General features: G+C 51.4%; 2 protein-coding genes across 4 annotated transcripts; both read left to right on the plus strand.

Moving 5' to 3' along the window:
- Window positions 1-14,071: 14,071 nt before the first annotated feature.
- Window positions 14,072-18,505, plus strand: ARSI (arylsulfatase family member I). Of its 2 annotated transcripts, XM_067566632.1 has the most exons (3): window positions 14,072-14,082; window positions 14,910-15,230; window positions 17,049-18,505. In XM_067566632.1, exons 2-3 carry the CDS (start codon window positions 14,911-14,913, stop codon window positions 18,448-18,450), a joined length of 1,722 nt encoding a protein of 573 aa, XP_067422733.1. In that variant the 5' UTR covers window positions 14,072-14,082; window position 14,910; the 3' UTR covers window positions 18,451-18,505. The 2 variants fall into 2 exon arrangements, with proteins under 2 accessions (XP_067422733.1, XP_067422732.1); XM_067566631.1 differs by lacking the exon at window positions 14,072-14,082 and having other exon boundaries at window positions 14,911-15,230.
- Window positions 18,506-35,279: 16,774 nt separating this feature from the next.
- Window positions 35,280-106,014, plus strand: CAMK2A (calcium/calmodulin dependent protein kinase II alpha). 2 transcript variants are annotated; one of them, XM_067566926.1, is made up of 19 exons: window positions 35,280-35,417; window positions 48,307-48,401; window positions 64,913-64,972; window positions 73,276-73,330; window positions 74,812-74,877; window positions 77,885-77,957; window positions 80,248-80,350; window positions 81,606-81,689; window positions 82,729-82,823; window positions 83,639-83,761; window positions 86,952-87,035; window positions 88,858-88,900; window positions 91,975-92,015; window positions 97,362-97,394; window positions 98,475-98,523; window positions 100,474-100,549; window positions 102,282-102,376; window positions 102,845-103,073; window positions 104,451-106,014. In XM_067566926.1, the coding sequence occupies exons 1-19, from the start codon at window positions 35,356-35,358 to the stop codon at window positions 104,452-104,454; spliced, it is 1,470 nt and encodes a 489-aa protein (XP_067423027.1). In that variant the 5' UTR covers window positions 35,280-35,355; the 3' UTR covers window positions 104,455-106,014. The 2 variants fall into 2 exon arrangements, with proteins under 2 accessions (XP_067423027.1, XP_067423029.1); XM_067566928.1 differs by lacking the exons at window positions 97,362-97,394; window positions 104,451-106,014 and having other exon boundaries at window positions 102,845-103,077.
- Window positions 106,015-122,532: the final 16,518 nt, after the last annotated feature.

The raw sequence follows: 122,532 nt of genomic DNA on the forward strand, positions 1-122,532 counted from the left end.
CGAGCCTTAAGTGAGGACCTCGGGATTTGACCCACAGTGAGGGTGTAACAGACGCAGCAAGGCCAGTTCCATATAAAACCAGTACAGCAGGGAGTAAAAACATAACCATCTCTCTCTATCCTTCCCTCCACCCCAGTGCAATGGCCCTGGGCATTCTGGGGCTCAGCAGAGATTTCAAAGAATCCTGTGCATTGCTGTCACCACTCCTTTCCTTCTTAGACATGTAGAAGGATGAATAATATACCAGACCCGCCCACTCTCGCTTTAATCTGTCATGTTCTATGGAAATTAAACTGTTCTCTTACAAGACGGGAATTTGTGTTCCTGGCATCTTCACTAGGGAAAGAGCTCCATTCTCCTTAGTCTGGTTAGCAATATCTTGCACATGAAGAAATACAACTGTTGAACTGGCTATTTACATATTCTAAAATACTTCCCTCCAAATGATCCAGGGACCAGCGACCCCGCAAAAGGGCAGTGGCTCAGCCCGTGTCTCATTTCCTCACATGCACTCCACCAAGTCGAGTGCCCTGGGATTTAAACTCTGATTGAGAAGAAGGAAAACCCTCCAGCACTGCTAGCCTACACGTTGTCGGAGACAGCCCCACTAATTAATGTGCAGGACCTGATGGGGGGGCCAGGGTGGGTCACGGGCTGTGTATTACTCCTGAAAGAGAAGGTCACAAGGACTACCCAAATCTTCAACTCATTCTGATCAGCATGGAGATAGTTATCGACAGGCAGAATGCTGAGGGGAAGGGAAAGGCGGGGCTGTTAACCAGCCTGGAGTCATAACACTCAAGCCTTTTTCTTCCTCAAGTCCAAGCATGTTGTTCGCCTGCCTCAAAATACTGATGTTACTGGGAATTCCTTGTAACTGCGTTGGGGAAATAGAGTCTGGGGCCTTCCAGCTGGACCAGTTGGTATTGGCCCATCTTCAGGTTGCTTTTCATGTCTAATCACAGACTTTGAAATTAGAAGGCGCATGAATGGGTCTCATTCCCCCCAGTCTGACCCTTCTCCTTAGCAGTTTTCCCTTTTAGAGGCCAAAGCTCTGCTTGGGGTAGGGTTTTGTTTGGTTGGTTTTTGGGAATAGAAGGGGGTGTCTGTACTGTGAACATCAACTGCTGGTGGAAAGACTTTCTCCAGGAGGAGATTTTGCATCATTTCCTATCTCCTCTCACTGCAGCCGGATAAAGAAGCAGTGCAGATGGTCCAGTGTTTCTACCACTATTCAGAATGGGGTCTCTCCAGGCCAGCAGGGAGTCTCTGCCTCTTTCCTCCAGAACAGCCCAGTCTCTCTGTCTTAGATACCGACTTTCCAAGATCAAGTTAAAAATGTCATGCTGGGGCCTTCCCATCCTGCTGCACCACAGGGAAAACAACGTCCAGTCTTATCTCCGGAAATGACCCCCTCCCCAGCAAAAGCTACCAGGGACACAAGGGAAACATTTTGGAGAAACAGGCTCTCCTTTTCCTGTTAATACATTACAGGTGTTAGCGTGGGCCCAGTGCAGACAGGTGTGTTTTCCTGTCTTTGAACTGGACTTGGCTTATAAATAAACAGAGAGATCAGATGACCCTGCTGCCTCCGCCGTACTCCGCTGAGAGGTCCCCAAGCGAGAAAGTGCTCCTTGTTTCAGGCAGGGGCGTGAGCCAAGCTGAGGGGGTTTGTTTTTTTAATTCTTTGTTCCTTGGCTTCCCCTCCAGGAAGCTGCAGACCTCACCATGAGGCAGAGCTCCTGGGATCCGCACGAGCTCCGGGCACGTCAGGTCTCCTGCCAGACAAAACCCAACGACTGCTTTTGGAGTGGTCCCACCTGAAAGCGGAGACGGAAACTGGCAAAGGAAAGAGCTGTAAGGAGCCTGAAGGCTTCTGCGCCAGAAGAAATGGGTGGGCTGGCCCCCTTGCTTCACCAGGGGAAGGAAGAGAACTTGGGACCCAGCCTGGATGTTAATAGCGTAAGACTGATGATGGCCAGCCTGAACTATAGAGCGTTTGTGCTCAGTCTTCAAACAGAGCTAAACATAAAGTGAGATCTTTCTTTTTCCAGCCCTGTGAAAGAGGGAGAGAGAGAAATCTAATACACTGGGCAAGGTAAGTGCCAAAGCACTCAAGGTGGTGTGTGTCCCTTTTTTACACAGCAATAATGTGCACATGCCATTTCAGCCCTGGCTCTGGGGCCGGGCTGCCTACTGGCATCAGTGTTACTTAAGAATAAAATTGCCGGAGAGAGGGAAAACCACTTAGCATTGATTCTTTATTCCAGAGCAAGGCTACAGAGGCCACCTGAGCAATAGAGGGTCCGGATGGTGCAATGGTTGAATTGGCAGAGCGTGTCTTGTCTTGTGATATGGGCAAGAGGTCCAAAGAGGGTGTGTGGCCAGGCAGCTGAGGGAAGAATGGTAGCATAGACTGGGCACACCCCAAGCCCCTCTGAAGTCAATGAGAGTTGGCTGTTAGCCCCTCTAACTGTAGCAGAAGGAGGCGTCTGTTTTGTGCTTGGAGGGAAATTTGCCAAAGCCAGGACGAGGCTGGAGGTCATGCCAACATCTTACATAATTTGGGCAGTGAGACGTTACTGCGCGTCCCATGAATAATCATGTCAGGAATGAAGTTAGACTAGTCCAAAATCAATAAGCCCTTGTAGTCAAGTGTCAGGGTGACTGGCTTTGGAAAGCATTGCCAGGAACCGACTGGGCTAACAGCTTAATTCCTTCCTTCCGCTACCTTAGGACCGACTCTTCCAGTTCAGCGAGGGTCCTCCAGGCACTTACTGAAAGGGCCAGCCTGGCCATTGAGGGACACATGCATAAAACCAGCTTTGGTGGTTAGAAAACCTGGTGAAACAATCTGAAAAACTTCTCCAAGGTGAACGAATTTAAGCCTCGGGGCTAATATATGCAAAAGTTACCGCGAGTAGGAAAGGGTAAGATTCCTCCCTGAACTTCTTATCAGCCCGTGGTGTTTCAGCATGGCCAGAATTCAGTTCTTCCCCATCCCTCTATCCCATCTGACCATCTCCTCAAGATCCCTCTGGGCCCTGTTGTCCAAACACTTCCACCAAATCGAATCTGGCTGGAAACCTTAGCAAGAATTCATGTCGTCCCGCTGCCCTCCAATCTCTCCATGGAAATAGCAGCGCCCAGCATGCTGCCTCAGACCTGGATTCAGTTCAGGTCCAAGGCTGGAAACTCAAGTCCAAGGTGGAGTGAGAATGGAGTGCACCGAAGCAATGTGGAAAGCATCAGGCATGTGAAAGAAGGAGCAGAGCCAAACCCACAGGCTCTTCTCCAGCTTGTCATCTCTTCAAAGAAAATCCACCCGTCGTTAAGGAGAGAAGCTGAGCTGTAGTTTACCACGGGATCGGGTGGACAGAATTATTCAATAGAGGAACTGTAGCTGATGGAAAGTGTAGCTATCAAAGTGAAAGGAGGAAGAAAGAAAACAAACCAGAGAAGGAATATTTATAAGTCACATAATAAGAGCAATTTGCAGAGTAATTGAAACGTATCATCAGTGACCAAAAATGGAAGAAAAATTCCTCAGCCTAGGAAAGGAAATATCTTCTCGTTAGGTATTTTTTTTTTTTATTTTTCTAATGCCGGTGTGGTCGGGAGAGAAGGGAGAAAGGGGAACTGCAGTGCTTTGATTCTGAGCAAGTCCCAGCCAAGTCCAACATGTGTTAGCAGGCGCTGTGGTTTACATTAGAAAAGTGCTTTAATATTGCTCTACAGCTTTTAAGTGTATATTATTATTATTATTATTATTATTTTCATCTGCACAAATGATATGCATCAGGGCTTCCAAAAGACCCAGGGCTCCAAAAGGCCCAGTTAGTACCAGAAAGTCATCCGATGGCTGGAATGCTGAACAGAGTCCATTTGTCAGATAGGGCAGATTGAAGCCATCCAGCCAGGACAGTCTATGCTCTGCGTAGAAAATGCGTCACCTCGTATTGCTTCAGTGTCTGACGTCACAGGGCATTGCTGTAGCAATGATCATGATTGCAAAAGAGGAAGATCATGCAAACTTGTTAATTATTTTCCCCCTGGCTCCAGCTCAATGAAGATGAGTCACTGTGGCCTGGAAACCTCTGATTCTTCCACAGACATACAAAGTGGTCCTGAGCCATATAATCTTGTCAGGCTTTTGATCAACCATTTTATGGTGGTTGCCATTAAAAATTAAGCATTTACCCACACCTACCACCTCTAGATAGCTGAGAAATCACCTCACTTCCCTCCTATGCTTTTACTTAGAACAGAAAACCACATGTTTGAGGGCACCACTGGATATTAATGAGGTGTAAATGGTGATTTTTTTATGTCATCTACCAGTTGTCCAGTGAGGAAACAGAGATAATACCATGTGAGCTAAGTGACTGATTGCAAGATGAATAGGAATAAGGAATAATCTATGTGAATAGGTCACAAACAACCCACAAACTGAGACAAAGGGCCTGTCTACAAGACGAGTTATTGCGTGGTAAGCCAGGTGTGAATCTACAGGGCACAGTAAGCACAATAATTTGCTGTGTGGACAAGCCCTGATTCATTAAGGGTCTGATCAGTGCCGTACCGTGGCTCTCCAGTGCCCAGGGACCAATACTTGCATTTGCACCCCTCCTTCCCCATCGGCGGCAGCAGTGGCAGCTCCCCATGGGGTGGGGGTGTCTTTGGGCCCATTTCCTGCTCTCCCCCACTCCGCCCCTGCTGTGGGGGCGGCAGGTGTGGCGGGGAGCAGGAGTGACAGGGGAGGTGCCCTGGGCCACCCAGCGATGGGGAGGGGGGCATGATGGGCTGTGCCCTGGAGCCCTGCCGTTGGTTGGCTGCTTGGCCCCTGTGCAGCCGGGGTCCCTGCGGCTCCCTCGCTGCGCCCAGCACGGGGGCGGAGGGGCTGGGAGGACACTTGCTCCCATGGCAGTGGCAAGCCTTGGCCGCCGGCAGGCCTGAGCTGGGGTTGGCACGGCCACTGGGGATGTCAAAGGCCGGTGGCCCCTGGCCATCTGCGACAGCGGGGGTGGCTCTGAGAAGGAGGGCCTGGCCAGTGGCCCCCCCCCCGGCTGGCACCTGGGGTCATGGCCTCATCCTGCCCTCCCGCCCGTTGGCACGCCACTGTGTCTGATCCAAAGCTCACTGAAGTCAGTGGAGTGACTCCCACTGAGTCCAGTGGGTAATGAATCCTGACCCAACTCGGGTAGACAAATACTTACAAAAACTGGATTTGGTTCACGAATGATGGACTAGGCAGAAAAGGGGCTGCATACTACATGTGGAATGCCGATTACTTGAAACAAACACTATGTCAATTTCTGGGAAGGCCCTGAGATTTAGCCCATTATTTGCATCATTTTTAAAAGTCAAAGCTTTTTTTTTGTTTTTTTAATCGCAAAATCGCTAACACAAACTGTCTCCCTTTGAGTAAGGCCTTGTTGCCGGGTTTCCACCTGGAGGGATTTTTTACAGCCAAGTTCTAAACCCTGTAAAGGGGGGCTGATATCATGGAAATGGGGTGCCATATGCAGCAGCAAACGCACGCCATCACAGGCGACGTTCCACGCTAGCATCACAATGACAGACTGAAGCAAACTTCACTGCCGTGTAGCTCTGAGATTCTCGGCTGGGGTTTTGCTCCAGTCAACAAGCTCCCCCCACTGAACTGGTTTTTTCTTTTCCAGTTTTGCCTGGGCTCTTTCAGCAAAAGCCCAATAAAAAAGAGAAAAATCACACGTTGGCCAGGGAGAACGGAAGCCCTTAAACATCTAAGGCAAGGAGTGCAACACACACTACATTTCAGGCCTGGTTTAGACCCCGATGCCCTATAAGGTCAAAAGTCTTGCTATGAAGAAGGCGAAATGGGACTTATTAAACTCCTTTTATACTTTCGTTTTGAGTTGATGTGTGGGGGATGGGAGGTTAGGTGTGTGCGTGGGGAAGGCACGGAGGTGGGGGAGGAAAAGGAACCAGCAGCCCGTGCAAACAGATTGTGCAATATTTTGCCCTGCACAGAGCTCCCATTGAAAAGCCAGGAGTTCTGCTTTCAATAATCCGGTTGTTAATAATGCCCCATTGAGTCCTGAGAAAAAGGCAGTATTGAAAGGCTAAGGGGCTAGCTCCCCAAGACGGGTTTGGAAAAAAAAAAAGAAGGGGAAAAAAACTTCACTGAGTGGCCCTTAGGGTAAATCACGGCTGCTAAAAAACATGCAAAGCCTGTGTGTGTAACCCATTTGCAGCAGAGGTTTGAGCAGGCCCGAACGCTAGTGTGCAGATATTGGGGCTGGGGTGCCATGGGGGTGGGGGGGTAGTGGCAGCAAATGCAGCTAGAACCTTGATTATTTTCACTCTTGCCCCAGGTCACGTAACCATTTTTTTTTTTTCTCTTTTAAAAAGCAAGCTAATTTTCAAATACTTGGTCAGAGAAACAGCCGAGCAAATGGAAGGCATTGTGCCAGCTGCAGAGCTGTGGTGAGACCTCGCCTAGGGCGAGGTCAGGGTTCATCTCTGCACAATTAATACAGCAGCAGGAGGGCACACCAAGCATGCGGCTTCTGTCTAGCCCAGTCTGCTCAAAAACGTCCCGTGGCTTTGTTTGACATGTTTCTCCTCACCCCTTCAGGCTTCTCACAGTGTGGGATTTGCAGGCCCCCCACTTCAAGTACTTGACCCTGGCTTGAAGGAGAGCTCAGAAGAGCCTCTAAAGTTTGCAGTCGGAACCCGGGAGTTCAATAACATTACACCTGTGAACCTGGCGTAATGCAGGGTGATCAGCTGCCCTGGATGAAAGTGATGGCAGGTGTAAATGCTAAGGAGATAGAGGATTGCTATGGGGTAGTGACGAACCAGAAGCAATAAGAATACATGGTGGAGAAAGTAAGGAAAAAGCCAACACGGTTTTGCTTAAGGATAGCAGGGGTTGGCCAGTAGTTCTTTTAGCTTCTCCTCATTCCTACCAGCCTGTCGGGACCTTTGATGACCTCTGAATTCCTTCCAGGTTGTCTCAGTCTTTCTGGTATTACATTATTCCACCTGCAGAGTCAGGGTCTATCGCCGCTCTGCTCTGTGATTAACTTCAGGGAGCTTGGCGTGAGTAAGGATTGCAGGATCTCATCCTAAATATGGATATCTTACCTGGCTAAGAAATCACTAAGGACTTACTCCAAATTCCACAAAGCCAATAAGTGTCTATCTAGTCTATTCAGTTCTATTTCTGATCAGGCCCTAAGGAAGAATAAGTGCTGGCAAGTGATGGCACTAGGGAGATCAGAAGGCGGTTTTGGGGTGGTAACGGAGGGCACAGCTAAAAGGGAGGGGAGGAAATTAAAGAAACGATCACGAAAGCCAATGGTCAGGGGAAACCTCCTAAGAGTGCAGTCTGTTGGGATTGTCTTTCCAGGGAAGCGGTAAAACTCCCCTCCCTTGAGACGTTTAAACTCACTTGGACAAAGCACTACAAAACATACCAACACACAACATTCTCGCATTAGCAGGCGGGCTGCACTATAAAGCCAAAAACTACAATTTTTTTTTGACCTTTAAACTGTATGAGGCATAAATCATCCATTGAGTGGCACCCACAGCTGGCAGAAACACTCCTGAACCTGAGACTCCTATGTGTCATTTGTTACTTCCCCAGCTCAGGGGAAGAGTGCTGAAATTACCCAAGGTCTGCATCTTCTGTGTGGCTGCATGGCCACCTGCCATCACACTAGTGAGCCAAATCCTGGCTGTAGCAGCAGCTGTGTGCAGAACTCTCAGTAACGTCATATAACAACTGCAACCAAGGATGCTGCATGGCTCCAGTCCATCCCTCCCTGCCTCCCTCCCAAGATCTGTGACTCTGCCCTTCTCTACTGCCATTTAGGGCAGCTGTACGCTAGCGTAGATGCGAGGGACGGCAATGCCGGCCCAAGGTCCCTGGAGATAGGGCCAGCTTCCTCTCCAGAGGAGTGAAAATCAGGAGAGTGAACGGGCCGCATGGTCCAAGACAGTGTTTCAGAGATCTAAGGCAGAGGCAAAAAATGGGGTAATTGAGTCAAGATCCCCCACCCAAAGAGACTGTGGGGGGAGGAGAAGGATCCCCCAGTGAGCCACTCCATCCTCACAGCAACCTGGAACCACGCCCCTCTCTCTCAGCCTCCCACCGGAGCTGTGCAGCAGGACTGAGGGAGGTAGAAAGAAGGCCTAGAGCCACTTTATCTCCTTCCCCACCACTGTGCCAAGCACGACTCAGCGTCACACCCTTTCTTATAATCATTGCAATTCATTATTTCTTCTCCCACCACATTTTGCTGCTTTAACCTCTTCTCTCCTTCCCCCACCAACTCCAAACCGACCTCCTCTTCAGAGCTGCACTTGGCTCCCTCCTGTGCCTTTTCAGATAAGTCAGGTGGGGCCCCTCTTTTTTGCATTGGTTTCTCCTCTTGGTACTAAGACCTAGGGTATCAGTTCTTCCTCTTACCTCCCATTTTTTCACCTTCGTATTCTTGCTCAGGGGAGAACCCATTCCATGCACTTCCCTCTCGAGCCGGGCATACCGTCCTGCTCCCTGCGCGGCAGTTGGTGGCTAGAAGCTCCAAAAACCGATTCACCACCGGCGTATTAATATTTATCCCGTGATGAAACACACACTGGAAACTAGATCCGGCCTGTGCTGTTCCATCACAGCCACTGACCAGTCAGAAGGCTGGATTCCCTTCCATCAGTCATAACACGCATTACATCATCACAACCCGCCTCACTGGCTGAGCATGGATGTTACCTAGCAACAACCGCCAGCGATGCAATATCAGATCGGAGCTGAAATGTCCCACAATCCAGTTCAAGGGGGCCAGGCCATGTTACTGACTGTCAGAAAGATAATGAGTTATGACCGGAACGGACAGGACTATAGGTGCTGGAGCTAGGGGTGCTGGGTGTGTTGCTGCACCTCCCCGTCTTGAAGTAGTAATAACAACCCAAATATATGGTTTCCACTTCAGCACGCCCACTATAAAAATTGTTCCAGCCCCACTGGGTAGGATCCTCGGCATTCCGCGCACTCCATTGCTTCCTGCTGGAGTGAGGTGGGCCCACGTGTCTGGAGAAACACTTCAGCCCTTGACATCTACAGTCATTATGTCTAAGCCTAAAACTGGAGTGCCTCTGGAGGAGTCCCTGTGCATTATTGAGAAGGCCCCTCTGATTGTACGCACAGCAGCTCTGAGCAATTAGGGGCCCTGGGAATCTGTCCCAGAGGTCAGCTCAAGCAATGGTGGCTCATGTGCCTAGCCCAGCTGTCTTGGCCGAAGGGTAGGGCAATAGTCTTTGCTCCCCTCGGAGAAGGGGCGTGAAAGCTCTGCTTGCTATTGCTTCACGTTGTGGCTGTCTGGAGGCCCGGCTGCCTCCCGGCTTGGCTTACTATGTGCGCTGCCCATCTGCTCTTTGCTGCCTCTGATGCTTGAATTGCACGTGGTGTCATGGGGTGTCTCAGACCATGCCCTGTTAGGCATAGTATGGCCGCATGCTAAATTAAAGCTAAATTAAACCGAGGGCAGCTGGAGCCAGCCCAGGCCCCCACCCAAATGCCTTCCTGCTTTTCCTGGACTCAGTCTTTTCTAAGGGTGGAGGCCTCCTTTCCAAATAGATCTGTGGGTCTAAGTTCTCTTGGGCCCTGGATCTCTGGGCAGCCAGGACTTGGATGTACAGCTCCATGCTTTCAGTGCTAAACCTGGCACTGCGTGGAGGACTCTTGGTTCTTGGAAGACCTACATGTCCCTGGATCTCTCTAAGTCCTGTCTGAACCTGCCACTGATACAGGTATAACTAAGAGCAGAACTTTGCCTGATGTTTACAACGTGCACCAGCGTCTCTGCAGTGTTGGACCAGATTGAACCCCTTGGGCGAAGTCCTGCATTCACTGACATCGGTATTTACACCAGGGTAACTGAGAGCAGAATCTGGACGTCAGCGTTTTATACTTTGACATGGTGCAGTCAGGAGTTCCTCACGGCTCAGGAGTTAGTCAAGGTTTGCCAACAGCAGCGTATCAACCTCCTACGTTTGTTCCCTGTGGCTACGATCCTCGAACACAACCCCTCCCATAGCAGTGTCTTTCTTCCTGCCTCCAGCTGTGCTTTCTTCCTCCTTTCTTTTTAGGACCTGCAGTAGACATGGACACTCTGCCCAGCCGTGGCTTTTCTTCCCCAAGACCCTGATGTCTTCTTTCACCTCTCTGTGTCCTGGACAGCCAGCCGCCTGTAGCTCTTAAGTGTCTGGCCCTCTTGTGCCTGCTGTTGCATCCCCTCCCAGTGTTCCTGATCACTCGCTACCTTCCACCGGTGACTTTCCTTCCCAACGTGTTCCACACTTCATCCCCCCTGGCCCGTTACTGCCTCCCCCCTCTGGTGCCATGAGCAATCGGCTCACATGGACCCGCAGTTAAACAGAGGCAGAGGTATCTCATTATTTGCCAGCGCTGGGGTTAAATGCACTTTCTGTGCTGGTTATAGTTGTGCAACTCTTTTTGTTTACACCTTCCGAGTCCAGCAGGATGTTGTTATGCACAGTCTTGCATCACTCCCAGCTATTCCACTCGCAGCTCTGCTAACTCACTTCAATCCAGACCTTGCTGTTCCAGTACTTCCCTTCCCCGCTCCCAAAGACTCAGTCCTGACATCCTCCAGACAGCCTCCCACCTAATCACTCTGCCCCTCCTCCCGGGTCCTCTCCTCTTTCCCTTCCAACTTGGTCTGGCCCTCCTGCTCAGCCAGCACGGAGAAATCAATCCTTCCCAAGGCTGCTGCTTGCTGTTCTTTTTGCTCTGCTGCTGAGGATGATAATCTGGTTTAATGGGATGTTGGTAAGTAGTTTAGTCACAAAATGTGCCCTGTCTCAAACCTGTTATAATCCATGTCTTACAGATTCTAAATATTGTGGGTCTTCTAAAACCAAACTGTCACTCTACAACAAAGATAATGAGCCGGAAGAAAAAATAGAAACCCTTTTATAGGACCTATAAAAATATTTGGTGTCTGTGCAGCAGCAGGTAACTTAAAAAAAATACTATTCCCAGAGTAATTTTGATTTGATCAATGATACCAGGGCACAGACAAAGAAGAACCTTAAGAAAAACTCGTGTTAACTTCAAGTCCTGTTATAAACAAAGGAGAAAAATAGCATTCTTTCCAAATGGACAAAGACAAAATCAGAAGGGGAAAGTCCAGTATGATGGTGTTTCTCAGAGATATTTACCAGAACCAACTATTATTTATTATTCAGAAAGTGCTGGGATTATACCTGGAAATGACTCGCTGCCTCTGGCCTGAGGATCTCAGAGCGCTTTACAAATATTAACATACCTCCTCCGAGGTTTGGGAGGAATCCCTGTTTTTACGGATGGATCCAATGAGGCCCAGGGAGGTTAAGCAACTTTGCCTGTGACTAAACGACAGGTTGAGGACAGAATAGGAAACAGAACCCCAGGGTCTGGCTTCAGTCTCCTTCTCTAACCACTACATCACACCCTTGTGCTTCCCTAAGTGTGCGTGAATCTTTGCAAATGTGAAAAGACAAAGCTCCTGTCCAGAAGATAAACCTAGCTATCGATCTGTGTAGCTATCTTTGGTTTTGCTGTAGCATCCATCACCTTAGTTTCTACTAAGTTACTATACAGATGATAACAGCGAATGTGCATCAATATATGTAGATATAACCACATAGTGTCTTGGGTAACATAGCACAGTTGCTAGGGCAGGGACTGAGTTAATTTCCCCCCTTTCTTTAAATGTTTTGTACTTGGGAAGACAGATGGAAAACTCTCCCTGCTGACATAGCTAGTTGAGGGTGGTACCAGGGGGGTTCTCTTATTCTTTCTGCCATCACAAACCCAGTGAGTTTTCAAGGATTCCTCCTCTTCCGCTCAGTCTGTTGGTGCCCTCTCTCATCAGGAAACTGCTATGTGAAAAGCAACCCGATCAGACAGTAACCGTTGCGTTTTCTACGAAGTGCCCAAACTCATTGAAGTGAGAAGCACTCTGTACCCGTCCGATTCTTTCTTCCCACTTCTCTGGGGCTGCGCCTGGGCTCTTCATGGGGAAGAGTTACAAGCTAGGACCCGGGCAGTGGGGAAGAACTAGACAAACTTTAATTTGGTAGGGGAGCCCTAGTTCCAGTAACGGCTTCCCACAATTGGAGGAAAGAGACAGCAAGAGAGGGAGTAGTGCTGAATAAACTCACCCAGCTGTTTGACTGAGTCAATAGAACTACAAGAGCCTCACAAGGGGACTTGGCCAAGAAGCTGAACTGAAGCTCCTGCTGCCGCCCTGTGGTCCTAAAGACTGCCGGCTCCCTCGACAGTGCAGCTGGCCCATTTTGTTTGGAAGCCTACGGGATGGAAATTGGGAGTGGGGTCTGTGCGGCAGGAGGTGGAGCCCCCCACTGCCCAGCCTGTGCTCTCTAGCACACAAGCCGTTTTTTTTTTTCCTTTTAGTGAGGTGCCAAGGGGGTTCCAGTACATTCCCAAACCCCTTTGTAAAGATAGGGGAAAGCAGCGAGAAAAATATCTGGGGCCTGGTTCTGATCTGACTTGCCCCAGTGCAAATCAGGAATAGTTCCACTCAAGTCGCTGGTGTAAACCAGAGTAAGTGAAATCAGAATACCTTGCCATTATGAATGTACAAACACACATATATATAATTGATGCTGTCATTTCACAACTTTTGAAACAATTATCACCTCCTTACAGCCAGAGAAATCTGCAGCGCAGCCTCCTCTCTGCTGCGTGAATGACAACCCAGGAGCCTCGAGCAAACGTTTGACTTTCCCAGGGTCCCTGGGCTCTCCCTGGGCTAGAGCAAACACGGGCAAGCATTTTTTATTATACCAACCTGTTCTGAATTTGAGGTTTTTCCCATTTCAAGCCAAATCATGCCCATTAAAGTCAAGAGGAGAAGACTCATGCAAGGAAGGTGAGCACAACTGGGCATCAGCCTGGACTTGCTGAGAGGATGCATCTGGAAAATGGCTGTTTTCATCGACATACATCAGCACCAATGGCATTTAAGTAGCTATTGAAACAATGACAGGTATCCTAAAACTGCTTTGAACCATTCTATATTTAGATCTTTAGGGGAGCCATATCTATATATCTACACCTGAATAGGAGCAACGCCTATATATCTACACTGAAATCTGTATGAAGGGTTGTATAGAACTGCAAATAGGACACCAAATGAGTTCTTGGGTGCTGCTATAATGCAGGTCATTTAAGGATCTATGTTGGAAGAGACCTAGATTCTATTACAAATCCTCCTCCTAACTTGCCAAGAGACCTTGGACAAGACATTTAAGCTCTCTCCATCTCAGTTTCCCCATCTGTAAAATGGGATTAATAAGGCTAACCCAACTTTGGAAAGGGCTTTGAGATCTACAGTTGCAGAGTGCTGAGTGTCATTAGATATTCCTGTGTTATTAATTATCCAGTTATCTAATCGCTGTCATCTCCCCTTAACAGGGGCTCTTGCAACTCTTACTATTATTTATTTATTTATTTCTATGGCGGTAGCACCTACAGCGGGCCCCACTGTTTATCCATTGCCATTCCAGGCCCACAGCTTCCACCAGCTCTTTATATCATCTGGACACGTCTCTGCAACAGAGAGAAAGGGAAAGCAGTGGGGGAAGATCTTTCTGCAGGCTCAGGAATTTGCCCTGCAGTGACTCCAGAAGAACATATTTGTCTTGCTGGGAGTAGTGGGTGGTGGGAGATGGGGGTGAATGCCAGGCAGGCTTACCCAGGAGCTTTAATGTACATCTGGAGAGTGAAGCATCCTGTTTAAAACCTTCAGCTTCAGAGAAATGAGAATGCCTGCAGGAATGTGGGCAAGAAACCTCTGCTTGCCAGTCCTGGAATTAGTTCCCTGCACACAGCAGAGAAGGAGACATCCATGCTGCAGCTGTAAAGCAGGGGAACAGAACCAGTGTTAGGACCCTGCAGGGCTCTGGGCTTCGCAGCGTTTTTCCTTGACTCAGTGAAAGAACTGGGAGGGGCTGAAGCTCCAGCTCCCCATAAACCTGGCTGCTTAGCCTGTGTCCTGGGCAGATGTTACAACTTTCTGCCTTCTCCAATTTGTTCAGGAGGGAACTTTCTCTCTTTTCCCCTCTGGCTCTGCTCTCATCATCACTTGGTTTGCAGTTGGAGCATGCGAAGCAGGGACCTCTTTGTGCAGTTTTGAAAAACTTCAGGGATTCTTGAGGGAGCTCATTTAGAAGGAAGAGAAGGGGAGAAAGAAAAAAAAAAAAGCAAAAGAAGAAAGAAATGAAAATAATGGTGTTCTGGTCTTGCCGAGGATCTTTTCGGTACAAACGGTGAAGAAGGGAGACTATGGCTCATCACCGTCGGGTGAGGAAGAGGACTCAGCAGCTGTGGGCTTGAACTTTAGCTCCCTTTTCCACCGGAGTTTACATAAAAAGATCATCTTATTGGGAGGCAGAGCTCAATGAGCCATTTGGCTAGCCCGCCAGGCAACTGGACAAGAAGCCAGCGTGGTCTCTAGCCGGTTTTTTTGTGTGGTTGTATTAAAACTGGAGACATCGTGGCACTTTTGGAAACTTAATAACATCACAGAGGAAATTAACTTTATGGGGCATGTGTCTTTGATTGAATCAGCTTGAAGATTATTTTCTTTTTACTGAAAACAGCCCTGCAGCAGTGGTGGATTTAATTGCTTTTTTTTTTTTTTTTTTTTTTTTTTTAAAGAGAGAGAGAGAGTTGTGTCTATAAAACTTGCCAAAGGAATTTCAAAGAACAAACCCTAGGGTGGAAAGATAGACTGCAATTTCTTGGAGGAGGAAGAGATCTCCTAGTCCTCTTTCTCAGCTGAAGATGCCGGGACAATAACCTCTCTTAGAAGTCTGAATGCTTGGTCCAGCATGGCTGTTTATGCTCTCACAGGTTTCTCGCTAGTCAGCCTGCTTAGTTTTGGCTACTTGTCCTGGGATTGGATGAAACCCAGTTTGGTGGCGGACATGTCAATGGAACCAATGGAGAAATCACTCCCTGCTGCCTTCTCCAGACCACCTCACATCATTTTCATTCTGACTGATGACCAGGGGTACCATGATATCGGGTACCATGGCTCAGACATACAGACACCAATGCTAGACAGACTAGCGGCAGAAGGGGTTAAACTGGAGAATTATTACATCCAACCCATCTGTACCCCATCCAGGAGCCAACTTATAACGGGCAGGTAAGACGGCAGCTGCACCTGCTCATTGTCCTGGGAAACTTACCCGCTTCTTTCCTTCTCTTCTGATCAGTTAACCCTGGCTTAGTGTGGGCAGCTGAAATAATAGGTGTTTATGGGATATAGCCCGAAGGAAAATACCCAACTTCCTGGTTGTGATGACAGTAGTAAAACCTTGAGGCTCTCTTAGAAAGAATCCCTTGGAAGAGAATTGTTTTGTGTATTGTATAATCAATTACTTGAAACTTTACCCTGTAGATTCTCTGGGGCAGGGATCTTGAACCAAACTGAGCCCCATGTAAGCAGGCACAACTCCCATGGAAGCCAACAGACTTTATGCCAGGGCTAAATTTGGGTCTTTAGCCCTCGTGGTTCAGCGCTTAGGGCACTAGCCTAGGACTTTGGAGACAGAGATGCAAGTCCCTGCTCTGCCACAGACTGGTGTGACCTTGGGCAAGTCATTTAGTCTCTGTGTCTCAATTCCCCAACTAAAATGGGGATAACAGCCCTGCCCTACCACACAGGGGGGTATGAGGATAAATAACAGAGACTATGAGGCATTCAGATGCTATGGAAATGGGGGTCCAGATAAGTACTTAAGAGCCTTCAGGTCAGCAACCAAAATCGCTGGCTGTTTTTGACAATCACAGCCCATATCTGTGCCTCAGGCTTCCCATCTGTAAAGTGGCTCAAACAGTGCATGCCCGCACCTGCAAAAACTTAGCTTGCGCAACCCTTCCTTGTGCTGGTGAGCACTTCTTCACATCCCGTTGAGGTCGGTGGGGGTACTCGTGTGAGCAAGGGCTCAGCAAGAGGAGTAAGGCTTGCACAATCTAGGAGTTTGCTGTGTGTCCACAGGGTGACTGTCTGTCCTGGGAAAATTAGCTTCCTTCCTCCCATCCCAAACTCAGCGGCTTTCTGTCTTCTTGTGGCAGTAGTGTAATAGTAATACTTAACATGCTTATAGTGCCTTTCCTACTTGCTTGGCTTTACAGCCACTAACTGATGGACCCTCACAATGCCCCTGAGAGGGAGGGATGTACAGCCAGCTGTAAGTCCATAATGGTCTCCTGTAGAGGGCACAGGATGAGACTCTGCTGGCCATATGGTGTTTTCATTGTTGATGCATCCTGTGGGGGCATATGGCTCTGTGTCTCTAGGGTATGCTGCATGTCTGTAGGAAACCTAGACCGGGGCTTGGAGATCAGTGTTCACTGTGTGAAGCGTGCCTCATCTCATACTCTTGGAGCTAAGGATCTGGGTAGAACAGATGCCTCCTGCGTGCCACTAGAAGATAGAAAGCCGCTGAGTCTGGGATGGGAGGAAAGAAGCTAATATTCCCAGGACAGACTGAGTCACCCTATGGACACACAGCAAACTCCTAGATTGTGCAAGCCTTACTCCTCTTGCTGAGCCCTTGCTCACATGACTGACCTCAAGGGGATGTGAAGAAGTGCTCATCATCACCAGTAAGGGTTGCACAATCTAGTTTTTTACAGGGAGAGCAGCCCAATGGCCATCCTGCACTGCTGGCTTAAGGGGCATTTGCTGATCTGATCGGGCACACCGTTTTGCTCTTGTCTGATACATAAGGATCTTCCAACTTCCCAGATGATAGTGGACGCAATGGGTTTGGGCAGAGCCGCTTGGACAGGAGTGTGTGGTTGGGATGTCTGTTAAATAGGGTGCCGCCAAGTCAAACCTAATGCAAGGTGTTTCCTCTCCCAGGTGCACGGGCAGGTTCCCGTGAGGAACGGAGACTCAGAGCTTTTCTGGATCAGAACTAATTTCTCTTTTTGTGTTTCTTCATTCCACTTCCAGGTACCAGATCCACACGGGCCTTCAGCACTCCATCATCCGGCCCCGGCAGCCCAACTGCCTGCCCTTTGATCAGGTCACCCTGCCCCAAAAGCTGCAGGAAGCCGGCTACTCGACGCACATGGTGGGCAAGTGGCACCTTGGCTTCTACAAAAAGGAATGCCTGCCCACCCGGCGGGGATTCGACACCTTTCTGGGCTCCCTGACTGGCAACGTGGATTACTACACCTACGACAACTGCGACGGACCCGGCGTCTGCGGCTACGACCTGCACGAAGGGGAGAACGTCGCGTGGGACCAGAGTGGGAAGTACTCGACCTTCCTCTATGCCCAGCGAGTGAGCAAGATCCTGGCCACCCATAACCCCAAGGAACCCATCTTTATCTATGTGGCGTTCCAAGCCGTGCACACGCCCCTGCAGTCCCCCAAAGAGTACATCTACCGCTACCGCTCCATGGGCAACGTGGCTCGGCGCAAATACGCCGCAATGGTGACGTGCATGGACGAGGCCGTGAGGAACATTACCTGGGCCCTCAAGAAGTACGGTTACTATGACAACAGCGTGATTGTCTTCTCCACGGACAACGGGGGGCAGACATTTTCCGGAGGAAGCAACTGGCCTCTGCGAGGCCGGAAAGGGACCTACTGGGAAGGCGGGGTCCGTGGGATTGGCTTTGTCCACAGCCCCCTGATCAAACGCAAGCGCAGGACCAGCCGGGCACTGGTCCACATAACAGACTGGTACCCTACGCTGGTGACCCTGGCTGGGGGCAACATGTCGGAAGCCGAGGGCCTGGATGGGTACAACGTGTGGCCGGCCATCAGTGAGGGCAAGGAATCCCCGCGCACCGAAATCCTCCACAACATCGACCCCCTCTACAACCACGCCAAGCACGGCTCCCTGGAGAGAGGCTTCGGCATATGGAACACGGCCGTGCAGGCCTCCATACGGGTGAGGGAATGGAAGCTTCTGACGGGTGACCCCGGCTACAGCGACTGGATCCCGCCTCAGATGCTGACCAACTTCCCAGGGAGCTGGTGGAACCTGGAGCGGCTGACGGACAGCACGCGGAAATCCATCTGGCTCTTCAACATCACGGCTGACCCCTACGAGCGCTCCGACCTGTCGGACCAGCGCCCAGATGTCGTCAGGGCTCTCTTGAAGAGGCTCGTCCACTATAACTGGACGGCTATCCCGGTGAGGTACCCTGCCGAGAACCCCCGAGCCCACCCGGACTTCAACGGCGGTGCCTGGGGACCGTGGGCCGGCGAGGAGGAAGCAGAAGACTGGGAGGGAGGAGGCGGGCTGTTGAGAAATACAAACAAGAAGAAGAAGTGCAAGATCTGCAAGCTGCGCTCCTTTTTTCGGAAGCTGAACACGAGGCTGATGTCAAACCGCATCTGACGGGGGCGCCGCAGAGCTCCAGACGCAGCCTTTCGAGCGGGATGTTCCAAAGGGCCGGGACAACGGGATGGAGAGAGAGAGGCAGATGGCTGTACAGACAGCAGCGCACTCTCCCTTTCCCTTGCACCAGGTGTCTTTCCCTCTGGATTCCCCCAAATTCTGTTGCTCAGAGATCAGCCGGAAGGGCTAGCCATCTGTTCTGCAAGGAGCAGATGTCCAGGTTCGGGCGGGTGAGGGAGAGTGATGGGGCTTTTGCCGTCCTGTTTAGGGTACCTTACGTCGCTCGCTGTCCAGCCCATTCCAGTGCAGCAGAATAAAACTTGTCTTACGCAACCAACCCAGGGAGCAGTTCAAATGCACCATCCTGGGAGCAAAACTTTAAATGCAGATCAGACCAAAGGTACTGGAAGCCGCATGGGGATGTTCTCAAGTGGTTGCGTAAGAGGAAGGCTGGCCCGCTGAAGGCTGCTCTCAGTGCAATTTTCCCCGGTTGTCTCTCTCTCTAACATGTGTTGTCACCGCACACACCATGAGTGTGCCACATCTTGTGTCCCTGCTCTGGGAAAATGGCCTGTCAGGTCTCACTCAGCCCTGACTGCAGCTTTTTCCTTCTGGTGACTCGATGGCAGGTGGTGGTACAGAGAAGGCGAAGCTTGCTTATTTTTGTATTGAAGATCCCTGGCTCAGAGACCAAGTAGTGACCCTGGGACAGCAAGAGAATACTATCCCTAATGTACACAAAGGCAGACATACTGTATATTGGCCTGGATCAGCATGGCCACACGATATACTGGAGACCGGTTTGCACTGAGGACTTGTGGGGCGTTAGACGTTTCAGCATAAAGCAAGCCCAGTTTACACTCATCTACTGTACACACTCATGCATGTACACACACATGGACATATATATGTGGAATTCACTTACACACCACCAATGGGTTTGAAAGAAGACAGCTCCTGGGGTGTCTTCTGCCATATAACACCCCCCCACACACACACACTTTGCAGTTACAGCAACATAGCAAAGCATGCCTTGATGTCATGTTGACGCCAACTCCTGAAGAGAGGAGCAGATCTCTCGGACACTTGCTCTGCGTGGTCTAATTTCCAGGGCGCGCATGGATTCCCAGGGGATTTACGATGAGCCGGTGGCAAATGCAGTGCTGCTTGCTTCTGGGGATGTAGGGAGGAATGCAGATGTGGGATCAGTGGGTAATAACACCTTGCTGGGCTGCAAATTGCAGGCGTCTCTTTGTTTGTTCCCAGAGCAGTTCCTTGTTCAACACACTCTGATGATGTGTTTGCACCAAACAGGCACCCACTGCTTCCCTGGCTGCCGAGAGATTCTTCATGCATGCTCAGTCCTGCCAGCAAGGGGAGGGGGAAATACCATTCCACCCTCCTTCCCTGGGAATTTAACTAAGGAGATCATCTGAGGCCAGTCCTTTCTGAGTAAGGGAGAGTGCAAATTGCTGGTCCTCCACTTCTGCTTCCTTTTATGGCTGACTTTTCTTTGGTGTGTGTGTGTGTGTGTGTGTGAGAGAGAGAGAGAGAGAGAGTTGTGTGTATGTGTGTGTATGCCACGGATAGGGGCTGGCCAGGAAGAAAGAGGGTAAATGGCTTTAAAAGCATTTTTAATGTGTGGCACATTTACATTTACACAATGCATTTTACATTTCTCCCCACAGGTTTCTCTTGGTGCAGCGTGTGTAGGCGACAGCCCTGCTGTGAATTTTGAAAATAGTTATTTTTGTCTCTGGAAAATGAGGCCTGTTAGGACTTGTCAGCTTTTGGATGAGCAGTGTGGGTCTTTTTTTTGCAAAATAACATTCATTTTAAATCTGTCACTGAAAGATGTGACAATTGGCAGAATTTTTACTGAATACCTTTTGGTGTGCTTTCCCGTTGACTCTGTGTGTGTTATGTGTGTGCGTGGAGAGAGGCAGAGACAAGGCTGGGGAGGGGAGAGGAATGCAATGACATCCGTATTTTTGTATTATTATTTAGATTGTTTGGTTGTGATTTTATATAGCAAAAGGGAAAAACCCAACAACAAGAGAAAAAGAAATGGGAGGCCACATTACTCTCGAGTCGGGCAAAAATGGGAGCTTTCCAACACCCACATCGAGGCATGAATCTATCTACCTATCTATGCGGCACCCATCACTGCACTATGGATCTGATCCTGCAAGTTGTTCCATGTGGACACTCCCCACCCTCCATGGAGTTCAGTGGGGCATGGCGTAGGCTCGAGGGCCTGGCCGGGTGGAACCGTTTGCAGGATTGGAGCCCATGTGAGCATTTTGCAGATTTTCCTATCACCTTCACAGATAAGGACGGTCGTTTCTCTCTCCTCATCCCCCGGTTGAGATGTGGGTCCTGTTTATCTGAACTCTGCTCCATTTGGAAGGGCAGTAATCTGACACTGAATGGTTCCGGTTTCGGTTGTCTCTGTGTCAAACAGATGGGAGTAACTGACCTCAGAACAGCTTTTCCAAAACCAAAGTTTATTCAGCTCTGTCATCACCCCACCCAGTGTGGGAGCAGGGGAAGATCAATGGTTCGAGCTTTGGCCCATCTCCCTGATACAGAGACAGTAACAAAGCAGCTGTGTAGAGCCACTTTGCAAAACAGATGGATAATCACCTACCAGCTAGCACAACCCAGGGGAGAGACTAAGTTTTCTAACAAGCCACTTACAACAATTATCATCACAGCAATAGAGTGGAGTGTTCCATTCCCCCCGATTCATTCTGCTTCATTTAACCAATAAGTAAGTCAGATTTCAGTTATGGCCCCCATTTAGCAGAGCACGTCAGCAGGTGCTTAACTTTAAGCATGTGCTTAAGTGTGTAGTCCCTCTCCAGCCAAACACAGAATCACGTATGTAAATGCTTTGCTGCATAAGGATGGATTTAAGCGCAATGCTTAAAGTTAAGTATATTTTAAATACTTTGCTGAATCAGGGACTATGGGAACAGTCCATAGAGAACCGGGGAAAAGGTGGAAAAGAGCTAACATAAAGATCAGGCTCGGAATCAAAGCAAAGGAGGATGTTACGCAAAACCAAATAATTGTTGATTATTTGAGAAAACAGCTTTAACGGGAACTTGGAAGCAGGCAACTGTTACAACCAAACTAACCACTGACGTCGGGGGGCCGGGTGTGTGAAAGAGTCGGTCATAACATTTTCTTTGACTTTTTGTTAACCAAATTTTGCCATTTTTCGAAAAGGGAAATTCCCATGAAAACATTTTTTACAATTTTTTTCCAACTCTTTTCCATTTTTTGATGGATTTGCTCTGTTTTGTTTCTTGTTTTAAAATGTTTGCATTTCTTTTCCGTTGCCCATTTTTAGTGAATGGAGAGGTTTTGAAAATGAAATCATATCCGATTCTGAAACAGAAAGCTCGTTTTAGAAATGTTTCAGTTTTTGAAAGGGAAAAAGAAAGGTCTATCCAAAAAAGGTCTCTGGGAAAATGTGAACAGCAAAAAATCAGTTTGTTTCAGAACCCAATGAAACAAATGAAGCTTTCCTGGAAACCTGTTAAAGCGCTGTAACTTTGTTTTGGAATGGTTGATTAGCTCTAGTGGTGACTTCACGATTGCGTATGCCATTTCGGAGCATGCTTAGTTCTAGGAGACCAAAGCTAAGGGGCATGAGAGAAAGCGGCAACTGGCTCTGGGAATGGTGATGTGGGCTTCCGGTGATAGGAGCTGGTGAAAGCTACACTGTATTTTCTCAGCGTTTCTCAATTTTGAGCCAGTGACCATTTTGTCCTGACTTTTCTGTCACTCCCGGAGATGCACTGTTGTCCCAGCCCTGTACGGAGACCCGCGGGCTCAGTTTCCTGGCAGGGTGTTTTGCTTCCAGCTGCGATGGGACAGGCCAGCACAAACTGCTGGAGGACAGCTCAGCTGCAACAAAACAACCTGCAAAAAAACACCAAGAAGAAAGGAGGGAGCTCTGCCTGGAAAGATAGGCCGGGGGGGGGGGGGGGGGGGTGACACTGCTTGGTTTGAAAGGTGGGACCCCAAGGAGTGCTTGCCACACTCCATCTCCCCCCCGTCTAGCTCTAAGGGGTTAAGGAAGTCTGTGGATGACATTTAGCTGAGTCCACTGTTGCTATACTTCTGCCTTGTCAATAGTAGCCGTGGGGAGCTGCCCACACACCGAGGCGATCTGTTTGCACAGACATGCTGAGATCACTCCCTCTTGTAAATTTGCAGAAGCTAAGTCCTAGGTGTGGCAGGGAGCCGACTGATAGCCAGGTTCCCACGGAGGAGGCCGGTCAGCGAGCAAGCTTTGGCACAAGCGGATGGGAGTGCGCAGCATTACAGCATCTGCCTCTCCTTGGCCAAGTCTCTCTCTCGCACGCAGTGATGTTCTCCCCGAGCCCCGGCAGCGCTGTGCTCCTTTTTCTCAGCCACTGAAGTGGGGATTTGGAAGGCTAGAAAGATGAGACTACGGAGGAAGCTGTCTCTAAGCGCTGCTTCTTTCTCCCCCTCTTTCCTCCCCCCTCCTCCGCCCCATGCCGTCGATCCATAAAGGCCACTTGGCTGAGAAATTGCAATTAGGTTAGAGAAGGCTTTGCAAAATACAGGGTTTCAAAGCAAAATGGGCCATTTTGTTCCGCATGACAATTACCCCCAGCATTACCCAGGATGCACTGCAGCAGCCAAGTCACCTACTTGTCCTTGGTATTCGTGGCGTTGATGCTGCCTTCGCTGTTGTTTTGTCTTGTCTGGAATTGCTGTTGCCCGCACCATGTGCCGCGACGGGGCACAGCTCCCCTGCCCCGCCCGTCTCTTGCTGGTTCTCCTCCATTTTGTTCTATGGTGCCGTCATTTGGTTAATAAACTATTCATATAACGCAGCCTGTGGTTATTGTCTTGGGTGGCGAGGATGAGACGGACGGCACGAGCGACCTTCTCCTGTCCTCAGACACGCGCGTCACTCCTTCATTAATTCCCCTCTCTGCTGCCTCTCCTCTCCAAAGGGAGCAGTGCAAGGGGACAGACGGCCGGCCCTGGGGTCGCCTCTCTTCATTCATGGAGCAAAGGAAGCCGCAGTGTGAGCGACAGCACCTTATTGCACCAGTCTGTTCCACTCAGCCCTGCCTCGGGGGGACCTGAGCTCCAGGGGCAAGGGGACAAGCCGACCCCCATCTCAAATCAGCTTCAGTCTCGAGCAGGAAGGGAAGGGAAATATGGGGTATCCAAAGAGGATGCACAAGATGGAAATGTACCACCCCCTCCATGCCCATAGCTTCACTCTACTAGGCTCCATGGTCTATAATGCTCCGTTGCCCGATTCATCACACAAGTGTAAGACTTCATCCTTCTGTCTCCAGCACTCAACCTTCTGCCCTCACCCCCTCCACAACCCCTCAGGCCATTGCAGGATGTGACACTGGGATAATGGCTGGAATTCCAGACACGGGCTGAGTGTCAAGTATCAAAGGAGCACTAGATTGGTGGTCTGACGTCCCATCCCACCCTCCTCTGGTGTGGTTGTTCAATGCGGTGGCAGCTTGTATTTTGAGAGAAGGAGAGAGGGAATGAGAAGGGTCTAGGGTGGCAGCCAGCAGCCCCTCCTTTGTTTGGGTAATAATAAGAATAGCCAATAATATTTCTTTGTCCTTAGTGCTTACTGGAATCTCAAAGCACTTGACATATTAATGCATTATATCTCACATTCCCCTGTGAGGGAGGTAAGTGTCCTTATCCCCATTTTACAGATGGGGAAAACTGAGGCATGGTGAGGCAAAATGACTTGCCCAAGGTCACCAGACGAGCCAATGGCACAGCCGGAATCTGCCGCAATTACACACTGTTGATGTTCTCCTACAGTGCTCCAGGATGTACCGCTAGGACTCACCCTTCCTTACTGCCTGCTACCATAACAAACGCCTCTGCACTCCGCACTTCCATCCCCGCTTATGACTGGCTGCTACAAGCACACAGGAACACACAGCGTGCTTTGGAGATGTATTCATATATTTAATATACAGTAGACCCAGTTCCTCCTGGCCCTGCAGTGATTTATACCGGTGCAAAGCAAGGGGCAGGGCCAAGTGGGTGTGAAATGCTAGCAATTCAGAGTGATAGCGTTTCACACCTTCTGTGTGCACCGCTGTATGGGACTGTCCAAGGGGCAGGGCAATGAGGGATCAGGTCCATTGGGCCTCACCATACTGATGAAATATCATGAGAGTTATAAGCATCTACCATAGAGCATCCCAGGCACTGTCAATTCACAGGCACTGCATTTCATCACCCACGCGCAACAGCAGCCATGCATATTTAGCCATGCTCTTTTCCACCTGGTTAGTGAGGGTTGCAGTGTCCCCTAGTGGCTCCTGGTGTAAAATATACCTCGGAGCATGGCACCAGCATGGGATGGCTTCACATTTGCGCTATGGTCTGGAGGCCTCAAAGGCCTTTATAGAGGAATGCACACTTGATCTGGCAAACAGCAGCTGGTGGCCTGGTCCTGTCAGCAAAACACAAGACAAAGCAGTTGAACTTGCACCGAATTGTACTGAATGAATGTGGAAGATGCAGCATAGGACAGGGGGCGGGCGAGGACCCTAGGGAGGGCTGGAATAGTCCTACGTGGGGAGGAATTCCCTTACATGTGATGTCTGCTCAAGTGAAGCAGAAGGCAGCACTCTGGTATCATCCAGCCAGGCCAGTGCACTCAGGGTGAAGGGGTGCATGTGGACTTTCTGCTCTGTCAGGAACTGGCATGGTTAAATAGAGCCCTGCTATATACTGGCCTAGGCCGCGCCTCTTCATGCAGATACATTCCCTCTTTTTTGCTGGGTGCCCTACAAACAGCTGCTGCCTCCCACCCCAGAGGCAGCTGCATTTCAGTGGCGGGAGATCTGGCTTCCCTGTCATACTTGCCGACAGCCCCAGGTGGGACTGGAAAGCCGTGAGTTTTTCCGCCTTGCTGCCCCAAGCACGTAGGTCTGAGGGGGAAATGGATTTGGCGCAGTTTTCGGCTGTGAACGCTAGAGGCTGCTGGTCTCACTGCTGCTGAGCAGTCAGAGGCAGGGAGGGCAGGGAAGGAGAGAAGGCAGCTGCCTCCCCTTACCCCTACCAGACTCAGCTGTGGGAGCATCTTCTCCCCCCCAGAGGAAAGGGAATAAGCAGAGCGAGGGGGCACCAGGGTGGGGTGGGAGGAGGCAGAAACCTGCCCTCAGGGGACAGGCAAACAAGGCTAAACATCTCTGTCAAGGTGCCCCACAACGGCGGGAGGGAAGCATGGAACCGGCAGGCCGGGGGCATGTAGGGGACTCGGGGAAGGCCAGCGGGGCCGGAGCTCCTGCAGCTTTGGGACTGGCCAGAGACTGATGATTTGATGGAGAGCGGGGGCCTTTCTCCTCCTCAGCCGATCAGATCCCTTCGAGGGGCAGCAGCTGAGGTGGGAGGCATGGGGGGAAGCTGGAGCTGGTGGTGCTCTGATCCTGAGGGTGGCTGGGGGGTGGTTGCCATGGAGACTGACACTGACTCATTTCCCTGCCCCACTGCCTGCGCTGGCTCAGGGCAGGCGGGGAGGAGCAGGGCTTTGCTACCTGCCGGCCCCCTGGGGAGGGAAGGGAGAGAAGAAGAGGGTGACCAGTGGGAGGAAGGCTCAGGGTGAAGAGTCTATGGGGAGGGCCTCAGGGCCCATCTCAGCTCACCAGTAAGTAATTAACTCCCTCGGTGGCTGGCTGGCAGCTAATTAACTAACGAGCACCTGGACCTAAGAAAGCTGCAGGCAGGTGCTCCTAGAGAGAGGAGCACCTAAAGAAGGTAGTGGGAAGTGGTTGTTTGCTGATGGCTGGTGCCTAGAAGGAAAGGGCTGAGTGGGAAAAGAGCCCAGGTGGCCTGAATTACAACCCAGCTCTAGGGGTGCTGGAGTGAGGAAGAGCCTGACATGGACCTTGGAAGAGCTGAGGGGCTAAAGAAGAGGTGAGCATCCTCTGTAGCAAATCTGACCCCTTCCTCCTACAAAAGAGCGGGTATCTTTAAAGTATTTAGGTCTGAGGTAATGATTGACAGAATCTGGAGGGCGCTAAGGGTGCTGCACCCCGCTGGGCATAAAGGGGTGCTCCCATGTCCCTAATACACCCCTGGGAGCCTGTCGGCTGGCAGGTTTCTCCCGAGAAGATAGCTCTAAAGTAGGGGAGATCCAGGGCCTGTTGGGTGGGGGGTGTTTGGCAGAGGGTTGTTGGGCCCAGCAGGGGCTTCCATATGTGATGATCAGCATCCTGCCTTTGAGAGATGTACCTGAACCGGGCCTGGATTGTGACCCTCTTGGGCTCGTGCCGGCCTTGGGTTTTTACAGGCCCCTGTGCAACGTGGACCGTGGCGCCTGAGGAACTGGTGTGTTTCTGCAGGGTTGCATGGTGACAAAGGGCCGGCATGACTGACTGCAAGTTCGCTGTGTGCTAGGTGGGGGTTAGTGGATTTGGGGTCTGGAGGGAGAGGAGAACTTTAAGAACACCCTGAAATCAGTTTTATGACCATAATTAAGATCATCCTCTGAAAATAACCTACAAACCATAATGGACACACAGCCCTCTGCAGGACAGGGCCCTAGCATCTCTTCAGGGACCCCAGCTTCTTTTGGAAACTTCCCCTATACTTTTTTCATGGGTTGGCAACTATGCAATCTATATCCTGCATTTCAGCTCTGCGTGTTCTAGCGATAGATGCAGCGCTCCTATTCTGGTAGGTCTGTCTATTGCTGATCTCTGCTGGAGCGGGAGGGTGTTCTCTTCTCAGTCACTGGATCTGTGAGGCTCCCTATGGCTCTCTGGAAGCTGGAACTGTTAGGTTGTAACCTATTCTTGCATATCATTGGGCTTCTACCACCCCGTACCGTCCCATCCTGGTGCTGTGGTGTTTTTGGTATCTTTTTGGAGCCACAGATCAATCTTACCCAATGGGCAGCATGAGCCTTCCCCAAATCCCAGCACGGTTGGACCTTTTGGGGCCCCCTGTCTTGCTCTCGTTTGTGCCTACTTGTTCTCCCCAGCACCCTGTGTGAAGGCGCGCCACCCAGCAGCACCCTCCAGTGCCAGTGTTTAAATTGGTACCGCCCCATGTGAAGCCCCCTATCCTCCTCTGCCAAGCAGGGATCTCCGTGCCTCACGTAGGGTCCGTGGGGTGCTGCTCCTCTCTGCGGCTAGTTATTGGGCTGCTCTTGTCAGCCAACATGGCTGGAGGGGAAGCAGATTTCCACATACGTTTCTGGGACTCTGACTTCTCTCTGTGCTTGCTGTGGGATTGCTGCCGGCTGTAACTCTGCTGCTATTAAGGCCTCTAAGCTCGGCCCTCGTTTCTCAGAGTGCCGTCTCTGGTCCTGCTATCGCTATACCGATTTCCTGAGCATGTCCCCGAACTGACACTTCCCGGCCTGCGTGTGATCCAGACCTGGCATTGCTAGGGCCAACTGCCCTTGCCTGGTGTTACAACATCTGCCTTGACCCTACTGCTCCTCGAACCACGTATCCCAGGGCTTTGGTCACTCAGGCCATCTGCCCTGGCCTTGTAGATACCACGTGCTGATTATATACACTGCAAAACCTGCTGGGTTTAAACAATTAACTAGGTAAGAACCACCAATGCCTTCTGCGGTCTCGCGTCCCTCAACGCTTGCCGCTAGATGGCAGCGTGTCCCTATCATGTGCATTGGTAACGGTGCACATCAGGCTGGACGGACACTGGGCTGGACAGAAATCCCTCTGCCTGGAAGGCACCAGCAAGGTCAGAGGGGGAGATGAGGCTTGTCCTAAGTGCGGAGACCCTTCCGTGGATCCTGGTGCTGCAGCTTTTACACAAGTCTCTGTTGCTTCTGCAACCAGGATAGGAAGCTTTGGATTCGAGGAGTGAGAGACCAGCTGGCACTGATGGAGTGTGGGGAAGGTGAGCCATGTATAAACTGGTATCATCCGGGCCATGATCATAGGTGCTGCCCCACCCCCTGGCTTGAAGTGGTTTCTTTTATATACCAGATTTACAGTTTGGTTCAATGACTCTCAGCCCCCCCCCCCCCCATGATAAAAATTGTTCCAGCAGCCCTGGCTATGATTGTCACATGTTCCCATGATGTCACCTCTCCATATGTGGCTCTGCTCCCCAGCCAGACCCACTACACCATCCTCCCAGCATAAACAAACCCTGCGCGATCATTACCTGAGACAAATGGAGGTGAGAGAAAACCCAGGGGGAGCTGGTGTCTGCCCTTCTCCCAAATTCCCAGCTGCAGAGATTCCGGCAAAGGTGATGTGGATGCTGTGTGAGGAGTCATGACACCATAGCATCCATACAATTTACAGAGATGTTTTGTGTGGGCTCCACTGAGCCAAGAAGCCATGCCATCTGTCTAGGATTCAATATAGCTTGGACCCAGAAAACTAGATAAGCATCCAAGAGAGCAGAAGGGAAAAGGCAAAGTGGATGGGGAGACGCAGCCATGGTGCAGAGAGAAGACCTAGTTGAAAACTTTCCATTAAAGTTCTTGACAGACAATGGTGAGTTTTGTTGAAGAAATTCATACAGGAAAGATTTTTTTTTTTTTTTTTTTAAACTTTAATTGAAAAGCCAAAATTTTTTTGGTTTTCAACAACTGACAACCAGAACCATTCCAGGGAAAAAATGTTGACAACAGTGAGAATTCATTATTTTTTTTCCTCAGTTTTTTTTCATGGGGGAGTGCGGCAACTCAATTTCCCACCAGCTCCATTGCTGATACTTTGTAGGAAAGCAGAAGAAACCTGTGAATGTACAGACAGGCCCAGTTCTGTAATCCTTTATATGGGGGGTGGGGTAGGAAGGACTTTTACCTATCTGAGACAATCCGCTGATTACCCCTAGTTTAGCGTATAGAACCATGTAGTAACATGTTGATGCTGCTCCTAGCATTATCCAGCCTCTGTTTCGAGCCAGCTATTGTCCAGTGGCTCTGCCTTCCTGAGGTCAGGACATCTGAAGCCCAGCTGTGGTAGACGCTTTGCTCCCCTTGCCGTTATCTGCTTGCTGTGGGATCTGCTGTGCTCTCCCTCCCTGAGAGCAGCGTCATTCTGCCATGGTGCTCTGTCACACCACACAGCAGCGAGGGAGATCCAGGTGGTGCTGGGTCTGGGTAGACAAGCACAGAAGCCATCTGCAGGAACTCAGCCTTGGCTGTTAAACCCCGTCTTATGGAAAGGGACATGGGGGGCCATCTCTGACTCTCTGAAAACAGCCACAGGGGTTCGAACTTCTAGCCTGGCTGTTCTCTGAGACTGGGGTGAAGGGGCTTCGGTTTGACATCTCAGCGCTGGTGCTTCTGGCTGCTGACTGTCAGTCCAGCTTCCAGGAGTGAGCCCAAATCTCGGTGTGGGCCTTCTGGGCTGGCTGCGAGGACAGTAAATCGTGGGGGTGCCTGTGAGATGCTCCCTCGATTACTGGGGGCAGGGGAGGAACAGGAGACAGGCTGCTCTGACCTCCATTGTTGGAAACTGTTCCTCATTCTAATCTTGCTCCTGTTTCCCTCTGTCCACCGCTGAGCCCTAGTGTGGTTAATCAAATCTCCCTCTCTAGGGCATCCATTATTTCTCTATTAGCCACACTTCCAGTTCACGCTGGGCGGACACTCCTCAGTCCTAATCTAGCAGGGCAGCAGTGATCATCCCAGTCACTCTGGAGGCTAGCGACACGGTCTTTAACCTGCTTTGCTGTTTCTCTTCTGCCAAGTCAGCTGCTATGGAACCTCCAGGCTGCAGCCATCTCCCTTTTTAAAGGGCTGCCTTCAGAGAGGAGTTAGTGTCCTTTAAAATGACTTTGTCAGTTAGCCCAGCTGTGCTCTAGAAATACTACTGCTGCAGGGGATGTATAGGGCAACTCTTCCCCCTTACAGCGCCATGCTGATGACTGTACGTGTTGATGCTGGCATGTTTGTTCAAGCACGTCTGTGTGTCTTCATGCATGAGGATCGAATTCCATAAGCGCCAGTCTCCTGCATGGCCGGATCCTCCTATTGCATCACCCTGGCAGGTGCTCAAATGTCAGTTTCTTGTTGCAGGCACTGAGCAAGCTCTTCAGTTTAGAATGGCTGCTGATGGCAGGCAGACAATGTCTCCGTGGGGTGCTCCAATTCCATTGAGAGATGTATAACCAGCAAAGTACATGCTACAGCAAACTGCTCCAAGGTGAAGAAAATTGCTTCTCTCAAACCCTTGTTCCCCCAGCTGGCAGACGCAATGAAGGGCCTGCTGTCACGCCCTCATCAGCACATTGTGTTCTGCACCACCACTCGCTGGAAGAGCTCAGGGAGTGAAGGCTGAGTGGGCGCCGGGTGTACTCTGGAGGGGTTCTCAGCCTACATGATTCAGGAGCATTGTGAGACAAGAGCGGGGGTAAAGAGGGAAGGGGAATGAACTTTGTGGAAGGAACTATTCTGTGCCATTTTCTGGTCCCTTGTGCAGGAGGCCAGACTAGATATCATGGTCCCTTCTGGCTTTCCAATCTATTGAATAGAGTCCTGCCTTTGCCTGTGATGGAGTTAGTAGAGGTGACTGGGAATTTGGGAGGGAGCAGGCCACAAGAGAGGGGACAGGGATGTGACAAGCAGAAGGAAATGGCCTTTTCAGAGGTTCTCCTGCAGCAATGCTAGACCGTGCTGCATTTCATCCCCAAGCACCGTACAAATAACACCTGTGTTGTTTCTTCCCACACGGCAGCGTGGCCAGCGCTAGGGGGAAGGTGGTAGCCCACTAACCAGGCACAGAAATGCCACACGACAGGTTGGAAGAAGAGGGGGAAGGGTCCTGTGTCCAGGTGAAACTCCTGGGACCACTTTTAGAGAGGGGGCATGGAAGTGTCTAAGCTAGAAGACAGCTAGAAGGTTGAGGTCAATGCTCTTCTCTTGGGGTCAGCGCAAGGGAATAGGTGATGACTGATTGCAAGAGTCAAGGGCTTCAGTTTTAGGCCTTCACCAGAAGAGCCCCCAGTGCTACCCCTGGTGTCTTCTATAACCATGCCGTGGGTCCAGCACTGCCTCAGAAGGAAGACACCTGTTATTAGCTAACTCCGCTTTCTGTAGCACTTGAGTTTTCTGTGGAGATCCCCAGCTGAACTACTGCCTAGACCAGAGGTCCCCAAACTGTGGGATGAGCCCCCCTGGCATGAATGGCATGGCAGGGGTTGGACCAGCCCCCAGGGAGGGGGAAGAGGCAGCACGATCCAGCCACACAGTCTCCATCTCCACCCCACTCCTCCCCACTGCAGCCCCAGGCCCAGCTCCTGGTTCCCAGCTCTGTGGCTGGTCCCAGACCCCACAGCTGCCTGCAGCTCCCACCCCAGCCAGAGCTCAGGCCCTGGCTCCCAGCTCCTGATTGCGGCTCCTGGGGTGGGGTGGAGAAGTAAGGGAGGGTGACCCCAAGAGTTGGGGGACCACTGGTCTAGACCCAGTTCAGCTTAGCATGTGACATCTGCCACCATCCCAACCCCTAGGACCTGACTGAGCATCACCGTGCCTTTGGTGATAATAGGAAGTAATAAATATGGTCATGAGGCGGGGAGGATGCGGAGGCAGCACAGAAGGGGACAGGGACCACCCTGGGCTCGAGAGGGGAGCAGATCAGTATGTCTGTCCCAATGATGAGAGAGCCAGGAACATGCTCAAAGGACCCTCAAGGGAACAGCTGGACCTTGCTCAGGCCCCACCCTCCAAGATGTGAGCCTGGATCCAGGCAAATAAAGGCATGGGGTGCCTCTGCTGGGCGCCCCTCGTCTGTGCCAGCAAGGTGGCTCTTGTGTTGGCGGCTGGCTGAGCGAATCTGGCGCTCCCTTCCTGCCCTGTATAGATTCCTCCCTCTTGAGACGTTCCAGGGCCAGAGAACAGGAGCCAGGCAGCCGTGTGGGAAGACGAACTGCTCCCCGCATGATCTGCGCTGTCATTTACACAAACATCACTTCTTAGTCACCTCGGAGAGAAAAGCCTGACAAGGACACCCGCCGGTGGGATGTGCACGGTGCTGAGCGCCCTCTGGCCCACTCTTTCTCTCCCCTTGGGCAGCTCTTCTGCCTCCCAAGGCCCTTGCGTTCTAGACTTCCTGAATGTGAAACGCTCCGCTCCCTCCCCGGCTGGCGGGCGCGAGGCCGCTGGCTGCTCGGAGCTCGGCAGGGGTGTCACTTATGCCGCTCTGTTTTGAATCCAGTTGGGTCCAGGGGAGTGGGGAGCTGAAGTGCGGCGTGCGAGGGAATAAAGTGAAGTGGCTTTTATGAAGGTGGTAATAGTGCAATTAATTGAAAAGCCATTAGTGCGCTCTCTCCTTCTCCTCCCCCTCCCCTTCCTCACTCGCTCGCTGGCTGTCCTCCTCCACTTCCACCTCCTTCCCTTCTCCCTCGCTCTCTTCTGAAGTAGCAGCTGTGTCTTAAGATTGCTTTGTATTTTTGCCTGGTTAGATCATCTTCCTTTCCCTTTAACCCTTCCGTGTCAGCCAAAAGGGGAAATGATTCCCATCTGCCTAAAGTGACCCTTCCCCACCAGGTTTCGCAAGTCTCTGAGCCCAAGTCTGTCCCCGGTCCAGCAGCAGGCTTCCTTCTCCCTTAGCATCCATGCAACTCACGGAGGCTGCTTTTAAGTGCTCTAAATCAGGGCTTCTGAAACCTTTTTTTTTTTTTTTTGCTGGGCTCCCCTTTGAAAATATTTCAGGCTGTGACAATCCCTGCCTCCACTCTTGATACCGGACCCAGCTTTCGAGGCATCCGGGCAGATTCCTCCAGAGCTCAGTAACCATATCAGGCCAGCCCTGCCGCTTTCCAGCCGTCCAGCTAGGAAGGCAAGGAAAGGACAAACAAGGACCTCCCCCCCCCCCCCCCAAAAAAAAAGGTCATGTCCGGGGAAACCCAGCCATATGATAACCCTATTTTTGTGATCTCACAACCCACTTACTACAGCCTTGTGGGGTGGGGTCCTCGGTTTGAGAAACGATGGGCTAGATGATAACACTGCTGATGCTCAAAGACTGGCCTGGTGGGGCAGGAGGAATGTGGGGCTAAAGCACAGACCAGGCAGCGGGGACACCTGGGTTCATTGCCTGTGACCTGGAGCAAGTTGTGGCACCGTCTCTACCGGGAGGAGGCAGGCACTGAGATCCTCCTGCAACGTGCTGCAGTCAGTGGGGGTGGAGGTTGCTCAGCTGATCCATGCTATTTAATTCTTGGGGTAAAGAGAGAACTGAATCGAAAGCGGTGCCATCTAGCCAAGACCTCAAACGTTTCCCTCCTCCCAAAGTGTTTTTTCTTCTTCCTGCTTGTTTGGCTATGTTTAACACACATGGTCTTGCTCTCTGTTTTTTGTGGAAGAAGTGCTGGAGGACTTTAGAACGGATGGGTTTGTAGCCTCACCATTTACAGAGCTGAGCTGCTAAGCAGGGAAAAGGGTTTCTAGCCAGCCAGATTACAATGATTTATTTTTAAAAATACCCGTTTAACTCAAATGCTTCAGAAACACTTGGGAGAAATACACTCTTGGGGAAAGGATCAGCACTGCCTTTTCAGCTAGGGGCTGAGAAAGCTCCCACTCCAGTTTTCAGCTCCTCCAAAGAGTCTAGCATGGCCATGAAGATAACAGTTTACTCCTGATCCTGGTAAGATAGGACACAAACAGGACCACACCACACACCCCTTTAAACTCTCCACCTTTTCAGCCTTCTTTATAAATTAAGTGGGGGGGAGAGGGGGGAGGCACAAACTTTTTCCCCTGTCTCTGTTGCAGCTGACCTTTAAGGTAAAGAGCTGTGAAAAGAGAGCCGCCCCCGATCAGAGAAGTAACTGTCTCAAACTCCCAGCCAGCCAAGAGGCAGGAGTCAGGATCAGCAGCCTGATCCAAGGCTTGCTCTGCTGCTGCTATGCCATCAGTGGGGCTGCCTATTCCAGCGCTGCCGTTCAGTCCTATATAGCAACTGCTGCCCCTCTGTCCTGTCCCCTCTCCCCAACGGCACATGCGCAGAATGGCTCCATCCCAGGGCTGTGGAGATGCAGCTCCTATCTCTCAGGAGATTGAACCGAACAAAAATTCCAAGGGCAAACACACAGCTCCCCGCTGCAGTAGAATCTGGGGCAGATGGCCCCCTGGGAATAAAGCTCAGATGCTCCTTTCTAAAAGGGGGGTGTGGGGAACCCATTCCGTTTGCGTTGTTTGACTCACTTATTCATTTTGAAAGGAGGTCTGGCTCTCTGAATGCACCCACTTTGCTTGTCTTATGGCCACAGATGATGGTCAGCAGTCTAATAAAGCAAGCAACTTAAAAAAAAAAAAAAAATTAGGTCTGGCTTCAATGAGGCATCTCTTGCCAAACCTTGGAACTATGCTGTTGCCAGGGCAACTCTGCAATACCTGTCTTTCTGGAGAACGAGATGCAGTTGCCAGGGCAACATCATCCTGTCTTTCCAGGGACGGTCCTGTAACATGGAAACTGCAGTTTCCACGGTAACCTTTTTGCCCCAATTAATTCTTTGTATGGCTTAATTGGCTTTTAATATTTATATTTCAGACTTTGGGGAACCTCTTTTCGCAAGTGGCTTGCTCTTTTCCAGGGGGCTGCATTTTCCACAGTTGCAGAGGTAGGGCGTTAGAGAGTTGCAAGCAGCAGCAGAGGAAGGTGTTTGGGAAGCTGTTGCCTGGGCAACAGAAACAGGGCGTTCCAGACGTGGTTGCTATGGGGACCTGGATGCTGACGAAGGCTTGTGAGGCTGCGAAGACAAATTGCCCTCATCATTATCTCCTGGCTTGTCAATCAAACATATTCCCCTATTTACCTCTGAGAGGAGAGAACACTAGGAACAAAAAGAGACTGAGGGAGGGAGAGGAAAGGCGCTTGTTCCAAAGTCCACGCTGGTGAGGGAGCTTCACCGTCCGGGATGGCAACCATCACCTGCACCCGCTTCACCGAGGAATATCAGCTCTTTGAAGAACTGGGCAAGTAAGTTGGTGACAGGGCTCAGAACAGTGGTGGTGCGGCATCAGTATTGAGAGAGGTTTTGGCATCAAAGGTGGAGGAAGATGCGGGGGGGTGGAAATTAACTGAAATGGGAACAACTGGGATTCTGGAGGAAAGAAAAGGCAAGGGAGTGAACAGTAAAATCAAACTCATAAGGGAGCAGGGTCACACAAACTGTAAAGCGTGAAAGGGTAGGACCGCAGAGCTGGAGAACAGGGAAACAGCCCCTGACCCTCTCTGCTTTGTTCCCCCAGAATTAATGTGGCGGCACATAAAATCAGGTTCCTTTGCCCTCCGCTTTTGTCAGGAAGGGGGATCGGCCTGGGAAAGGTGGAGAGGTTCAAGCATCTGTGTCTATGTGAATGGCTTTCATTGTGTGTTCTTCGGGGACTGCTGCTGTCCTTCCGAGCCGCCTCTGCAAAAGGGGGGCAACTGTGAAATGACCCTTATTTAAGAAAGCAAACCTCCAAAAGGATGCTGTTCTTCCTGGAAACTTGTCCAGCTGCATCAAGGGAGACGAAGGATCAGATCTAGGCAGCTGGCTGAGTGCTTGTTCCATTGTGCGTTGCTCTAAGTTGTTGTTGTTTTTTTTAAGTGAGATACTTTGTGCTGGAATTCACAGGGCTTGGCTTGCCAGCAGGAAGCAACTTGCTTGGTGATCACTGTCTCCCAGGAGAACTGGGGTTTAGAAATTCCTGGAAGAATCCAGGACAGGAGCCACCCCCTCATCCTTCTTCTCTGCTGCCCTTATTAGCTCAAAGTAGTTAGACCTCTCTTAGGGGCAGCACGGCTTTTGATTTCTTGGTCAGGAGCCTGTGTGCCAAGAAGCCCAGCAAGTCATACAGCTGGGCTGCAGCAGACTGTCCTGTTCAGGGTGGGCTGTGTTTGGGTTTGCATGTCTGGGTATTTCTTTGTGTGCATATGTGTAGATGTCTGTCTTGCCTTACGTATATGTGTGCATGCATGCAAATGTGGGTATCTATTAGCGTGCATGTGTATGTATGTGTGTGCATTGTGGGATTGATCCTGCAGGGTGCTGAGCATTCCGGTAAGGTACAAATGTCTTCTGCTGCCATTGAAGTCAGTGGGAATTCAGGGTGCTCACCCCTGGCAGGATGGAGCTTTATGTGTCTACGCTGGTGTGTGACTGTCTATGTTGGTGTGCGTTTTGTGTGTGTGTGGGGGGGTGTGCATACACATGCATCCATCTAAATGTGTGTATAAAGTGGGTGCATCTTTTTGAGTGCATGTGAATCGAATGTGAATATTTTTACATGTTTGCATGCATCTATTTGAATTTGCGAGTGAATTTTGTGCATACAAGTACGTGCCTCTTTGAATGTCTACCTGTGCATTGCACGCCTATGGTTTTGTTTGGCTGTTGGAGTCTGCATGTGAAGCTTGTGCATGATGGTGTGTGCATCTGCATTGAATGTTCAGTTGTGTCTATTTGTAGGCGTGCAAATTTGTTCCAGTACATGCATCACTGCCTGCAGGCACATATGTTTTTATGGGCTTAAATGTGCATGCGCACAGGTGGGTGTTGTGTACATTTGTGACTGTGTGCAAGCATGTGGGTATACAAAAGTGGGGGCAAGGATGGAGAAATCAAGAGTGAGAAGGTTGCTTTCTCCTGGACTTAAAGGGACCAAGATTTCCTGTGCAAAAGAGAAGCAGGAGGACAGAATGGGCTAAATTTGCTGCTAACTGAAGCAGATGAACTCCAGGAAAGTCAGTGTGTAGCTGGCTCTGTGGTATGCCTGTGTACATATATGTCTAAGCAGAGAATGGCTTGTGCGGTGCACAAGACACTGTATTTATTTTCACCTGTGTTTGGTGGCTGCGTCACTCCTGGATGATTGTGATTAGGACCAAAGTGGAGCAATGAATCGGTGACCAGGTCTGTGCAATCAATGGAGATAAAGCAGGTGGTTCAGTCTGAGAGGCACAAGCCATTCTTCCCCTCACATGCCTGCGAGGTGTTGCTTTGAACCTGTTTCTTCCAGAGGTTTCTCATCTCTCCTCTCATGCTGCTGCGTGGTGGTGGCGCGTTGAGGTGTGGGAGGGACTGCAGCCATGGAAAGTGTTCTCAGGTGCTGCGGGCATGGATGGAGGGGACCAGGAATAAAAATGGTACATGGCACAACAAGGAGGGCTGCAAATTGTGCTGGGGTGCGTGGAAAAGGTAGCTATCGGCTGGGGTGTGACGTAGGGAGTGGGGGGGGATAATAAGATGTGACACAGACAGGATGGGTTAAAAGGTGCATGGGGCAGAGCTCTGCGTGAGCACATGCCTTCTACACAAACGCTAGAGCATGCTTCCTCCAAGTCTCGAGTAAATAAGACACATTTTCTAGCGTTCCTGGGAGAATGTTTTATCCATTATTAATGGTATTAATGCTTTGTGTCTGTGTATCCCCGTCCATCCTGATGGATCCCCAAACTCTTCCCAGATGCATACAACCCTGCTGCAAAGCAGCTGCTTCTGGGGAAGGGTGGGCAGCAGCCGAGCATTGCACAGGCACAAACCCTGCATAGCTGGGTGTACAGGAGAGACTGTAGCCTAGGACGCTGAGGCAAGCCCCTCCCCTTTCGGGAAGGATAATCGGATCATTAATATCTTTAGTCTTGATCTTCCAGCACGTCTGTTGGGATCTAAGCCCCAGTCAGCTGGTTTTGTGCTGCGCTGGAACTGTCGACCGCAGGCTTTTTCAATGGATGCATTTTGCCCAAATCCCAAAATAAACGGACAACATTCACATGCAGCAGATGGGACCTCGGCTTTTCACTGCTCATCCAAGTCTCTTTCCATTGGATGTTGGATGGGTTGAGCCAGCCCTGCCAGGAACTGAACCTGTGCTTCCAAGGGGATCACGTTCCTGCCAGCTCCTCCCACCCACCTTCCACTGAGTAGACAGGAAGGCTCCCCCTAGGCACTGTTCAGCTCGAGACTTGATCCAAATGAAGGGAGATAGTTCAGAGGCAGGGTGGACCCTGACCTTCACTCACCCACCAAGTTCTTTGTGTGTGTGGGTTGAAGAGATCTAGCTGACTCCAGAGAGGACAAGAAATTGTGTGTGAGCCCGGAGGGGCTGCAGGTCGGGATGCAGTTGCATCTCTTGGGTGTGCTCCTAAGTGCATTGTGGGCCTTGCTGTGACTGACTGGGCTGACAAGACAACGTGCAGACAGGAGCTATCCGGACTTCTCCATTGGAATAGTTTTCCAACTGGAAATGCAGTTCCTGTGAAATCAGAATTGTCTGAGGGGAAATTACAGTTTTGCCGGGTTCATTTTGCTGTTGGGAAAATCAAAATGAAGTCAGGTCTTGTTTGACTTGTTTCAGTTTGACCTGTGACCCCATGTACACCCTTATAGTGTGATTTGTGTATCATTCATGTTCACCCGTATAGTGGAACTGTGTGTTGTCTAATGCCAAGTATGTCGTGTCAGGTTCCTTCGGACTGCTCATGGCGTACTGAACATTATTGTTATGGCAGCGTGTTTCCTGCATGTCATACATATGTACAGCTCTGAAACTCTGCTATGTCATATCCCCAAATGTGTGTCTCGCATGGCTTGGCTAGATGCAGACAAACACACAGCTGTGTTTCCACGCCCAGCAGAGGCATGCAGACAGGAACAATGGACTGGCCTATGCACCTGTGAGCACTTCAGCTCAAGTGGAAGAAATCAGGCCCATTGCCGGACATGGCCGATCACCTGACCCCAGGGGGTGTTGAGGAAACTTGTTAAAAACTGAGGCATCCTTGTCTCAGGCTCTCCCTTGAAATCCATCTTCTAAGCAAAACCAAGGACTGAGAATCTACCCGCAGGGGTGGGGCCTGGCTGCAAGATGCATCGCAGCCAGCTGTGGGTGAACTGACATCACAGAAGCTACTGTAGAGGAAGAAGTAGGAATTGTTCAGGTGGTCTTCTGTCCCATGGGCATGACAAACTCCAGCAAGGGTCCTCGATGTGCAGCTCCCTTCCTGAGGGGCAGAATCCAGGAAGGACTCAAAGATCCCCGAGGAGATGAAAAGCTTGGATTTCCGGGGTCACATCTTCAGTTCCAGGTCATTGCCCTGAAGCTGCCAGCATAGGAATGACGCAGAGACTACGGCACAGGCTGAGAGCTAAAGGTTACACTGCTGGCCGGAGCTTGGTCTCCCGCTCCCCAAGTGGTAGGAGCCTGGAGTGCTGCGGGCCCTCGGCCAGGCTGTGGGGAGACGCGTCAGAGAGGATGGAGTTGGCGTTCCTCTGGATTGACTCCGGCTGGCCAGTGATGGGAATCAATACTGAAACACTGATGCCACCTTCCCTAGCAGCCCAAGGGTAGCGGTGTTGAAGGGAGGGCTGTAAGCTGGGGGTGGGTAGGGGTCAGGTCATAGCACCTGGTTAATTTGATGGCTAAGAACAGCAGTTGTCCTTACTCCTGCTAAGGTGGGGTAACCACATCTAGAGTTGGGAAGGAATTCACCTTCCCCATGGAAAGCATTACACGGTTTCCTAGGTGCATTATGGGGGTTTCCCCATCTCCCTCAGACGTTTCAGGCATTGATCATTGAGATAACAGACGTGAAGGACCCTGGCTCCCATCTCGTTGTCTTATCATAAATAGCACACTGATGTGTCCTGGCCCCTGCATCTCTCCGCTCAGCCTTGGCTGTAGAGTTCACGGCTTGAGCACGTCTCCTGCCCGCCAGCTGATCTTTGTTTGTACAGGATGGCGCCACCCAAGGTAAAGCCGAAGCACTGTTCATGAGAGGCCTGGGGAGAGACTTTGTGGTCTGAGGGCTGGGCATGGCCAGGAGTAGACGGGGGGAGGGAGGCAGAAATTGGCACGACAAAGACATTATTCTCTATGGGGCATTTTCTGGATCAGTCCATTTGAACCATCTCAAGATCTCCCAGCGGGAGGAGGAAAGATTTTCAGAGTCTACCTCCCTCCATGGCTGAGCTCCCATTCCTAACCTGGCTCCTCCTGGAAGAACCAGACTCTGTGGTGCCCTTGCCACCTTGACCGGAGAAATGAGAATCTTTCATTTTTCCTTCTGTGGTTTGCCGTAGGGATCACTAACTCCATCTGCCCTGCGGAGGCTGGGGAACAAAACAAGCGGCAGAAGAACAAGAGAAATGCACAGGTGGTGGGGGGGGAGGGCAGGCAGTCAGCAAGGGAGGGAACTGGAGAGAGAGAAATAGAAGGAATGCCTCTTTCTGGCTCCGGGCTACTCTCGGCTCTTTGAGTCCGCCCCCATGGCAGGTTACGGGAGGAAAGGATCATGCGGCACTGTATAATCAGCCCAGTCACTCCCTGAGCTACAGAAGAAGACTACTTTATTTAAAAAAAAAAAAAAAAAAGCACCCCCCTCCACCCACTCACCCTCTTCTTTCTAGAAAAGGCGATAAATCCTTTAACTGCCTCGGAGGAGGAGGTGCAGAAGGGAAGCAGCATCGCAGGCTGGTGCTGGCAGGGAAGGTGTGAAACATGGAGACGCAAAGTGTCCTTGTGTCAGAGCCACTGCTGATGCAGCCACCTCCTGCCAGCTGCCAGGGTGGAGGCAGAGGTCACGAGCTGCCCTCCGTCTGCTGGCGCAGCCGTGGGCTGCCGGCAATCGGCTCCCATGGCTGGCCTGGGTGTTGCAGAGCCTGTGTGGCCTCCTGCTGTGCTAACACTTAAGGCTGACCCTGCACTTAGCCTCCAAGGCGAGGGCAGGGGATGCACAGGTGTGTGCATGCGTGCCCAACTCTGGCTGGAATGAGGGGAGAGAGGAGTGCATGTGTCCCAGTAAAGCCCTCAGGTGATGGGCTCCAGGGGGGAGATGGTGACACTTTCTCCTGCTTTACCTGAACCTGGCAAGCTGCATGAGCCACTGCAAGGGGGAGAGTGGGCCAGCTGGTGCTTGGACTGAGAGAGAGCAAGATGGTCAGCTACTGGGTCCCTGGAAAGGGATTCTGGATTAAGAATGATCTTGGTTTAAGCAGAATACCTCATGCCGATGTCAGTCTGAATGAATGAAACAGGGGCAGTTCTTGCCTTCCAAAGCTAAAGTGGAACAGTTTCTCCACCCTCCCTTAAACAGAACCCAGATCCAAACCTCGCCCTGGCTTTATTTATCAGCACCAAAACCTGACCTAAAAGATTCGGCAGAGACGCCTGCCCTCTCCTCCTCTTCCACCATCACCTTGCTTCTTACTGTCTCTATCCAAAACCGGTAGGGGTGGTGCCGTCCCACCAACCGTACCGTGATTTGGGCATCACAGATCAAGGGGGTCACAGGGTGACCTGGGGCTAGGGGGGTGTACCAGGCGGGCTGTGTTCTGGGAGTCAGCCCCCTTAGCAGGTACTGAGCCCACTGGCAAATGCTAAGTGAATCCAGCTGACTCACTGCTACAGGTGATTTGTTAACTCCACCCTCGCTACAAAGTGGCTCATTGGGGATGAGGGGCTGGGCTGGGCTGAGCGGGAGCTGGAGCAGGTGGGTTGGGGAAGCTAGCCAGGCAATACAGCCTGATGTATGTTGACAGGGAGTGGGGGTGGGGATACCCCATGTTTGTGGGAGCTGGGGAAGGCAGATCCGATGGAATCACAGTGTGACAGGGGCTGGGCAGGCCGAGGGACCAGAGCAGTGTTTCCTGAGGCGCTATTTTCTGCAGCGGGTCTGCCTCTCCAGTGGCAGGAGCGAGGTTCTCAGTGCTTGGCACCACGTTCTGACGGGGCTGGAGTCGTGTCCCTGGCCTGCGCCAATAGATGCTTGTTCTGCTTCAGGACTTGAAGTGAGGCCTAAACGCTGCAGAGTTTGCTGCCCGGTGTTGGTCCCGGCTTGGATCGTTCTACGTTCTAGGGTTGTGTGTGTGTGTGTATGTGTGTGTCTGATCAGCAGCAGCCCGGAAAGGACTGGGGCTGCGCTGGTAAATCCAAGGAGAGGAAGCATGTATTTACTTTAGCTCTGCACATGTTTCAATGCATGCAAGGCGCCATGCACCCACTCACCCACCCACACGCAGACTGAAATATAGCTACTCTGAATCCCCCTGCGGCAGGCAGCTGGTGCATGCTCCCTGCAGCATGCACACAAGGGCCCTCTGTATACTTCCTCCAACCCCTCCCCCTTGCAAACCTCGCCTGCAGCCTTCACCCAAAGGGCCCTCTGACAACCTCCCAGCCCCCCCCCAAGCTTTAAGAACACCCCATGCAGACCCTCTGGGCACCCCACACGGCCCAGGCCCGAAGCCTGTCTCTAAAAACAAATCTCCTCCTTGCTGTTGGTGATCAGCAGCATCCTGTGCCCCTGCTGAAGCACAGTTCTTGGGTGCAGTGACTGGGCCCTGTCTAGGCTTGCAGTTAAATGTAAAGCTCCAGTTTAGCAGCGCCCATTGCCAGCCACAGGTCATCGTCCTGCTGCAGTCAAGACTGGTGCAAACAGCGCCATGCAACGTGCACTCTGAATCCTCCCCAGCGACTGCCCACTGAGCGTGTGAGTGTCTTGAGCATCATGCAGGCAGAGCTAGCCTAGATGGTGCCAGTTATGTGATCCTTTCGACTCTATCTCCCCACCTGTGCAAACACACGCACCCACCCTTTAAAGCCCCCATCCACCTGAAACACACACACCGAGTTCCCTGAGCCATGCACACAGGGATGTTAGTCTGTAGACAAATGTCAGGCCACACGTGTGGATGTAGCCACACCTTTCTGCAAGGCATTCTCTCTCGTACACCCCTCTCCAAAGCTGTAGCACTTCCTGCTATTCTCAGAGTTTCAGCAAAGCTCTGTCAATGTACCTCCGTGCTGACTGGTGACACCCCCAGGTCATAGTCCAGTCCTGGGCTCCCCACCCAGCTCTCCCAGTGCACTTCACATCTGGCCTGCAACACCCCTTGCTATTCCAGTCTATTCCAACGTTCTGAATTGACCATATCAGCACAAGAAAGGGACTCGGCCATCGCTGCAGACAGCTTAGTGGAGATGGCTTCTAAGGTAGGATCCAAAAGCAGCCAAGCCATTATGCTGCATAAGGGACGGGACAGAGAGTAATGTCATAGAATCATAGTCCTTGTAAAAATCAATGGTGTGGTCTCTTTTGGGGTGCAGTCCTGGTCAACCAGCTCAAAAAGGATATTGCATAACTAAGGGGTTTCAGAAAGACACGAATGATCAAGGCACAGAAAAATGCTCCTCTAAAGAGAGATTGAAAAGATTGGGATTGTTTACCTTACAAAGGAGATGAATAAAAGGGGAATGATAAAATATTATCTAATAATGAATGCTCTGGGGAAGGTAGATCAGGAACTCCTTCTCTCTCTGTCTCATAACACAAGAACAAGGGGCCAGTTAATGAAAGTAAAAGATGAGAAATTCAAAACCAATAAAAGGAAATATTTTTCACAATGTATTTTAAGACTGTGGAACTCGTTGCCAGGGTTTTTATGTCTTCTCCGAGCCATCTGTACTGCCCCCTGTCAGAGACAGACCACTGAATGGACCTCAGGTCTGATTCTGTCTGGCAATTCCTCTGTTCCTATGCTCAGTCCCGGAGTCTGCTGAGCAGAGAAAAACACTGTAACACGGCAGTTTTTGTGACGTTGATAAAGATCCGCTCAGGACTCGGCTGAGCCCTGCAAACTCATTTCACTTGTTACTTAAGCCAAATTGAAACTCCCTGTTCCTGTGATGAAAGGTCAGGGCCATGTTCCTGCTGCTGCCCTCTTTGGCCTCCTCAGAATTCATTGCATGGCATTTCTGGGCTCTATTAAAAAGACAAGAACGGAACAATCAAGTATGTTAAAACTTGTGGTGGTGGAAGGCTCGTGCCCCAGCTTCCTCCACTGTGATCATCTGAGGTTTCCTGATGCTTCCTCTTTCTGGATTGTTTATTTGAATTTAAATGAATTCTTCCCTTTATTTATTTAGACAGTGGAAAGTTACAGGATTTATAGCAATCCAGTCCACGATGTATTGGCAGCTTCCTGATGAGCCATTCAGGCACCATGAGGGTTCCCAGGGTATACAGTGGGAGAGAGCCAGGTATCAGAGTGTGAACTCTCTGCCTCCCATAGATCGCAGCCTGGGCTTCCAGTCCATACTTAGATAGCAGGTCATGACTTGGTAAGGGCTCGATGCCCTTGGCAAGCCCTGAAAGCTGTGGGAGTTGAGGGCACCCTCCCTCTTGTCAACCCCGACTGTTCAAAAAATCATGGACCTCAAAAATCATGAGATGAAAAAAACCTAAGCATTCTTGGGCCTTTTTCTTTGCCTTCTGCTATCTGAGCCATGGTGTCGCACCCGGGCCACATTCTCAGGCTTTCATCCAAAACCTCAAGGGCTAGATGTTTCCTTATTGGTTTTTAAATGAAAGCTGAGATTTCAAAGAGTGAATCCGAAGCCAGACATCGGGGCCTTAAGAAAACCCCCCAAATATTATTAGATTCATAATAAAATCGTGAAAGTCAGCAGTGGCGGGATGGCACCTTTAGCCCTATTTGTATTGCACTAACACCCAGAGTCCCTAGTTCAAATGGGCGCCTGGGGGCTGGGCAAACACCCAGGAAGAGACAGCCCCCACCCCAAAAAACTCACAGTCTAAATTAAGGGACGATGCGTTACACAGGTGTAACTACCAAAGAGCAACGTGGAGGAGGGAGGAGGTGGGTGACAATGACAGATGGACGGTTATGTAGACTAGTTCTGTCTGCAAGGTATGGAGGCTTTGCCAGGCATGAGAACACTGATTTCCTTCCAGCCAGGTACCAGAGTTTGGGATTCTGATGGGGAGATAGGCTCTTCAAATGGTGCCCAAATCCCACACTTCCAGGACGGCAGTCTTTATGAACACAAATGTACGCGGGGAGCCTCAAGGACCTGGAATGGATGGGTGGCCCCTTGTTATCCAGGGTTTTCAGAACCCACGGCAGTGGTAACTTAATTATTTCACTCCAGGCAGTTTCAGGAACAAATCAGTGGGAACACAGCGTTTCCATCTGATAAAGATGAATACGAGCAAGCATGCGCTTATCTAAAACTAGTATTTAGCAGATTTAAGCACACAGAGACATAAGCAATAGATTCAAAACATCCCAAATAATTACCTAGACTCTGGGATGATATTGAGCAATTACGGCAGATCAGCGTTGGCTGGATGTTTCCCCTCCAGGGAGTAAAGGTGTCAGGAAAAGTCTCTTTTGATAGCTTCAAACTGCTCCAAACACTCTATTATCCAGTCCTTTTATACTATCACACAACGCACACATCATAGTGACTCCTACTGGATCCTCACCTCTCTTCAATATCTAACTACTTATTAACAACATGTTCCTAACAATCTTTGCCATAATAAGCTTCGGTATCAAAGGCACCTAAATTCAAAGTTCCCGTCTACTTGTTTTCCTTCAGTCTCAAATTGTTCACTCTTTCCTCTTCTCCACCCATTCTGATTAACAGAAACTGCCAGCCTGCACTGACCTTGCTTCTGGAAGCCCTGGTTGTTCAAATTAGCCCGTAACTATGTGATGTTCTATTTTACTAATTCATGATGGTTGAATGCACACAATATGGCTGCTATTCGCTGGATCAACATCTGGGGTAACACCCTCAGTGGGGAAGCAGGAATGAAATGCAACATTCACTCCTCTCTCTCCCCTGCCCCCCATATTCCAGTTAAGCCCCTTGCCCTCCAGGCTCCAGGGATATTAATAGTTCAGATCTTACAGAGGCCAAGAACAAATCTCAGGTTCCCGCAGGACAGAGAGGCTGGGAAAGTTCCTGCTTGGCTTTCTTGGCTTTCGAACCCCTCCAGAAGAGTCTCCCGTGGCTAGCCCTGCTGTCTGCAGTCACGTGACCCTGAGCAATGTTTTCCAGCAGGGGCTCCGTGAGTGTAGGTTGGCTTCTTTCAGTAAGTTCTTTACTGCGGTTTCTCGCACCCCATTGCTTTCCCATCTTACTAAAGAGTCATATTCAAACCCAAATTGCATACCTTCTTCCGCCCCCACCGGGAAAATCAATTGTTCGCCATTGCTCAGCAGAGAGCCTGCAGCCTGTTTCCTGATTTAATTCTTTCCCATTTTGGGGGAGAGTGAAGGGGGGACCGGGGACAGGCGGGGGAATTGCTTTTGATTGTTGTTTTACTGATTTGAATGGCTCTGGCAGAAAGATCACTGAATGCAAGGAGTCCTAGCTCCTATTCAGCAGGGCTGGTGCGGGTGGGATTGTGTCTTCCCCTGCAGCTCTGCAACATGGGCTCAAATCCGGAGTGAGTTCCTAACGTGCGATGAGTTTGTTGGTCTCAGCTGGGTTAGCATCCCAAAATGATGCCACATTATGGATCTACAGAGAGAATAAAAAGCCATGACTTCCATTTCTGATATCGCTTGTCTCATTGCTTCAGGGGACAGTGGGGCCACTGCCTTGGAAAAACTCTCCAAGCGCTGAGTTCTGGGGTCCCCGTGGGCAGTAACGATGTTTGAATGGAGGCAGGAAGTGGGGGGTGACTCACTGAGTCCCCTTTCAAAGCAGAATGCTGTGTGGATCTGTCACCTTCTTGGCAAAGGAGACACCTACTCAGGCATAGAGGGTTGTCCAAGCTCTTAGTGAACTGTGGCAGTTCGTCAAACTCTGCAGCACATCTCACGCTGGTGGCTTCCGTTCACCATCTTCCAAATATACCTGGGTCGCCCTGTTTACAGATAGGCTTTTTCCCTGGAGGAGACGGGACTCAGTGATGCTGTGAACTAATGCATTAGCCTTTCATAACCCACTGCTGAGTGCGCGTTGCAGTCCCCTCTGTGCTGATTCACAGAGGGTCTGAGTTGTTACCACCCCCAGCTAAGATCTGGGTTCAGAATCTGCTTAGATCATAAGTGCAATGAAACCGGCAGGTTTCATTCTATTGCCAAGTGGGTGTATTGTACACATCATAAAAGTACCACACAGTCTGGCTCCACTCAACAGGTTATGCAGTCTCTGCTCTGGAGAGACCCCGAGTTGGAATGGCAGAGAATGCAGCAGATCAGACTGGGATGGTAAAGCCCCGTAGGCACCCAGGATTGAAATCCCAACGTATGCTCAGTCACCCTCCGTATGATCCCTGAAAACACACGTTCATGATCCTGAGACGCATGCGCAGACAGACACATTCATTCACCGGCTTGTGGCAGACACATGACCCACAATTCACCCCAGACATACATTCCCCAGCCTAAGGCACCCACATGTGCCCAAGAGGTGGGGCCCGCATGTGCCTGTGTGCTTCCAAGATGCCATACATAGATTCCTCCACCTGGCCCTGAGATGCACGTGTGATTCCAAGACACACACTCACTCACGGAGCGATCCCAAGACACATTGACTCATTCATCCATCATCTTAAAATACCCTGAGAGATGCTTCTCCGTGACACATGGAACTGGATTACGGGTGTTTGCTAGCAGAAGTGGCTTCTTGTGGCATAAATTCCCTGTTGCTGATCTGGATTTTTGAGACCCTGTTTACATCTGCCTATGTGTTATTACAATAATTTTACAGTAGAAAACCCAATAAAAAGACCCAAAAGAAGCACAATTAGTTTGTGTATAAAAGCCACTTTCCTTTCTGTTACCCCTTCCTAAGCCAATCACTGGCAAATGTTGCACTTTGTACTGTACGTTTTCCTAACAGTCTTGCCTGTGCCATCTAGCCCAGTTTGGATGGGATAATCCCTGTCATTCCAGTCACACTAATTACCACTATCCAGTCTGTCCCCAAAAAACTCTGCTTGTCCAGAGTTCAAGGGTGTGTTTCCGTCTGCAAGTCTCTGATGCTGGCAGGTGCCGAGTGACTCTCTTGCTTTTCCTTTTGAGTACAACCCCTTTCATTTTCTGCACTCTTGTCTCCCTCAGAGGAGCCTTCTCAATCGTCCGGAGATGCGTGAAGGTGCTGGCGGGACAGGAGTATGCAGCCAAGATCATAAACACCAAGAAGCTCTCTGCCAGAGGTAGGTGCGCTAAAGTCTCGTGGCATACCTCCCGGGAGCAGGTGCTTTTACACTGATTCCACTGCCCTGTTTTTCACAACTCCTCTGCTTGGTCCAAGGCGAGTGTTAACCTTTAGTCGTGCCTGCCTAGGGTTCTGTTCTGAGGGCCACTGTGGCTGGGAACTGCAGGAAGGAAGGAAGGGAGATGGGCATGTTTTCCTGAACAATCGAATCCCCTTTCTCGGCATGGAACTGGGACATGATGCTCATGTGGACGGGTGAGGGGGGACCCAGCCCATGTTTGGGTAACGGGGTTGCAGAGAAGAGAGAAAGGGCTAAGGATAGAAAAGCCGATTATCCAAGCTAAGCTTTTATCTTCATGAAAACATACCATGAAACAGCCCACCTCCCGTGGACACCTGTGGGAACTGCGAGTGCTCCATGCCCCCCAGGATCCGACCTCCCATGGGGGACTCATTCTAGAGCCCTCACGCTGAGCTGTGGTGATGGCTTTTATTCCGCGTTTGACTTCGCCCCTCCTCCGCAGTCCCCGTCTTGCTTCAGTTTCTCTGAATCACGGTTCCCAGCCTGTGGAGCTGTTTCCTTCCCGGTGGCGAAGCAGCTGCCAGGCCTCGAGCCTGTGACCCTTTCCTGCTCACTGTGGTTCAGGCCTGGGTTTTGTTGGCATTTCTAGAAGTTTTTTTAGCCAGCTGAACTCAGAAGCCCAGCCCCTCTCTGCACCCAGCGGGGCTGCTGCGTGTCTTTCTTTGCCGGGGGTTTCCTGGGTGTGATTGGTCACGCCCCCTCAGCTGGCACGGAGGGAGTTGCAGACCCAGGAGAGCCTCACCCAGCAAAGGGGCCCAGACAGGTGACAGTGGGGCGTGTCTGCAGCGGTGACAGTAAAAATGACTGTCATGTCCTACATGCAGCAGGAGGAGACGCAGAGCACAGATACAGAGAGCTAAAACCACGCAGCCATAGACTTTAACCTTGGTTCCTCAATACTGTCCCCAGGATGCCTTCCCCATGTCACGGGGGGCTGTGGCTGCCGTAGCAGTGTAGGGAGGTGCTCAGCAGAGAATCTCCACAGTGAGGAGCAGTCACTGCCAGGAAAGGGGTGGGGAAGGTGAATAGGGAAGTGTTATTTACCCCTTGCCATAAGGAAGCAGGGCTCCCCCAGTGAAATGAACAGGCAGCAGGTTTCAAACAGACGGAAGGCAGGACTTCTTCACACAGCGCACAGTCAGCCTGTGGAACTCGGTGCCAGGGGATGTGGTGAAGGCCAAAACATAACCGGGTTCAAAAAAGAATGAGATGAGTTCATGGAGGACAGGCCCATCAGTGGCTATTAGCCAAGAGGGCCGGGGACGCAACCCCACGCTCTGGGTATCCCTGAACCTCCAACTGCCGGATGCTGGGACTGGACGACAGGGGATGGATCACTCGCTACTTGCCCTGTTCTGTTCACTCTGCCTGAAGCACCTGGCACTGTCGGAAGACAGGATGCTGGGCTCGCTGGACCATGGGGGTGAGCCAGTGTGGCCATTCTTATGTTCTAAGCAGCACCCGAAGGGCATCCTCCCTTTTCAAAGGGCTCGGCTCGTGCTTTGCTCTTCCAGCTGGAGAGTCTGCTACAACCCCTGGTCAGCCTGGGTCCGGCTGTTCCAAGTGAAGCAGACGCAGGGGAGCAGAGACCATGCAGTGACCTGAGACAGGTGCCAGAGGCTGCTGCCACTGAAAAATAGGGTGAAAACATTAGCAGGAGAGATCAAACCCTGGAGTAAACCCTGCACAAACTCCCCTTGTCCTCTCTATCTGAAAAGCCCTGAGAAACCTGGTCCTCCAGCAATGGAAGAAGAACTTATTCTCTTTTCCGCCTGGGTCCTCTTTCCCAGTTCTCTTCACGGGTGCCTGTCCCAGCCGCCTGGCTGCTCAGCCACTGGAGCCTGCCACGAGCAATGGCTGCGCTCTGCAGAGTGGAAAATCTCTTCCTCAGAAGAATGTGGCTCATTGCGTTTGGTCCCAGCTGCTGTTCAGGGCAATCCCCTCCGCTTTTCCTCCTCCCGCCCCCAGCCACACACACACACAAACATCAGCTGCAAAAAGTTGCATAATTGATTTTTGCTGTTCTCGGTGAAACTGGCTGTGCAACGGCTCATCACCGTGTCCGAGACCCAAAACTGTCAAGACAAATGTAGAAGCCATTTTTCTTTGCAGCTGTAATAACTTGTGAGTCCCTGACAATCTCCTGCTGCTCTCCAGGGCTCTCTGGCCCTGAAAGCAGACTGAAAGCAGACCTTGTCCTGTGTCGCCAAATTCACTTCCACCTGGGTGAGCCTGGCAGCTTCGCTGCACTGGAGTGTTTTGCCCTGCCACCGACCTGCTGTAATAAAAGGTTTTCATCAGTCTTCATCTCCCTCCTGTTTTACTTTCACCTGCCCCAAGCTGAGTGGGGCCCTGCCACCGGGCCAGCTCTTCCACCGGGTCCACTGCCACTTTTAGACACATAGATTCATAGACTATACAGTCAGAAGGGACCATTATGATCATCTAGTCTGACCGCCTGCACAACGCAGGCCACAGAACCTCACCCACCCACTCCTATATAGACCCCTGACATAAGACTGAGTTATTGAAGTCCTCAAATAATGATTTAAAGACTTCAAGGTACAGAGAATCCACCAGCAAGTGACCCGTGCCCCATGCTATAGAGGAAGGCGAAAACTCCCCAGGGCCTATGCCAATCTGCCCTGGGGGAAAATTCCTTCCCGACCCCAAATATGGTGATCAGCGTGTGGGCAAGACTCACCAGCCAGACACCCAGAAAGAATTCTCTGTAGTAATTCAGAACCCATCTAACATCCCTTCACAACCATTGGGCATATTTATCGCTAGTAATCTAAGATCAGTCCATTGCCAAATTAGGTTGTCCCATCCCACCATCCCTCCATAAACTTATCAAGCTCAGCCTTGAAGCCAGCCACTTTTAAAGGTGTTGGACTGAAAGTATTAGAGACGAACCTCTTGGATGTATCCATGTCCGGGGCAGTGGCAGCTTTTCTGCATCGGGGCTGGAAGGTCTAACTTCTGGCTAGAGCAGACATACTTGCGCTAGCCCTGACTGAGCTGGCCTGATCGAAACAGAAGCGGAGCCGCGGCTGCGTGAGCAGCTAGCCCCCAGGAGTACAATCCCATCTGAAATGCTAGGCACATTCTCGGGGCAGCCAGCCCCTGCTGCTGCTGCTTGTGTCATGGGTGCACTTCTGTGTTCAGTGCAGGCGCTCGAGGAGATCTAGCGCACGTCTATCTCCTAGAGCTGGAAATGAAAATTTCGGCTGCAGTGTAGACATAACCTGTGATTCAGCTCTGACTTGGAGGGAGCGGGCTAAGGATGCGTCTACTCTGCAATCACGGGGTGTGACTGAAACTTACAGAGCCGTGCCTGAGCTCGCCCTGGGATTGGAATGGCGAAGCCCTGGGACTGCAGTGTAGACACCCCCAAACGTCTTAGGCCAGGTGCCAAGGCTCTCTCTCGTAACACCGACTCTTTTGGAAGTACCACTCAGTTCTCTTCCATGGCTGGCCAGCTGCCCACAGGAGAGCGAGTGCCTTCCCCGAAGCCCTGCCGCTTTGCAGGGCTGAGCATCCCGCACGGCAGCCGGGAGGACAGACTCAGTAGTAACAAAGGGAAGGATTTGTTCGTGAAGTTGCTGGACACAGACAGCCCCAGGGGTTCTCTCTGGCTTCCAGGCTGACTAAAGCCAGGCTGCGCTGCCTAGTGTCACTACACAGAGGGGCTGAGATTTTCTAAAGGGGCTAGTCATTTTGCGTGCCTCTATTTTTAGGTGCCCAACTTGAGATGCCCATTTATCAGGGACCAGGCACGCCACGGTTATGAAAATCAGGTCCCCCTCAGGTGTCCCAGGTTGAGCAGCCAATCACCAGCCTCTTCCGAAAATCTTGGCCGTGGTCACCTGGACTAAGCCGTCACGGACAGGACAGCTGGTCATGCTGCCTAGTGGAAGGTGCACTGTACAGTCTGGGGGCACAGGCACTGGCAGAGGGTCTGTGGCCTGGAGCCCACACCTGGAAATGTCACGGAGCAGCTGCGAATGGTGCGTGGAGATGGGACGAAGGGAAATCTGCTCAGCTTTGATTCATCAGTTTACATTTTTTCTGATTTTTTTTTTTTGGATGGTCCAGCTGTCCCGATGGCAAACAGCCTCTGGGAGCAGACGCCTGAGGGGTGAGCGAGGTTAGCCTTCCATCCCTACTCCCTGGTGTGACTATGCCAGCCAAGCCCCAAGGTGGTGATGATTTCTGTGATGGGGACTGGACTGAGACTTCCAAATCATCTCAGAGGGGCCACTGCCACCACCCACCAGGTCTGGATTTAAGCCAATGCCCTCTGGTTGCCCTCCAAACCTCACTTTGTTCCCACCCAGCCTGCCACAGACACCATCACTGCAAAAGTCCCCTTCTTCTCCCAGTACAGTGCCATGGCTTTCCCCCTCCCAATTCCTGTGTCATATTCACACTCCTTTGTGCTCACCTTCAAAGCTCTCCGACATCTCCTCTCCCATGTCCTACTGTTCCGCTCACGCGCCTTCCCTCGCCAACTCCACCATGTTCCCATCTTCTCTTCCCACAGGCACTTCAGTGCCTTCTTCCACACCTCCATCCCACCCACCCTGGAACAGCCCCGTGACTGCACTCTCCTTCAGCGCTCCTCGACCTCACTGCTTGGCCTGACCTTTCCCCAGCTCCCTCTGCCATTCCCATCCCTGCTGAGGTAGGGTTACTAACAGTGACGGGATGACTCAAAGGACTGCAGCCCCCGCCCGATGCTTCTAAATGACAAGAAAGTTTTCTCAAGAGCTTTTATTCCCCTTCTCCCTTGCTACCAATCCCCTCCCCCTGACAAGCCCCCACAAGGGCTGAAGATTACAAAGCTGTAAGCTCCGTGGGGCAGGGACTAGTTTGATATTATAGCTGGCGGGTGCCCCGCCAGCCCTATGGTTCTACATAAATAATGCAGGACAACAGAGCATGAGCTGGTTATATTTTCATTCCCGGTAAGGTAGATGCATGATTTCCACTTCTGGGGTCTTGAAAGCTGTAGGTTTAATCTGCTACCATAGTCTGGAGAGTTCCCCGGTGATCTCCTCCTACAGATCTCTCTTCTCCGGGCATCGTCTGAGGTTCTGCTGCGTATGTCCTGAGTTGTGTGTTATGAAGGGAACGTCTACAATGCCCGTTCGAGGGATCCGGGAGGCGGAGGACAAAAGCCTTATAGCCAGGGAAGATTTAGTGCCAAGAGCTTGATCCAAGTGGGAACGCTGTACTGTGTTGTGTAACTGGATGGTATTCAACATGCTGCAAAGAAAATCGATGGGGGTTTTATGTAACGTATTTTATACACTGAGTGCCAAACCACTTTCTCAAGCAGCGTGTAGGTGCAGTAAGTGTGTAGGCAAACACAGCAGCGGTTATGCACTCAGCTGTAACTCGCTCTCAGCCTAGGAGCATGGGCGGCTCATGAACCGCCGGTTCAGGGAGACTGGCTCCCGGCCCCACGCCTTCCGCCCCCCTCTCCCGTCACAGCCTCGCCCCGGGTGGCCAGAGAGCACCTGGAGACGCGTGGGACGCAGCCGGAGGGGACGGAGTCTGGCTGTCAGGGAAGGCCCCTGGCCTCCCGCACCGGGTGCCCATGCCTAGGGCATTAGAATGTGTGTGGGTATACGAGGGAGTGTGTTCCCAGGGCATCTAGATGATCTCCTACTCTTTCCAGTGCGTGCCAAGGGATCGTTAACTTCCACCTGGACGGCCAGAGATGGGCAGCCTCGGTTGACTCTCACTTCCGGAGGACGGCACTGATCTGGTGGATCACTAGGGTTGTGGAGCTCCAGGTCTGGGCTTAGTTAGCAAGGCTCACGCTCTTTCACTGAAATGACCTCATCAAATCAGGGTTTGGGGGATTTTTTTTTTCCTTTTTCTGGAGCCATGGCTTGGCCAGGTGCCGCCTCACCACTCGGTCCGAGCAAGGAGCAGTGCCTGATTTGTAAAGCAAGAGGTATCGGGGCTCAAGGAATTAGGTGCTGGGGCTCAAGCACATTTGTAATGTCAGAACTGACACAGCAAGCCCGGAGGTGCCGGGGCTCAGCCCTGGCACAAATTAAGCACAGGCCAGGGGCTGTTGTTCTGCAGCAGGCAGCAGTGTTTTCTCCCGCCTCAGATGTCTCCCCGTCAGATCATCTGAGCTGCTGGAAAAGGGAGTTTGTGTTTTCATGTTGGCTGCACTGTGCGCTCAGACAGCTTTTCCTCGGAGCAGCTCTGAGCACAGCATGCACGTGTGTTGGACAAAGGGAGATGATGGGAAGGGAATGAACCATAGCTAGCAGGTAGCCTTTGAATTCTTCTTGACTGGCGTTTCTGAAAATTCAAGGGCTCTGTCACCTGGAGCAGAGCCCTTGATCTGTGTGATTTTGAATGAGTCTGAACCAGAGCTCTGAAAATGGGCAAAATTCTCCCATTGTTTCTACCTGACAGCAGTATTCATCTCTCCAAAGGTAAAACAAAAAAACCCAACCATCTCCTTTCAAATCTGAAAATAGAATCGCGTTTTGCCAGCTTCCCCCACACAGCTCTGCCAATGCACCGCCATCGCGACTGGAAGCATCACAGCTATTCCAGGCCTGGTCCCCCACAAAGATCGGCCAATGCACCTCTTGTCCAATCCTCAGCACCCCCTAACTTTTCAGGCCTGGAACCAGTCCCCACAGCTCTAGCAAAGCTTCTCAGTCTTGACCTACAACATTTTCATCTCTTCCCCTGCTGTTCCGGATCTAGAGTCACACACAAATCTACCAGCATGCCTTAATCTGCAGTGCACCACGATATTCCAGCGCTGGAGCTCTACACAGCTCTGCCAGTGTCCCTTGTTCCTGACTCGTCAACTTCCACTACTGCTCCTGTCCTGGTCTTCCCTGAATCGAAGCCACCAACCACGTGGAGCTGCTGGTTGGGTTTATAAAACGGACAACCACCCAGCAGGGTCTAGGGGAAACTCACCCATCTCATTGTCCCATACAAGCCTTATTTGAAGCCAGCTCTTTGGAGGTGAAAGGCTAGTGCATGAATTACCCCCATACTTCTTCCCTCCATCAGAATTCTTATCCTCTGGAAAATAAATAAGTAAGCCACTGTCCGTCAGGAGCAGCTGGTCTAGTTCTTCTGGATGGCTGAACGCTTGGCTTCCCCGTACAAATCGAAACTGGCAGCAGAGAGGCCACTGGGCAGGAAGCATCACAGATTTCAGGGCTTCCTGAAAGGCAGATTGAATTCCTTTCTTTCTCCCCTCCCCCATCCCCTTTTGTCTTCATTCTTCATCCTCTTCTCAGGCATTTGTTAGCCTTCCTCTCCAGCAGTAGCACGGCATCTTCATCCTTAAATACACAGTGGAGCCTCCTGCCTTACTTCACTTGCCGACCTGGATCAAATCACCAGCGTCTTTTGTCAGCCATCCACACAGCAGGGTCTTGATGCTGCTGCTCTTTCACCAGTGTCAGGAAGCTCGTTTTGATCCTTCCACCAATATCTCTACTGGGAGCAAAGCCATACCTGGGATAGGGTGGAGGAGCAGCACAACTACTGATGGTTAGCCCCAGGGTCATGACTGAATACAAGGGGCTGTCTGCCTCCCACGAGGATGAATTGCGGCATGGATGCTGATCACCCTGGAAGGAGGGGGGAGAGCTATACAGGGGGAGGTGGAGGAAAAGGGGATGAGAATCGACAAACGCTGCTACACAAATGTTCGTCGTCAAAGCCCCTCCTTCCCCCATTGCTGCCGATGTACGGAATGGCAAGGAAATCCCCAGAGGCCTGGTGCTGAGTGTGACTTATGTGGCTGAGTGTCTTCAGCCGTTGCTTCCTGAGTCAGGAGCAGTTTCAGAGGCAAATCCGGTCTCTCTCTCCACACTCAGTGGGTGTCCTGATCAGGGGGTGTCCGGCCTCCCAGCTCATCTGAAACCCCCACGCGCCAATGGCATTTGAAAGCAATGGCTTTGATGTAAATCCATCTCCCCTACAGCCATACACAGAAATCGCTGGCAGGGACAAAGGTCCCTGCCTCGTCTCACAGTGCCACCGGCTTTTGTTTGGAGTAGGAGGAGGGATTCCCCCGCCCAGGCCTGTGCAGCTTATGCGAAACGGCACAGCACCCATGCTGTGCTTAAGTGTGCTGAAAGCCCCTTTGCTTTTCATCTCTCCCCTGCTTCCTTCTCATGCTCCAGGCTCAATTCCAGGGCCCTCTCGGCTCCCTGTGTGTCTCTGAACCCAAACCAAGGCCAAGCCAGTCAGGCTGCTTAATGCATTGCTGGAAGGTGTTGAATGCCATGGTGCTGGATGCAGTAAAAGAGCTGAACACCACAGGACAGAAAACCAGCCCATTCTCTGCTACACGCCTGCAAGGTTGTGGCCCGTGCGGGAGGAAGGAAGCAAGGACTGAGCTGTGCATCTGTTGCGCAGGCGTTAGCCTGGCAGGGGTGGGTATCTATGTGCGTGTAGGCTGGGTCTGCAGGGATGCATGTAGATAGGGGCGGAGAGGGGCATTCCTCAGTGTGCAGTTGTCTGCACAGCTGTGTGGAGGAGAGCATATGTGGGTTCGAAGGGGTGTGCATGACGGGTGATTTTGTGTGAGTGCACACCTGCAGGCAGTTGCATGCAAGGGCAGCTGCAGGGCTGTGACTCCATGCAGGTGGTTGTGTGAGACAAGCAAGTGGCAGCGTGCATCACTGCTGCTGGTTGTGTGGGGGAAGGGGGGGGCGGTTTCTGTGCAAAGGTGAGTGGGTGCTGTATATTGCGTGTGTGTTACAGACCAGAGATAATAGCACAGCCTTCCCCGCTTTAGTGAACTTTCTGCCCTTCTGCAGTACCTCCACCCTGAGCATCTTTTAAACCATTAACACCCTCGGGATGCTGGTCAGTGTTGTTACCCCTGATGGATAGCTGCATAAAGCGAGGTCCAAGGAGGGGAAGTGACTTCTTCTTGCCTTTTCATTCATCCAAAGGCGTGGAAGGAGTATCCAGAGTCAGAAAGCTGCCAGCGCTGGTGAGAGGGACTTTGAGGTGTATTGTGAGAGCAGCAGCGGAGAGAGAGAGAGAGCCCTGATCCTCATTCATTATCTGGAGGGACAGCGGAACAGATATCCAAACTCAACTCACACAGCTGGGGGGCTGTGACGCAGTTTAGCTACCTTTTGCCTCCTGCTAGATTTCCTTTTCATGCACCTAGGGTGGGATTTTAACAACACCTGCATGACTGAGGGGCTCAAGTTGCAAGGAGAGGCAATAGGATTTGCCCTCCTATCTCACTTAGGTCCTTTTAAAAATCCTAGCCCTAGGTTTCAGCTGGGACAGAGACCATGACTGTCAAAAATCTCATACCCTCATTGAGGCTGTTCTCAACAGCAAGCGGAAAATGTCTATCCTTTTGAGATGTCTAGCCTGTTTTTGTGGCTCCAAAAACCTCCGTAAGGAGCAGACAAGCATCCAGCCATTCGGGTGTTTATTCAAACTGAACCATCATTGCTGCTGGCTGGGAGGATTCCTTCTTCGCCCCAAGGGACTGGAAGTGTTAATAAATCACCACTGCTCCTTTTCATGGAAGTGCCTTGTTAAAACCCCTTACTTCAGTAATCTTCCCACAGCCTGTCTGTCCCATGAATCCCAGGAGCCTCCGGAATGGGGACCCAGAAAATGTAGCTGGCAAGAATTTGCGGAAATCATTCCCTTCTATTCTCTACCCAGGGATTAGAACTATGTTAATTGCAAATCCAGATCTGTTGTGTTTCCTTGAAATCAACATCCCAGCATCAGTCTCAAGGACTGAGCGTTAATCTCCCTGATATGTACCCCTGAAATATTATCCAATGTCAAATGGTCTGGGATTCAGTGCCTGTCATCACCCTGGATGTACTGTCCCAGTGCTAGACTGTCCTTTGACGGAGGGCTGATCTCCATTGAATCCACCCTCTCTGCTTCCAGATCTCACCGGCCAGCCACATGTGGATTTGAATAGAAAAGAATGGGCAACCCACACTAGGAGAAGTTGCATCTTTGTTCCCCTCTAGTGGTTGATCCACATTGGAGGATAAGAGCCTATTACAGCTATCAGCTAGTGGAGCTGCTCTTTTAGCTACTCAGTCAAATCATAGAAATTCTGTGTTTAATGCTGAAGGTCATGGGTTGAAACCCTGCTACCAGCTTGAGAAAGGTTATTCCAACTGCCCTGAAAACCCCACATTTTAGTCCAGATCTCTTTGGTAAATGTTAGGGGAGCCAGTAGCCAAATCCTGAAGTCTTTGCTCTGCTTTTAGTCAGTTCTCCTTACTCAATGACTTCACTGGAAGCTTTGCCTGAATAAGGCTAATAGCATGTTGGACTGTATTAGTAGGAGCATTGCCAGCAGATTGCGGGAAGTGATTATTCCCCTCTATTCGGCACTGATAAGGCCACATTTGGAGTATTGTGTCCAGTTTTGGGCCCCCCACTACAAAAAGGATGTGGACAAGTTGGGGAGAGTCCAGCGGAGGGCAACAAAAATGATTAGGGGGCTGGAGCACATGATTTATGAGGAGAGGCTGAGGAACTAGGCTTGTTTAGTCTGCAAAAGAGAAGAATGAGGGGGGATTTGATAGCAGCCTTTAACTACCTGAAAGGGGGCTCCAGGGAGGATGGAGCTAGGCTGTTCTCAGTGGTAGTAGATGACAGAACAAGGGGCAATGGTCTCAAGTTGCAATGGGGGAGGTCTAGGTTGGATATTAGGAAAAGGTTTTTCACTAGGAGGGTGGTGAAGCACTGGAATGGGTTACCTAGGGAGGTGGTGGAATCTCCATCCTTAGAGGTTTTTGAGCTGCAGCTTGACAAAGCCCTGGCTGGTGTTATTTAGTTGGGGTTGGCCCTGCTTTGAGCAGAGGGTTGGACTAGATACCTCCTGAGGTCCCTGCCAACCCTCATCTTCTCTGATTCTATGATTCTAAGGACAGCAGGGCATTGCTCAACAACATCAGAAGCTGAGAAGGCAAATAATACATTCACTCCTCCTGGCAGCTGCTGGCTAGTGGCGTCTCATTTTAACAGATGCAGCCATTTCTCAGTCATGCCCCTTTCGCTTTGATGCTGAATATTTTGTGGTGTGTATATAAAGATTTCTGTTATCACTTTGGGGTGCTTTTCTAACAGCTCCCGTCCCTGCATACGCATGACTGCAGGCTTGGATAGGAAAAGCTGTGCTTGCTTTCTCCCCGTTGTGGGATCAGTCAAACAGACTGGGGGTAAACAGTTCAAGCATATCAAGGCTTTCACACTATTCTCTTGGTGGGGAATAGTTGGATTGGAGGGCTCCTAACAGACGAACAAGTCTTTAACCTTTAGGCTACTGGCTCAAATGTGTCCAGGTTAGTAATACCTGGAAGTTGTCATTTCTACAGCTCTACTTATGGACTCATTTGTTGTTTTTAATCCCGGTCCTGGTGGAAAAACAACAATCGTGACGGGTGCCTTTGGTTACAGTCTTAGAGGGAGGCCACGGGACTGAATGGGATATGAAGATTTAACTACCCTCCCCCTCCTAAAGTTGGTCCTTCCGTGCCGGGATTGGGGTGGTATGATGGAAAGGAACTCTGCTGATGTATCTATTCTTTCCAGAGCAGGTCTGGCTCCAGACTGCTGCTTTATCTCCTCTCCCCATCTCAGATCCAGTTTCCATTGCACCATTTCTCACTATTTATTCTTGGTCTCTGTACTTTCGTAAGCGCTAAGCCCCTCCTGTCCGCCTCTGCTGTCAAACGCCGGAGTTGTGACTTTGCAGTCATTTCGGTGGTGACAGATTGCGCTGGTACAAATGCAGGACCAAGCAGAAGGAAAAGCTGGGGCGAGGGGAGAGACATTTGTTCTGAATCGCAGAATGGCAGGGATGGGCAGGAGCAGAGCTGGGGGTTTGGTTTGCAAAATCTTATTAGTCAAGTGATCCAGACCTGGCTGGTTCGGATTTTACATCCCATTTATTAACTGCCTCAGAGAAATGGCTCCCATATTGTCTCATGTCTAATAATACTTTGCACAGATGCAGCACAGCCGCCTGTCTCAGGGTCTCAAAGCAGTCCCCAAGCATTCATGAAGTTAGCCCTGTGAGGCATAGGGAAGTATTAGCACCTCCATTTCACAGATGGGGAAACTGAGGCACAGAGAGGTCCGATGAGGTAAGACTGGAGGAGAGCCAGGAATGTAACCCGGATGTTTTGACTCCCACTCCTGTGCTATCCTCCCTTAGGACACTAGCTAAGGGAAACACGGAAAATGACCAGCCAATTCAGCTGCTGTCTGCATTAATGGTCTCTCCTTTCAGGTGAGCTCTAGTCCTCCAAGCAGAATTCTTCTCGATAAGCAAAGGCCTTTACCAAAATAATAATATAATAATGGTGCCTAGCTCTTCTGTGGTGTTTTTCATCAGGAGATCTCAAAGCACTTTACAAAGGAGGTCAGTATCATATTATCCCCATTTGACAGCTGGGGAAACTGAGGGACAGAGCAGTGAAGTGACTGGGCCAAGGTCACCCAGCAGAGACAGGAACAGAATCCATGTATTCTATCCACTAGGTCACACTGTCTTCCTGGTTCCTTTGCTTTTATTGCTGCCTCGTTCCCTGCTCCCCCCCCCCCCAAAGTACAAACAAGAACCAACACGGGATGAGATAGCGCCACCCTGAAAAAGAGCCTGTGCTAGCCCAGCAAGTTCAATTGAAAGAGAAGCGCCCACCTGCCCCTGGAGAGCGTGCGGGAATCCAAGGGGTTACACCCATCTCAGTCGTACTGTGTGCACAGTGAGATGCTGCCTGCACTCGAGGAAGCACACGTGGTGTAGCTTGCAAATGTGCTGGGGTAGAGATAGAACTGAGTGTGACCCGTTCACTGTTCCCCTCAGCGCTGGGTGGGGACATGGGGCGACTGGCTGATGGGGCACTACAAGACATGAGAGCACAGGCACTGAGAAGGGAAGCTCCCTTCACCTGCTAGTCTGAGTGAGCGGCAATCCGGTGATTAGAGGCGAATCTCACTCTTGGCAGCCTTTGACTCACACTCCGGGAGGCTGCTTTGCTGGGACGGGGATGGAGCGGTTCCCTCCTGTGAGTTGCGTGGCAGGGAAAGCTGCTGTGTACGGTGAGTTGCCTTTGGCCCGGAGCCTAGGAGCCCTCCGGTGTGCCAGCGCTCGTTGTATTCCAGGGAGCTTCAGCTTTTCTTATCGCCACGACTTTCTTCCTGAAACAAATCAGAATACAGGGAGGTGATAATATTACCAGATGTCCACTGCAGGCCACATGACAGAGCAAATTGTGTCCTGCCTGATTCTTATACCATGCCCATTGCCATGCCATCTGAGCAAAGTGGCATCTCCGCGCAGCCCCTGGCTCCTGCCATGTTCTCCAGGTAGCCTGTCGCAGGCTCCCTCTTACCACCTGTGCCAGGGGAAGTGCTACTTACTTCCTCTGTGATATTGTGTGGAAGACGCTCTCAATGAATGATGCCTGACAAGGGAGATACCAGGAGGACAGTAGTAGGAGAGGGAAGAGGAAAGAGGAACTAGCTTAGACTGACACAAACAGTAACAGCGTGAAATTCTCTGGCCTGTGGTATACAGGCGGTCAGACAAGGATGATCATAATGGTCCCCTTTGGCCAGTGGGAATGGGATTCTCCCGGCAATTCCCTGGCTATGCTGGCACAAAGAGACCACAAAAAAGTTTACGGCAGCTCTGGGCTCTGTGTACAAAAGTATCCCGGGCAGTGGTATGGATTGTCTCCATACAGGTTCTGCTGTGACTGCACCTGCAGTGTTCTGTTCTGCTCTCTTTTAGTCTGTGCAGCTTTTTATATCACGCGTATGACTCTAGTATACGAGCACCTTCCCGTAGCGCAGTAAATGACATGACTATGCAATACCATCTGGCCACCACATCATCAGAAGGAAGTTGATAAAATGGAGAGATTTGAGAACTTTGGTAACTCGGCCAGAGGTTATAGGTCTATTATGGAGTGGGTGGGTGAGGTTCTGTGGCCTGCAATATGCAGTTCCGACTAGATGATCATAATGGTCCCTTCTGGCCTGGAAGTCTACAAGTCTATGAGTTCAGAGAAGAGCAACACGTATAAGGGGTCTAGAGGGATGAATTCTGGGCAAAGACTCAGAGAACTAAACATGTATAGTTTAGCAAAGCAATGGCTAAAGGGGAGACAAAATAGTCTACAAATACTGGAAGGGTATAAACACCAAGGACGGAGAGGAATTGGTGAGGGTCTTGCATGGGAGTGTGACTAGCAAGATTCACTGAAACTCAAAGTTAAACTCCACGGTGTGACCAGGATGGACCATACAATAGTCCCTGCTGAGGTTTGCACAGCTCTAATAATAACCCTGTTTCTACTGGCTGCCTGTCATGAAATACATTCATAATCTGTTGCTGTGGGAACGTGTCTCTTCCCAGGAAGTCCATTTCATGGGCTGAGCAGACAGTAAAATGCAGAGGAACAAACACAAAATCGCTTCAGAACATCCCAGAATGAAATGCAGGAGCCATTTGGATCTGGTTCCCTGCTCTCCAAATCTTGGGGTGTTTGTATCTAGGGGCTTTGTTGTAGCCCATCCCTAAAGAGAAGTCTGGAATTCCTGAACAAGGTATATTTGAAAGGGTCTTGAGAAGGGAAGAAAAGTCGGGAAAGAGAAGATGTATGCAGCAGCCTGGATGAAATCAGATGCTCACCGAACACCGGGTAACCTTAAGGGGTGAGCTGTTCTCATGGTGGTTCAAGTGTTACAGCAGAGCATTAATCAGGGCCAGGAGACATTAGGGGAGAAGTAGATTGCAGTATGTATCAACGTGCACACATTGGAGACAGACTGAAAGATATGCCAGAGAGATAGGGAAAGGCTGCTGCCTGGCTGTACTCATAAGCACACAGCAATAAATGGTCTGGCGGAGCTTATTAAGAATCTGATGTTACGGCACCTCTGGCGCAGTGTGAGACTGTCGTCCCCTCTAAACACACAAGCCAGCTAAGGATGGGAGAATGCAGACTGCCTAATTCTGTACATCTTGCATTCCAAAATTCAACCCTAACCTGGTGGGGCTTGTGTTTTTCCTGGGGGAGAGAGAGAAAAGGAGCGCAAGGGGTTGTGGGAAGGAAGAAGAAACAAATCCAGTGAAAAGATGAGCAGAGAATGGGCAGAACAGAAAGAGACTGAGAAAAAAGAGGGGCAGATTGACTGTCATTTCCCATTATAAAAGCCTATTTTCTGTTGCTTTATAACGTTGCCAGATGTTAGCCATTTAAACTGAAATGTTTGATGGTGAATGTCCTGCCTTAGGCTGATTTTTGAGGGTGGGGAGGTTCAGTGGAAATGGTGCCGCCATTTTCAAGAGCTAGTTTAGGGGGAACACACGTTGTTTTGCCCATATTAAAAAATTCTTACAGCTGTTTAGTTGACAAGCTCTAGCATCTCCCTGCGGTGGAGAAAGGGCTTGAAATCTGGCAGGGTGGTCACCCTGGTGTCAGGATTGTGCCTTTTGCTGGTCTCAGGGAAAACCTGCCCAGATCTGACCGAGTTATAAGCCATTGCAAAATCTCAGCTCCTACGTGCTCAGGGGAGACTTGTTAGAGTGTGGCAGCTAAATTCTCTGAAGCGTCTGTCTACACTGAGCACGCTCCGTCCCCACCCAGCTCCCCTACCTGCTGACTGGACTGCACATGGGCCATCCACACAGAACGACTGAGGGTGCCCCGGCCTGGGGTTGCAGGGGCAAAGCAGGGCTGTCCTGGCTGCTGCAGGCTGCTGTGATGCTGTGATGAAGTGAGAGCAGAGAGTCTCACCTGTGTGGGCACCCGGGCACTGAGGAGGGGAAGGAGGAGGCATGCCTGACATCCGGGCAAGGAGTGATGGACAAGGAGCCTGAGGTCCTGGAGCTGTGATGGGTGGAAGACAGTGACTTGGTCAAGGTGCTTGGTGTGTGAGATTGGGACTGGCTAGGAAAGGAAACTGGGAGGAGGAGCCCTGGGGAGAGCCTGGGGCAGAGACAGGCTGGTGGGGCCGGGGAGAAGGTTGTCCACGAGGAGCCGTCATAGGCCCTGTGTCTCATTTAAAAGTCATACAGAGTCTTGTGAGGTTAGCGTGGGGATGTGCCCCTCAGGGATATCCTGGATGAAAGATACATGTCAGACCCTCTTGGTGTTGAATATCCTCAATTCCTGTTCCTAAAGGGTAAAAGTGATTGGTTTTCCCCCACACATAGCCCCCCAGAATGCCGCTGGGGTCCCCTGCGTAGGCAGCATCAAGTCCCACTGGGAGCCTTTGTGTTTTCTGAAGCCGGAGAGGAAGGGAGAAGAAGCGGAGGCAGGTTTGTCCATAGCCACATCTCCGGATGAAGGGAGCCTGCGTAGCCTTTCCCCACACCCTGACGTGTGACTCGTTTCTTTCAGATCACCAGAAGCTGGAGCGAGAGGCTCGGATCTGCCGTCTCCTGAAGCATCCCAACATAGGTAGGCCAGCGTACCTTCTTTCTCCAGGCCAGGGACGCATGTGTCTGGGGAGCAGGGGCGGGCAGCGAGTGCCCTTCTGCATTCCCTTCCTTCCGGTCACACGCTGCGCCCGCCACCACTTCCCATTGAGGGAGGCTGTGGGGCTCCCTGGCAGAACTGGACAAGCTGAGCAGACTCCCGGGGCCTCCATCAGTATTGAAAGGCCTGCCTGAGGGGCAGACGCCTGGTTCTCCTCCCACTCATGGTGCTGGTCAGGAATGGCTCCCCTGAGCTCGGGGCAGTAGGAGTAGGAGCCCGTTGTGACAAGAAAAGTCGGTGCGAAGGGCTTTAGTTCCCAGAAGCCAGCCATTGGTCCCTACGGGACATGCCCGTCCTGTCTTAACCTGAATTTTCAGGGGCTGGCTCCATGGCTTCTTCATTCTCCCGGAGAGGCGACTTCTTCCTCCAGTAAGATCTAAGGGTGATGACCCAAAATCCATTGAAATCAATGGACAGACTCCCATTGACTTTGCATCAGGCCCTGTGTGTAGCGCTTGGCCACATAAGGAGAAGCAGGAGCTGACGGGGGGATGCCATCGAGCGGGCAGTGCTTCCATTTTTACCCCTCCCCACTCCCCGGTGTGTCTTTCCTCAGGGCTCTCCAAAGGGAGAGCAGATCCCGTCAGGGAGCGGCAAAGGGGTGAGGGCTGCAGGGGAGGGTGACACGAGAAGCGGGGGCTTTCCCACCAAATGTCCATCTGATGGTAGCCTCCTTCAGAAAAGCTGTTCCAGGAAAGTTCCTGAGCCTCTGGGAAAGACAGAAATAGGCCAAGAGAAGAGAGACAGAGAGAGGGAAAAAAACCCCAACCTCAAGCCCTGATTCAATCTGTCGCTCTCCCCATTCTCCCAGGGCCCGAGCTGATTCTGGCCGTGCCAGAGCTCGCCTCCCCAGAGGAAGATCCCCACCCAGCGGGGAACGTGGTGAGCAAGGCCCGTGGCTCTCAGGGCGGGATCTAGGGAAAGAGCCTTCCCTCCCCCCGGAGACTCTTACCCCAGGCAGGAGCGTTGTTGGCTTTTTGCACCGTCTTGAAAAGGAAACGGTTTGCAACCTCAGAAGCAGACGCTCCATGGTGGTATCACCCCCAGAGCAGCCCACCGTGCTGAAATGGACCCAGCTTAGCTCTAAACTGGGGGTTTTCCCCCTCATCTTGCCGCTCCCTGTTGCCTCGTTTTCCCTCTCCGGGCCAAGGAGGGCAGTGATGAAGTAGTAGACCATTGCCCAGGAGGTGAGGGCCGCTAGAAAAAGCCAGGCACTGAAGCATCGGCCGCAGAATGCTGAGCTCTGCAAGCCATGGCCTGTCCGGGTGAGCTCCTACACCTGTCTGCCCCCTCCCAGTGCACCACTCCAACAAATCACGTGGTCATGCAGTGCCCACCTCTGCTCTGGGGCACGCCGTGGTGAGGGGGAGGCAGTAAGAGGCAGCAGAAAGTCAGTCCCAGGGGTGAGCCCACGCTGAGCAGGCTCCGTCCGCCCTGCGCTGCCTGGAACTGCACTCCCCGCTCAGTCCCACTTCGCCCGCCTCTCTCCTTCGCCCAGGCACACACACACGGTCCCTGCTTCATAAATGTTTCAGCTCCGAAAGAGCCTGTCAGCTTCAATCTGTCTCAGGCAAATGCCTGTGCAGCAGCGTCAGGTCTCCTCTGCATCAGCTAGAATCACAGACGGTGCTGGACCACGCTGTTGCCATGACAACAGAGGCATTTGCTCTCCCCCCCCCCCTTGCTCCAGCTGGAACAACGCTCCTGGGCAAAGGGAAAACAAACTGGGGAGTGAGGGGGGGTGAAAAGGGGCATCAGCCACACAGTGAGAGAATCTGGGGGGGTGGGGGCAGAGCAGAGAGAGGGAGGGAGGGAAAGGCAATGGCCACCACAGCAGTGCGGCTGATTTCCCTGACATTTCGCTCCTTAACAGCTCATCTTTGCCACCCTGACGTCTCCCAAGCAGCACAAGATAAGAATTTCTCCCAGGCTCTCTGGGCTAGAGATGAGAGAAAGCGCAGCCCCAGAGAGGCAGAGTGTTGTGCGTTCTCCCTGCACAAAGAGAGGAGCGTCTCCTTTCAGTCCAACTGGCTTTTGTTTGGGGATTAAGGGAAACCGTACAAGAAAGAACAAAAGTAAAGTCTCCTGGGAGGAGCGCAGTGAAGTGTCTGCTCCCGGCATGAGGCATGCAAGGCCGAAAGGCTGCTCTCCCCACTCCCAGGGAAGGTGAAGGTGCAGGACAGAGAAGACGAAGCCATAACAGTTACGTAGCTGCATACAGCACATAATGGAACAGATCAGGGCTCCTGTGTGTAAGTAGCTAGAGCAGGTGATTGCTGCTAGATTCACTTCCCAGCTCTAGTCATGGATTCACTGCATGAGCTTGAGCAAGGCAGCTGTGCTTCTCCAGGCCTCTTCGCTCCTGACCTGCCAAATGGGGATGACAACATCTCCCTCCCTCCCAGGGGTGCGGAGAGGCTGGGTTCAGTACAGTACTTGGAGGTCCTCAGGCGGCAGACGCCCACGATGTGCAGCGTTCTCATTGTTCTATTCATGCAATGAATCCGGGGGAGGGAGGGGCAGAGAGAGAGAGTGGTCCCGCCCCTTTGCACAAGACAGAGCACAGAGGCAGGGAAATCTTCTCTCCTTGTCAAAGGTTTGCTACTCCAGCCCTGAGCACAGCTAGCCGGCATCCTGCACTAACTGGACACCTGAAGAACCTTCCCACTGAAAACTAAAATGATCCCATGGGCATTTGGAAGAAGATGGCCAGGGAATGAGCCTGTCGCTGCCATGCATGTATAAGTTCATGCAGGAAATACAGCATTTTTCCTGCTGACAGGTGCAGATTCCCTTATCCCCACTGCCTGGCAGGGAGCATTCGTTATGGCAGGCCTGTAAGTCCGTCTCTGGCCAGTCATTATCTTCATCTTCTTATTCTCTTCCTCCTCTCTGTTTCGGATCCACTCCCCGTTAGCAGGAGGGAAAAGCTCTGTCAAAAGCTGCCCTGACACCGGCCATCCCAAGCCGCCCCACGCTCAGCGAGGCATGGGCAGCACCCACAGGCATGGATGTGTTTTGCTGATGTTAGGGCACAGAAACCTTCGGTAAAAGTCTCCGGTGTCAGAAACGGTCCCAAGTCAGAGCACGTGGTGCACCCTAGCATCCCCTGGTGGACAGCAAAGGAACTCTGGGATGCTTCCTCCGATGCGAAGCACATGTGGTCCACCACAGCGGCAGGTGTTTGCCCCAAAGAGGCCGGGATTGCAAGGAAGCAAACCGGCAAAGCGTGCAAGGTGGGCTGGTCTGATGCCGCCCTCTCCTCCGCCTCTCACAAGCGCCCTGTAGCACAGACAATCAGTAACAGGGCAGGCCAATCCACTAGAACAGCCTCACACAGCTGCATAAGCCAGAGTGCCTTAGAGCTGCTGTGACATACGCTCTCTGGGTTGGGCCCCGATCCTACCGAAGTGAATGGGAACTTTGGTACTGGCTTTGCAGATCTTCCAGCCATGCCGCGTTTTGAGGGTGCAGATTGATCTTCACCAGTCTCGCCTCCTTCTGATTCACCACCCATTTTGGCATGCACTCCTCATGCACACCACTGGCCTCAGAGCAGGGTGCACTACGCTGGAAAGGGTTAACAGAGCAAGATGCGGATGAGCCCAGTCTGGTTGCTATTTATACCCACAAGGCACTTCTCCCCCCGCCCCCCGCACCCCTACTGTTCGCTGCTGCCTGGAAACTTGGGAGCACCGCTTCCCCTGACTGCAGCACAAACAGGCTAATTACCCACTGATGATCTGGAATGAGCTAGAATGCTGCAGCCTGGAATTTAAGAGGAGAAAGAAGAATCCATGCCATCAGGAGAGCAAGGAAAGCCAGTCTGCCGCGGAGCCCAGATTCCTGGCAGAAGCCAGAGCCATGGCCTGCGGGACCGTACTACCTTTACAGGAGCAATGCACCTGCCCGTCCAGGGGATTGTGATGTTTTCACTGGCCTGGCCCTTCACCTCTCATTTTAATTAGAGATGGACCCAAAGGTCCGAAGTTTGAAGCTGTTTACGTCTAGCGTGTTGCTTTGGCCCATTCTAGAGATAGGAGCCAGCTGCACAATCTCAGTTTCTCGACAGATGTCCGGATGTGAGGGTTTGATCTGACCCACCTCTGATTCTGGTAGACATGGGTGCTCCTTCTTAAATAGCAGGTCAGACCCTGTCATGCCCAAGCATAACTCTAACAGTCGTTGGGTCCTCAGGAGCCGCACTCACCATACCATGCAATTCTTTTGGAACCTCCAGCTGGAGAGACGGCAGGAAAATCCTTCCTTCCTGATGAGATGTGGACCCCTTAGCAGGATTCTCATTCATTCCCTATGGCAACTTCTAACTGACTTACTTCTCCATGGACATGGTGCACTCTGCAGTTACGGGTGGTGTTGCACATCCAGGCACATGAAGGATTCCCAGGAGGTGGCAAGCTGTACCAATCAGAAGCATTGCATGCACTGTAGCTAGGGGTGGCCAAGCCAAGGACAGAGGCTTGAGGGAGGCAGGGGTATGTAGGTAGGCACGGGAGGCTTTAAGCCTTCATGACCCCCAGCATGGCTCTGACCATCCCTGAGGTCAAAGCTTTGTGCAATACTTCCGTAACGAAACCCACAGATTCGGAGTGGTGTGGAGCAGGCTGGGCTTAGGTTTGAGTGAGGCTGGTTGGATTCCTGGTGTGGGGTGGAATCCTGGAGGAACTCGGGGGTTTCAAATGACAGTGCCCCACCCCTCCCCCCCCCAAGCTGGGCAAACCAGGGTGGTGTCAGTTGAATTTGGCTTTGAGGTTTTGAGTTCATTCAAGTTCTGAGGCTCTGTGTGAAACTCCAGGCCCCTATCCCTTTCCAGCCTCAAGCCTGGACGGATTCTTTGGCATGGCTCCTGTCACTGACCACGTCCCCAAGATGTATGTCGAGGGTTCTCATAGGAACCGGACATCTTCACGGAACAGGAGGGGACGTTTCTCTCTTGACCTGCGCGGCCATCACAGGACGACAGAAGCATCGTAACCAAGCATGAGAGAGAATAACTGGAGGAATGCAGGTCTCTGCGCGTTGGGGGATGAATACAGGAACCTGCGATGTGAAAGGGGGGAAATACCAATAAATAAGAATAACAACCATGTCTCAGATCTTCAGATCCACAAAAGGGGCTGAAAGCAAAGACCCACTCAGGCATGGCAACCCTACTCCCTTCTCTTCATAATTATTAATGAAAATACAACAATCAACCGCCTGGAGGACTCTGCCTCTTGGCGAGATGTCAGCATGGATGGATCATTGCCTCCCTGGGCAGCGGTGATAGTGGCAACTCAAGGAGACTGAAGGCGAATGATGTCAAAGGAGATGACGACCTTCTTCCTAAAGAAACACAGTCAAAAAACTACAAGAGAACAAGCAGCTAGCTTCTGAATTGCACCTCTGTGCAATGAGCCTTTAAAGAAACCTGCTGTGGGACCTGGACTAACAGATACTTGACTGCAGCCAAATGCTGTTCAAAGAAACCCCTGACTGTTCTCCATTATAGCTATTGGAAGTGGTTCTCCACGTGCATTGGGGCACAGGATAGTGAAAGCACTAGTGAAAATAGCATACTTTGATACTGGCATACTCTAGGGCACTCCACTTTTACCTAGTTTCTATGGTTCACGGTGTAACCTGGTTAATGTAGGCACTTTCCTAATTCGTAGGGCTCCGGGTGTATACTTCTGAGGTTGCGGGGCCTTTCACCAGTGAAATTATCCTCTATTAGTTAACAATTACCAAGCAGAATACACATGCTGAGCATACAATGCTATGCTCACCAATCCTGATCATGCAGGTGGACTTTCCCAGTTGGCCAGGCAAGATTGGTCTCGTCTGGGTTCTGGTTGCTGCACATCATGGACGTGCAGAGGATTCTAGCAGCTCCGATTTTGGTCTGTGTCCTGGAGGTGAATTCTTCTTCCAAGTCTTTCCTTCTTCTTACTCTTCTTTGTCCCAGCTGGTCTCCTTTTTGCACCCCAGTTTATATAGTGAAACTTGAGTCCTGCTTAGCTATACTTTAACTAATCATTTTACTAACATATACCAAAATAATTCTTTGACCAATCCTAACATATTGTGAAATAATTCTTTAACCAATCATACCTGACCACTATAGTTGATGTAAATCTTTGCAAAATTAGTTATGCAACAGACAGACACCATCAAAGAACTAGACAGAAACCAGACAAACAATAGAGAAGTGGGGACCATAAAGGCAAAACAATAAAATGTCGATTTTACAATCACAACTGTTGATAAGTAATTCCTTGCCAGACAAAACACGATCAAACAAAGTTTTCTTTAAACATCTTAAGATCTGATTCTGTATCTGGTTGTGGTAGGTACCATCAGGAGTGTCTTTTTAACAGCCTGATATTACATTGTCCGATGCAATGTAGATGGAATGTGAAGACGGGACTCACGGCTTCTTAGCTCATGGCTGTTGCTGCTTAGCCAAAGATCAAGGCCCCAGCTCTTACAACGTGATGTGACGGTGTTTATTGAGGATGTCACCTGAATGCCCAAATGGGAGGGTGTCCATCGGGGAACATGGTCTTGGTGGGTTTGATGGCTGGGACCGTTACATCTACACTGGGGCACAAGGTTATTGGGGGTGTGGAGCAGTCTGAGCATGGCTCACGGGAGCATGTGCTTTCTTAACTCTAGCAATTCCTTCCTAGCCTTTCTAGGTTTTGTTTCCATTGCAAAATGGTGCTTGAATCCCCTTTTGCTCCACATTCTATACCCCCGATGCACACTCCCCATTCCCAGAAGCATTCTGGTTCACATGCTGCATCACCATCAGCTGTTGGACCTGTCTGCTGAGCTCTTCTTCGTGTTGGGGGTGAGCTTAAGAACCGAGCATTTTACTGAATCTGGAAAATAACTCTGGGAATGTAAAGACTCTGTATTCAACATCAGAGCTGGCTATAGTCCCAGGGCATATCGCCCCCTGCTATCCCATTAGCCTTCAGATAGTAAACATCAAGTATGAAGAAAGTTTCCATATAGGACGAGGCCAACTCAGCTGTGGTCAAAGTTTTAGTAGCTAAAAACCCACTTGAGTTTGACAAGAAATGGGACTTAGAGAAAAAAATCCACACATTTTTGTTTAAAATTTTTCTTTTTTACCCCCCAGTTTCAAAAGATCATTTTCAAAAGTATTGAGACTTACTTGAGCGTGCGGAGACCAGGAGACAGACAGAAAGGGTTAAATGCATGTACAGCCTAAAGGGTCCCTAGAACAAGATGTAGAATCCTGGGACATAAGGAACCATGAATCAAAACAACAAGGGCCAAATTCTGCTCTTATTTTCATTCGTGCACCTATAGTGGGGTTGCATCTATCTATCTATCTATCTATCTATCCACCTAATTTCTGTGCCATCTCCGTTCTTGTAGAATTAGGATGCCAAACTTTGTAACTGAGAGCAGAATTTGCCCTAGGACTCTGAATTCAGGGAAGAGGTGAGAGGTTGATTGACTGCACTCAGTCTGACTAAAGGTCTGAGCAGAACAGAACTACAAAAGCATTGTGTCTCGACTCGCTCTGAGTCGTGTGGACCACTTGGAATGGATTCCTCAGGAACTGCCGCTAGCCCACCATGTGATCCACCTGGACCCCCAAGGCGGAAGGGAGGTCACAGAAGAAAAACATTTTGTTCCCAGTAGCAGAGAAACCCGGCCTGCAGGAATGCTGCCAGGGCAGGGCTCCCTTTGCAACCCAGCATCCTTCCTGATTAAACCACCCTCGTCCTGGCTGTTAGAGAAGTGTGTGTCTGTGGTTGAAATACTGCTCAAGGCCTGAGGTAACCAAGCCGCTGCCCAGGGCCTTATCCCAGCATGAGCGCTACGTGCGAACCACAGATAGTGCCTCGATTTGGAAATGACCTTGAACCCGTGCACCTCCCAGGGCCTGGGGCTATCCTTGTGGGAGGGACACTGATAAGGCTGGGAGAGCACCGCTCAGCTGTTGCGGTAGGTGAGCAGCGTGAGGCCGTGGGAAGGCTGTCGGAGGAAAACGCCCTAAGGTTATGGGGCTCCCCTCCACCCTCCTGTAGCTCTTTGCCATCCCCTATGGCACCGTGGCCGCTGAAGGGAAACGGGAGGGTCTGCGCGTGAACTGAGAGAGGCCACGGAGCAGGGCGCGGCCATGTGTACGAAGGACGTTGTCGTTGTGGTTGGTAACTGTCGCCCTTTTGTCTCCGCTGCAGTGAGGCTCCATGACAGCATCTCCGAGGAGGCCCACCACTACCTGATATTTGACCTGTAAGTCATGGCGATCGCTCCGGTCCATCCTTCGCGCCCGGGGCACATTCTTCCGCCGCCGCTCGAAGCCGTGGCACCTGGACCCCTGCCCTGGAGCGATGTCTCTGGAAGGCCTGGTGCCACTGCCACTGAGAGGCAGCGTTCCTGGGGGCCGGGCACAGAGTAACGGGGGGCAGGCTTGAAGAGGCCATTTTGATCCTGCTTCCAACGTTCCTCCATTAGCTTTGTGTTCTATGCAGATCAGAGCAACAATTAGCATATTTAATGCAGCCTCCCCAGAGGTCCCCACGCTACTGCTGCTGTATGGCAGCTTCCGTTCCTTCCCCTTGGAGACGGAGGAGCCCGGCAGCCAAGAAATCTCTAAGATGCTCTACTTTGTGTTAAACATTCCCCTCCACCCCTCACCCTCCCCTCCTCTGCCTGGTTGCTCTCAGCTCTTCCTCCCCCTGGCTGCCCAGGGAAAGACCGCTGTCCAAATGCTGCACCGCAACTCTGAGGGGTTTGCTGGAAGCGGGGGGGACGGGTAATCTCCAGACCACACTGAAAGTGAAGAGCCTAATGTCATCTGAGTTTGGAAGGGCACAAAGATCTGGGAGCACCCGGCACTTTCTGCAGATTTTAGGGCCAGGTGGGGACCATTGTGATCATCTTTTCCCCCAAAAAGACCCTCTTCACTTCCCACTCCAGATCACCAGATCAGATATGGCCCATCTGACGGCCGCTTGGTGGCCTCCGCTGGGAAACGAATCGGCTGTTCCAGGTGCTGGGCTGAGAACTGTGTCAACATGGGGAATGAACCATCCTCCCAGCCCGGCAGATGGTTTAAAAGGATGTTATATCAGGCAAAGAGACCCCTGGTCTTTGGAGCTCCTTAGTCCCTTGAGGGTGGAGTATGAGGCCAGGGTAAAGTGGTGCTTGGCTGAAATCACTGGAACTTCAGGACATACCTGCTGTGTGCAGCAGCACAGCAGGGGCACGTAGGTTAGATGAGTCTGGTACTTTTGGTGGCATGTAACTGGTTAAATTTCCCAGCGGGCTCTCTTCCATTTCCTGGAAGCTGCTCACCCAGTGGGTGGGAAGGAAGCACTGGTCAGCTGGGGGAAACGAATTAGCAGCCGCCGTTCCTCCATCTTTCTCTCCCCCGTCCCTCCAAGCTCAGACGTATCAGCAAGCTGGCTCCCGATCCCAGGATCCACAGCTCGGGGGGTGGGTTAAAATGGGAATTCAATTCTCTTGTTGCCTGGAAATAAAAATGACCAAGTGCCTAATCTTCTCACTCACCAGTTCCACACCCCCAGTGCCCCCGCTCCTCCAGACACACTCTCCCGAGCTGTATGTGCTCAATGTTTGCTGAGTTGCTTGTCCAATTGTGCTTTGTTTCTTTCTATGGGTCAGATCTCCAGCTGGTATAAATCCGTGCAGCTCCGTTGCCTTTAGAGACGTCCCGAGCTGACATGACTCCTTGTCTGTTTCATTCACAGTGTCACAGGTGGGGAACTGTTCGAGGACATTGTGGCCAGAGAATACTACAGCGAAGCGGATGCCAGGTGAGGATGGCAACCTACCAAATGTGACCCTGCACGGCTTGGCAACTGTGCCCAGCCAGGCAAGGGAAGGGCGGAGATGCCCAGCCTTCGCCAATAGCTTGAAATCTGTCCTCCGCCAGGGATTTATGTATTTATTTTATTTGCAATATCAGAGCATCTGTTTCCTCCACTTTGTATACTGATTTCCTAGCAGCACTCAGAGAGCTGCTGCTCTTGCTTCTTCGTGTGATGTGACACTGCAAGAGGCTTACTCTAGCCAACACGTTTTCCATGCCAAGGATTCTGTGCGTAATCACACTGCCGATTCTCCAAAGTCAAACCCGGGCTGCTTTAAGTGAATACAGACAGGCACTCCCCTTACCCCAGATTGATAATGCAGTTAGTGTCCAACCTACCCACCTGACTGGTACCACCTTGTGGAAGATACGGTAGATCCCATTAAATTCGGGACATTCACCAGTTGCAATAGTTATTGTTTATGAATTTAAAGGCGTGTCTATGGCATTCATCACTGGCGTATCTGAGCACCATGCAAATATTGATGAATTAAGCCTCAGAGTAGCCCAAGAGGTAGGGAAGCATTAAAGGTCCCATAGGAAATCTGTGGTAGGGAACCTACGTCTCCAGTGCCCTTAGCCACAAAACCATCCTTCATCCCTTTATCAGTGTCTTTATGGGCTAACCCCTCCCAAGCAGAGGGAATAATGCTGAGGTTCAGGTAAACATAGCCATGCAGTAAATGTCAGATTCAAGGCTCTTGCATGAAAACATTATCTTTATTTCCTTGTTTGGAATTCGCTTTTTATTGAGTGTCCTGCGTGCACTGAATACATTTATAACCAATCCACTTATCAGTACCCTGCAAAAATGTCAATCAAGACCTTTTGTTTTGCAGACAAATATTTTGCAATCAAAGTTATAATCCCCTCTTGGCACCTGGAACTTCTTTTTCTTTCTTTCTCATGCATACAACAGAGTGTGTGTGATTTAACGAGGTGTATATAACGAACAGACACAATGAGACTTACAAGCACAAGTCAGGAATAGGGGAATGGGATTGGAGTTACCATTATCTTTATATCTTAAGAAAGACAACAAGAGTCCTGTAGCACCTTAAAGACTAACAAATTTCTGCGGGCAGAAGCGTTCGTGGGCTGCAACCCACTTTGTCAGCTGCATGAAGTGGAAATCACAGGTAAGAGGTATATATGTACATCCAAGGGTAAGAAACATAACAATGGGGAGGGCAAATGCTAACAAAGTCCGTTCAGTTAGAGTAGATGAGGGCTATTCACAACCGTTGATTAGAAGGTGAGAATGTGTGAACAGTGACAATTACTTCTTGTAATGAGAGAACCATTCCAAGTCCCTATTCAGACCCAGTCTGATTGTGTCAAGTTTGCAGAGAGTTCCAGCTCTGCAGTTTCTCGCTGAAGTCTGTTTTTGAAGTTTTTTTGTAGAAGTCTGGCAACTTTCAAGTCAGCGACAGAGTGTCCTGGGAGATTGAAGTGCTCTCCGACTGGCTTATGGATGTTACCATTTTTTGTGTCTGATTTGTGTCCATTTATTCTTTTGCATAGTGACAGTCTGGTTTGGCCAATGTACATTGCAGAGGGGCACTGCTGGCACATGATGGCATATATTACATTAGTAGACGTGCAGGTGAATGAGCTCCTGATGGTGTGGCTGATGTGGTTAGGACCCGTGATGGTGTCACTAGCGTCGATGTGCGGGCAGAGTTGGCAACGGGGTTTGTTGCAGGGATAGGTTCCTGGATTAAAACAACGAGAGTCCTGTAGCACCTTAAAGACTAACAAATTCCTGTGGGCATAAGCTTTCGTGGGCTTATGAAGTGGGTTGCAGCCCACGAAAGCTTATGCCCGCAGGAATTTGTTAGTCTTTAAGGTGTTACAGGACTCTCGTTGTTTTTGCTGTAGACAGACTAACACGGCTTTCCCTCTGGAACGTTCCTGGGTTAGTGTTCTTCTTGTATGGTGTACGGTTGCTGGTGAGTATTTGCTTCAGGTTGGGGGGCTGATTGTAAGCAAGGACAGGCCTGCCTCCCACGGCTTGAGCGAGTGAGGGATCATCTTCTAGGATAGGTTGTAGATCTGTAGCTGACTTGAAAGTTGCCAGACTTCAACAAAAAAACTTCAAAACCAGACTTCAGCGAGAAACTGCAGAGCTGGAACTCATCTGCAAACTTGACACAATCAGACTGGGTCTGAACAGGGACTGGGAATGGTTCTCTCATTACAAGAAGTAATTGTCACTGTTCACACATTCTCACCTTCTAATCAACGGTTGTGAATAGGCCTCATCTACTCTAACTGAACTGACTTTGTTAGCACTTGCCCTCCCCATTGTTATGTTTCTTACCCTTGGATGTGTATATATACCCCCTATCTGTGATTTCCACTTCATGCATCTGACGATGTGGGTTGCAGCCCACGAACGCTTATGCCCGCAGGAATGTGTTAATCTTCAAGGTGCTATAAGACTCTGGTTGGTTTTGCTGTAGACAGACTAACACAGCTACCCCTCTGGAATTTTATATCTTAAGAGTTCACCTGCTCTGCCTAAAGTTATTGCACAAGCTGGTGTCCTGATTTCATCAGGAGGGCTCCAACTCCCATTATCAAGTTCTCCGTACAGCTGCTCACAGTGTTTCTGTGGGGATTGTTTTAGCTCATTACCTCTGACAGTCATGGGGGTTCCTAAAGCAACCTGTGTGCTCCTTTTCTATTGTTCTCTAAGGATGGCTGAATGACTTCAGGAACCCCAACCGGGAGTTTTATTGGCAATCAGGATTTGATTGTTCTACCTTTCTCCATTCTGCACCTACACGGGACTCTGCAGAGAGATTCTGAGCCATGCTACATGCCTGCTAGTGGGAAGAGGGATGGGGGTGTGGAAAGAGATAAAAAGGAAGGGAAACACCTAAGGAAGCCCTATCTCTGCTGCATTCCCAGAGCACAAAGGTGACTTGTCTGATTTCTCTCTCCAGCCACTGCATTCAGCAGATCCTGGAAGCTGTCCTGCATTGCCACCAGATGGGTGTGGTCCACCGGGACCTAAAGGTAAGAGCTATGGTGAAAGATCCTACACACATACATGCCACTGCTAGTGCTTCCAGGATACAATGATATCATAAAGAGCGATTGTCCTGTAACCTTCTCTGGGTAGGTCTAGGGCACCTGTAACACTGTGAGAGAATGCCTTTTGGGAGCTACAGAACCAAGGACACAAAGCAAAGCCAGGCCTTCAGGAAGCACCATGGACTTAATGACTTTCCAGGGGGAGGGGAGCAATGAGGAGGTCCTTGTAGCCCAAGGTCCCTTGTCAGGCCAACTTCTCCTTCCAGAAGGATGCAGCTGGTCTGGTTAAACATGCCTTTCTCCTGCTCTGGAGAGAGAGAGACCAGCCCCAGAGGACAACACAGGTAGGTTTGGATGGAGTACTTCATGGTGGCCATTGGCGGGGGCTCAGTGGAGACCTGTTCAATCCTCAGAGACTGGAAGATTGGTAGGTGGCTGTGAGGCTTCAGGTCCCCACCAGGGATACAAAGGGCCTCCTCATATCTGTCCTCCAGTTGGGGGGAGAAAGAAGACCCATGCCCTCATATCATCTGGAACAGGAAGTTCTCTGGGGTTCACTTTGGAACCCAGCGGGGCTGAAAAAGCGCTTGATTATCCTGTTACAGCTTGGAGCCAGACAGCTCCATCTCTCCCACCCCAGGAATTCGATTCAGTGACACTGAGCTCCTGCGGGAGACACCTTCCCTTCCTGCAAGGCAGGAGGGATTTTAAGGCTGTGGCTTAATACAAGCTGGAGTATCATGTTCTCTAACTGCAGGGAGGCTCTTCTCAGATAGGCCCATCAGTCTCTCCCGTAAGTGTAAGCTCATCCCACCTCCCTTTCTCAAAATGCCTCCATAATTCAGGCCCAAATGCAGGCTGAGCAGGATCCAAGTCTGAGCCAGCGTCGTCTCTAACTACAAAGACACCAATAACTCCAGTGATACCTGGGAATCAATAGGTGCTGTCATCAGTTTGTTTGCCTGCTGTTTGTCTAGGGATTATTAAGCCAGCTGCCTGATTCCAGGCCAGCTAATGCAGTCGAAAGAGCATAACTAGACTATAACTCTCCCTAATCAATGTAATAAGATTGCCGCTGAGTGGGAGCCCAGAGTCAGGCGCTTCAGCGGAGATGGAAACCGGAGTCATGCGTCTTCATCAGCCCTAACGTAGGGAGTGATGGAGTCTGAGCTGCAGCCACCAACTCTATCAATAAGGACACAAGCACTGCAGGCGTTACTGGCCATCACGCCTCTTGTTTCTACATGAGAAAAAGAGATCAGGGGGAGCAGTCTGTGAGGAAACCTCTGATCTGTAACACAAACTATTGTTTTTTCTTCCCTGAAGAAGCAAGGGGCCAAATTCAGCAAGGAGTCCAAGGAGCCTAAACTGGTGTAGGTTACTCCGTCTTTTAGCCACCCAGACATGAATATTCCGCTATCTCAGACGGCCTTAGAATTAGACTCACATCCACCTACCATTGTGTAATGTAACCTCCCCGCCCACACATCACCCCTGAATTTGGCCCATTGAGTCTGAGTAAGGCAATGCAAGCTAGTGTACCGGTAACTCACAGGCCCAGGGGCTGGAAGAGAAAAGCAGGAAAAGTAGCAGGAAAAGCAACCACCAGGAGGATGTGAGAAGGTAATTGTGGCAGGCCACCCCCTTATTCTAACGTCCACTTTCTCCATGTCTCAGTTAGACTCCCTTTCTGCTCACATCTATGTCAGAGAGTGGGTCTGGTTAGTTCTGGGGGAGTCTAGCAATGTTGAAGGCAGTCGAAGTGTAAAGGACTCTAACTTACCCCACCTTACATTGATGAGAGCCAAAGTCCCTCCTTATGCTCTGGTGTCTCTGAGGACAGACTCATGTGCTCCTTTAGGCCTATGCAGGGAAGGTCTATCTTTTTCTTTTCTTGTTCTTTTTAAAGCTTCAGGTCTGCCCTCCTTGTTCCTCCTTGCCCCTTGGAGTGTCCCATCGCGTCGCGCAGCATCGTCAACAGCATCATGGCATGGCGTGCAAACATCATGTCGGGCAGCCCGACCTTTCCTAACAGGGGCGTGTGTAGCCAAGCAACCCCCCTGGGTTTTTCAATTCAGTGTCTCCCAGCTTGCTTCCAATGGGAGACAGTCCCTTACCCAGAATCTGCACTGGAAATTCTGCTGGCCACAGCCATTCACTTGGCCAGTCAGAAAGCCCCAGCAAACAGGTCCTGCTTGCACCCAAGTGGTTTGAATACAGGATTGGAAGGTGGTTTTTTATTTTGCTCTCTGTCCCTCGCTTCCTCCTGTAGCCAGAGAACCTGCTGCTTGCATCCAAACTGAAGGGAGCTGCAGTCAAGCTGGCAGACTTTGGCCTCGCCATTGAGGTGGAAGCGGATCAGCAGGCGTGGTTCGGTGAGTAGAAATGGTCGGGGGATTGAGGAGGGATCACTATCCATTTCCTGTCTCGATATGTGTGACTAAACAGGACCCCCCCTTTGCCTCCCACTGTCTATGAATGTTTTATTAACGTCACAAGCAACACGGGTACCTTGAATATTTATCCCGGAATCTAACCAAGGGTTAAAAAATTTCCACTGAGCTCGCAAGGCAAAGCCAGGCCAGCAGGGATGGAGGAGGGTGGTGGAACCTTGAAAACAGCTATATGGCAACTAGACCCTTTCAAAGGAGCAGTTTTGGCCACCTTCGTGGCTCCAAAGTGGAACCGTCCTACTGTGCACTTGGGATAACCCATTTATTTCCATTGGGAAAATACGCTCTTGGGTCCCAGAGATGCTCAGGCAAAATAGAAGCAAAGTAACTGAATGGGGACTCGATGAATGGATGTGTGAAGCTTGAATGTGAGTACAGAGATACTACAAGGGTTTGATGACCCTGGGATGGGTACAAGGCCCGTATGCTCCCAGTCCACCAGTGGCTTACACCATGTTGAAGTCCCTGAGTGCCTGTTCACTGCGCTGCTGCAGGCCCTGTATACTGCCATTGCCCCAGACCTGTGGGAAAGGATGTGTAAATCTGGTCTTCTGTACGAGGGTTGAAACTCAGCGAGGCCTCAGTAATACGGGTGGGCTACACGTTCCCCCGGAGAGGGTGTGACGTACGTCGTCATGAGCAAACGTGCCGATGTAGAGATGAATAGAAAGGCAGAGGACTGGAGCAGGATGCAAACCCAAGACTTCTTCCTAACGCTGTGCCAACACTTGGTTCAGCAGACTAGCTCCATGCCTCGCCTGACTCATTTTCCTATCCTTCCTTAACCCATCTGATTAGCTGCTAATAGGCCAGGACTTCCTGACAACAGGACAGATTGGTGTCTCAGTTACACCAGTGTAAATCTGGAATGACTGCGCCCATGTCAATGCAGTTAAATCATTGGATTGACCCCACTATAACTGAGAGCAGAATCTAACCAGTGCGCTCAGAGTCCTGAAGGAACAGGCACTGAACTCTGAGGACATGTAATCAGATCATGTGAGCGTGGGCCCTCTGGCTGGCCCATTGTCTTTGCTATGGCCGTTCTCAATGGACTAATTGTGGCAGAAGACCCAGGTCACACGCCTGTCTCGCTGTCGGCTGTCGGCTGTCGGGAGCTCAGGACTCCCTGGCGAGCGCTGGGGTGACTGGGTGTTGTCTGGGTTTGGTCCGTTAGGTTTCGCTGGCACACCAGGGTACCTTTCCCCAGAAGTGCTCCGGAAGGATCCCTATGGCAAAGCTGTGGACCTGTGGGCATGCGGTAAGTCAGCCTGAGTTTAGAAAACGAGGAAGCAGGACAGGTACATTTGGGAGAAGGAAGAAGCAGCCAAGCTTCTTATTCCCCACGTTCTGTGCCACGCCCACCAGCACATCAGAGACGTGTATATTTCAACGTGCTCATTCTGATGCTGCAGTGGCAGAGGGCAACCCATATCAGAAGGGGCGTACCCCTGCCGTTCTGTGAGCCATACCCTCCCTGCCCACCTCTCCTAGCACCCAGTGGCATCATTGTATGTTTAAGTTAAGCATTGAAAAACCAAGTTCTTCTGAATGTTAAACTGCCAGTGAAGCTAGAGGGGCAGTGCATTAACAATGTGGGACACTGGCTTTCCATGCCACCCCTGTCACAAGAGAGACCATTGCTATTCACCCAACAGGCCAACCCCTTCTTGCAGACCAACTCTGGTAGCTTTCTCCGAAACACCCGCACTTTGCAACGTGCCGGCACCCTCCCTGAGACGTGCCTGTCGCATGAGGCCAACACAAAGTGTTGCATTAGGCCCAAACAAGTGTACCTCGCTTATCTGGAACACGATGCACCAGTCACCCAGCTAATTAAAAGCTTCACTTTCCAATTGATTTCACAGCGCAGGCACATGGAGAGGCTCTGCTCTCCGTATGGGCTCCCAGCATGTCGCACTGAGCAGATTGAAACGGATTTCTTTTAAGGCCAAACTACTTTCAAGGAGGCCCCGTGCACAATGTGCGCCTACATCCGTGTGCACAGTTGCTGTGACTGCGTGCACAGATCAGAGAGTGGCACACGTGCTTGGCTCGCTAAGCATCTAACCAGCCATTTGCGTGCACAGGCAACATGTGTGTGAATGTCAGCATGAAATCGGCAGCTGCGTGAGCCCTACTTAATAAAAAATCTACCCTCACCTCTAACTTCTGTCCCTGATTTAGACCAACACAGAACTTGGGCCCATACGGATCTTCTGAGTCAGTGATCTAAACCCTATCTGACATCCCCTCGATAGAGGTCTATAATAATATTCTTCTATCCCTCTCTTGTACAGGAGTCATTCTCTATATCCTGTTGGTTGGATATCCGCCCTTTTGGGATGAGGACCAGCACCGACTCTACCAGCAGATCAAAGCTGGGGCCTATGATGTAAGTAGTTTGTTTTTCTCCCCTGCCCGCCCATCTCTCACAAACCTTTCTTCTCTTGCTGGCACTCCACCTTGCCTCCAACTCATCACTTTTGACTCCTTATAAAAATGGAACCAGTCGCTGAGACCGGCTGCCAGCTGGAAGGGAACCGGCTGTGCCGTTCCTTGTGCTCTGGTGATTGGCAAGGTGGAAGCACATATCCACCAATCACAAACACAGACATTCCAAGGCCGTGCGGAGGAAGCGGTGAGGTTTTGGTTTTCTCTGTGGAAACAACACAACACAAAAAAGCCAGGGTTACTGTGGGGAAACCTGCGCAGATCTTTGTCTGGAGAAGTTGCTGCTACTGAAATGTTTGTTCGGGACAGTACTAACGCTCCGGCTGCATGCGGAAACTGGGTTCATCAGCTCAGAGCTCGGGACCTTTTCTGTATCAGGCCTCCCCCATCTGAGCTGAAGGAGAATTTCCATGAGAGAGAGCAGCGTTAGGGTGGATATTCTCCTGGCACGCTGCTACTCCAGGCTACAGGAGGGACAAGACGGTGAGAAAAAACAGCATCACGTCTGGCTGTCTCCACTAGAGGATGGACTTTCTCCTACTCTCCACTATTCCAGGCATTCACACGCCCTGAGCTGGCAGAATTAACCCTTCACTCTCCCACCACATCCTACCAGCATGAGAAGAGGATCCTCCTCTTAGGAGAGGCCTGTGTGGCAATGAGCTAAACTGTATCTGGGTGGGCTGGGCAGCAGAAGAAACGCCTCCAATGCCATTGCTGTTAGCAGTCTCACCTCTGGCCTCTTTGCCTTTGCAGTTCCCGTCACCCGAGTGGGATACCGTCACTCCTGAAGCAAAAGACCTCATCAACAAGATGTTAACGATCAACCCATCCAAGCGTATCACGGCAGCAGAGGCTCTGAAGCATCCATGGATATCGGTAAGCACAGTGTATAGGATGGGCCAGTCAGGGCACTCACCAGACACTGGAAGGAGGGGCAGCTTAGCGCACTGCTGGGAGATGTGACCTGTTCTATTACGCGGGTACATCCTTACCGTTAAGGATGAAGGTCCAGAATCGGGAGGTTTTATGCAAAGGATGGGATACCTCGCGTCGCATATTGGTGAATAGGCATCGCCCGTCTCTCTGGTTTGAATGAAAAGGTCCTTTCCATGTTCTGCTCCTCCTGCCAGGTCTCGCGCCAGGATCTGTTGCTCTGATAGAACGACAGGCATTTCTCCGAGTCAGCCTGAGACATTTAGGTGTCGTTAAACCTTAATGCAAGTGTAGCATTAATACAAATTCACGTGTAATACTTGAGCCCTGGTAGCCTGGTGATGGGAGGAAATGTAGCCAAACCAAGAAGAATGCCCTGTTAATTCATTAATGTCTCCCCCCCTGCAGGTGCGTCAGACAGTCAGAGCCCTGCAGCTTCTGGCTTCTTTGCCAAGGGGGTGGTGGGAATCCCATCTCTCTTTGAGGAGGGCTGTGTCAGACCCACCTACCCAGCTCTCTGAGAGCTTGGATCATAGAGGTCATCATCTCTAAGCCCTGCTCTGCCATTGCTGTGGGCTGGGCCATACCTTCCTTCTCCTGCTGCTGCTCCTCTTCCTCCTTACAGCTGCAGCTTCTGGTAGAAACGCAAGGCCCCGCATGACTCTCTTCTGCTGTCTTCCTTCTGGATGTGTGGGTGGGATTGAGGCGCTCTCCCCCACACATACATAGAATCAGAGAAGATGAGGGTTGGCAGGGACCTCAGGAGGTCATCTAGTCCAACCCCCTGCTCAAAACAGGACCAACCCCAACTAAATCATTCCAGCCAGGGCTTTGTCAAGCTGGGCCTTAAAAACCTCTAAGGATGGAGATTCCACCACCTCCCTAGTAACCCATTCCAGTGCTTCACCACCTCCTAGTGAAAAAGTTTTTCCTAATATCCAACCTAGACATCCCCCACTGCAACTGGAGACCATTGCTCCTTGTTCTGTCATCTGCCACCACTGAGAACAGTCTAGCTCCATCCTCCCTGGAACCCCCTTTCAGGTAGTTAAAGGCTGCTATCAAATCCCCCCTCATTCTTCTCTTTTGAAGACTAAACAAGACTAATTCCTTCAGCCTCTCCTCATAAGTCATATGCTCCAGCCCCCTAATCATTTTCATTGTCCTCCACTGGACTCTTTCCAATTTGTCTACATCCTTTTTGTAGTGGGGGGCCCAAAACTGGACACAGTACTCCAAATGCGGCCTCACCAATGCTGAATAGAGGGGAATAATCACTTCCCTCGATCTGCTGGCAATGCACCTACTAATGCAGCTCAATATGCCGTTAGCCTTCTTGGCAATAAGGGCACACTGTTGACTCATATCCAGCTTCTTGTCCACTGTAACCCCCAGGTCCTTTTGCAGAACTGCTGCCTAGCCTGTCGGTCCCCAGTCTGTAGCCGTGCATGGGATTCTTCCGGCCTACATACCACTGATCTCTATGGTCTCTGCGAGTTTGCTCTCACCACAGACTGGAGCACTCTAGCTGAGAGGATGGCGTCTAGGAGCGTCTGGGGCAGACCCTATCACCCACTCTCGGCATTAAGTCTCCGTGTTTCCCTGGAATAGTATGGGACCCTGCTTGGGAGCCCATGAAAGAGCAGCCAGAATCAGGGCAAGTGGGAGAGTTAGCAGACCTCGTGGTATCTGCCAGCTGTGCCCCAGTTTATTCCACTGCTCCCAGAAGGATGTTTAAGAAGGCCTGTGTGCTTTCCCCATGCAGTCGCTAATGGGGTTCACCATGTTTATATTTCCTGGCTCCCAGGGATACAGACTTCCCTAGGAAGAGAATATCACAGGGAAAGTATGGTCAGAAGCAGGAGAGGCCTGGACTGACGGGGGGAGGGAGGGCACCAGAGACCCATGGTACGCCACAGTGCCTGTGGGGAGTCACTGTGTGCCCCTGAGGGAAAAGTCCCCGGCCTCCACGTGCCTCTGCCATACGCAGAGTGGACATGGAGTTTAAAAACAGAGTTCCTGCATCACAGAAAACCAGAAGGCTCTAGGCTGAGCTCTCCTGGGGCAAAAGTCAATGACACATAGCCAGAGGACTCTCCCCTTCTCGTCAACGCCAGGAAACCACGTCCCCAAAACTGCTTCTTTCAGGACTTTTTTTCCCAGAAGGTCAATGTTAGAGTTGTCTTAGCCAGAGGCAGGGGCTGTATAATCCTCAGTCCCTGCAGCTGGATACCTGGGGGCAGTGTCTGTGCAAATCTAGTGCAGACTTGGGGGCCTCGCGTTCACTTTAGCAGCGGATCTGACTAGATTTCCTCCGATCTGTGAGCCAGGTTCCCTCCTTGTGTAACTCCATTGTCTCCGGTGCGGTTACACCCAGGGCGAATTAGGCCCGAGGGTCCAACTGTTGTCACCGCCCATCCGGTTGGGCCCTGCTACAGGGAAATAGGGGAGCACATCGCGGGTCTGAGGTGAAGCATTAAAGAGCCAGAAGGCACTGGAGAAAATGTATTTTTGTCATGTGGAGACAATATTCTAGACTGTTGGAAACCTCGCTGTAAACAGGAAGGTCCCCGAGGCAGGGGCCAGTAGCAGAGCTTCTCCTTTCCATGGCAGAGATTGTGCCAACGCCTGACCCCACAGACACACCTTTCAGCCCATAAAACTCGAATCAACTACCCAAGTGAAAAATCGTCCGTGAACTCAGCCTCGGTGCCTTGGATAGTCCATGCCCAAAGGCCCCATTACATTTCCCTGCCCCCCACCCCCGCAAGGAACTGCAGTGTTAATCATCCAGACAATTAGAGTCAGCCCAGGCCTTAGCTCAGCTCTCTGCAAGCTAATTTACAGCCCGCTGCACAGCACAACGAGGAACAAATGAACGCAGAGGGCGACTAACTCATGCTACCCATTAACATTTTATCTGCTGTTTCCGTCTCCAGAAAGTCCCACATGCAGCTATGGCTTATGCCTCAGCCACGAGAGCCAGAGTGCATGCGTGTGTGTGTGTGTGTGAGAGCAACAGCTGTGTGTGCGTACATGTGTGCAATAAGCCTGCCCCAGGTACTTGGGTCTCCAGGTTGCTCCCCTCCCTTCTTCCCTCCATTACTAAGCGGGCTCTCCTTCTGTCTTCTAGCACCGCTCCACCGTGGCCTCATGCATGCACAGACAAGAGACAGTGGACTGCCTGAAGAAGTTCAACGCCAGAAGGAAGTTGAAGGTAATTCGCGGGGCCTACCCCTGACACCCAGGCACCTTTGGGAGGCAGCTGGGAAATGCACGAGGAGGCACTTTCAAAACCTTGCGTAACAGGATGCAAAAGAGGAGGTGGTTCGCTTGCCCCCGCCTGCTGGGTCTGACCAGGGTTGCTAGTTATTTTGAGGAAGTCGTATGTAGGGTATGTTGCAGGCAAGTGGCATAAGGAGATGGTGGCCAAACCAGGCACTAGGACTCCTTATTCCAACGCGGGGCAGGAGCGACGTCTTACACGTCTGGAGCACCTTTCAGCCCAGGCAAGGATGCCAATGTTAAACCATACTCCAGGGTGTCTTCACTTGCCACTAGCAGGCAGCCCTTTTCACGGTGCACAGCTGTGCTAGCCACCTCAGCGGGTTAGAGCTGGAGAGAAAGAAGTGCTGTTCTATCCAAACAACGAGGTAGAGGGGGTTATAGGTGGGCCAAATGCTGGAGTAGAAACGTAACCCAGAGTTGGGGGGCTAATGCTGCCGCGCACTTACAAAAAGTGCTATTGGATCACGAGTGATCAGAAGGAGTCAGAACTCTGATTCTCCATCTCGTCCAAAAAGGGCCACCCATATAGCGCCCCGGTGCCTCCTAGCCCCATGCTGGCATCCATTCCCTCCTAGCATGGGAAGAAGAGTGCCGAATATTGAGTCATTAACAGCAACCGCCTCCTGCAGTCTGTTACTGTTCCCTGAAGGCCTCGCATCTAAGCAGTGATCTAGCCCTGCCCTTCATTAGCCTGGGAGATCTGCTGGCTTTGCAGCACAAACTAGCGCGGCTCCAGACGGGTAACAAGATGGGCATGAAAAGAAACGGGCAAGAATCGATGTTTACTGTTCATCTCAGCAAGCAATCAGATTAACCCTTTACTGTAACCAGTTATTCAAATCTCATTATATGCTCCCTGACTAGCTAGTAGAGTGGACTGGAAAATGGAAAACATTTCTAGTGAACAGTTTTGCAATATTTTTTTTTCCATTTCTGGTCAAAGTTTAGTTTCCACCCAGCTGTAGTTAGTATAAGAAGTGATTTTAATAGCATTGAACCTGATTCTGATCTCCGTTAAACCCATTTAAATCTGGAGTAATTCTACTGGTTACAGTGTACACAGACTCAACTGAAATCAGAGCATGGCCCATGTATCTGATGCTCCCTTTAATCTCATAGGTAAAAGGCAGCTTCGTGGCCTGCAGTGGAAACTCCGTCACTGTGGTTAGGGAACCAAGAACAGGAAAATAAACTGTTCTTGAAAAGTCAAAGTGTGTGTTACTGGAGTGAGCAGAGTCCTGGCATTTTGTCCGTTTTCATTCTGGCAAAATCCCAGAAGGGCAAATGATGTAGGGGTGGGGGATTTCTCAGAAAATCTCAACATCAGGAATCTTCCCAAAAACTCCCAGTAGAAATCTCTCTGCTGGTCTGGTCTCCGTGCCTTTGGAACACAGGCCACAGAAACGATGTTACGGCAAGGTGCATAGAAAGCCCGGCCCAGGGGAGAGATCCAGATTGCCCTCCCAAGAAGGTTGTAAATCATGCCATCCCTTCCATCGCCACAGACTCGGATTGTGGGGCCCCTACCCAGAATCTCCACGTCACCACACCCTCCCCTGTTTCTACAAACTGTTGTCCACGTCTGTTAATATCATCTCTGGGCTATGTTCATGGCCCTGTGCAAGCTCCCACCAGCTCCAGCTGGCTCCATTTGCCACTGGATACCTGTGAATAGAAGGACAAATGGATGTGACTCTGAGCACAGTGATCTCTCTTTCCTTTCTTTCCTTTCTGCCTTTTGTGTGTTTCAGGGAGCTATTCTCACTACGATGCTGGCAACCCGGAATTTCTCTGGTAGGTGTTGTCTTGGCACCTCACCCTTTTTACTTGATTGCTTTGCATTTATGATATACACTGGGTTTCAGGTGTTATGCGGAAGCTGATACGCACCCACAAAAGCCAGCCAAACCCAGAAGCCTTACTGCTAAAGACTGGCTTAGACTGTCCCTCTGCATTTACACCATGCACGTCCCTGTGGGATCTGAGTGCTCGCGCTGCTTGTTCATAATGGATGTCATTCTAGGAAGTGCCACCAGGCTGGCAGCTGGGAAGGTGATATGGCGACGGTAGAGGAGAGAAGTTTGCCCAAGGGGTTGGAAGCAAAGAGGTCCTCAAGGGCTTTATATGCATTGGTCTAATAATAGTTCATGGGGAGCAGAGTTCAGATCCTGGGGAGGTGCTAGGATGGAGACGGTGCAGCCTCTCTCTTCACAGTTTTGTAGAGAGTGGGTGGTGCTCAGATTCAGCCCAGCAGGGGAAGTTCCTGTCGCTGTAATAACCCCATCCCCAGCCATGCCAGGATAGGATCCAAGGATCACTCTCCCGTTATCTCTGGGCAGAAGGAAAGAGGGAAAGCTTTTCAGGAATGGCCATGAGTACATGCTGTCTCCTCCCTTTCCCCCGCTAGCTAGGCTGTGAATAAATAGAGGCGGGTCTGGTCATGCAGGCCTCTCTATGGACGTCAGCACAAGGAGGCGGAACCTAATCACGTAAAGCGCCCCCACCATACGTTCCCCTTCCATCGAGGGCCCTCTGGGATGGGAACTGCAGTCCCCAGGTCCCCCGGTGCCTGTGGCGGGCTCTGAAAGTGAGAGACCCTCTGTGAGGAGGAGACCACCACTCTACGTTGCGCATCATGGCATGCGAGTTATCAGGTTGCTTTCCCTGAGCAGATGGATTAGCTGCAAGCCTGGACTTGGAGTCCAGCCCTAAGTGAAAAGATCTCTCTCTGTGTGTGGGGGAGGGTGTTAGAGAGTCATGGAAAAACTGTCCTGCAGTCAAGACCTTTGGAAACTGTCCAGGTACCATCAGAGCTAGACCGCAGCAGTCCCCGGACGCTGGAGTCTTTTCTTCTTTCCCTCCTTTCTCTTTCTGCTTTTCCGTCTCGCCCTCTCTAGGGGAGAGTCCCTGTGGTCAGAGTTTCAGGAAGGGGTAATGCTACGGGCAAGTCTGGTCTTTCCCTTACCACCCGCTAGCACGCACAAATGGAGAAGAAGGAATTGGGGAGCCCATTGTCTACTCTTACGGGATGCACAGACATAAGTAGCTAGTAGCGGCTCTCACAGCGCCTGTCTCGTGGGGTATTCAGCAGGCTTAAAGCAAACCCTACAGGTGGGAATTCCCAGAAAGGGATCCTGGGTTCCCAGGTGATTCCTAAGTGCGGCACCAAACGAGATCTCCAACAATCAGTCTGAACCTCAACCCTCCTCAGAAAACTGGCATCAAACGCATCCCCTCCTCAACACAGGCCCCTGCAACTCCCTGTTGCAGCTTACTCAGAGTCCTACCATCAAAGAGAGAGGAAAGCACTGAGACAGTGTGCAGGGCTGCAGGCCTGTCCTGGCTCTGTCCCCCAGAGAGGGGCGAATCTCTGACATCAGGGGTTCAGCCAGCCTAGAGAAGAGGTCGCTCAGATCTGTTGTGGCCATCGGTGTGTTTTGAACTGGACCAGTCTCAGGTTTGTCCCAAACTCATCCAACATGAAGCAAAAAAGCAGGTGATCACACCTCGGTGCTAGACCATAAGCTCTTCTGGGCAAGGGACATATTCATTTTGCTTCTCAGACAATGTGGAGTACATTGTAGCTGAATATTAGTAGTAGTAGTGTTGTTTTGAAAAGACGATTAAGCTTGGAAACGGGTCACAAAGAGTTTTCTGATCTATTATTGTTAGTCTTTGATCGTAGTTTAGTCACACAGTGCCCAAAGCGTGCTAGGGACTTTACAGATCATTCGAAGACACGGTTTCTACTCAAAAATCTTGACAATCCCAATAGCATTACAGATTAGTTCTCACACGGATAACCTGTATTCTGGACAGACCCTAAAGAAACCCTGGAGCTAATCTGTGTTTTTGAAGGCCGGTGAACGGGCAATTATATGAATGATGACGTGGGCTGTGAAAAGCCTCTGTGGCATGATGCTGATTCCCAGCCCCAGCAGTGGGCGGGAGTGGCCCTGGGGAATTTGTACTTTATTTTTAGAACAAAATATGCCCCCTCCCCACCTGATTGTAACTCCCCCTCTCCGAGGGCCTGACTTCCCATCTCCCTGCTCCTTGCACCGCTCAGATGCTGGAGAGCTGCGCTGAGATCCAGCACACTCATCTCACCCTCCCGCGTGGGAGGGCGACAGCTGGGAGCCTGTTGTTTGTTTGCTGAGGGCAGGGAGCTGACGGGCGCTGGAGCGGCCCGGGGGGGGGATGGGGCTAGGCCTGCAGTGATAGGTGGAGCTCAAGGGAGGCCGTCTGCTTTTCATCATCGTCAAATTGTGGATTGCAGCTGTCAGGTCGAGGGAATCGTAGCACATGACCCCGGCAGCATGGGGCTAAAATTAGAGAGCGAGGCAGGCAGGCAATTCCACAGAGCGCTGCATGGCGTTTCATGCTCAGCTCCCCAAGACAAAAGCAGGAAGGCCCAGGAAGGGAAGCCCTGGGGCAGGACCGAATCTCATGTTCTGCCGTGGAGGACACTGGATCCTCGCTGGCCAGGCTGCTGCGTGATCCTTGAGTCCCGGCGGGAAGGAAAGCGTGGAGAGCTGCCCAGCCCCCTGCTGGTTCCAACGCTGGCCTTTGCTCAGGTTCCTCCGTGCACCTGGCTTGACGTGGACAGAAGTGGCCATGGCCTTTATTTCTACGTGCGGGAGCCGGAAGGGCTGGAGATGAGGAGGTCACCTTGCAGCTCAAGGGGCTGTTGAGAGAGGCTGCACCTGGGGCTATTCCGCTCTGGGCTGGGCGTGTACCGACGAGGAAGGACTCCTGAATCCCTTCTCCCTTTGGTCCAACTCCACCCTCCCTGATGCTGCTGATCCTCACTCTGTTGGTCTTGGTGCCTTGCCTGGCCCTGCTAACTTCCCACCTTGTCTCCGCAGGAGGGAAGAGTGGGGGAAACAAGAAGACGGACGGCGTGAAGGTAAGCGCTGCGTCCCAGCCGCTGCAGCTCTCTGGATGCCAAGCATCCAGGCTGCAGTGCATTCAGCTCAGCTGAGGGTCCTGCCCTGGCCCCGCAGCCTTCCACTGTTTGTAAGCAACGCGTCGCTGGCCTGGCTGGGTGCCAGCCCCTTGTCCTTATGCCAGAGGGCGCTTCCTCCGTACAGGAGAAAAGGGGAAAACTGTCAAATGTGCCAAGCTCCCTAGGGAAAAGCTTAGCAGCTTGCAGCTCGGGGAGGGAAGAGAAGGGATGCACAGGCTCATGCTTGCATAATGCGGCTCCTCCACCACCCCAGCAGGAAGGTGACGTGAGGAGAACTCAGACGTTAGCTCCCGCTCGAGGATTTTACTGCTGCTCAGCTGCCTGCCCCCTGTCTCTTCCCACACGGCCCCCACTCTCTCCCCACGAGGGCAGGAGTGATGGGGAAAGGAGCGGAATAGAAGGGGGGTAGGGTGGTGGGGGAAGAGCATGGATCAAGAAAGGAAGAGAGGAAGGGGAAAGACAGGCTTGCAATTTACGCCTGGTGGGGAGAGCCCAGGGTTCAGGCGAGCAGCAGTAATTCAAGGCTGAGGCAGGCACGCACACCAGCATGCGAGCCCCGGCAAAGTCAGAGTCACCCAACAGAGGCTGAGTTCAAGAACCTGGACGGAGCAGCCTGTATTCCAACGAATACACGAGCAGCAGGAGCCTGGCTCTCTGCAGAGTTTCCCAGCCTGCCAGTTCCAGTCCAGCTCCTCTCGCTTCCCCAGTGGGTGGCACCGGTCCAGGGGGGCAGTGGGGTGAGCCAGCCCACCCCTACCTCCTCCAGCCCCAAATTCAAGAGTTAGAAATAGTAGGGGGAAAAAAATCCCATTTTACTTTAAAAAAAAGCATGGGCCACCGAGGTCTTTGTTTCTTCTGCCACATCAGGGGTGTGAGTGATAGTGCCCTGTGTGCTTGGGGTACCTACGGAGCTCAATGCAACCTCCAGGGCAAGGCAGTTCCTACGGGCGCGAGAGCCCAATGGAAATCAGCTCTCTCCATTGCCACCTGTTCTAATGGCACCTGAGGGGGGGGGACTTCATCATGCTTCCTCCCCAGAGAGGGGCATCTCGTCTGTGGGAAGGCCTCTCTGCTTGATGCCCGGGCCTGCAGGCCCACACTCACAGCTGAGGAGAAGAGGCTGAGGCAGGGTTGCCAGAGAGGCCTGCCCGTCACAAGAGTCCACACTGTCCTCATACGATGGTCAGTCACATATCAGTCACGTGGGGTGTGGTCCAAGATCTCCTGAAGTCGTTGGGCGTCTTTCCACTGATTTCAGCAGGGCTTTGGATCAGGCGCCACGGTGACCTCTTCTCTCTGGGGCTTTCAAACTTACGAGCTGTGCAGGGTCACAGGTTTCTGAGGGTCAGCGAATCAGGCCAGTCTTCGTCCCGCTGTGGCCCAGTGACTGGATGGGCTAACGAGGTCTGGCAATGAATTGCTTCCTCCCACTCTGGTCCCGTTGGAGGAGGCCAAGCCTGCAGTGTTCATAGCATTTATGACCACAACGCTGCTGTATCTGAGCTCAGCTCATTCTACCTCGGCCGCCAGCCTCTCCCTTTCCCTCTTGAGATTCACCCGCAGGTCAAAGAATATTTTGTCTTGACCTCCTGACACGGGGGCGTAACGTTGCCACACAAAGGTGCTGCCTCATCCTGACGTGAAGATGCCGCACTGCGTCACGACGTCATGACACACGTAGCGGTGCCTTAGGTCAGAACTGTCTCTGTTAACGTGCTGCACGCCAGTCCTGCGGGACGTGACACAGACTCTTCACAGTAAAGACCCGGACCAGGAGAGTTATGATTGTACCATGGGCATCTCACTGTCAGCCTGAACTGCCCCTCTGCTATCCTGGCACTGCGGCAGCCTGGTCATTCGGGGAAATAATCCTCCCAGCGGCGCTGCTAATGCAATGCAAGGAGCTACGGGGGAGGTAAGACAAATGGAAAGATGCTTTCTAAAGCTACAGGAAGATAGGCCCATGGAATGGGAAGCCGGAGCAAGGGCATTCCTTGGTTTGATTGCCCACCAGCAAGGCCCCTCATGCTAGGTTTTTATTTTGTTTAAAAATTGCTGGGAATTTCCTGGTGTTTATTACAAAAACTTAAAAACCGATGAAAAATCGGTGCAAAAAATAACTTGAAAGTTTTCTGGCTTAATATTGGGGGGGTGGGAGGACAGGTAAAAAGCTGCAAATTGAGAAAAGTTAAGAGTAAAATGTAAAAGCAGTTTAATGCTGTGGTGGATTTCATGAACTGTATGTTAAGAGTGTGTACACATATGAACGCATGTGTGTATCTTCCACTACATTGCCTTAATTTAACAGGCAGCCTCACATTTACCCTGAAACTAATTTTTAATTCATATAAGCACATCTGCATAATGTAATGGATTGGATTTTCTTAATGTAATCAGTTTTTTCAAGTACTTTAGAGGTCCAAAATGTGGGTGGAAAGTGGTAAAAGAATGGCAGAATAATGGCTTTTGCAAAAGCCAGGAATTTTTGGGTAAAAATCAGTAAAAACAGAAAACAAAGGGCCTTAGCCATCCATAAGGGCAGTCTTGGATTAGGCCTGTCACTTCACAAAGATGGCTGTGCTGGTGGAAAACCTCTTTGCTAAAGGTTCTTCATGTTGGTTTTGGTGTTGGTCAGGAGGGTGAAGATAGTCCTGGGTATGGACGGGGGAGAGGGGGTATAAAGGTAACTGTGGGTAGATAAACAATGGGTTTAGGAAAATAATCTTCTGAACCATCAAGAGGGAAGGGTTTCGATTTCCAGAACCGCATCGGTCACTTGGGTTTGTAGCCTTCAGTTCTGAATCTTGTCTCATGGGCCCCACTGAAAAGGGGAATGGTGAGTGAATGGGCTTTTCTACCCTCTGTTATCACGCCGCTCTGGGGAGCGTATGAACTCGGGGCACAGTTCTGGATGTTCTCGGGAGATGGCAGCCAGAGGGGCGCAGAGGTGTGGAATATTCAGGCTGGCAGCCGGACGTGCCCCGAGGCGGAGCTGGTGTGACAAACTGGACAATCTGCAGAAATCAGGACCCCTGCTGGATGTGTTCATTTCTTTGGTTTGTGTTTTCAACTTGGCTGGAAAAGTGGGACAGTGTCTTGAAAACTCCCTGGGTTCTTTGGGGACAGAAGTGTGAGTCCCCTTCGCCCCTCTAAGCGGGGGAGGTACTGGTTTTCAGTGAACATCACTGTAACTCAGGCCATGTGGTCTAGTCTGTTGCTGGATGGGTTGTGTGCCCATACGGGGAAACCCCCGGGTTAACTTTCCGATGACAGCACACTGGTCCCAGGGAGCAGACCCGCCATTCCTGAGTTACTGTCCTGTCCCTGAGTTAATGCAGCAGCCACATTCTCCTGCAAACGGTCGGAAAGCAGGTACCTCCCACTTCCACTACCCCCATGTCCTGCTAGCGCAGGTATCCAGCAGTGTGGCCCTGTGAGATTTGGAAATCTGCTATCCCAGGAGGTTCTTTACCCATGAAACAGTTTTCACAGGGCCAGAATTTCCCTACACACAATGCGTGGAGGCCATTTTTGGTCCTCCTTTTCCTAGTGGATACGATACATTCACTGCCTTGTGTGGTGTCACATCCTGTTACATTGTAAATGAATGCAATCACTGCCCCATGTCACATCCTGTTACATCCGAAAGTAATGAAGTCACTGCCCCATGTTGCATCCTGTTACTGTATGTCCTAAATTAATGCAGTCACTGCTTTATGTTGCATCATGTTCCGTCTGAAATTTCTACACTGACTGCCTCGTCTCACGTACTACGTTAGTGGAAGCTCTTGACCCTCCTTGCCTCCTGCTATGTCCTGAATCAAGGCAGCTGTCACTACGTTTTCTCATCAGGTTTTATCCTAAATACTGCAGTCGCCACCATCTAGCCTTACGTCGTATTTGAGGATGTATATTTGTTCCGGGAGGCTAATTTAGGGCATCCCAGGATGTCCACAGGATGGTGGTAGCTGTGCTAATGTAGGATGGAACCTCATGAAATAGGAGGTGCTGGCTGTAGTTATTTAGGATGCAAAAGGAGAAACAAGTGGTAATGAGCATTAGCGGATTAGGATGACTCTTTATAACACAGCCCATCTTGAGCTCTGATGGGACACTGAGTGTTATCTCACAAGGGGCTGATACCCGTTGCCCCATTAGCAGTGGGAGGTATGTCACTGCCTAATTTAATGTGCTGGCACTGAGCCTGTTATCTTGGCACTGCAGCTCCCAAATCTGATGCATTTTGCATTGGCTTTTACTGTTGTGGGAATTCCCGATTCCTGCCATCTTCACCACCACCTCCTTGCACCATAGACGTCAAAGTGGAATGTGTTCTTAGAGAATGGATAACCCTGGCTCATGTCCTAGAAGTTAGAGAGGAAGAAAAGGCAGTTGGTCATCGTGCCCATTCCTTTGAAGAAGTCTCCAAACCGAATAGAAGGTGGTGAAAAGAGTGCATAAGCTAAGGAACTGCAGGACGAGCTCTGCAATATTTTGGGGTAACAAGCAGGAATCTGCTTCAGGGGTCTTCTTATCCAAGGAGTCCAGAGCATTCTTGGGTAGGAGTCAAGGTATACACACAAGATCTTCTCTTTTGAGGAGCTCAGCTGTATTTTAAGGAGAAAGCCTATGTGCTAGAATTCTACCCAGGACACCGTGACTTGGTTTGTTCAAGAAGCACTCTGTCGTACACTCCTGGACGTAAAAATTACTCCATAGAGTACCTGCAACTGAGCAATTCCAGTGTTTATAACCACAACTTGCTCACATGCATGAACAGGGGACAGGGAAATGTAGTTGGTGAAGAGGATTAGAACATTAGCATCTCACCTCTGGAGACCTGGTTTCACATCTTTGTATAATCACAAGTAGAATGAGTTTGGTGGTCTCATGCTAGTTCCTAGTGGATGGTTGTCCACACTGCGAAACCACTGCACAGTTTGGCACGATGGACTGTCATTGCTCCGAGAGTTTTGGAATAGCAAGGCTAGGACTGAGTTGCATAGGCAGAGCTGCGCACGGGTCCAGAACTGGAAGAGCAGATGTTGCGGCAGATCAGGGCTGAGGAGCATAGACAGAGCTGTGTGGGGAGCTCACATAGCATTGTCTGCACTATGTTTCACCTTAGCTAGTGGCCTCAGTTTCTCACTCTGAGTGCCAAATTTACCCCCAAATTCACCCCTGCAAAAGGACTGTGAAGGGTGGCTCAGGCACTCCCATGTGCTGCTCTCTGCCTTTCTCACTCTGTGTCTCTTCCTGTCCCATCTCTTCTCCTTGTTTTTCCAGAAAAGAAAGTCCAGTTCCAGCGTTCAGTTAATGGTGAGTGTCCTTTGTCTTCCTCAACGCCGCTACAGCTGGGCCTCTCAACATGTGCCCGCCTACCCCATTCTTGGCGCTTACCTTCGACACGTGGGGTAGGGAAAAAGGGACACTGGGTTGGAGGGAACATTTTCAAAGATCCCATGAACGCGGCCCAAGGCCGACAGGAAGCCGGCATTGCTTCCTGCTGTCCGGTTATCATGGCGTTTCTCGCCATTCTGCAGGCTGCATCAGTCCAAAGAGCCTTGAAAAAAACCCACCTTCCTTGGCTCTGCTGGAACTGTCTGGGCGCGGGAGACCTTGCCAACCCATTGTAGTGGATTATGGGTCATACCTAAACATGCCTTTGCTGGGCTGAGCGAGTGGAGTGGTTGCTCTAACTCAACTAGCAGAGTCGTCTACCTGGAAAATTTGGAGAGTGAGTGGCTTCGCCGGCCCCGGCACCTCTCCGTGCTACTCTGTGTGTCGGTCGGCTGTTTATCTGAGGAGTATGTCTCGGCCTTTGGTAGTACATGTGGGTCTCGGAAGCCCTCTCTGTTTTATTGTACATTTCTCTCCCTATTACGCAGTCGATGTGGTCTCTCTCACTCCCGCACAGTCCCCTTGCTCTCTCATCGCAGTTACCTCTCTCTTTGTTAATTTGTACATTTCTTTTCCTATTGTACGGTCAACATGGTGTCTTTCACCCCTGCACAGCACACACCCCCCCCCCAACCCCCACCCCCGCCCCTGCTGGCTGCAGTCATAGGAACCTTTAACCGTCCCTCGACCCCAGATCCGCCCCTTGTATGTCACCGTAGATGGTTGCAGGAAAGGCATGTCCACTCCTACAAGACGCCAGCCCCCTTCTCCTTGGCGACAAGGTTTGAAAGTCAGGGAGGGCATCGCAGTTGCTAAGCTAGAGTGGTGGTTGATGACTAACTTGATCAGCTGGTGTTTTACCTGGTTTCTGTCTGTTTGCAGGGATTGGGTGCTGTGGGGGAGAACCCGGGTGACGGATTGCTGTGTGCACAGGATCCTTCTAACAAACAGCTTAGGGTGGGTCTTACTTTTCCTCTCTCCTTTCTGTTCTTTGCTCAGGAATCTTCGGAGAGCACTAACACCACCATTGAAGATGAAGACACCAAAGGTACAGTATCTCCAGGCCGCAGGGAAAGAGGTGCAGCAATCCTGCCCTTGTCACTGGACCCGCCCAAGTCAGACATAGTTACTGTCTATGCAATATAAACTCATTTGTGCCTCGTGCCTCGGTTTCCCTATCTGTAAAATGGGGAGAATGATACTGACCTCCTTTGTAAAGTGCTTTGAAACTTAAAGGAGAAAAGCACTAAGTCAGAGCTAGATAATATTATTATTATTAGGGGACCCAAGTCCCTGTGAACATATTGGGCAAAATTCATTTGTGGTGTATATTCATTCTCTCCATTGGGCTTACACCAGGGAGAAATTTGGCCTGTTATATCTGCACAACTAAGGCATGACTATAGGCGAGGCAGATAAGTGGCCTCAGTTTTGATCCATCTCTAATGCACGGTGGTTTACTCCGGTACGTCACTGCAGCATGCCTTGCTTTATGTGGTGATTATATGATTAGCCCTTAGGTTATTCTGATCCTGCCAGAATCCATCCTGGCACTTCCCCAGGGATCTTCCCAGTCTTTGCAAGTGGTTGAGATCAGCAATCCCTCTGCCCTCCCTGCTTCGCTCCTTTTCATGCCTGTCCTTTCTGAAGCAGCCCCTGCCACTGAAACAATCTGCAAAGTGAATCAGCCTTTGAGAAGAGCCTGAGAAGGAAATACCTCCCTCCTGCCTATCAGGGCCAGATTGCCGAGAATAGCCTGGGGAATAATTGTTCAGCGCTAATTTGTAAAGTCTCCCCACTGAAGTGAACCCAGCAGCAAGTGATATGGACTCTGGCCTGACATTAAAGTTAATTGAAAATTTGTCCTCGCAGGGAACAACTCCCAAGAGACAGGGAATGGAAATTAACATTTAAAAGGGTGGAAGCACTTCAGGCCAAGCATGTGAGAAAGGCCCAGAGCCAGATATTCTTTTTATTAATGACCTTCTCTCTCCCTTGGCCCTTTGGCATAATACAAAATTAAACCTCCTTTCTGAGTCACGCAGACCCTTGATTTGCATCTGAACTTGGGCTTCATTAATAAGCCCAGTGGGGAGCTCTGACAGGCCGTTTCTGAAGTGCCAGCCAGCCGAGTGCTTTGCTGGACTTGTCACGAGCCCGTTTAGGCCTATCCCAGGTCCCGCTGGGAACAGGCACGGAGACGCAGCCTGGCCCTCGCTACACCGGGTGGTTCTCTCCTGGTGTTTTCTGTGGGCGATGGAATGGAGGCAGCTGGGTGGGATTCCAAATACAAAACCTGCCTCTGAGACATGCAAGGAGAACCTTCTTCTCCAGGTGAGGCTAGTTTAGTACCGCTCTTTGCACCTTGGACAGAGGCAAGCGGTGTTCTTTGCCTCGCACAGTAGAAGCGCCACCATGCAGACTCTGAGGATCCCAACTTAACTCGCAGCTGTGATAACGAGCAGGATGGAGACGCAGGCCCCAGATGGGGGACCCATTGACTGGTTACATCCACCCTACTGTTTGGCTATGAGTCTGTAGCACCGCATTCCAGCTAGGAAGGAGGCTAGGAAGTCTTTGAGAGTCACGCAAAGTGCACTTGCTCAGCGGTGGTTACTCTGATGAAGAATTACTGGCCAGATGGTGAAGCTGAGGTCACTCAAGACTTCATACCATCATTTTCCACCACATGGGGACCACCAGATTGGTCACTAAACCTTTAGTTCTGTAAAAAGAAATTAACATAATGAATTCCTTTAAGTTCTCTCTGATTCTGAAGGAGCTTCCTCATCTGCTGTGGTTAGAACTTTTCCATCTCCTCGTCCTGAGTCCCTGTCCTGCTCCCATCGGAAATGATTTCCATCAATGCAGGAATCCCCATTTTCCATCCTCTGGGCTCCCCCTGACAAGTTTCCTCAAATGAATGGGTGAATGGGGGATGCCCTTTTTCTCATGGGGACCTCAACGTTTGTGCTTTTGTTTTTTTTAAAACCAACAGTACGAAAACAAGAAATTATTAAAGTGACAGAGCAACTGATCGAAGCAATAAGCAACGGAGACTTTGAGTCCTACACGTGAGTGTACCTGGGATGGGGGGAAGGGGTGTGTGGCTTAGCTAGCTAAATAGGACTCAGTTAGCAGCAGTACTGTCAAGTGCTCTCAGCTGTGAAAACCAGGTGGGTTGGTTTGTGTGGCCATTCAGTTGGGAAAAGTCAGGTTGCTATGAGGGGAGACATGGAAAAAGCAAGTGACTAGTTCATGACCCCAGAGGGTCAGGGTCAGAGCTGGGACTGGAATTCAGGAGATCTGATTTCCCAGTCCCATCCTCAAATCAAACCACTAGACCACGTCTCTCTCCCATCGTTATAATGGGTGGATGCGTTTTATGGATTGCTAAAGGATGAAGAATCGTAATTGTGATTTCTGATGGAGGGAGGAACATTATTTCCACACCTAATTGCTGGGAATTGGCTGGTGGTACTCTGTAGCATAGCAAGTTTCTGTTAGCTGAGCGAGAACTACTCACAGACATTCCCCCCCAGAAGCTCCTGTGTCCAGAGCCAATTTAAGAGCTATTGCTGAGTTAGCACAGGCCTTAGTGCCTGCCCCAGAGAACAAGAGCGGGGATTTATTGGTGTGGAGCAGAAAGAGTGTTAGGTTTTCAAACAGAATTTTTTTTTTTAATCTCAGAAAAGAGAAGAGGTCTGAAGCCTATTCTCGCTCTGCAAAAGCTTAGGTAGTATATCGCAAAAATCCACTTTCACATGGCGATGGAGTACCGCAATCCTCTCTCTGAATTCCTGGGATTAGCTCAGAGCACACGATTTTTCAGATAAATCCTTCTGGATCTCATTAATGGAGATGTGCAAAAGGCACCTCAGGTCCAGATGGAGGAGCCAGCTAACATCTTCAGTACAAGTGCTTTGGATGTTGCAAAACCTTGTTGTTTTGCACATTCAGAATGCAGATCTGGCCCCCTTTATCTGAACCCTTCGCGGTGCAGGGGGATTTGGGTAAATGGATCTGACTTGGGCCTGTCTGCATTAGGTGAGCCAGAGAGAGTAGGGGTTTTGCGCTCTGGTTCCCCAAGAACACCGAGCTGCCAGGTAACAGAACTGTCATTCTCGTCAGAAGCAGATCTTAGGTGAAGAGGGTATTGCAAAGACGTTGCAGTTTGTTTCCTAGTCAAAGTGGTAGTGGTGCTACAGGTCAGGTGGTGTGAAAGCATCCAAAGCAGCAGATGCTGGTGGATCTTGCCCCAGCTTATCATTTTTGGGGTACAGATTCAGTGACACCAAAACATTTTGCAAATTCCAGTTGGTTTTGCCGAATTGTTTCAGTCAAAAAAACACAACAACCCTAAAAAAAACCCAAAAAACCAATTCTGAGAAAACTTGAAATGTTTTGCTTTGAAAATGTTGCAATGAAATGGTTTGATTTTGGGGTTCAAAATGATGTTTTATTTTAAAATTTCCATTCATTTTATTTTTTTTAAAAAAATCAAGTTTAAAAATGGTCAAAATTTGAAAAGAAATGCTTTGATTTTGTCAAAATGAAACATTTTCTTTGACCCAAAACAATTTATTTTAACTCTTTGAATTGCTGGAAAATTAAAAATATATTTTCCCCCCAGTTTTTTTTTTGAAATTGCCAGCAAATAGAGGGGATGTTGTACTGTACTTTATATTCCAGAAGAGACCCCAGGGCTAGGATGAATTTATTGTTATGTAGCAACATTCCCGTAGACCTTCCAGTTTGAAACGATGAGATAATCTCTCTCCTCTCTCTGTGCTTTGGCTTTCTCAGGAAGATGTGTGACCCTGGAATGACTGCCTTTGAGCCAGAGGCCTTGGGAAACCTGGTGGAAGGGTTGGATTTCCATCGATTCTACTTTGAAAACTGTAAGCAGCGTTTTTCCTCCCAAGAGGCTGTTGACGTCTTATTCTATGCTTTGATGTCTCTTGGTAGGAAGAGTGGGTAGCTGGGCTGGGGTGTCTCTCGATCTCCTAGAATGGGTTGTTCTTAGTGCTGTCTTCTGGACATCACAAAAGATCTCGGCAGAAAGCGAATCAAGTCTGTTAAATAATTTGAAATGGGGAGTGGCTGGCTTATGGAATGGTCTTTGGGTTAGTTACTGGATGTTTTATAGAGCGACCCTTTTCCAGTCCGAGCTGGGTTGATGCAGAAATGACCCAATCCTCCATGACATGGGTAGGAAGTCTGTTTGTTAAGTATCTCCTCTTTCTATAAGGCATAAGCCTGTTGTGATTAGTCAAGGAGAGAGGAGATTCCCTGCTCTCACAGGAAGAGCTGGGTGCACACAGGACCCCTGCCTCTGTGTAATTCCACTTGCCTTCCTCCGTGGCCAGTGTGGTCCAGGAACAGCAAGCCTCTTCATACCACCATCCTGAACCCGCACATCCACCTGATGGGAGACGAGTCGGCCTGCATCGCCTATATCCGCATCACACAGTACGTCGATGCAGGCGGCATCCCACGCACTGCGCAGTCTGAGGAGACCCGCATTTGGCACCGCCGGGATGGCAAATGGCAAATCGTTCACTTCCACAGATCCGGAGCACCTTCCGTTCTACCGCAGTAAGCCAATGAGAAGCCGTGGCCGGCCCTTTCTGCCGGTCATTGACTCCTGATCGTCAGACACTGAGACTCGCATGGCAGAGGAGGGTCGGGGGTGAAGGTTTAAAGGCCCCGCTAAGGGAGCTGAACGGACCAAGAATCCAGCCAGTTCCCCTGTCTCTAACGGGGCTGATGCTTCAGAGAAACTTAATAGGCTTCACAGAGGCTTCAGTAATGCACCTAATTGTGCCAAGCTCCACCCTGGGGAGGAAAGTTCACTTTTGTTCTGGCCCCAGCCAGGGATCAGCTCCGACGCTGAAGCTCCAGGACTGACACCGGTGTAATTTTATCCTCCATGGTGTCGGGGCTAATTCAGGCAAATTTGCCCCCCACCCCCATGCGGAGCCGTTCAGTCAGGTTCCCCAGCACCTAGGTCCAAGGTACAGTGTGGGATCTGCCCCGGACTCCTATGCCGGGCCGGATGGAGTGGGCTGGGAAGGGTCGGTCCCGGCAAGGAAGAGGATGGGTCCAGAACTGCTGGGTGTGTCTCTGGAGGGAGGGAGGGGGAAAGCTAGCAGGCCCCTGTTGATCAAGAGAGGTGTGGAGAACCTCCTGGTGCCCTGGGTGGAGCTGTGATGAGGGTGGGGAGGAGACACCCGCACTAACCTGGGGCCTCTGGTTCTGAGCACAGAGCTCTGTCGGCACCATGCAGCCTCGCTCTGCTCCCTGCTGCCCTGCAGTAAGAAGGGCGGCATAGGTGGGGCTCCCTCTGGCTGCAGCGTTCCCTGGCCCAGCTCTGCCATACTTCTTAAATGCCTCGTGCTTTTTATTTCCCCCTGGCCCGCGAAGCTCTTTTTCCATGTCCAGCTTCTGGCTTCTGCCTGCCTGACCCATTCTGCCTCATGGCGGTGATCTGGAGGGAGGGAGGGAGGAAAAGGACAGGAGAATCCAGCTGGGAAGTGAGATGAAACTCTGTCTGGATTCTGTGCATGACCCACTCATGAGCCCCAGGGCCGGGCCCGATCCTGATGGTGCTCCGCCCCTGCAAACTCCCACTGCAGTCCAGTGTCTCATGTCGTCCCCTCTCCCGGCGACTCTTTTTCCGTTTCATTGGCCTGTTTGCTGGGAGATGCAGGTACCGGGTCCCCTCCGGATCAGGTGGGTGGGCTGGATTCTCAGTTGGCAAAATCGGAGTCAGCCAACGTGGCCCAGGGTATGTCTGCAGGCAAAATCAAACCCAGGCTCACGCCTATGGGGAGGCGAATGACCCAGAGGGCGGGGGAGCAGGCTAGCTCCTGCGGAAGGGCGGGGCAGAGGTAGACACAGGAGATGGGCCCACGAGGCCCTCCGGAAGGACAAACGGAATGAAACGGCTTTCCCCCGACTTGTGTTTTTCAGCTGAAGCGTTGGCTGCTCGTGCCAGGTTTGTCACTGCCTCACAGCAGAGGAAAGACCCACCCCCATCCTTCACCTCCGGAACTTGGCTGCTGGTTCTACCACTTGGGTCTTGCTGGAATTCCTTCTACCCACCGGGCTCCTCACCAGAAACCAAGGACAACCAGGCCTGCACGAGCTTCAACTTGACGTCTCTCTCTCTCGCTCGCTGTCCCCCCGCAACCCTCGTCACCTTTGTGCATAGCAAGTGCTGTCAGCGTCCGGGCGCAGGTCCCGCTGTGTCTGCATGGAACCGTCCACTGGAAGATAATTAAACAAGTGGCCATCAACACAGAATGTGTTCACCCACCGCCTCACCAGAACTCATGGATCCCCGCGCGTCCTCCCTCACGGCTCAGTGCATTTCTCATGGGACTCTTGCTCAATCTCCGTCCCCACTTCTGCCTGGGAGTCTCAGGGGACCAAGGCAAAAGAGAGGAGCGTGAGGGGAATTTCGCACCACTTTGGGTCGACCAAGGTCTGGGGCCACGTCCTTTCAGCACCAGTGGGTTTTGCCTTCTTGGTGTCTAGGTACCTGGTCTAGTGCACTTGACCTTGGCGTGTTCCCCACACCACTCCCCCTCAGGGCTGTGTCGCTCCTGGCCTCTCTCTTCTTCTTTACAGCGACAGCTGAAAGGCATCAGCTTAAATGCTTTCAAAATCCTACTCACCCGCTAGCCTAGGGCGCGTAGGGTTTTATTGTGACGGGTGAGTAAAATGTATCCTTTGTTTCTCTTCCTAGAAATAGCTGGGCGGGCTGGGTTGTATACATGCCCCCATGAGTCCTCATGATAATTTTGACCATGCTACTCAAACGTGAACATTTTCCTTTCTTTCTCCCTTCTCCTTTTGGAGCGGGGACTAGAGATGCTGGGAAAAGAGAGTGCGAGATTAAGAACACAATTTCAAGCGCTTTATCGGCATAATAAGGTATCCAAGCGCAACTAAAGTTGAAAGATCAGCTCTCTGTGCAGAGGGTGGTCATAACCATGGTTACAGGTTGGGTGTGGTAGCTGGCTTTTCTTCCACAAGCATTATTTATCCATTCCTGACTCAGTGATAGGAACTGTTTCACTCTGAGGCAACCTGCCGTCATCCAGCACATTGCAGGTGGCTTTCTTTCCTCTCGGCCAATTTAAGAGACCAGCTCCAAACATCTACCCTTTGCCCCCCACTTTCCTCTTTCATTCTGCCCTCCAAGACTCAATTGTCTCTTCATTTTTAAAGGCCACCCAAAACAAGGAATCAAAACCCTTCCCCATTAATCAGCTTCAGGAAATTCACAGTATCGACAACACTGGTACTTAAGGAAATAGAGCCGGCAGTTCATCTGAGAGATAAACATAAACTTACCACATGACACCTTCCAACAAAGATGGCGAATGTAAGCTTTAGTAATAAAACTTTGAGGAATCTGATTATGCTTTGAAGAAACAAACAAGCCTTTAGCTATCTCTTCGACTTTGAGCGCATGCCTTTTTATAGGAAAACGAAACCTACTGTGTATTTCGTAAATTGATTTTGAGTATTTGCTGAAATGGATCTTTATGTAATAACTAGAAATATCGAACGTTTGGAGTGGGCGGGGGGATTTTTTGGGAGTTGTTGGATTTTTGGGAGGTTGTTTTTGTTTTGTTTACATTTGGGAGTGGCTTGGTAACAAAACGATTGTCATAGTGAAGGTGGCCCCAGATCTGGTTGCAAGAGGGCAGGGTGGGGACCGTTCCACAGCTGGTTTTACTGTGAACCACAACGAGCCCCTTAAGATACATGGGACTCGTGGTAATGTGGTCACTTCTATTTGTAATGGAAACGTTTGAATGTCAGAAGTACCTATTTGAATGGAGACGACTGGACAGTAAGGTATTCCTGGACTGAGGGTGCAGGTTCTGCAGGGGAAGTGGTCATCTCCAAGGGACAGCTGACCCAACTGGCAGGAATACAGGCACATTTTCCCATGGGTCATTTCTGAGCCCGTGCATTTTCTTGAACGATAAACCACCATCCGGTGGTCCTTCAGGTGCCACCGTTATGTCAGTCTCATGGCATGGGAGGGGCTGGGAAGACATCTATTTTTGGTAGAGGTACGAGAGGCGAGATATGGTTATTTTTTGGCAACCCTGTTTCCTGTTCTCTTTTTTCCAACTGGAACTTCTTTACTCTTTGATGTGAGATTACTGCAGTGCACTTTCTAACTGCACTTTCTTCATCTGCATGGTGTTTAACTTTATAGACGTGTATTTAGAAACAAACGAACAAAAACGCTTGTTTTGGACAAAAAAAAAAGTGTATGCTCAGTGTAAATTCTGAATGGTGTATTTTGCCTTTTCCGTGATTTCAAGTGCTTAGCGCATCATCAAGGCAGGATGGCCGCCTGCTGAAACAGCCATGTTTGCAAAGTGTGAAAATATTTTCCTGTTGGACCTGAGGGGAAGAAATCCAAGCAGCCGGGGCATTTAACAGGCTTCAGGAAGCATGTTCTGTGAGATTCCTCTGACCCCATCATGAGCTCATGGTGTGGAATGGGCGATGAATGTACCTTTTTAGGGGCATATCAGCCAGATTCTCTGCTGGTGGAAATCAGTCTCTTTCCATGAAGCTCAATGGACCTACACTGATTTACAATGGAGCTACGCTGACACACGCCAGCGAAGAATCTGGTTTAGAGTCTTCTCTTAAACAGGCACTCTCATTCTGGGGAGAGTATTTGCCTTTCTGGTTTGCTTTTTCACAACATTTTTTCTTCCTGTGGTTGCCGAGTGCCAAACCTGTTTGTGTTTAAATGAGGGCACTGGCTCTTTCGCTGCTTACTGTGCTCCTTTAACTGTGATGCCAACCCTGATGAGGTGTCTTATCCACTTATTGATCATCTGGGCAGCCACTGGATTCGGGATGTCGTGAACATCCCCAGGGCGCTGCCCAGATCGGGATTTCATGGCAGGGTCAGCTGTTGCGTCTGCGCTGTCAGGTTCCAGAGTCGTCATCCGCCCCCAGTGTAACTCCCCCCCGTGGAGGCTGTCGTGTGAGTGCACCTTCCACTTTTGCGCCTGCTGGTGGAGTGACACCCCCGGTGAGTTCTGATTGTAAAGGTTGCTCGTGGTAAGAGTGGCAGGACTAAGCAGACCGGGGGGAGATAGAGTGACCCGACGTCCTGGCGTTAGGGGCTTTGTCTTATATCCGCAATATACCCACCCCCCTCGAGAAAAAAAGTGTCCCGATTTTTCACACTTGCTTCCTGATCACCCTCGTGGGTGGGATGCAGGAGGCCAAGCTGAGGACACAAATACCTTGGAGAGCATCGGAAGGAACTCAGGAGAATGCTGACCCTTGTGTAGACACGTTCTCCTTTCACTAGGAGGGTCTCCTTTTAAGGGATGAAGCTGATCGGGTGCCAGGGTAATTTTCACCTCCGCTGCCAGGGCTGGAGGTTCCCACCAGTGGCATGCCGAGAGGGGGGCAGGGGAGAGCCAGACCCTCAGGGACCAGCCTCCGGGGGGGGCACTGGTCCGGTCCTTCACCATGCGCAGGAGGCAGGGGACGCAGGAGGCTCTGAGGGGTGCGGCTCAGCACCTCCCCCCCTGCGTGTTGTGAAGGGCCGGCCTGGCGCCCCCCTCCCAGGCTGGGGGGGGGGTGTGATTCCACCCCATCCAAGCTGGCGCCCGGCTGTGGGGCTGGAACAGCGGGTAAGCACCGAGCCAGCCCTTCACGATGGGTGGGAGGCGCAGCAGTCTCTGAGGGGCGCCCCTCAGCACCTCCACCCCCCACGCGTCGTGAAGGGCCGTCCCAGGCCGGGGGGTGTGGCCGCCCCATCTGAGCCGGCGCTGGGCTGTGGGCCTGCAGTGGGAGAGGCGGGCGCCACGCGGCGGGTAAGCGGGAGAAGAGGGCGGCAGAGCCAAGTCTGCATTTGCGCCCCCCCCGCGATACAGACCCCCCCCCCTCCCTGAGGCATCTGGGGGGCAGTGCCAGGGCCCCTCCTGCCTGCATGGGGGGATGTGCGTTAAGCCTGTGGGGGGGGCACAAATGTAGGCTTGGCCCCCGGGGACCCTCGGTACGCCACTGGGTCCCACCCCCTAGGCTCCACTCATTTCTGCTTCCAGCCTGGTTATGGCCTGACTCCTTAGATGCGAGTGGCCCCTATTCTGACTGTTTCCCCATGGACCGCTTTCTCAGGAGAAGGCTCATCCTCTGTCGTGGGATGGATGCCGTACAACACCCACGGGGCTCTAATAATAATAAGAAGAATAATGAGCCACCGGAGTGTTTCCAATGAAGCAGTTTCCCTGCAGAGGCTGGGGCTTTGGATCTTTTTAGTCTTCCAGGAAGGGAGAATCCTGACAAGGGAGAGGCGCCCCAGCCTTTCACGTCCTGCCCACCATGTCTTCTTTCAGCACCCGCACTTTAGGGCTCTGCCGCCACAAATGGATTGTTGGGTCCTGCTCACATCCCCAGCCTGGCCCCGGACACCTCGCCCAGGTCTCTGCAGAGATCTTTGCCCACGGGAGCATCGACGCAGTCAAAACTCCTAAAGCTCTGGTCATCTCTTGGATTTCCCTGTCTTCCCCAAACCCTCCCGTTCCTCCAAGACGAAGCATCCATGTCACAACAGACTGGCTCTTTTTGGGCACTGTCTCTGCTGGGAGCCCAGCCCTTGGGGCAAGCCACACTCAGGCATCCTCTGACTTCCCCTGTCTGGCACAGAAGACCACAAGCAAGAGCTGAGGTGACAGCATTTGCTGCTGGGGTTTCTGCTCCAGGCTGGAGGAGGAGGAAGTGGCGGCAATTCTCTTCTTAGCCTCAGGAAGCTGCCAGATCCAGTCTGCAGCAAGATCTCTCATGTCCTTGCTGTGGCATTAATCCTCAGCCCAGAAAGAGATTGGCAACTTTAATGCCTTACCACCCTCATGGCCTACTGGCTATGGAGAGCTACGCTCTGAAGGGTGGGAAAGACCCGATCCCCTGAGACCTGTCCCACAGGCTGTAACACGAGAGTATCCCACCAGTCTCAATCACAAGTGCAATGCAGGGATGCTATCACGTCACAGTCCAGTGTAAAGCTGCCTGTCCTAAGCGGCACCAATGTTTTACCCTCTTCTAATGCCTTTGGAGCAACTTAGGTTTGCATCTGGCCATGCCACTGAAAGAAAACAGCCTGCATTAAACCCCCGGGAGTCTCATTCCTGGTGCATGAAGGCTGTGTGGTCTGCAGGGGCCTACCCGGTTAAAAAGTCACTTCCCTGACAATTTCCCATGCAGGTTGTGGGGAGGACGTTTTGGGTTCTCTTTCTACCACAGAAGACAATCACTCTGCCCAGACCGATGAGCAAAGAACCAGCTCCTGACTCCAACCCCACCGTGACCGCCATCGAGTGTAGAGTGTGTGAGCCTCACGAGGGAGCTGGACGGGCGAGCAAGCAGCAGGTGCAGGCTGGTGGCCCGTCTGGCGTTCCCGGGCTAGCTGGGTAGTGGTCCCGTGGCAGCCCAGTGGATGCAAATTCTCAGTGATCAAGCCACGAGGTTTCGAGGACAGAGGTGACGCTGTTTGCAACGTTTGCACCGGGGTGCCATGACCACCGTGTCTGTGGAGGAGGGCGACGTTGTGGCTTTAAAACAATCCAGGTGCAGTCATGTGACCCAGGAGTCGCTGATGCAGATCACGCAATTAGCTCCGGGGGGGAGGGGGGAGACTTCCCAGGAGCACGATTAACTCTTGTTTCTAGCCCAGAGAAACACGTCTGTTGGTGTTTATGGCAGTGCTGGGGGCATATTCCCTTGGGCACTCTCAGCTGGGTTTTCAGGAAGTTCTTTGTTTGGAAGTCCACCCCTACGTTCTGAGAGCCCAGATGGGGATCAGGGTCTGGGTGGGAGTGGGGATTTCCCAGGCAGGACCCCCAAAAGGTAAGCACTCTCGGTGTGAACCCCAATTAACCCTTCACAGATGCAACAGCAATGGTGAAATGCAAAGACTGAGTGGTCACATCTTTACCAACTGTTTATAACGGGTTAAAGCAGACAGGATGAGCATCACAGCCAGGAGCAGTAGGTGCCATAGAAGGTTGTAGGCACTTCTGCAGAAGAGGGTCTAGATACTTAAAAGCTACCAGCTGGTTGCTATAATTGATGAACCATTTATTAAAACCTCTATTACCGCTTGATAGTCGATTGATACAGAGAAACTTATTACAGAGCATACCAGATACATCTTCCTTGATGGAGCCTGGACCTACTCTGTCCCCACTTCCCATTCAGTGCCGTAGGGGACACAGGTGGTCACAACCTTCCCTGTAGACCCATCTGGCTCCCTTCCCTGGCTGAGCTTCCTTCCTTCTCCTCAATTCTCGCATGGCTGTGAACCATCCACCCTTTTTTTTTAACCGTGATACCAGTGAGGGAGGGTGGGGGTTCAGGGAGGAGCAGGGTGTTGTTTATTGACTTCTTTCTTTTGGATAGCTGTCACTTTTTTCTAACTGTTGCACAATTTTAGGGCTTTTGTAACATTTTTTGAACAAGCAGGGAAAATGTTAACAGTGGTTTAAAAAAATAGAATTATATATAGATATATAGATATATACATACATGAAATCTCTATGGAAATATTTATTTCACACAACTGCAAAAAAAAACCAAAAGAATAAAAAAAAATAATAATGAGCTTTGTAATGTAATGAGTTCAAACCCCAGAGAGAGGCTGTGGTGTGTCCTCTCCGGATTGTAACTCAGTGTGGTTGGATTCTAATCCCTGAGGTATCTTTTGTAAGTGAATCCGATCTGTAAAGCGGCGTGTCCATGTTGGATTCTTTGTTACAGTTTTTTTGAACCTGTGGCTGTGAACAGAATGCTCACTGCTCAAATTTTATGCTATATTTTTGGGGGACTTGGGGTGCGGGGGGGGGAGAGAATTGTCAGTTTTATTCTTGGTGTTTCAAGTGCAATAAATAGCTACAAACTTCTGAGTGTGGAAAGCGATGATTTCTCCCTCAGTGACTCAGACAGTCTGCCGCTTCGTTTGTTTGTCTGTTTGCTTCATGGAGTCCAAAGTGTTGAGACTGACCTGGGGGTTAGAAGGGAGGGAGAAGGAATCTACATAGTGTATTTATCATTTGTATTATCACACCCCCTCGGAGCCTCGGTCATGCACTAATATACAATCAGAGAACAAAAGGAAGTCCGTGGTCCAAAGAGCTTTAAAGTCTCTCTCTCTCTCTCCTTTTGTTTTGTTTTTCCTTCCCAAGGACTGTAAATTAGAGTTTATCAGCCTCAATCTATTTATTTATTTGAGATTGACTATTTTTTTGTAATTCCCCTTTCCGGCAGAGCCTCCTTTAAACACCAGTCACTGCAATTTTCCCGCCGCTAAAATAAAATTGTTTAAAAGGGTTTTTCTGCTCCCTGTTGAAGAGATCTGAGAGAGCTTTTTTTTTTTCCAGTGAGGCCCTGATTCAGCAAAGCATTTTAAGCGTATGCTCACTTTAACTTAAAAGTGAAGTATGTGCTTAAGTGCTTTGCTGACTCATGGCTTTGGGCAGTTTTCCCCCTGTTAACTGCCTCCATCTCTGGTTTTGGACTATTGCCCATCCCTGGAGCATACAGAGAAATATTGAAGCTGGCTATGTGCAAAGTAAACCAGCTGAAGAATGGAGAATCATCCCTCTACCCCCCAGCCACACATTAATCTCTTTCAGCGACAGTCTCCTTAGGTGCTAGTCATAACACTAGCAGGTACAACGTTTTCCGAGAGAAATGCACGGCTCATGCTGATGCTGCCCCTTTAAGTCAATTCTGTCTTAAGCTACCATCCATCAAGCCAGCAAAAATCAGTCACCTAGCGGAGCTGGTCTTCATAGGCTGGGTGTGTTGATAAACCTGGGGGCTACTTTAAAGTCATGACTTTAGACGGGGGTTGCCTAGAGGAGGTGGGAAGGCAAAGACAGACTACACGGTATGTTCCAGTGTCAGCAAGGTCACGAGCTCCTGAGCTGATCAGAAAGCAACACAAAGTAGGGCATTAAAGGTAAAAACGGGTGGCAAGTTGCATCCCTCAAGAGACGCTGTCCAATATCTTTGGCTTTCCAAGAGGTAGAAGCGTTCTCTCCAGGCTGCAGGGCAGATGCACAGAAGCCTCTGGCTGATGTCAGACTCCATCCGATTTCCCTCAAAATGAACAGCAAGGAACTTCCCAGCGCTAGCTCTGTCTGCTGGAGCAGCTGTGTTCTTGGTACAGCCCCAATGCACCTCCCGCTTGCTTCCTCTCTGAACGCCTCCAGCTGGTGCTGCATCTTTCCTGCTGCCTCCTCCTCCTCCTCCTCCCACTCCAATGCCACCTGCTGCACCTGCACTTGCAGAAAACCCTTGTGGGGAGGGTGTGGTGGTTTTTATTGAACCTGTCCCTGGGAGGAGTGGCTGGCTCAGGATTCCCAGAATGAGCAAGGGAGCATCCCACATCGAGTTCATTAGAGCAAATCTGCCCCAGATCCGTAGTGACGGAAAATCATTATGGTCCGACAGAACTTCAGCCCTTGGCGGCTGGGTGCCCTTGTGATAGCTGGCAACTTCAGCACAGAGGACACCACCTGTCTGTCGCCACCTGGACAAATATTGGGGAACAATTGACTGCTACTAAAGATTGCAACAAGGATTTGAGCTCTGGTGGCCAGCTGGGCCTCAGAGCGTGGTTTAGCTGCTCAGAGAGTCTGTGTACGTCCCTTGGTTCTTGACTGCCCTGCTAAAAGCAGCAGAGCAGAGCCTGACGGGCAGGGTGCAGCCCATCTAGTCGGTTTGCAATCAAACGCAGCTTCCCTAACAGGGAAGCCTGGAGTTTTCCCTGTGTGGTCTCCCCTGTATGCACCACGTGCTGCCTTTAGACAGGGATGAGAACCAGGTCCCTACCTCTGCATCCAGCTTGCAAAGCAGGGAGTACAGCAGTGATGCAGTGTGTAATAACGTACCATCATCACAGCCAGGAAAAGCTGCAGGAACAGCATGTAAAAGCCCTGTGCAGTAATGACTGCAGTGCCCCAGGTCGGGAGGTTTGAGCTGGTGAGAGTGGGACACAAACCAGCCCCAGGAGGCCATGTGTAGTCACAATGGCAGTGACACAAGGACAACCGCATTTCTGGAGCCTCAAAGCTCTCGCTTGCAATGCCGAATTCTCTCCACCAGATGTCGGTGAAAGACCGCCCTCTGCACAGCTGATTCAGTCACATAGGCAAGTCACATAGTGTATGTGTGGCAGAGGAAGAGGAAGCTCCTGAGACTTTCCTCCTTCAGCTCCCGCTCTTCCTCCGTGGAAAGCAAGTTTCTCACCCAGGGGACATCCACCATCCACCACCTCAGGGCTCCGCAGATTCCAGCTGGAGCCATCAGAAGCTCTGGTCTCCCACAAATGCATGGTTCGGATTTCATTTTGCTTGGCGTCTTGATCCAGATCAAGAGGTTCTCATTTCCCGGCTCACCGGGAGGACAGCAGCAGCAGGGCTGGCTTTTCCCAGACACTCTGGATTACCCTGTTTGCAACAGGGGTGTTAACGGCGCCTGGGGAGAAAACGAGTTCCCGCTCTGTGGCGTTTGCAATCCAGCCGCTGTACAGGGCCGAAGGCCTTGCAGTCTGGGGAGAAGTGTTACCCCAGAATCTCACTGTGCAGAGGTTACTGGCCAGGATCAGAAATAATAATAATATCCTAAAGCTCTTTATCAGCTACACATGGCACCACTGAAATGCAGCCACCTCTGGAGTGCAGGGAGGTAGCTGACCAGTGCAGAGCAGATTGCAAACAGAGAGTGGGGGTGAAAACTTGGCCCAGCTCAGAACACTGGGGCAAACCCCTATTCTTAGGGAAATTGCCCAGGGATGTTTCGTGTCCAGGACGAGCAGACAAGAGCTCTTATCTGAGAGACCCACCCCCAGTTAACTGTCCGATCCCCCCCAGGTGCCTCACAAAGACCGAGGTCTGGGCCAGACTTGCCAGAGTTTAAGCCTGTGCTCCCGTGGTGTCCAAGCCTGCTGCTGGGACAGTCAGGAAAGCGGCAGTCAATGCCCTTTTTGCTCTTCAAATACCATCGAGTCAAGTGTTTTCTTTTCTTTGCACTGCAGTCAGGACAACAAACTGGATCAGAACTTGCCACGTGTCATTCGTTTGTTGAACTTGGCACGGCTTGTTCTGCCCTTTGAAAACTAAAGGTGAGTAAGCCAGTTGCCTGAGGCTCGGCCCTCGTGCCGGCTTCTAGAAATAAGGCTCCCAGTGCGATGCTCTGCACCAGCGCTGCAATTCCAGCATGCTGGGTCCGTGGTCAAGTATCAGTCTCGATTCACTCTCTGCCTTGCAGCAATAACCAGCTCAGCCTCTTTCTTTACTGCCAAGTAAAAACAAACTTGTGGGGTCATTGAATTGTCTTATTACCCAGGATTGTTCCCTGCCTCTGCTATTCCAGGGTCAGCTCTGCTCCCACCAATAATTCTGGCTGCATTTCTGGTCATGCCAAGACACGTGGTTGCAGAGACAAGCGGTCAGATGTCTAATTAGCTGATCTCCAGAGGCAAGCAGCTCGTTCGTTAGCATCAGGCTGCTCTTTTCACCTACAATTCGCTGCACCTGACATGAATTTCACTTTTAAAAATCGGGCTTGCTGCAGCCCAGACTCAGCCGCAAATGTTCCAAATTCTCAGCTGTGCGAAACGCAGAACTACACTTCAGCAGCGTGCTCTCACCACTAATTTGGCAAGGAATACTGCTACTCACAGCTGCAGAATTAGCTGCCCCAGGTGAACCCCAGGGCAGGCGCCACTAGAAGAGCTTTCCCAAAAGATACTGGGCAAGCTTTTCAAAAGTGACTCATGAGTCTGGGTGCCCGACTTCAGCCACTTTCCAGAGGTCTCGTTTTCAGAGGATGGATGCTCAGCACTTCCTGACACTCAGAGCCCTTTAAAGTGTATCAAGTTGGGCATCCGAAAGCCACACATTTTGGGCTAGCTAGCATCCTCCACTGTACCTAGCAGAGTTCCTTCCCCTGCTCCGTCTCATCCACTTCCGGTCCCTGATGGCTGCCTCCTTTTGGAACCAGGAGCCAACCAGAAAGAGGGGAGTGCCTGTGTGTGTGCGATTCAGCTTTGGTGAGCTGCCCCCAGGGAATGGGACCCCCCTGATGAAAGGTGAGCAGTAAGAGAGAGCGTGGGCCCGGTGGTGGGTGAATGTGCGTGTTAGGAGGGAAGGCTAATCTTGTGCCTAACACAGAGACCCGGGCTCAATTCCTGAGTCGCTGAGGGCCAGATCTTGAAAAGTGGTCTGGAGTTTTGGGTGCCTCTGGTTCTGGGTGTCCCATGGGAGACATTTGGGACCTGATTTTCAGAGGAGCTGCAGCCAGGTGGGTTTGGGGGCTGAGAGTTTCAAAGCTGTCTATGCGATTTGGACCCCAGGTCTTGAGTGGGCGGTTCAGGCCCTCCCGCAGTGCCGTGTATTAATGGTGCACATGTAGCTGTGGGTGGGTGTGAAACGATCTCAGAGTCAAGCCAAAGCCCGGGGCAACAGGCGCTATAAATGACATGTGCGCCGCGGTGCTGGCTGTCAGTGCATTGTATTTGCTTTCTCCCCTCCACCCCCACAGAGGAACAGTGACCTATGTGTAACTGCCATGGGAGGCTGGCTCTCGGTAAATGTTTTATAGCCTCTTCCTTCACAGGGGGGAAGTGTTTGCACAAGCCGGGCCATCTCCACCCCATTCCCATGGGAAGTGAACCACACCAGCACCAGAAGTCACCCAGCAACAAACCCTTTCCTCAGCGCCTGCTACTCACCCACCCCAGCCCCAACCTGGACCACGCCCCCCACCCCAACTAGGGGAGATTGAACTCCCCCACACTTCACCCAGACCTTGGCTTCCCCGCTATTCTCAGGGCAGGCATCCTCTGGAGGTGGAGAAGGGCCAGCAGAGAGAACAGACCCTCACCCTCACAGGTCTGTCAGGAGTAGGGCAAGAGACAGCATGATCCTGTCTCCATTGGCGAGAGGGAAGTGAAGCGGGTCACTCCCGTCACCACCTCAACCAGTGTAGTGTCACCACTGAGAGGCCAGGCTATTCTGCCCTTGCATCTCCCATGGCGTGGTCCACAGCCAGCCCTGCGCCCCCCGATCCTGAACCCTGCCCCACCCCGCCATCCTGGCCTTCCTTGAACCCACTGCACTGCTTCTGCCAGCAGACACACCCCAGCGAGCCAGCCACTCAGTTCAACTCCCTTCTCGTGCTGTCTAACCGCCGCCACCCCGGGCCAGTCCGCGCTCACTCTGCTCCGTGACGTAGTGCCCTCTGCCTTAGCCAATCAGCTCTCAGCCTCTTTCTCCTTCAGCCAATCCACGCCCAGGTGCCCGAGCCCTCGCCCAATGGCAGGTGGTCAGGGCAATAAAGTTGCGCGCCCGGAGCCGCCTTTTGGGTAAACAGTGTCAAGGTCAGAGCGAGTCGTTGGCTGCAGCCGTAAATCTTTATTGCCCCCCACTCCTACCCCGCCAGAAACAGAACTTTCCATAACCCATCACTTTATGACGGGCCTGTAATGATTAACTCCGCTGGTGCTATGCAAAGGGCTTGCTGCAGGAGCGCCCCTGGGCCAGGGGAGGAGGGGGGGCAGATAAGGTAAAGTGGGGGGCTGCTCATGCACAAAATATCAGCCCCCCATCCCGCTTCCAGCTGCACAAGATGCATCAAGCAGGGGGGGAATGGGGGTGACATTCTCTCTCCTTGAGGAGAGCACACGCCACAGCCCAGAATTCAGGGCTCCCTCCAGAGGAGCGGAGCAGAAAGAAGGCAGAGCCTCGGCGCTGCTCCTGGCTCAACGGGGGGCTGCGGTCGTCGGAGGGGATTATTCCCCGCAACCCTTCCCCTCAGCTTTTCCAGGCCTCTCTCCAAACAGCCCAGCCAGCCTGTGCACCTCGCACTGGTGCCTGCGGCGTATGATTCGAGCAGACGCCCTCGACCAGCCAGCCACGATGCAGGGAAGGGGCCTGCTGCAGGTTTTCTAGTGCTGGGGTCGCACTGCTCCCGGTCATTTCCCGGGGAGGAAGCAGGGGCTGGCAGGATGGTGACTCTGCAGGCAGCAGCCCCGGTGCACTCAGCAGCAGCTCGCCTACAGCCTGGGTCTTTAAAGCTTCTTTGACAGAGCGAGGGACCATTGACCGAACACCAGGGTTTGCCCTCAAAGCCGACGGGACAGTGACAGTGTCTGTAGCTACCTCCTGGAGGTCCATCAGGGCAGAAAGTAGATGAGCTGATTCTTATTTTAATGTTATTTTCTAGTCTCCCCTCTTGTTTCAATTACCACAGTGACCGGCAGCCCCCAGTCACAGCCCAGGGCCCAGTTGCTCTCGGTGCTGTCCGAACCCAGAACAAAAAGATGGTCCCTGCCCCAAAGAGCTGACAAGCTAAGGAAATTTACATCTCTCTTTGGAAGAAGCGCCTCTCGAGTGTCCCAGCTGTCTGTCCCTGCACTGCACCTGACACCGGCATCCATGCATCGCCAGGCCAGCCGCTGAAACGTTGCCAGCCACTATGGGGAGGAAACCGCCATTTCCTTTGCCCCAGATGCTGCTGCCTTGCCGTGCGCCATGCAGGGAATCGCTGGGAAGACAGCCTGCTTCTCTAGCTGCTCCCTGCAAAGGGAGGCCGGGGAAGCAGCCGCCGTGGCAGTGAATTGTAACGTTGGAGCAGAGCACAGGCTGTGAGGGGACCCTGTCTGAATTGAGGGGAAATGGGTGAAATACCAGCCAGAGCCACGGCAGAACTAAAGCTGTTTGAGTCTCCAGGCCTGTGAGCTGCATGCTTGTGGGCAAATCCCATCCAACTCTGTGGAAGTTCACAAATTCATGGAGCCGTCATGGACCGATCTTATACCTAGAGTAGCGTGCCAGCTCCTTGGGGCAGGGGCTGTCTTTTTGTTCTGTGTTATACAGCGCCTGGCGCAGCTGGGTCCTGGTCTGTGCCTGGGGCTCTTTGGCTCTGTGGTAATCCAAATAATCAGCAATAATAAGCATTAGCTCATGTCGTGTGCGCTCCTGTATGTCCCGCGGGTAGAATTTCCCCCGGTTACTCCGGTGTTGAGCCGCAGGCCGTGGGTCTGACTCGGGTCTAGCTAGCTAACTCTGGGCTGGGTGCTGGCACCCATCACTGCGATGTGACTCAGTGTCTGAGCTGCAGCAGCCGGGCCGGGATTTGGCAGGGAGGTGAAGGGAAGCCCCTCCCTGCTGAGTACCCCGGGATCTCTGGGCTCTGAAAGGAGGGCTGTGAAAGAGAGTCAGACGGAATTAAAGTGGCAGGGCAGAAGCGCAAGGAAAGCGAATGGTGATGCAGAGGAAATTGGGGCAGGGCTCCCCTTTCTGAGCGACTTGCGCAGGACAGTGGAGACAGGGGAGACTGGGACGGCGGGGATGCTCTGGGGTAAGACGTTTCCCAGCTGTCCTGGGTATGGCATGCCCCGTTCACTAGGAGAGGAGACGTGTGAGATTAGACAGGACAGCAAGAGCCAGTGCAGCCGTTCCCTGGGCACTGAGCTGAGGGAGATGGCGTAGCGCCAGGGGAAGCAATTAGCCGCGTCACCTCCATTAGGCGCCAGCCATAAAGGGGAAAACCAGCGCGCCGAGTGGGGAATAGCTGCGTCTCTCGCCAGTGCCCACCGCTAATCCAGCCTCGTGCACACACGCAGGAGGACCAGCATCCGGCCCGCACTGGAATGTCTCGCTCCCATCTGCTGGCGCTCGATAGCTGCCAGCCGCCCGTGCTGGGATACCAGGGACTCCAGAGGGAGGAAAGAGCTTTAGTTCAGCGTAATGGGATTCACACTCTTTGTCTCCCCACTGCCCCCGGCCTGCCCACACACACACACAGGGCCATGCCCACACAGATACACACACTATGGCGTTTTGCTTGTGTTTGCTCTGGCACCGAAGAAGAGAGCGGCATGTGGGATGTGCAGAAGGGATAGAAGGTGCAGGGGTCAGTTATATGTTCTCTGTGTCCCTGTGCTATTTGACGAGAGCTGGGGGGCGGGGATGGGGTGTCAGTGTCTCCTGAGTCTGCCGCGCAGACAGGTGAAACAGGACTGCAAGACGGGCCCTGGCCTGGTTGAGTCAGGGCCCCCTTGCTCACAGGACGCTCTGTTGGCATTCTGGGAGCTGTCTGTTGTGCATGGGCAAAAGATGGCACAGCCACTCAGAGAGCACTTCCCCTTCTTGGACCAGACCCACAGCCACTGCCCTGCCTCCTGGACCCATTGAATCGCCTCTATCACAGGACGCAGCCTTTCCCTGAATTGCCGGGGCTGCCTCTTGCGTATTGATCTCCTTCGGGGCAAAGGTCCCAGCCAGGTAATCTGCAGGTAATCTGCATGAGCACGGGGCCGGAGTAGCTGCCTGCAGCATGGCGATGCTCAGAGAGCCACAAATGCTAGAGATGGCATGAAGCACTAAGCACGTGGTACCACAGAACTGTGCGAGCAAACCCAATCCAGTCCAGGATAACCCTCGGGAAGATCTGGCCCTTCCAAACCCACTCCAGATCTCCCTGGACCCCAGGGGATGCAACGGCCCAATAGCCAAGCGCAGGAGCATGTGACAGAAGCAAGACCCGAGCACAGGAGCAGCAAACACAAGAGGCAGAACGCCTTCTAGCGCGTGACACACGGACAGGTCAGTGGACAGACAAGCAGATGTAAGGGGACTATTCGCCCCTTGCTGAAACTCAGTGGGGCTTTTTGGATGGCATCTCTCAGCACCAAAGGACAGGCAGGAGGAAGCAGGACCCTGAGATGGACAGCCAGCCCCCAGGGCCAATGGGGAGAGGCCAACACTCCAGGTCAGCCTGGAGGCCAACAGGAGATCCAGGAGGCCGAGGGGGGTCCCGTCGTGGGAGCTGCCTGGGCAGACAGTGCGGCCGAGCTAAGGACAGAGCAGCCAGGAAGCTGAGACACCAGGCCAGGGAGCCGGGCTGAGCTGAGCAGGGCCACAGCAGTGGAACCAGAGGAGCAGCCCAGAGAGCCGGGCTGAGCAGAGCACAGCCGTGCTGGAGCTGGGAGCTGGGGCTGGAGCCATCCAGAGCTGGGCCCGGTGAGCTGCCAGGGAGAGCCAGGGGGACCCTGGGCAGGGCCGGGCACAGGGAGACACCACCAGCCAAGAGGCCACACAGGCAGGACTGGACAGGGCGCCTGGGATGTGTGGAAAGCAGACTGTGAACGTCCCTCACGCCCCAGAGACGCTGTGTGTGGTGCCCCTGGGCCAGGGGGCAGCGTTGGGTGTTTTCCTTTCACCTTTCTGCTCTGCACTTCTCTGCCAGCGAGAGCTGCCCAGCTGCAGGGAGCCAGCCCAGCTGTGGCTACCCACCCCCAGTCCATGCTGGGCTCCCTGCCTCCCCCTCCGAGCTTCCCTGCCAGCAAGAGCTGCCCAGCTGCCCCTCCCCCCCAGTTTACATGGCAAACAGCCGAGTACCGTTTAAACGGGTAACCCGTTACATCCCTAGCGCAGACATGTGGGCTCAGGATGATGCCCCAGTTCTAGGACCCTCCCCCCACAGGGCCCCAGAGGTCGGACTCCCACCCGAGTCTGAACGTCTACACGGTGGTTTTTCAGCCCTGCCACCCAAGCACCAAAAGACCAAGTCAGCTGGTCCCGGGGCCAGCCACGGGTGTTTTATCCCTGTGTAGACGTACCCGCTCAGAAGGATCGGGAGTATGTAGCACGAGGGCCCAAAGGCCTCTACGGAGGTTACAGGAGAGGGGCTGTTGGACCCAGAGGCCGCTAGGCCTGAACTGGTAGGTTTGGAGCCTGGGTTCGGGTAGGTTGAGGCTCAGGTCAAGGGAGATGTTTGGGCCCTTCGTTAATGTGTCTGAAACAGTTTTGCTCAGCTCAGAGTGGAAATAACCCACCCTCCTTCCCCCACAAGGTGGCATCTAGCCACCACACACCTGGTGCGTTAATAGTGCAAGCGCCAGAGAGCTGGGGAGCGGTCATCGTCACGTTTCAAGCCCAGCGTGCAGTGACAACGGAACGGTGGATCATCATTTGTTTTTAATATTAAACCAACAACACACACACACACACACACACACACACACACACAAGCACGCGTCACACTAGGCTAACATGGCACACACTACGAAACAGCAACGGGGTGCAGCTGAGGTTTTGAACTGCTCCTTAAAAGAGGGGGCCCTGCACCCTCCGGATACAACAGCCTCTGCAGGAGATGAGCAGCAGACACACACACACACACACACACACACACGTGCGCGCACGCAGCGGCTGCCAGGACCCTGCCGACTTTAAAAGCTGGAAATCACAGGCCACAGAATCACGCCACCCGGCGTCATCGGTCCCCTGGCCTCGCACACGGAGGGCGTGTCTACGCGGGAGGGGTGAAGTCCAGCTCGAGCGGCTGTGCTCTCACCGTAGCAGTATCGCGTGGGGGGGCGGGATGGGCTAGCAGCTCACACAATCCTGTCTGAGACCCTAGACACGTGCTGGGGGGGCGCTAGCTCTGATTGCGTTGGCATGGCTGTGTTGGCTCAGGCTGGGGTTGGACCTCCCCAGCTCGAAGTGTGGCCGTCCCTCAGGGGATGTCTGCGCTGCATTGCGTACCTGGGCTTGTGGATGCGGTGTTTGCAAGCCCGCACTTGAGCATCCACTCTGCATTGTAACCTAGGTTCATGACTGCTGCCCCCGCGTCTGACAGCCCAGCTGCAGCCCGAGCCGGACCGTCCACGTGGCTGTCTTGAGCGCTGTGGCATGAACCCTGCAAGCCCGAGTTAAGGACTGGGCTCTGCAACTCACTCCCCCCCTTTTTTATTTTATGGTTTTGCTGTGTAGATGCACCCATGGTGCACAGCGCAGGCTTACCCTCAGACCGCTGGTGGAGGAAGAGGAGCAGAGCTGCGTGTAGGAGACAGTGACTGGATGTCCTGATTTTATAGGGACAGTCCCGATACTCAGGGCTTCGTCTTATATAGGTGCCTACTATCCCCTGGCCCTCCTGGCCCAATTTTTCACACTTGTTACCTGGTCCCCCTAGCGTGGGAATT

This window comes from Emydura macquarii, unplaced genomic scaffold (assembly GCF_026122565.2).
Source record: "Emydura macquarii macquarii isolate MOO-44397 ecotype Brisbane River unplaced genomic scaffold, CSIRO-AGI_Emac_v2 contig_2768, whole genome shotgun sequence".
NCBI lineage: Eukaryota > Metazoa > Chordata > Testudines > Chelidae > Emydura > Emydura macquarii.

Bases quoted from the DNA above. Each gene is read 5' to 3' on its own strand.
- ARSI (XM_067566632.1), top strand. From the start codon at position 14,911: ATGGCTGTTTATGCTCTCACAGGTTTCTCGCTAGTCAGCCTGCTTAGT. The intron at 15,231-17,048 runs GTAAGACGGCAG...TTCCACTTCCAG, and splicing joins AGCCAACTTATAACGGGCAG to GTACCAGATCCACACGGGCC.
- CAMK2A (XM_067566926.1), top strand. From the start codon at position 35,356: ATGGCAACCATCACCTGCACCCGCTTCACCGAGGAATATCAGCTCTTT. The intron at 48,402-64,912 runs GTAGGTGCGCTA...CGTTTCTTTCAG, and splicing joins CAAGAAGCTCTCTGCCAGAG to ATCACCAGAAGCTGGAGCGA. The intron at 102,377-102,844 runs GTAAGCAGCGTT...CTCCGTGGCCAG, and splicing joins TCGATTCTACTTTGAAAACT to TGTGGTCCAGGAACAGCAAG.